The following is a 139845-nucleotide window of genomic DNA, read 5'->3' on the forward strand; positions in this document are numbered from 1 at the left end:
GCTAATCCTTTACGGTACTCCTTTTTTAACTGTTCCTTCCTATTTTCTTTTTCAGCAAGATTTTGATCAAGCATTTGAAGATCGTGACTAGTAGGAACGAAACAGGATCTTCTCTACTTTCAGTCTTGTGAGATTTCAGCTCATTTTCAATAGGGATGATGAATTGATTGTATTTTTTAATTTCTGAAGCTCTGGGTTTGTTATACCTCGCATCCGACTTTACAGCCTCACTCTCTACTAAAATTTTCGAGTAATTAACCACATCTTCAGCTGTCACGTTCTTTGAAACGTTTGGATTGGTCATGAGATCCCAAAGACCTTTTGTTCCTTCATACTTTTCGCCTCCAACAATCATATTGTTACCTTCAAACATCACTCCCATTTTTCCAATCGTATATTGACCATCGCTTTTGCTCAATTCAAACTTGTTCTTAAAGCTTCTTTTAAATTTTGCTCTTGTGTCCAGATCGAACAAACTTTTTATAAATTGGTCACCCTCAGGAAAAATAGATCCTGTTGATTCTAAAAAAGGCTCGGGTTTAACCTCCTCGTTTTTAACCTCGTTTTTAACCTCGGATTTTATCTTTTTGAGCGTCTTTTCGTTGCTTTGAATAAGAGGTTTAAACAGCTTTCCCACATCCGTCTGAAAATTTGCATCTAAAATGTTGTCGTTGATGCTGTTCTGATAAATCCTCTTTCTTCAGTCATTAATCTCTCTCACAATTTTATTCATCTCTTTTGTTCGGGTCTTGTATTTTAAAAAAAGACATGGTTTTTAAAAAACGATAGAAATTATTTTTCAGATCCTTTGGATCCGTGGAAATTCTTCGAATTTTTAAGATTCGCTTTCGAATCCATGGAAATCATGATTTCTTATAAAATTTGTTGAACGCTTTAATCGCGTCATCTCGACCTTTTTGGATCAAGTTTTCTTTAGCCAATTCATCTATTCCGTTTTTGGTTTTGGTTCGTATTTCCTCCGTCATGGTTTTAAACTTTTGAAGCTCACCAAGAATCAACTGAAACTCTGAATCGCTTATTTTATTATCCATCAACGCTTTGGAAATGTGCTCGCTAATCGTGTTCAATTTTGACTCTGCCAGCACTTTTATCTTTTCATGCTTTTCCGCTTTCAAAGTCATTCTTTTGTTCACTTGACCTCCGACAATCGATAAAAAAACCCATTCCAATAGCCACCCCTTCACACGCAATCGCTGCTGGACTTGCAATAATCGTAGACAAAAGTCCTTTTCCAGTCGCACCCAATGCTATGCACAATCCCTGCATCGTATTGGCCACATTCGAAATGATCCTGAAAACGCGATGGTACTTTTTGCTGAGATGAACTCCCTTTTTCCTCTCGTTGTCAATCTCTTTTTGGATCTCACTTATTTTTTGAAGACGGTAAACGTGTCCATCATCCGCTGGAGCCGTTGGAAGAGTGGGGTATATTTCTTTATAACTGTTATATTCCATTTTTTTATTAAGGAGAAATAAAAAATTTTCTTCCCTCAGATCTTAAAAAATCGTAGATTTTCCACGAATTCGTAAGCGAATCTAAAAAATCGTAGATTTTCCATGGTTTCAAAGAAACTAAAAGAAATTCACGATGCAAAGACTCTCTCCCTTTTTAATCACGACGTCCTTGTCACTTCTGTTATAAATTTCCATGAAGACGTTCTCTAAAGACTCTGAAAAAAGCAAAAAGTGGCTGAAATAATTCAGCTTTAAATTTAGCTCATGCCTCAAATTCACCAAAGCAACACCTCTATCCACTTTTATCCCAAACATAAAAACAATCGTCTGTTTGGATAAACGATTCATCTTAATGTCTCTTTGAGCAAATATTTCACATCTAGAACGACGACAAAGCCGTCTAGGAGGATGATCCAAATGATGGTTAAAATAAACGGTGCCTTTCAACTTATTCTCGTCAATACAAATGATTCTTCTCATCTTTTTAACAGTAAAGGAAACTTTTTTCTTAATCTTTCTCTTCTCTCTTTTGCGATGATATCGTTTTCCTCCTCTTCTTTTTTACATTCATGAGAATATCGACATTTCTCTTTAGTTTCTGCTATTTGCAAAAGTTTATCACAGGTTGTTAAGATCCTTTTTGGATCCGTGGAAAATCTTTGATTTTTTAGATCCTTTGGATCCATAGAAATTCTTCGAATTTTTACGATCTCAGACATTTTCATTTGTGTTGAAATTTATTTATTTTATTTTGCATAATATTTTTTCATGGTTCAGCTAAACCTATTAGATCCTTTGGATCCATGGAAATTCTTCGAATTTTTAGATCCTTTGGATCCGTGGAAATCACTAGTGATTTTTAAGCATAATAATAGGCTTGTCCAAGAAGAAGGTTAAAGCTTCCGGATTGACCGACTTGCGCGTCGCCGGAGTTGAGAGTGACTACGAGCCTTCTTCCGACTGCGACGCTGGGCATGGAGTCTGCATTTGCAAAATTTCTGTAAAAGGAAATGGTGGTGGTGGACCCAATTGAAGCATTGGATTGGTACATTAGCCCCGTTGATGTGTTGTTAAACGAGGAGACGTTTGATCCGTTCCACGAAGACAAGTAAAAATCTTCCAATCCAGACGAGGAAAAGATGCATTTGCTGTTACCGTCATATCCAGAAAAAGTAGTGTAATTGTTTGTATTATAAGGTGTCCAAGGACTGAGAACGGTTCCGTTTCCAGGAGGTAAATTGCCGTCGTACATTCTGACTCTCGATTCCCACCAGCTTCCAGAAGCGCCGATGATGTGCATCCTGATGTATTTTAGAAAAACTCCATTTCCTTTTCCATTTGTGTCAAGCAAAACATATTCGTTTCCGTAAATGGTGTTTAAATATCTGAACGTCCTTCCGTACAATTTAACGGATGAAAGGAGAGGAGGGATGGAGGTGAATGTGGAAATGAAAGGCTGAATCCAGTAAGTGATTGTAGAGGTATTTTTGTTGAGCAATTTGATGCCGATGTTTGTATTGAACGGCATGTCAAGAGTAAAATATCCTCCCAACGAAGTGTTGCTTAAAACGTTGCATCCTTGCAAAGAATTGGCGTAAAAAGGACCACCGATAGGAGAAAACAGCAAGTCGCAAGCAAGTCCAGTGTTATCCACTCCTATTCCTTCCGTGCTTTCTGAATAATTTCCAACGTTAATCTCGCCATCTGTAAATATTCGAATGAAAACATTTCCAGGAAAGTTTCCACTGAGAGCCAACCACAACCTTCTCAGAACTCCAGGTCCGTCCGAGTAAGTGAAAACTGTTGTCGTGGCGGCTGATGCCACTGTTTGCGATTTTAATCCTAATGACGAAAAGCTTGAATTTGGAACAAACCCTAAAAAGTTGGATTTTTGTGACAACGTGTCTGCGTAACTTTTTGTCGCGGCATCTTGCGCGTTTGAAGGATCGAGCACATTGATCAATTTATGGGAATTCAAATTCAAGTCAGTCGTTCCTACTGTAGTTCCGCCTGACGCATGCGTGTCTACGTAATTTTTTGTGGCTGAATCTGAAGCTGAAGTGGGCTCGGCTAAATTAGTCAATTTTTGTGGTGTCATGTTGATGTCCGTGTAAAAGATATTGTTGTATGCCACTTTAGTGTCCACATACCCTTTTGTCGCTGCGTCTTTTAAAGCGGTTTGATCAGAGACGTTGATCAACTTGTGGGAATTTAAATCCAAGCTTCCCGTGATCGTGCTGGATCCGTCCACTTTAACATTCATGCTCGAGCTGACGTCGACGTAATTTTTAGTGGCGGCGTCGTGAAGATTGGTCGGCTCGTTCAAGTTGATCGTTTTGTGAAAATTCAAATCCAAGTCGCGGTTCCCACAGTAGTTCCTCCACCTGACGCATGCGTGTCCACGAAATTTTTGGTTGCAGCATCGCGCGAAGTGGTTGGTTCTGCCAGGTTGATGATTTTGTGAGAGTTGAAATCCAAGTCTGCAATGATGGTGCTGTTTCCATCTGTCCTAACATACAGATCGCTTGAAAGAGAGGTTGAATAAGGGTTGTATAAATAACGACCCAATTCTGATCTACCAAATTTGTCAATGATTTTTATATGTCTCAGATTTTATTTTTGGCTTCAGATCCGAAGGATCACCACAAGGTATTAATAATGCTTTGAAAGTCGTTTCCTTCATCACATTTTTTCAAGACGTAAAGACACAAGTTACCGCAATAAGAGGTATTACCAAACTGCACTCTTTCGCTGTTGTAATTAACAGGACTCTTCAAGTATTTTACCAATTCAACAAGAGGAGGTTGACCGTAAGAATCAAAACTGTATTTCTTATCGCCGTCTTTGTACCAGCACACCCAATGAAATCCTCCAGTGCTTGAATCACCCGTGTTAACAATGCCGCATTCTTTTCTTCTCGGTTTTTTCGACAATGTGTCTCTTTCAAAAACACCTCGAAAGTTTTTTAATTTTAACTGTTTAGCAGCCTTTATCAGTTGAAAGTTGGTCAAAGCGTCATTTGGCAATTTTATTCCTTCGACGTTGATCATTTTTAAATTCGTGCAAAATTTAAAAATTTCACAAGTGAAATTCCAGTGATTCAAAGAATCTTAAAAATCACTTGTGCGACATTGTCGCCATGGCGATATAATCGGGATCTAAAAATTAGAAGCGTCGGCTCCGTTTTGCAACAGCAATTTGACCACTTCATCATGGTATCTAATCGCAACCATGTCTAGCGGTGTTACTCGATGATTATTTTGCGCGTTCACATCAGCCCCGTGTTGCAACAACAATTTAACCACTTCAATGTGACCATTTAAACATGCCAAATGCAGCGACGTGCATTTTTCGAAAGTTTGCGTGTTCACATCGGCCCCGTTTTCCAACAACAATTTGGAGACTGCAAGATGACCTTTTTGAGCTGCTATGGTCAGTGGTTTCCACATGCTGTTGCACTTTGTGTTAACGTCGGCTCCGTTTTGCAACAGCAATTTGACGACGGCAAGATGACCTTCGCGAGATGCAAAGTGTAACGGAGTCCATTTTTTATCGTTTTGCGCGTTCACATCGGCACCGTTTTCAATTAAAATTTTTACAGCCCTGGCATTACCGTTTTTAGATGCCAAATGAAGAGGCGTGCGTCGATTTTTGTCTCGCGCGTTGACATCGGCTCCGTTTTGCAGGAGTAATTGGACAATTTCGACACAACCGTTTTGATTCTCCATCATTTTATATGAAAAAAGATTTTCTTTAACTCATTTTTATTTTCCTCATCAGCTCTCCTTTTCGCAACAATCTTTTTTATTTTTTCCAACTTTGAACCCAACGTTTTGAAAAACAGGATGATTATTAGGAAAAAATCTTCCATCTTTTATATGAAAATAAAATTTATTTAAACTCATTTTTATTTTTTCTCATCAGACTCCATTTCACCTAAATCCAAATCACCCATAATGCTTTGAACCAAAACAGGAGCATTTTTAGTGATGAAGACTTCTGGAAGCTTGACTTGAATCGACTCTACCTGTGATCCAATGAAAACGCCTTCAATTTTTAAAGACGCAATGGCAAAACACCTTTGACGAATATACTCCAATGGATCTGCCTTTACCATCTTTTTGTTCTCTCTTTTACTAAATTCTTTTCTTTTCTATACAGCTTTCCGAAAAAAATGGAAGATGAATTTTCTGACTTTTTCTTAAAAATGGATAAATCCTCAGCCATTATTTTTTTTGTTCTTCCTCCTTTTTTCAACAAGGCTGTCTTAAGAATGACTTGCTCGCGAAAAAATTTTGTTATTTTTTCAGTCACCTCCATAAACTTTTCTTCTTCTGAACTCTTTTTATCGTCATGAGCAACAAAAGACATAGAATATCCAGTCAGCACTTTTGTCTTTAGATCAAAACTCTCAAACACACCCAAAGAATACGAAATGGGGGTTCTTTAAATAAAAGGACCTTTTCCATTGTCATACTCGTAATACAAAGGAATCTTTTGGTACTGAATGGGCCTTGTGGCTGCGTAAATCTCACCAGCTATTAATTTACTCTCGGCAAAATTCTCAATCGTCACGAAATTCATCTTTTTTAATGGAAAAGAAATTTTTTTTAGATCCTTTTTGGATCCGACACTTTGACTTGCTTCTTGACTTTATTTATTTTTCTTCTAGCATATTCAAACATATCCTCCAGCCGCATGCCACTTTTTTCAAAACGAATCCCTCCACACTTTATTTTCAACTCAAATTCTTCACATCGACGAATAATGGTGAAATCCAAATCATTTTCAAAGCTGTAAATCTTGTAATGGTACTTTTCTTCATAAGGCGAATAATGATACGACTCCTCGTAATCTTCCGTCTTAAGGTACTCATCTATAAAGGGCTCAAACAAAACCATCATCTTGCTCATTTTTTAATGAAACTGAAAATTTTTTTTGGAAAGGAAATGACCAATGTCACTCGAAAGCAAACTGATCAATTCTTTATTGTCTACCCACGAATTTAACGAGTCTGGATACCCCAACCATTTCACCAATGATTTTTTATTCGTCTTTCGAACGATTTTTTCAATCCTGAATATATCCTGATGCGTCTTTTGCATCTCCTGCTCATAAAAAGTGCCTTGAATTTCTTCACCGTTAGCATCAGCGATTTTATACGTGGGAGGATCCGTATACTGAACTTTTGACACGGTAAAAACCTCTTCAGTCCATCTCGGTGTATACCCCTTTTCAAAATGAGACTTCTTTTTTGTGATTCGCACTTTGTCACCCATAGAAAATTTCGGTTTTGCTCTTTCTCTCTGTTTACCATTCAGGCTCATCCAGACCTTATTTTTATTCTTTTCATCACTGGCTTCCACTGGAGTCATTTTAATGGAAGAGTGCTTTGTGCAGTTGTAACTTTTCACCATCTTATCTAATACGTCAATGTATTTATTAGTATTGTTGGCTGAAAAATATTTAAACATTCTCTCTTTCATCGTTCTGTTCCATCGCTCAACGACACAGCTTTTTTCCTCGTTTTCAGTGGAATACCATTGCACACCCAACGCTCTCACGTGCTTGTTGTAAAATTCTTTTCCTTTATCCACCCACAATTTGACGCATTTTCTTTCACCGAAAATCTTTTTCAACGCTTCAGCTACTTCAAAGCCTGTTTTGCTTTTTAACGGAACGATCCATCCATACTTTGAAAACACATCAATCACCATGAGCAAATATTTTACACCGTTGTTGAATTTTGAAAACGATTGCATGTCTACCAAATCTGCAGCCCATATCTCATCAATGTCGTTCACAATCACCCTTCTTCTTTTAAAATGGCGAATAACCGGTTTATGAAGCTCCTCTGCAAATTGATCCGTCCATTTCAGAGGCTTTTTTTTTTTTAGATCCTTCAGATCGCTTCGAATTTTTCACGACTCCCAATCCAAATTTAGCTTTGGCTTTAATCACCGGCGTAATAAGCTTTCTCTCATTAATCTCTCTTTGAGTGGGGTTTGGAATGGAGTTCATTTCTTCAAGCATCATTTGATCTGCCACATTCCTGTTTTGTCGGTCGTTAAAATATTTATACGCCAAATCATGGTGATACGCTGCATTGTCCACTCTGTCTACCGGCTTGCTCCAATCTTGATACATGTCCGTAGAAGTCAGTCGCTTGTCCAAATTGGTTCCAGGCCCTGGAAAGTTCATCCCAGGAATTTGCATTTCTCCTGGAAATTTTGCCCATGGAAGCTTCACTTTGCTCGACAGCTTATTGATTGATTCCACCAAATCACCTCCTTTTGTTTCTTTAGCAATAAACTTGCATTTGGTCGTTCCGCAAGAGTCACAAGTTCCTTTCAACATAGGTCTATTGTTTTTTTTCATCTCATTTTTCAAGTGAATGGTTTCAGTTTTCCTTTTGCATTTAACGCAGTACATTTTAAATACAAGAAAAATATTTTTTTAACTGTAAAAAAATGGAAGTCATTGATTTGTCATGGAATATCAGAAAAACCAAAAGATACAACAACAAGCTTTTGCCAAGAAGCATTCGAGGAATCATCGTCGGAAAGTCCGGTTGCGGAAAAACAACCTTACTGCTCAATTTACTGCTTAGACCTGGATGGCTGGATTATAACCACTTGCAAGTCTTTGGCAAATCCCTTTTCCAACCCGAATACAAAATACGCAAAAAAGCCTTTGAGAAGAAACTACCAAAAGAACTCATTCTACAATTATTCAACATTCAAAGCAAAATTGATAAGCTAAACTCCAGTCCTGAAGCCGTCATTGATGAAATATCAAAAGAATGGGACGGAGAAACAGACATGGAATGTCAATTTTTCGAAAGTGAAGAAGACGTTCCTGAACCTGAATCCTTAGACTCAACCAAAAACAATTTGATGATCTTTGTCGACTTGCAACTCACAAAACAAAACAAATGCGAAAAATTTTACATCCGAGGAAGACACTCCAACGTTGACTGCTTTTACCTCTCTCAAAACTATTTCTTACTCCCAAGACAAACCATCAGAGAAAATGCCAACTTTATTTGCCTCTTTCCTCTGGACGATAAAAATATCAACCACATTTATTAAGATCACGTTTCCAGCGACATGAAAAAAGAAGAATTTAAAAAGTTTTGCAAGTATTGCTGGTCTCAACCCCACGGATTTGCTGTCATTGATTTGTCCTCCAAAAAAGACCATGGAAAATACCGAAGCGGGTTAGACGATTTTTATTTTCCAAACGTATAAAAAACATGTCTGGATTTTATTTGCTTGCTAAATCTAAAAAAGACCTCCCCACCGTATCTAACAGCTCCATCAAAACATACTTTGAAAGACCTATCGAGCTGGATTTAAACAAACAATACGAAATGGCTCTTGTAGGACTCGAAACCTATCGAAGCTACCCCAACATCACCTCTAAAAATAACGTTTTCAGATACAGCCCAAACGCTGGATGGAACAGTTACACCATCTACATTCAAGAAGGATCCTACGAAATCAACCAGCTCAACGAGTACCTTCAAAATGAAATGCAAAAACAAACAGGAAACTTGTACAGAGTAGACGGAGTCACCATTACAGCAAACGAGTCTTCGTTAAAAGCCGTATTAAAATTTGGAAAGCCTACAGCAACGACAAGATACTGGGTTGATTTCAACGTCAATAACAGCATAGGATCGCTCCTCGGATTCGATAGAAACGAATACACCTACATCGAAAAAAAAGAAGACCCTGTTGATCCTAATAAAGTCACAAGCGTCATCGACACTTACGAGTCTGAAAACATCGTGAGAATTGAAGAAACTGCAGTGATCCGAGTCACCAACGACATTATCGGCTCGTCTTATTTAGACGGAAGAACAACAAACGACATTTACTCCTTTTACCCACAAGTTGAACCTGGAACCAAAATTGTTGAAAAACCTTTTCACTTAATTTACCTTCCCATCGTTGTCAGCAAAATTTCAAGAATGGAAACACAAATCGTTGATCAAGATGATCACTTAATCGATTTTAGAGGAGAAGACATCATTGTCAGATACCACATCAGAGAAAAAATCTCATCCACTCTACGCGATCTTTTCTCCGGAAGCGCTTTCAGTCGATAACATGGAATCTGAAAAAAAAATTTCCTGCTCTATTAAAAATGTATCAAAAGATTAAGCTCAACATTTCGAAAGGACAAGCTGACAAAATTAAAAAAGCTTTACATGATAAAACTGCAACCAGCATAAAACTCACTCATCAAGACTTGAACGGTGAACATATTCTCGCTCTCACTAAAACCCAACTCAACAAAATTGCAAAAGCCTACGACCACGGAAAAGGCGTCACGCTCAAACTCAGCAAAAAACAACTCATGCACAACGCAAAAGTAGAAGGAGGATTCATCGGGGCTCTTTTACCTTTACTAGGAATGATCGGAAGTACCATCGCCACAAAAGTCGTCCCTGCTCTTGCCACTGGACTACTCTCTGGTGTTGGAGCCTCTGCCGGTTCTGCCATGGTTGACAAAATCGCTGGACGCGGAATAGTTTACTTAAGAAAAGACGGAAAAGGACTAAAAATATCCAGATTAGGATCCGGTATATACCTAAACCATTAGGCTGGAAATACTCAAGGCGATGGGCTTTACATTAAAAGTTCGAAGAATTTCCAGGATTCTAAAGAATCTAAAAATAAAAAAGCATACGATCGTATTGGCTCTGGAGAAGAAGAACAATTCTCCGGTCTTGGTTTACTTCTCGGTCCCAATTCACCCTTCAATAGCATACTCATTTTAGGCTCCATTCTCTAATGATCGATTCCCATGAATACCGTCAAAATTTTTTATCCAACAAGAAAAAAAGATTTCCTTGGGATCATAGAAAATACACCTTTATCATTCCTATTTCTCCTTCAGACGAAATCATTAACGTCTCTCCCACATACACATCCAACACGCTCGAAAAAGAAACGATTTTTGAAACCCGATACAACTGATCAGACTTACGCACCAAATCAAATTTCTTATCATCACTCTCTTCTCCAAACTTAAAACTCTCACTAAAAACACCGCTTGTCTCCATAGAAAATATCAACATCCCTTTCTCTAAAAACACTCTAAATTCCGATGTCGGCTTTATCATCTTACACATTTCACTAAACCTACTAGCCGAAACTCTTCTCTTTGACCAAAAAGAATATCGCTCACTCAAACTCACGTTTTGAACGCTTTCCGTCGCCACCTTAATATTATACGCAAACTGGTCTAAAGATTTCACGGCGATTTCTAAACTTCCCGCATTCAAAATCGACAAAGTCAACTCGCTACCCATTTTAACCGTTTTAAACACCTTGCTCACATAACTCTCAAGACCCACATTCAACGATTCCTCAAATTCAAACACGTACTCATCAAAACAATCTGCAAAAAGATCCACCTCAAACATTAAATTTATCGTTGTTTTTGTTCGCACACTAATCCCTTCTTTACTTATTCGCAAACACACCATCCTCATATTTTTGAACAAAAGATCAAACAACGCTTTCACTTCACCTGCACGCTTTGTTCTCGCTATAAACATTTTTTAAAAAGAAAAGAAATTTTAAATCATTGCCGCATGTTAAGAAATTGAATAAAAAGGTAAGAAAAAGACGTCGAATATTAATTTTTATACTTCTTCTTGATAAGAATTTTAAAAACTCTATCCATGCGCTAGAATCCTTAAGTATAGGAAACTGGTTCATGCGCTAGAACCGGCATTTTACAGTAGTGATGTCATTATGTGGTACAGCGATGTTAAACCAACATAATAAATACAATTAAAAAATAATATATTTTCTGGTGTAAAAGCAACCATTACAAAAAACAACTTTCTATTTTGCATCAGTATCTTTCTGGATACGCCTACCATCCCCGCTAACTAATTTGCTAGGGGCATACCGTAGTACCTTTTGAACTTCCGCTTTGATATTGACTACCGTAACCTCGCTTCTTTTCGTCATGACGCTAGCTAAATAGAAGTTGAAAGTATAAAGGCGTAATTATATAAAGACTCACTTTAACTAACTTAGAATTTCAAATCATATAAGTAAAGTTATTTCGGTTACAAAAACAAGCAACTAATTAAATTTCAAAAAAATAATCCATTAACTACCGGAAAAGAACAACTTAAATTGACTGAAAACGTTAAAAACTTTCAGAAAACTAGACCCATTTACGATCTTTATAGGTAAATAAAATAGACTTATTTAAGTCTGTTTTGTTACTTCAGGGTTTCGTCAATGTTGAAATCAATTAAATTGTTATCAACTTTAGTGCGGTAGTGGAATAGTTGCAAGATCGCTCGCCTTTTATTCATGAGGTTTGCAGTTCAACCCTTTCCAATATCTCTGGAAGTACCGCGCTTAATTCTTTTTTCCGCGTAGAGGCCTATTCATATTTCGAAGTTAAGAGTTGAGAGTTTAAAAAAATGACACAACTCTTGTAAGTGGCCAAACATCTCTCATGAGATGTTGTCATTTCTGACTGTTTATCTGGAAAAGCTTTCAATTGTATTATTTAAAAAGGTTTAAAACAATTTGCCGGTCTTTAAAGTAAAATATAATATATTAAACATTTTGTAATAAAAGAAGAAAAAATAACCGATGATAAGCTCGTAAACTTTTAACTTTTCAAAACTTATTTTATCCTGAACATCTTTCATATATATATATATATATATTAGGGATATGACAATTTTTAAAGAGCCTATTCCCATGTTATTTTTTGTGGAGTTTTAATTCAAAGATCAAGAAAAATCCAATGGCAAGTGTCAACATTAAAAAATTGTCACCCCCTCTTATTCAAATTTATAAAAATATATACAATTATACATTGTACAAAATGATTTTTTTTTAATCAGAAATACATAAACATACAGGTTTTAGTGTTCAATTGTTAAAAGAAATTTGATGTTAATTTTTTCAATGCTTTTGCACAATGGAAGTAAATCCTGCAGAACTTTAATTGCACGTTCAGCACAAATGTTTGAACTTTGAGTTGGGATTGGAGTCGGCTCAACCGACCAAAAAGTCCTTAAAGTCTTTATTGCCTTTGAGTGATCTTTGCAAACGGCTGCCAAATTATTGCAGTTATCCTGATTATAAACCTGACCAGAAAGCCAGATGTCACTCTACGTGCCACTAATAAAGTCACATGATGGCTAACCTTCGGCTAACTGTCTAAATTCTGGAAGTAAAATATAAGCTAGCAAAGCATAGATTGCTCGGCTATTCCATCTTGCATTGCTTATATTTGGCAAAGTTCTGAAATTTACTTTAGGGAAGTATCCTGTTTTCTTAAACTGTCTGTAACAAGTGATCAAGTGATGTAGGAAAGCCATATAATCTCTCCAAACAATTTCTTCTTCTTCCTTCAGAGCATCTCCAGAATTGTCAAAACATGCTTTCAGTTGCTGGTAGTCTTCTGTTATTCTGCTAATGAACCGATAATTGAGATTAGGCAAGGTTGTTGCTGCTTCAAAATAATCATTCATCACATGTTTTAGTAATGTATCAAGAACATGATGCTGGCATCCAATATAAAGAGGTTTGCCTAATCCAAGCTTAACAAAATGCTTCTGTAGTAGTGTGACTGCCCCAACAGATTTTCCTGTATTCGCAGAGGTTGTATCAGAAATTATTAACTTAATTGCAGGTGTTGTACAAATTTATTTCCCCCATAAATTTATTTCCAAATCGCACGCCGATTGGCTTAAGAGGTCCGCCCGAAAACTAAAGAACACCTATATAAACTAAACAACAACATCCATAAATTTTATTCCGATATTGATTAAAAGTTATCAAATAAATAAATAGGTAAATTCTGATATATTATTTTTACATTTATTCTTAAACAATGCTTAAGATCAATGCTAAAACTCAAGAGTTACGTCTTGAAGAGATTAGGCAATACATAATAGAGGGTAAGTATGCAAACACTGTTTTGAACAGTGAAAAACGAGGGCTAAGATTAGCTGCGAAGAATTTTACAGGAATAGGCAAGTCAGTACTTATAACTTAATATTTGAGAACTTTCCATTCAATTTAAAATATTTAGTTTTAAGTTAAAGCTTTTTATATACGTTTGAATTATGTTTAAAAAATGGTTAAATTTTCAGATGGACGTTTGTACTATAATAGAGATGAATCTCTACGACTTGTCTTATATAGTCAAGAAGAAAGAAGGAGGGATCTCAAAGAATGCCATAATGATGCTGGTGGGGTACATCAAGGAATAGTAAGAACACAAAGTAAAGTTAAAGCTTTATACCACTGGATGTGAATTTCATCTGATATGGAAGCATGGGTTAAGTACATGTTTATTACTTGCTTTTTACTAGGTTACCTGATTATTTTCCTAATAATATCAAGAAAATAGACATGTAACCTACATTAATAATATACAATTTAAGTTGTATAAATTTTTCTAATTAAGTAATAGATAGTCTATATAATAGATCAAGACATGTTAACAATGTCAGTCATTTGAAAAAATAAAAACAATTGCACCACAACTGCACCCAATTAAGGCTTCTGAATGATGGGCAGTTTTAGGACTTGATCTAATTGGTCCATTTACAGAAACATTAAACGGCAATAAATATGTTTTAACAATAACAGATTTATTTACAAAATGGATTGTTGCTAGGGCATTGCCGGAAAAATCTGCTGTTGCTTTAGCTACTGCTTTGGTTAACACTTTTCATATGTATGGTCCACCAAAAAAAATAATCACTGATCAAGGAAGAGAATTTGTAAATGACGTAAATGCTAAAAGGTTTTCTAAAACTTTCATCTTCGTTGTGGTGGTTAAATTTTTTTATTAATTATTTTTAATTTTCTTGTTATATAGCTTAACCATAAAATTTTTCAATTAATGGGTATTAAACATTCTGTGACATCAGCATACTATCCTCAAAGTAATGGTAAAGATGAACGCACAAATTAAACTTTTAAGCGTGCTTTAACCAAGTATACTAACAATGAGATGAATGACTGGAATAGTTTTGATATTTTTTATAATTTTAACTCTTTGTCTCTAAAATGTACAATTTCATTTTTTATTATTTTCTTTTTTGATAATTTATATTAGTTACACATCTGCAATTGCTTATCGATTGAACATATCATGCCAGAAATCTACAAAGATGACTCCATTTTATTTTATGTATTTAAGACATCCTCCAGGTATTGAAGTGATAAATGTTCAGAATGAGACTAATGATGGTTGAATTAGTAGTTTTTCTGAAAAAATATCTGATTTTGCAGTAGAAAAGCCAGTTAATGATTGTGAAGCTGTAGAGAAAAAAGTTAGAGAAAATATTAAAGTTGCTCAAGAAAAGCAGTGCAAGCAACACATGAAAAAAGTTTCAAAAAAAAGTTAAGACGTTTAAATTTATAGCTAATGATCAAGTGATGAGGTTAAATGCAAGAAAGCGTGGTCGCAAAGGTGAGCCTTTATCTAATTAGTGATTGGGACCATATATTCTTACTGCTTTAAATGTGAAAGGTCAATGCACTTTAAAAAACATAAAGGGTGAAATTTTAAAGGCAAAAGTAAATGTTTCTCAGCTTAAACCTTATTATCCATGTCAAGACATAGAAACTAATATTCAACATCAAGAGGCAATTCGTTCAGATTTGTCATTCAGTAGTTACCCAGAAACAAATGTAGTTCAAAAGACTAGATCTAGTCTAACAATGTCATTATAAAATCAGTCAGATACTAAAAACATTGACCATATTCATTCTTAATCACCAAAAAACAGCATTACAGTTAGTTTATCTGTGTTTGAGAGTATTTTGAATCAAAACATGTTAACAGATATTGAAACTAATGCTGCTCAAGCAATATTAAGAAATCAATTTCCTGCTATTTAAGGTATGCAAGACACTTTATTAGGAACTAATCTTATGTTCAGCAAACAGTCACAGGAGATGCTACAAATTTTGCATGACGGATCACTTCACTGGCTATTGGTTAGCACACATGGTTGTAGTGATGGAGTTATTAAAGTTTATCAGTCAATGAAGAAACAAATGCCAACTTTGAATGTACAAAACCAAATTGTTTCAATTATATCGTCTTCTAAAAATACAGTTATGTCTCTATACCAACCATGTCAGCAACAAATAGGAGGAATTGACTGTGGTTTCTACTGCAATTGCATTTGCAGTAGAAATTTTTATGGGACAAAATGTTTCATCCATTTTGTACAATCAATCTGGGATGCGCCAGCATTTGCACAATTGCTTTAAAGCAAAGTATTTTTCATCATTTCCAAGATCATATTTGTAAAAGACAGTTCATAAATGTGAAAGTGATTCTGCAATTTTTAATGTTTGTTAATGTAGATTGTCTGATAATGTGTAGATTGTTGTGCAGATTGTCTAATAATAGATTATAAGTTCAGTATAGATTAAAAAGTTATGCAGTTTAATATCTGTAAAAATGTTTTTTTTTTTCTTGTGATTCAGTCGCAGAAGCTTAAAAAATTAGTGCATGGAAATGTCTGTTTTGTATTATCTAATAATTAACTTTTAATATAGCTTCAGATTATTTTAGTTTTCTTCTAATTGGACAAGGTGCTGGTGTTTAGTAATTTTAATAAATCAGTGTAACCTGAACGTATGGCACCTGGCATCCCCTAATACCTAGTCTATGAATGGATCTATACTTTTTCATTGTCATTTTTATATATCATATTTATTTTATTTTAGGTATTAATGTGAGGATTTGTCAAAGCAAACATTAAGGCATCGACTTATATTAATGTTGTAATGGTAAAATGTGTTTTGCATCAGGAATTAAGTTATTTTGATTTTTCCTTACCTTAGGGCATACCAGATATATTTTATTTCTTTTATTATTGCAAGGTTTTATCAAAGCATGCTGAAAGTTAGACTTTTGCTTTTGTGGATATTGATACCTTCAGAAGACTAGATTAAACCTGTTTGAAGAATCTACATTTTCTATCTATGATGTCAATGCTGTATGGTAAATACAAAAGATGCGTTTTGTTCGGATTAGGCAATCACAATCATCACAAAAAAGGCTTTTTTCATTGCCACAATTCTGTTAAAAACATTATAAAGCATATGGAAAAAAAAGTATTAGTGAAAAAGTTCAGTGAAAAATTTCAATTTACCTTTTGTACTAAAACTTTTTCTGTTACCTGCTTGATAAGCAGATTCGATGACAATGAGAGTCAAGAAATATGTTTGATAGGGTGTATATCCTGTAACACGTATAAGAACAAGACAATTTTTTTGTTTTTCAAAGTTAATATATGAACTTTAATTTATATTTATGGTAAGTGAACGAAGTGAATTACTTGATTCATATTTCATGAATCAGGCATCAGACCTAGAAGATTTTAATGACACACTCGTTCAATACTTTTTGTTCTACTTTTTTAGGGGGATAGAAAAGGCAACTGTGGCCGTGAAAAAGAAATCCACACTGTCATTTTTGTAGATTTTGTAATGTAAATTATGTTTTGTTACTTTAAATTTTTTTGGAAAAAAGCTCTTGTATTATAATTTTGTATTCACTTATGTCACTTATGTTTTTTGAACGTTAAAGTCACAAAAAGCTCAAGTAAATTTGTGAATACTAAATTACGCTCATGCATAACAAACATCTTTTGAACGTTTAAAAGAAATTCAGAACGTCTTTTGAACGTTCAAAGACGTCTTTTCCGGACCAAATGTCAGCTGGGATATCAGGATCAACTTTATACGCATATGGAACTTAATCGCCCAAAGAGGACATCGTTGAGCGTCTATACTTGCATGGGTTTAAAACGCGTCCAAAACGTTAATTATACGTTTTTTGTACGTTCCAGTGTTAGCTAGGTTGTAATACTAGCCTTTTTGTCGATCTGGTCACATGATTATACATTTCAGATAAGTTAAATTGTTATTGATTTATTTACTAATAATCCATGTTAATGGTTGCTCACAGCTGGTGAGCGTCTTAGTACTTGAAACCGTGCCTTTGAAATATTTTCATAAAATTTATGAGAATATTTCAAAGGCACGGTTACAAGTACTCAGACGCTCGGACTAAGTAATTCCAGTAGGGCCCCTTTTGGCAGTATTTGTATAATAATTTTAAGAAAATATAGAAAAAATTAAAATACCAGTAAAAAATGAAACAAAATCACCCCCAAAAGTCTATGGGCTCAGGTATTTTGCGCTCCCCCTCTAGATCTCCTTATATATTTGAGTGACTAGTTTACTAATGAGTTAAAAAATTCTGCTATAAAATTATCTTCTTTACCTCGCAAATAAATAAAAAAGTTATCTTTTTTTTCTTTTTTCTTCCGAAAACTTTTTTCCACTACGGAAATAAATTTATACCGGGAAACAATTTCATGCGCAAGCCGCATAATTTTATTTCCTTAGTAACTAAAACTTGCGCAACGGAAATAAATTTATGGGGGAAATTAATTTGTATGACACAGGCCATAGCTTATATTCATCAAGCACAGTTTTTATTCCATTGAATATTGTTTCACCTTTTCCATTGATCAGTGCAAGAACTGCTAGTTTAACTTCTCTATTTTTATTTTTTAGAACTACAACCTGGTACTCTGTATTCTTTATGTGATTCCTATCAAAGTGCAAGCTCCAGTTTTCGTTTCTTAGAGTTTCAATAAAATGTTCTTTTAATTTTTCTTCTGCTTTCATTGTAGCTTTGTAAACACCACTTTGACTTGGAGTTGGAATAGAAATTCCATCTTTTGCAAGAGTTTTGCAGACTGTGTGTGCCTTTCTTGAACTCAGTTTTGCTTTTGTCACCAAATTTATTGCATAATCAGTTTTTTGTCTTTTACATGTTGTTGGAGCCTCTGAATCTTGAGAACCACTGTCAGAATTTTGTTTTTCTTCTTCAGTGCTAAAATGTTCTTCATCTTCACTGCTTAAATCATCCTTAGTATCTTGACTGACTCTTTGCTGTTCTTCATCTTCACTGCTGAAATCATCCTTTGTATCTTGACTGACTTTTTGCTTAATCAACTTTGGTTTTCTAGGATGAACTCTTTGTGTATCTTCAATTGTGGTGCAGTAGCCAGCTCTACCATTTGTTGACATCTGAAGATTATAGAAGGCTTTATCTTCCTGGCACAACCATTCTCCATTTTCATGAGTTACGTTGAACAAGTTGGTAAAGTCATGCGTTCCTGGTTTTCTGCTGTCTTTTTCATACTTGTTTAGTACATTCTCAATTTTTCTTTCCACTGTAGATTTGCCTTTTTGAATTGGAAGATTCAGTTTTTTCCATAAGATTTTTACTTCTTTGACCACTATCACAACTCTCTCCTGTCTACTTTTCACATTTGCAGCCAAGCACTTAAATCTGTCCAGGATATACTGTTCTGTTGGCATTTTGTTCATTTGATCAAGACTGTCAACAATCTTTGCATACTTTCTTGAATTCTCGGCTGTTTCAAACCTCACCAAATTTGATTCCCATAGTTTCTTATTCAAATCTGAAGGAAGACTATTTTTAGACATCTTGACTATAGTCTTGTGGAATTATAATTTGAGTGTAAATTTAATTATCTACAAATAAACAAATCTTATGAATTTAGGTTATCAAAAGAAGTTTATAAAATATCAAAAGTCAGGTGATGATAACAAATATAATATATAATATGAAAGATAATGTAATTAGAATGCATACATTTAGCAAAATCACACCAGCAATAAACTCAAGCTGTGGTACCTTAAACTGTACTGTATCTAGCAATAGATACACTATGAGTCATAAAAAAAACATGCCACTGAACTTATTGCATCAGACCAAATTTGACAAAATTATGGTAGAAAGTTAAGTGGCATGTTTTTTTATGACTCATAGTGTAGATGGGAGAAAACAGTTTTCAGCTTAGGGGGATGAACTTTTTTAAGATTTAACACTTTCAAATGGTATTTCCAGTTTTAAAATGTAATTTCTCCACTCATAGTGGCATGGGAAACCAAAAGTTGCCAAAAAAACTTTTTAGTCATACCACTAATATATATATACATACATACATGCATACATACATACATACATACATACATACATACATACATACATACATACATACACACATACATACATACATACATACACACATACATACATACATACATACATACATACATACATACATACATACATACATACATACATACATACATACATACATACATACATACATACATACATACATACATACATACATACATACATACATACATACATACATACATACATACATACATACATACATACATACATACATACATACATACATACATACATACATAAATACATACATACATAAGTACATATATATATATATATATATATATATATATATATATATATATATATATATATATATATATATATATATATATATATATATATATATATATATATAAGAAAAAAACATAATCAGAAAAATAAGTCATCATAAAATCATTAGGATCCTTAAAAAACCTCTGAAATCAACAAAATTTCTGTCCCCTAACAATTATAGCCATTAAAACTGTTAACTCCCTAAATCAAGAAAAGTAAAATCAACAATTTTCTTTTACTAACTTTTATGGAGACTGAAAAGTTGCTGAGTAATTTTAAGGTATATTTTTAATATTTTGAAAATAAAAATTTTTTTTAACCTTTTCGCTCCGAAATACGCCTTTTGGCGTTCTCGCTAAATCCGAAGTACGCCTTTTGGCGTTTTTAGATATACCTTGATATTTAACACAAAAAAAACAAAAAACTTAAGGTTGCATTGCATTACCAAATTCAATTATGAACAATCGGTCCACAATAGTCAGGAAAAACATTTTATCAAGAGATTTACTTAAAATTTTAACTAAAAAAAACATAAAATTAAGACTTTCAAAGGTCGCCAATTAACTGAATCGGAAACTTAGAACTTTATAGATGAACTGGATAACAGTGATAATGGTGATAGTGAAGATGATTTGTTGATTTCCACTGATGGCAGGACCGCCGGGGATGGGGGGGGGGGGCAAATGGACAGTTTGTCCCGGGCGGCAGATGTCGATGGGGCGCCTGATGCCGAAGTAAAATAAAAATAGTTTTTCTAATCTTAAAATGCCATAATGGAAATGTATATATTACTCGTGTTATATCATTATTTTTAATTCCTCGAAAAAATTTTAAAAAACGAACTCATCATTGATTTCGTACTCTATACGCTATTAAATTAAAAATGTCCCTTGAGATTTTCGCATTCATCAGAATAAAGTAAAAAAGACGTAAACGTAAACGTTGATAATCAGCAATAATAAACTGTGAATGCAATTTAGAAATAATTCTATTCAGAATTTAGAAAGTAATAGTAAATATTTTTCAACTCTTTACGATCAATTTATTTATGGTAATTCATGTTTAAGATTTATATTTAACTGTTGAAATATTGATTTATGACATTAGCTTTTTGAGATTAAGTTTATAATTTTTTGATGAGTTTGCGTAGTTGACTAATGCTATTATTTTATTGATGCGTACGGTTATTTACAGTAACTGTTAATAATGATTCGTAAAAAACATTCTGGTGCCCAAAATAGGGTATTGGCTTCCAAAAGGACAAAAGAATGTGAAAAAAATAAACAAACGCTTCAAGAATTACGTTGGTTTTACAAAGCTACTAATAAAAATACTGATTTGAAGGTGAGTTAGTAGAAATATGTAGGTCTATATAATATATATATATATATATATATATATATATATATATATATATATATATATATATATATATATTATTTTCGAAGTAATTTACGAATAATAATTAATCATTTTTCAAGTCGATCGAATTAAATAAATCAGAACAAACAATAGAATTACCGTTTTATGATAATGATAATTGCGTTGAGGATATCGTTGATCTACATTCTCTTGGTTCAGCGGAAAATGAAACAGACGACAGTTTTAATAGTGCATTGAAACCCGAAGAAAATAAAGGTTTTTAAACAAACAATAATTCAAAATAGTTAAATAATTAATTAGATATTAAGTTTTAATTCATTTTTTCTTTAATTCAGGAGTTGAAAATGACCCAGCACTCTGGCCAGCGATTCTTGAGCAAAAAAAAAAAGAAGAAATAATCAAAAATGGTCCGTCAACTTTACCTGATGATTTCCCACGAGATGCTTCTAATAACAGGGCCTTCCCAAAAGAAGTTCTTTTCATTGGATTGCCTAATGGAGAAAAAGTTCAAAGAGATTATTTGATATGGAGCCCATGTTCTTTATTTGGATGGGAAAATTCCGGTTCCAATGTGGATCGATCTCTTCATCTTCGCTGGAATGGAGGAATAAGAAACGACTGGAGAAAATTGAGTGATCGTATCAAAAGTCATCATAGCAACCCAGTTCATCAAAATCATAATCTCATTTGGAAGATTTTGCACTCAGCTCTTGTCAATCAGCACGGAATTGACTCAGAGTTCCAAAAGGCACTAGGAAAGGAAGTAGCCAGATGGCGTGAAATACTTCGTTGTATTTTAGATGCAACTTTATTTTTAGCATCTCAAAACATATCATTTAGAGGTAAATATTCTAGGCCAGAACTCTAAATAATTAAGAATAAGTTCTTTATTATTAAAGAACTTCTGATATACATTTAACTAACGTAGAAATTATTGTTTTAGGGCAATATTCGTCGATGGAGAAGAACGAGAAAGGGAACTTTTTAAGTTGCCTTGAACTTATATCTCGTCACAACGAAACATTAAAGAATAGTCTTGAAACATCTGCTCGTCATCAAAATAAGGGAACCAGAATGCAAGCTCACTATCTCTCCTGGCAATCACAAAACAAATTCATCAGTGAATACGCTACATTAGTTCAAGAAGCAGTTGTGAAAGAAGTAAAAGATGCCGTATATTTTACGATAATTAACGATGGGACCCCAGATGTATCTCACACCGAACAAATCACGTTTATTCTTCGATTTGTGCAATTCAAATTGGGTAAGATGATTTGGAAAGTTAAAGAACGATTTCTCTGCGTTGAAGATATGGAGAAAAAGAAAGGTGCAGATATTGCTTATTTGATTTGCAATGTTTTAGCGAATGTGAATCTCGATTTACAAAAATTGAGAGGCCAAGGATACGACAATTGTTCTAATATGGCTGGAATCTATAATGGAGCCCAAGCTCATATACTGGAAAAAATCCTTTCGCTTTATACATTCCTTGCGGTACGCATAGTTTAAATTTAGCTGGAGTTCATGCTGCTGTGTCTTGTGCTGAGATCAAAACGTTTTTTGGCAATACCCAAGCCCTTTACGTGTTCTTTAGTTGCAGCCCAGCATATGGAAAATTATTCTTGAAGAAACTGCTTTATCACTTCACAAGCTCTCAGATACTAGATGGTCAGCTCACATTGCAGCTGTAAAACCTTTAGTGAAAAAACCACGAGAAATGATTGCTGCTTTGGATAGAACCGTTAATCAACTTGACCTAACTGCGGACATGCTAAATCAAGCGAAATCATTGGGAAAATATTTTAAATCATTTGAATTAGTAGTTCTACTGACCATTTGGTATAAGACACTGCAAAATATTGATGGTTTTAGTCGATGTCTCCAGTCGGAGTCAATCACCATTGAAGAAGAAGTCATCCTCATTTAACAACTTCTAGATGACCTTGGTCGCATTCGTTCGTCTTGGAATTGTATTTTGACTGAAGCAAAGCTATTGGCTGGAAACCTAGGCGTTGATACAGAATTTAAAGTGAAACGACAAGAAGAGTGAAAAAATTCCACGAGGAACTATCAAATACAGCCCACTACCTCGACGATACAGAAAAAAATTTTGAAATAATTATTTTCAAAGTGGCATTGGACCACATAATTCTACAAATTCAATCAAGGTTTAATGTAGTGAAAAAGGTTTCTTCTCAGTTTTCCTTTATCTGGCTTCAGTCTGAAGACCCTTCTTCACAAGATAACAAAGCTCGTCAAGTTGCGAAATTCTATTCAAATGACGTTAAAGAAGATGATCCTGTTGAGGAAATTTGTCACTTTGATTGGTTGAAATCATCATTCTTGTTCAATAGAGGCAACTCTCTCAATCTTTTAAATCAAATATATTCCAAAGGCTTACAACCAATTTTCCTGTCGATATGCATACTTTTGCGCATCTTTCACACAATCGCAATATCCGTTGCAGAGGGTGAAAGATCTTTTAGTAAACTTAAGATTATAAAAAACCACTTCAGAGCTACCTTGGGACAAGAGCGACTTTTAAATATTATGATGTTGTCTATTGAAAATGATCTCGCGAAATGATTGTCATATGATGAAGTTATTATATAATTTTGCCTCGAAAAAAGCTCGAAAATTTTATAAATTAGGAATTATTTATGCTGTGGTTAGTTAGCAAAAAATGAAAAAAAGTTAGTTAGCAAAAAACGAAATAAAGTAGTTATAAAGGCATAATGTATTTTTTTGATTCTATGCTAAGTATATATATGAAGCGAAATCTATAAGGGCGCCAAAAAAGGTTTTGCCCCGGGCGGCTTGAAGGCTCTCGGCGGCCCTGGCTGTATATATGTTTAAATTATGTTGTTTCCATGTTTTCAAAGTGGTGTGACTTGGCATTAAGTTGAGCAAGATTGATTCTAGCCTTTCTCATTGTCTAGCCTTTTTTAATTATTCTGGAAACACAATAATATCTGTCAATGTATAGCGTAATGTGTATGGGAGAGTATGCAACCTTGATCTTTAAATCTAAGGTGTTTTAATATCCTAAATTTGAAGTAATTGAATAACTAATATTGAACATAAAAACAAATATACTTTTATGTAGTTATATGTTTAGTAAAAAGATAAATATTAAGTTAACTTTATATTGGTTTTCTAATTTTGCCTTTCATATTTTAATTTGGTTTGTTATTTTCAATGGATTTTAGGATCAAGTGTAAATATTCTATTGTTATGTGTTATTGTTATGATGTTTTGTGTTGATAGACTGCTTGGCTTACCTTCACGTTGGTGTCGATTGTTAAAAATAAATAATAGGTAGTTTCATTATTGGAACTTACTGCTTTTATTTGTTAACTAAAAGCCAATACAACATTATGCTAAAAATGCAGTTTATATCTTAATTTGATTTTTTTTTTTTTTTAATGTTAGTATAGTTAATCCTTTTGCACTTCGAAACAGATTTTATAGATACATTTTCGATAAATGTTTATATTAACTGCCATGTCAATATAGGTTACTATAAATAGGTAAACCGATTTTCACTTTTTATGTGCTGTTTTTTTTTTCTTTAAAGATTTACGATTGACGCATTTATGCGATTTATAAAAAAACCTAATTACCTTTTATTGTAAATTTCTGTCAATTAAAATGATATAGATATATGCAATTAGTTCAACTTTTTTTAAATTTTCTCTGTTTTATGCCTAATAATTTGTTGTACGTAACTTAGGGGATCTTTTTAAACGGGGAGTGAATATTGTAGTTTTGCGCATTTGTCAAATATCGAGTTACTTAAATTTTGTTAGGTGTTTAACTTATTAATTAGCTTAGTTTGCATTTACAACACTTTTAAGAAAAGAAAAAATTCTTATATATGTTAAATTCTTATATATATTAAATAGAATTCTTATACATTTAAATCATTGTTTTACATTTTATTATTCTGGTAAGAGGTCTCCATCAAAAACTTGATTACTCTTAATAAAAAAAGCTCTATTCTCCTGACCACCATTAAGGCAAAAACGGGGAAGAGAGGTCCTTTACTAAAAACTTTTGAAACAAAGAGGGCTTATATAAAAATGGTCAGATTAGTGCTATATATAGTTATGGTCAAAAGATCAGTTACTTTTAATAAATTTATTTAGTTGTGTGTATTTAACGTTTTAAAGTCAATTTCCTTTTTTTAAAGAAACATATCAAGAAGATACCAAAAAATTAATAACTCATGTATAATTTACGTTCGCTTTATATTAATCTTATTAATTAAAGTTCACGTTATAAAAAATATTACAAGAATTTAGCTTTACTTTTTCGTCAATTTAAAGCATGACGCAGTGTTATTATTTTGTGTCAGTAACTAAAAACGTATTGTTTTGAACTTAGCAATGTCGAGGAAAATGGTTCTGCCTTACACTGATATGCCCTACGTCAGTTGTAAATACTCAATGTTAAGTAATTGCTAAATTATTTTACCTCCGCATACTTTTTTTTTAAATTTTACAGATGGTTTAACTTTTTCAATTTGAAGGCGTTTTTCTAATTGGGTATTAGCTAAGGTTTTGCAACTTTAAATTGTAGAAAACAGCCACTATAAATTAAGTAACAGACCGACGATAACCCGTATTACGGGTTGCTTTTTGCTAGTAAATTATTATGAATGTGAAGACATTTCTCATCATTTTATTTTTAAAGTGGAAAGAGTTAAAGGAGAAAATTTACATCACTAGAACATTTTCTAGCCATCATTAAAATAACTTTAACTTTATAAAAAACAACTGGCACACACCTGCCCGGAGAGCCTAAAAACATAAAAGTCATGCTCAAAAAATAAAACCAATTAGGTTAGGTAGCCCATACATCTATGTTTCATAAAATAAAAAAATTGAAAACATCTGTCTATGTCCAAGGGGAAAAAATGACTTTGAATTTTCTCATGTTATTGGCTCTTTACCTAAAGGCATAAGGAAGAAAAGATGATACTTATTTATGAATAACTATAAAACTTGATAGATAATCACTAGAAAAAATAAAATTTGATATAAAATAACCATATAAAATAAACAAAATGAAACAAGATTGCTTTTATTGTTAATCCATTTTAAATTGCATAAACCTTGGGGTATCTTAATAATACTAATTCGCTTTCTTTTAAAAGTCAAGTGTTTTAAACGTTTTTTTAAGCCCATATTTTTTGAATAGCTAGGTCCATTTTATTGCTTAGTACTTAATGTTACAATGTTACATATTTATTTCATTTAATAGTGAAACAAAGAAGCTGTAAAAACATAAATTTTTTTATTAGTTGCTGACAATAAAATAAGTGCTTTATCAAATGAAAACACAAAGAAGTACTTTTTGCAATTTTAGCTTTACTTGGGCTCTTTCAAAATGCCCAATAGTGCCAAATCTCGTAAAGAGTGTAGAAAAGCAGTGTGTGTTGTATGTATGAAAAAGTGCAATTCACCACTTTCTGGTGTAGCCTTTGAGAGATTCAAAAACTTTTTGCAATAGACATTGACTTTTTGGACTCTAGAGTTCCAACTGGAATGTGAAGAAATCAACTTAGAAGGGTTGAAAGAAGAGTATCGGTCAAGCTGCCTACTCTTTACAATTTTCAAACTACCAATGTCAAGACTGTGACAAGAGGTTCGAACTTTTTTTGATTTGCCAAATTGATATGCTGAAGCCAACTGAAAAACATCCTTTGGATAATTCTACAACTTCAAATCGCACAAGTCCCCTGAAAAGATGCTCAGATTGTTTGTAACCACTAAGGAAAGGCTTAACTCATAAATGCAACTCTTCTTCTTTGAATTTAAACCTTAGAGAAATTTCAACAGAAAACAAAAAAGTTTTTGAACAGATAGCCTCTGCAACTATCAAAGGTCAAGAATCATCACCAGGTGGGACAATCAGGTTGTCAGTGACTGAGGGAGGTCGTCCATTACCTGTTACCCTCGGTAAATTAATTTTTGTATCTTTCCTGTTTTTAATGGTCTCATTTTGTCTGTTCTAAGATTACATTTCAACACAAGGTTTTTTAAAGTTTGTGTTTAGTAGCATCATGTTCAAAAACAACAATTGCAGAAAGGTATAAGTTAAGTGCCCAAGACCTGGTGCAAATTCAGCAAGGTACAGGCATGTCTAATATTGAGTCAAAAAACTTGCAACAACACTAAATTTGGTTTTCAACTAGCCTCTTTTTGAGCCAAACTATCGAGCAAATTTTCATGAAGCAGGGTTGCAACTTGCAAATTTTTTACAAAAACTACAATTGCATCATCAGGCGAAAAAATGTCACACAAAGAGTACACAGTTGTTGACTCCAAAAATCTCTCTGACTTTCAAGCAGAAATTTCACTTAAGAGACAACTTCAAGCAGGTCATCTCATAAAGGTTGGAATTGATGGAGGTCATGGCTTCCTAAAACCTACAGTAAGTCTTCAAAGAATGAATGCTGAAGATGATTCAAACAGCCCACCTTAAAAAAAAATAATCACCTCTCGAGCTCTAAAAGACAGTGAAGCTAAAAAGCAATTTCTAATTGCAGTTGCAGAGGATCTACATGAGAATTACAGCAACATCAAAAACTTTATTGAGCTTGTTTAACCTGGAAATGTAGACTTGGTGGTCTCTTGCGACTTAAAAGTTGCTAACATTTTATGTGGTTTGCAATGTCACTCTAGTTCACATCCAGCTTATACTGTGATAGTGAAGCAAAGAACATAGCTGAAAAAGGTGTGCTCAGGACGCTGTCTGATCTTCAAAATTGTTACACAGGCATTCTTTCAAAAGGTGGTGATATTAGGAGGGCAAGGTTTTTCAACAATGTTGTCCTTGAACCACTTCTAAGAGCTGATCCAAGCAAATTCATTTTTGAACTAATTCCTCCAATTGAACTTCATCTGCTTACTGGGATAGTAAATCACTTGTTCAAAGCACTAAAAGAAGCATTGCCAGAAGCAGATGAATGGCCAAAAAGACTCAACATCACGATCAAACCATATCATGGCGGACAATTAGCTAGCAATAATTGCCAGCAAATTGTCCGCCATGATATGGTAAGAAAACTCCTGAAAAATATTGAAGTGATAGATCGGCTCTTTGAGAACCTAGATTCATCAGTCTTGGCCATCATTGATGCATTCAAAAAACTCAGTGCTGTTGTTAGAGCCTGCTTTGGAAATGTCCTTGACAAGGAATATGAAAAAAAAAATTAAAAAATTTCGGACATCTTTTTTAAGTCTAGGATTTGTAAGTGTGACCCCAAATGTGCGCATCTCTTTTTTTCACATTGATGATTTTATCAGAATGAAGAAAAAATCCCTTGGTCCTTTCAGTGAACAATCTTTAGAAGCTCTTCATCAAGATTTTTCTGTTCAGTGACACAGATACAAACATTCAAAATTTCATCCACAGTATGGAAATCGGTTTGAAAGATGTGTGGTTGAATACAATAGCAAGCACATTTAGGTGAAATATGTCTGTTGCATGTTTAATGAACATTGAAACCTTGCTACTTTAGAACAAGTGTTTGTGACAAAAAAATCAACTGAGAAAATACCTCTGGATTTATTTATACTGATTCAAAAATTTATTCATGAGATTAAATCTTTTTAAATATTTATTTGTTTAATCTGTGTGTAAGTGTAATTTGTAAAAAAACCCTCAGTAAATAAAACCTATAATATTTAGAATTTTGAAACAGCCTTTGCCAAAGTTTATTTATAGACACTATTTGAATAGTTTTTTTATTTTGCGACGGTGTTTTAACTTTAGAAATGATTCAAATTCAAAGAAAAAATGGTGATTAAAGATATCTTTTCCATTAAAAGTAAGGTCAAAATGACTGACAAGTTCAAAGTAACAATAATTTACTACACATTGACTGATGGCTTAACTTTTTATTTTTTAATGCATCTATGTATAGACTATGCATATCAATAATAGTAATATCAGTTTTATTATTTATTTCTTATTTTTGAGTGTATCTTTTGTGGTTTGAGGCTCTCCAGACGATAAAGCAAGGAACAAAAAAACCCAAAAAATTAAAGTAATATTTTTCCTTGGACGTTGGCAGATGATTTCAATTTTTTTATTTTTTGAAACATGGATGTTTGGGCTACCTAACCCAGTTGGTTTTATTTTTTGAGCATGACTTTTATGTTTTGAGGCTCTCCGGGCAGGTGTGAGCAGTTTTTAGTTGGCGAAAAGACAAAATTCTAATAAAATGGAGCTCAATTTAAGTAAAAAGCTTTTAATTAGATAAGCTTACTTAAAATGTTTCAAAAAAGTTCTTAATCCCATCAGCTTTTACTGCAGAATACAATCTTAACACCCTAATAACTTAAGTTTTTCAAAAACTGAAGGCTTGAGTGAACAATCAATCAAAAAACCATTGGCAAAAAAAAGTGCACTGTGAATTTCTTACACTCTTCATGATAAGGTTGAAAATAATTAATATAAGTATTAGAAGACTGATCTGTGAGAAAAAAAATGAAAATCACTACTAAAAAACAAAAACAAATGTTGTTTAAACAACATATATACAGAAAAGACGAAACTGCAGGTCCAGGTAGAAAAAACAAGGACTTGGAAGATCTAATTGAGGGAAACAAAACATCTTGTTTGAAGGTGTACTTCACTTTAAAGGGGGTTTTGATGATGGCTCCAACACTACTACTGAACATATACAAAAAAAAAAAATGTTGTTTAAACCAGACTTGTGGAGCCGAGCCGAAGCCGGAGCTTTGAAGCCGTGGAGCCGCTGTTTTTTGGTGGAGCCGGAGCCGGAGCCGGAAAAAACTCGCGGCTCACGGCTTTCTTGTATTTTTAATGGAATACAATGTTGTTTTTAATAGACGACAAATATTATTCACTCATTGTTGAACGAACTTGTTGAATAAGTTGTTTTAAATTATTATAATATCGATTGCTAACATTGGTTTATTGACACTTCGTCAGGTTAGAATTATTTTGTTCTATCTCCCATTTTAAACGTTGATAGAAAGTTTTTGATTTTTTTCTATAAGTAAAAATTATTTAAAATTTTACTATTACTTTTTTAAGAAATAATAATTTATTCTTTAAATAATTTATATTTAAAGAAACTATATAGAAAAAAAAATTCAAAAAAAAAATTATTTTAAAAGTAATCATTACTTAGTAAAATTAAGAATTCATTTTCTCCCAACGTTCAAAATAATTCTCACCTGACGACTTATATTACTATTTTCTGTTTTTAGAATAAGTTTTTATTAGCTTTTATTTAGCCTCCCAGTTGGTTTAATTTTAAATCATAATACATGTAACATGTAATATTGGAAACATAGTCAAGAGAAATTTTTTGTTTGTTTATAACTTTGAGAAATAATAATTATATTCATTATTAGCGGCAGTTGTGCGATATTAAAAATGGAATGGGCGAATTTTGTCCACCCCAAACCCCCTCCGCAATTTTAGGAGCAGCCGTTGTGCAGTAGCTAGATCTCTTACTTTAGAAGTTAAAAATAAAGTTAATCATTGTTTTTTTTAATATAAAACGTTTCAGATAACGAGAAACTTTGTCTTAATTTTAGGTGTCATTTTACGTTTATTATTGTTATTATTCTTACTTTTAAAAAGAATTCCGACGAGCAAGTTTATAAGTTGTTATTTGTAATTGATATACTCTTTCTTATGTACGCACGTATTATAAGTAATTTAAAAAAACAGCAACCAATTAAAAAAGTTGAAACTCGTAAAAAAAAAAAAAAAACTGACGCAAAACCTTTACACTGTTATTATTAAAATACATGTAAACATAAACTTATATATTGCAATTTAAGTGAAGAATTAATAAATTAAAAGTTTTAATCAGAATTTGCTCCGCGATATTTTGTTTAAATAATCCTCATTTCTGGTGAGTTAAGGTAACTTATTTTAAAACCTAATAAAGCAACATTATTTAAAAACTTTTTATTTAGAAGGTTCAATTAGTTTAATTACAGATTTATCATGTTGTTGGTCTGAATAAATCCTAATTAGGATTATATTTTTCAAGCTTAATTTTTCCATTTTAGCATTTTGTTTAAAAAGTTGTTTATGTACATTTAACATGACTGATGTGACTAAAAAACACCGCGGTTGTAAACGAAGATATGTTTTAGGATGAATTGAAATGCTTTTCCTTCAGTGAAAAGGAAAAAGCATATATTTGCCAGATTCTTGTTGAGGAGAATCAAACTAAAAAAATTTGTGCCGCGCAAGTTAAAATGCTAATGGATGGAAAACAAGTAAAAAAACCAACCTCAAATATGAAACGTCACATTAAGAAGAGCCACGGAATACTTCATCATAAAATTGTTCAGGAGCAAGAAAAGAAAAAAGCTGCACGAAAAAGGAATATAAATGTATCCGAAGTTACTTTGTCAAGAAATGGAGATTCTCTATCTTTTGGTGGACAAAAAAAACAAATGATACTTGACAATTTTTTTAACAAAGTTAATGTAATAATATCGAAAGAAGATTTCAAAAAAGCTTTAAATATGTTAGTACTTCAAATTGGAGCTTCGTTTAACATTTTTAGCGGAGATGGAATAGAAATTTTGACCCGAGATTTGGCAAAAAAATTTGGCATAAAGATCAGTCGTGAAAATACTAGTATGTTTGGCTTAAAGATCAGTCGTGAAATATGAAATTCAGACTTTAGCTGAAAAAAAAGAGTTCTGATTTAAGACGCAATTTGAATGGAAAACTAATTTCCTAAAAGTTGATGGAGCATCAAGACATTGGCGAAGCTTTCTTGGAGTCAATACTCAATTTTTCTCTAGCGGCAAAATATTAATCAAAACATTAGCAGTCATCGACATACATGCCAGACTTAAAGCTGAAGATATTCAAAATGCACTTGAAAACGTACTTGATAAGCTTGGCATCCGAAAAGAACAAATCCTTGGATTTAGTACTGACAATGGGTCTAACATGATTAAAATGGTGAACGATTTTGGCAAGACAATTGAGATAAACAAGATTATAGAAACACTACCTAGTGAAGATCATGATGAAGGCGGAGATGATATTACAGAAGAACAGACTATTGAAGATGCAAGTAGTGAAACTGAGGGTTCTGAATTCTGTGAACAGCAACATGATGGTTACTTTGACGAAATCTCCAAAAATATGAACACTGTTTATCTTCAACGTTGTGGTGCACACACCCTTCAACTTGCTGTCACCGATGCAAAGAAAGAATCGGAAATCAAAGTAATACTTGAGCGTACTCGTAAAGTTCCAAAAGCTTGTCGTGCTCCAATTGCTATGGAATTATGCAAAAATACGAAACTTTTTAAAGTAATTTTATAAATTTTTTATACAAACTAATAAATATGTTTATTAGTTATATTTCAAGAATAAAATATGTTCTATAATATAGGTGGCAGTTATAGACAATGTAACTAGATGGGCGAGTACATTTAAAATGCTTAATTTTCTCTTAGAATTACGTGATGTTGTTGAAGAGCTGGAAGGAAAATATCCAAAAGAGAGTTTTGCAGTGCAGTCATATCAGTGGAAACAAATAAAGGAATTACAAAGTATTCTTGAAAAACCTGCTATTGCTACTCAAAACTTTCAGTTTGAGGATCTCGCGCCAGGACACTTAGTCTATGTTTGGGAACTGTTAAAACTACAGTTAATGGAGGGTGATTTTAAGAAATCTGTTTTTGCTACAGCCATAAAACAATCAATGGAAAATAGGGAAGCAATCCTTATGAGTAATCCTTTTTTCTGTGCAGCGGTATTTGCAGACTCACACTATCAAGGTCTTCTAAACGAAGAACAACAGGTATTTTTTCTCATCATTTATTTTGTGAGAACGTTTTTTAAACTTTGATTAAAAGATTTTACTTTTGATTACTCCGATTAGAACTTGAAAATATATTTATTTTAGAGTTTTTTAAAGCAAATTTATTTTGTTATCTTTTTAAAAATTTTAGGTAGTTGCTGAGGACACTCTCTGGTTGGTTCAAAAAAAGATTAATAAGCAAAAGTTTGATTTTCATAGATTGGAGGAAGATTGTGAAACTTTTTCTACCGAGAGTTCGGATGAGAAAATGAAGACTTGTCTCCAAAAAAGAAAATTTTTAAGAGAATGGAGCAGGCAAGAAAAAAAAAGAGTCAGCAGTCTGATTAAGGATCTATTCAGAACATTGGGATTGAGGAGCGAGAATTTAAAGGCGCACTTCGAAGTCTACCTAAACTAGCGCACGACCTTTTAAAACAAAAAGAAACCTTGACGTGCAAAAAACCTCTGGAAGGAATAGATTTTTTTCCTTCGATTATACAATCATCGTGCAAAATTGTCACAGCGCTTCCAATGACGCAAGTTAGCGTTGAGGGGGTGTTTTCAGCACTCAAATTTCTCACACCAGACCAAAGAAGCCATATGACATCGTATCTTATTGGTGATTTGGTATTTCTTAGGACAAATAACGAATATATTGGACTTGTTTGAAATTTAGTTTTGTGCTTGAAATACAATGATAATAAAGCAAAATATTAATATTGATAGAATATTTTATTTCCTTTTTTGCCCCCTAATCATTTTTTACAATATAAATATGTGGTAGTAATGGATTCACATTTTAAAAATGAGGGTTGGATAAAAACTAATAGGTGTAGTTTTTATACAACTTGGGAAACAAGCCTAAATATTTTTAATTTTCATTCAAAATTTAAATTTAACTTACTAGGTCAAAGATGAAAAATAGTTTAAAATAGAGCCGGAGCCGAGCCGGGAGCCGGACATTTCTTTAGAGCCGGAGCCGGAGCCGAGCCGTGAAAAAAACTTGCGGCTCCACAAGCCTGGTTTAAACCACTGGTCTCAAAATATAACTGGATAGCGTATTAAATTGCCTTTTTCAAAAAAAACTGAAGCCAAAATTGGCCTCCCAAGATGGCGGCGATCGGATCTCTTAGCGGTGATCGATGTACATTTTATAAGGCTTTTTACAGAAATATTAAAGAAAATAAATAGAGTTTTGAAAGAAAAACTAGACTATGAAATAAAGTTTTAATGACTTTAAAGAAATGAAATGATTTCTAAAAAAATCAGATAACTAAAGTAATTATTTTGATACTAAGGTACAAAATATTCGATATACCTTTTAAGTGCAATTTACAATTAAATAATATTTATGCATAATCTATGAACCTTTTATTTCTTAGTTACCCAATTCAGTGTGCTAGAAGGTTGATAACATGACTGTATGGTAAGCGGCAGTGGTGTCTACTTACAATTTTGACCAATTTTATATTTTCAATTTTTGTAGCAAGATACCAGATATGTACATGCTGCATGAACTATTAGCTGAGTGCTGTGAGTACACACAACTCAGGGGTTCCTTCTCGGGTTATTTAATACATATATGTAATTAATGGATATAGTATTTAATAAAAATATAAAGTACAAAATATTATTTTTTAATATTTGTTATTTTACTTATATAATATTCTTTGTAATATTTCAGCTCTCAATAATTGAGTCAATTGTTTTTAACTTGTTATTCAAAACAAATCATTAACGGAATGTTTTGATAACATTTTTTAAAATTCAAAGACAGAGGAGGTTTAATTAAACCGACTAAAAGTGTTGCTGTCATATGCGAAGAAACTAAAAGACGTTTCCAAAGGTTGCTTGCCTCAATAAATGTCAACCTTCCAAATGAAATAGGAATTCAAAATGCCATTTCTAGAGCTGTTTTGAGATCAGTTGATTACTCAAAAATATTTAATGAACAAACTTCTCATATGTTTGACTCAGCTATAACTGATAACCATTTATTTGCACTGATTAAACTTATTTCAGAAAACTATGCAAAAATATATCTTTATCACCTGGGTAAAAACAAACTGCCAAAATAACTGGAAAAAAGCTTAGGAAGCAATAAACAAAACTTATCCTATTCAAAAACCAATCAATAATATTTTTATGACATGATATGATATGATATGTATTCATATATATAGATAAATAAATAAATAAATAATATATATATATATATATATATATATATATATATATATATATATATATATATATATATATATATATATATATATATATATATATATATATATATATATATATATATATATATATAAGGTAAGTATGGGTATTAAGGCCCACCTAACAGACTTTTGGTCATTTAGGCTTTAAAAATTAAGTTTAAAAAAATATTTTCGATTGCTGCTTAAGATTAATCATTCCTTGATGTAAAAATCTTATCTGCATATTGAGGAAATAATTATAACAAAAGTTATTCATGTTTTTGTAGCATACCTTAATTGGGCCTTATTACCCCCAATGTGGGGGTAATAAGGCCCAGGTAAAAAATACAAAAAATAAATAAAGAAAAACCAAAAGAAAGTTTGGAAACATTCTTTTAATGCATAGTTTATCTCAGATTTATAAAATAAAAAGTAATCTTGCATATTTATATACTTTAAAAGAATCAATTTTTTATACAACAGTGAATAACAACAGAAAATTAAAAAATTCAATAAAGAAATGTTACAAAGAAAAACATTATTCTTCGCAGAATGGACATACTAATTCTTCCTCATCTTCAGAATCATACCCCATGCACCCCTCGTGGTACCATACTTTACATTTACAACATTGTCGCATACTTTCTACAGACTTTTGCTGGCATAACAAACAAAACCAATCATTCACATCCACACTTACAGACTTACTTTTCTTTGCACTTGGTTTTCCTTTGCCTTTATTCTTTTTATTAACAGCTTTAGAAGTGGAAGATTGAGAATAATCTTTTTTCAGGTCTTTAGAAACATTTGCTTTTCCTTTGCCCTTATTCTTATTATTAACAGCTTTAGAAGTAGAAGATTGAAAATCTTCTTTCGTTAGGGCTTTAGCAACATAGTTAAAACTTTTTTTGCGACCGACCATAGCCACATTTTTCTTTTTAGCAGGACTCGGCATTAAATCATTGAAACTTGCATTAAGATTAATTTCAGGTTGATCGACTAAAACTGTTGAGGGACTGTGTTGGGTGACTGCAGCTGGTGATTTTTAGTGGGCCTTATTACCCGCTTTGAACCTGTTACGTTTATCGATAATGTATCCTTTTGTTTCAACACTTGCATAAATATTACATGATGAGTAATGATAACGAATAAGTACTTAATGCAAATAAATGCAATTGAAAAAAATAGAAGCTTTATAAAATATTTTAAAATGTAAAAACACGTATCTTAAAAATTAGACTTAAGCAACTTTTGACGAAACTAACAAAGTAATCTTGCTTTGTCGAACGCGCGGTAAAGAAATGCTGATTTTTTTTTGCTGCCAGTGATAAAACCAGATAACTCTAATATTTTAATGTCGAAAAAAAGTTTCACAATTTATTTTTTCCCTTACTTTGGATTAGTGGGCCTTATTACCCGCCGGGCCTTAATACCCATACTTACCTTATATATATATATATATATATATATATATATATATATATATATATATATATATATATATATATATATATATATATATATATATATATATATATATATATATATATATATATATATAAACTCTAGAAGGAACCTCTGAGTTGTGTCTAATCACAGTGCTCAGCTAATAGTTCATGCAGCATTTATAATTTTTTAGTGCCAATCTGATGAACTAATGCCTAAAAAATATTTTATCTGAAAAATAAAATCAGCTGCCTACCATGCTGTTGTGTTATTAACCTTCTAGCACACAGCATTGGGTAGTTAACATCTAAAAGGTACATAAATTATATAACAAATGCTAACTATTTGAAACTTGAGATTTCTACACAAGCATACAAATACTTTTTCTTTACTTTTATGAAACAAACTAAATTTAAGCAAATTAAAATTAAAATTTGTACTTAGTTTTACTGAGAATTTTTATTTTATTATATCTAAAAAACGAAAAACAGAAAGTTAACATAGAGCAACTTATTGTAAGAATATGTTTTCTGAAATAAAAAAATATTTATATTTGAAATTTATGTGAATATGTAATATTCCGTTATTTTTATGAAAAAAATCTTATGTTAAACAAAAAAAAAAAAGATTTTTATTAGAAAATTATATATTCATCAATATTTGAGCTCAACATATAAAACTTGATTATTATCAGTTTCTTAATTTTCATATCACCATTCCTTAATTCCGCCGCTATCTTGGGAGGCCAAAACTGGCTTCAAAAAATTTTTTGGTATACGCTATCCAGTTAAATTTTGAGATCAGTGGTTTATAAATTATACAAACATCTGTTGAGCAGATGTAAACAATTAAGTACAGTTTAAAAATATTTAGGTTTTAAGTAGCCCCAAAAAAAAACAATAATTTTAAAAGCATCTGAAAAATTTATTTCTATATTTATAAAAATCTGGGAAAAATCACATATTCTGAAAATTGATATTAAAAATCTACTAAAAAATCCATTTTTTTGTAATTTTAAAACCTGTATATCTTGGAAGAAAGATGAAATTGATCAAAAACTGCTTATGTACCAACTTTTCAAGGTCTGTATTTTTGTATTTATACATAAATAACATTAGAATGTTCTAGGTTGCTTAAAAAATATTTTTTATGGAAAATGTTTTATATTTTTGATCATACTTTAAATACTTTAAATTTTTCTTTCATTATAGATATATAATATAATAATTACTATGGCTCCTCTGCTCTCTAAGAAGAGTAGAGAATACCTACAAAACGTGATTATGTAATTTTTCAAAAGGTCATTTGTTTTTGCTGTTTTCAAAAGAATAACAAACACAGTTCAGTAATTAAAAATTAGAAAGGTCAAGCTTTTTGAACGCCGGAGTATTCACTGAAATTCTTAGCCTACCCTAGAGGATTTTGAAATAGTTGTGAGAAAAACTTCTAACTCTGTAAGGCTGGGAAAAGTATCGCGGGAACAGTTATCCTAAAAAAGTAAAATACTTTCCAAATTTTATCTCGTTGAATCATCAAACTTTCAAGAAAGGGGAAAAGGCGATGAATTTAGCACAGTGAAAAGAGAGTTGGTTTATGTTAAAGATATTATATGGTTAAACACTTTGAAATTCAGCATCCTTTAGTTGTTGATTACTCAGAAAATACTTCAAAGCTTTTTCTAGTTTTTAACAACTAACATTTACTCAAAAAAGTATCATTATATTCGTGGTGACATGGAGCTCATGATTTTTCTTGCAACTGACTATCAGCTTTCTCCAAGTTTGATTCTATCCCGTTCCAAAAACGGCATGCACACTAATACTCGAGGTTTAAGGTGAAAAGAATTGCCTGCATAGTTCACTTCAAGTTACGTCTCCTTTACAGGAATCTGTAGATGGCTATGAAGAGCATGTTTTACAAGGAGCTTCCTAATTGCGACCGAATTGCAATCAGCACTGCCATCTGGAACTCACGCAACAACGATTAATCATCGCGGTGACTCTTCATTACTCGTTCACTTACATTACCATTTCCCAGGCGTATTTTAAAGCCACGAATAACTCCATCGTTCCCTTTAATGTTGTTTTCAATTCGACCGATGTTGAGAAGTACCTTGTCCTTCACATCGTCTTTAATGAGCACCATACTTCCGACACCAGGAAGTTTCACGTTGCCTCTCTTTTCCCTTGCTTGTTGTCGTTCTTCCGTTGCGTGCACGTACTCGTTCATCCATTTTTTCCTTAAGTGATTCTTTCAACTTTTCATAAACTTGACTCTCCGTAGTGCGCAATTGTCCCTTGTTATGAAATCGATATCTTCTTCAAGCAAAACTGCAGGTCTCCCCCTCATTAATACATTTGGCGTTAGTACTTGATTATCGAATTGGTCACCTTGGTACAAAGTGGCCTATTGTTCATAGGGCATTCCAGATCCAACAATACTTTTTCCAATTCAAAGAAGCTTAAGATGCCCTTACCGATTCTTTTTGACAAACTTTTTTTCATTATTCCAATTAATCTTTCAAACAAACCTCCCCACCACTGCGCTCTTGATAAGTTAAACCTCAATTTTGTGGCAGTGGTAGCAAGATAGTTTGCGATAATTTCATCGTTCTCAAGTGTTAGTAACCACTTCCCCGTTGCCACAAATGTCTTTTTTTTTCTTGCAGCAAACTCCTTTAAAATTCTCTGAAATTCTCCTGCCGATAGATCATGACAAAGTCTAAGGTAGACGGCTCTTGTACATGCGCATGTAGACAGTGCAACGTAACATTTTTTAACGAACTTTTCTGCTGCTTTACACTTTAGTGGACCGGCAAAATCAACACCTGTAACCGTAAACGGTTCGATATCTTCAGTTCTAAAGCGTTGCAACATTGCTCTCGTCGGCGGTAACAGCGGTTTCACTCTATATCTCTTTCATAAATTGCATTCACGAATGACCTTTTTAACGGCAACTTTCAAATTTGTTATCCAAAATCTTAATGCTACTCATTGTATCTTCTACTCCCCCTTGTAACGTTTTTGCGTGATGATGCTCAATAATTCTTAGAGTTAGTTGAAAACCTTTTGGTACAAATATTGGATTATACCCAGAGACTTTTCCGTGACATCTCTAAAGCTGTTTTTCATCCTGTTTAAGTTCCACATCGCACTTTATTGCAACAGCTTCTTGTAGTAACTTAAATTCATCAACACCGCTTCTATCATCTTTTCAGCTTTCAGTGGTCCTGTTATTTTTTTTTTAGCTCCGACAATTGTAAATAAACCTTATTATAAAGGATGATATTCTCATAATCTTCCAATACTTGTGTTTACTCAACATTCCTTTAAATATATGATGTCCCATTAATTTCTTCTGTTGCCATACTGATGTTCTCTTTCACACCAACATTTTCACATGATGCATTCAGCGCTTTGATTATTTCTGGTAGGATTGGCCAATTTTCTTTGTGTTTCAACCATATAAGTCCATTGAGCCACAAGCTTGATAATTTATCAGGACTCACTCCTCTTGTTCCAAGATCACTTGGGTTTTCATTTGTTGGGACATAAAGCCAATTTACTTCTCCATTCAATAAAATCTGTTGAACTCGGTTCCTGACAAACTATGACCAACTACCCCTTTCTTTTAACCAGTAAAGTAGCGCAGTACTGTCAACCCAATTATATACTTCAATAATATTATACTTGTTTAATGTCTTCCTAACATGATTCATTAACTTGCTCAAGGTATGCGCCGCTACCAGCTCCAGTCTAGGAATATTAAGATTCCTTGATGCAATCCGAGCTTTTGCTAGAAGTTGGTTGCTCGTTTTCGAATATTGATGGGTCACTGCAATGTAGACGCATGCACATACTGCTAGTTTACTTTCGTCTGAAAATCCATGGAGCTCCATTTCAATGATTCTTTCAGACAAAACGCTCCGTGGAATTGAAATAGTTCTTTTAATTCTAATTGCTTTAATCAAGGTCTTCCATTCTTCTGAAAGTTCATTCGGAATTTGTTGCTCCCATCCGAGTTTTAACAAGCATAGTTGGCTGTACAGTATTTTTCCAGTGATTAAAACAGGTGCACTAAATCCCAATATGTTAAAGACATTCTTGATAGCGGATAACATTGTTCTTTTTGTTACCACTTCTTTATTTCCAAAAGTGATGCATGCAGTTAAGTCAATCGATAGTGATCCGTTTCTTTGTTCCAAGGAATCCCAAGTATTTTTGTTGATTTAGCCTCAGCGCCGCTTTCCAAATTGCTTACGTTGCTATACCATTTGTGCAGCTGGAAACCAGCTTCCATTAAGATTTTTGTTTATTCATTTTTAAACCTGATAAGTTCTTCTTCCGTTTCTCCGCCTGCTTGTATATCATCGATATAAGTATCTTCTTCCAAAGCAAGCACCGTTTTTGGATAAATGTCCTTGTATTTTGATATATGTTTTTTTACTCGTGGCGCCGAGAATGTAAGGACTTGAACTTGAACAAAAATCACCCTTGTAAATCGTAACTCCGTTAATTCCATTTTCCTTAAGTCCTTATACCTAATTAAGCGTCGTGCATCTCTATCCATTTCGTTTATTTGAATTTGTAGAAACGCCTTCTTCACGTCAGCTAGAACGTAGAGTTTATTCATCCGATTTCGTATGAGAATGTAAAACTTTTACTGGTTAAAACGTTACTGGTTTCGAAAGCCATTCTTCTATCGAATCGATGTTTTCGCCGTCGTCAAACATTTTTCTGGTCAGCTCATCCTTTGCCATTTCAAATTTTCCCAACAAATTTGTTATTTTGTCCAGCGCCAAGATTATGCTTGATTTATCGCTATTAATCGTGTTGCGTTCTATGCTTTTTAATGTTTATTTTTATCATTTTGATTTCTCTCTGGTAAGTTCGCTCTTGGTCCATTCTTCGCTAACCCGTAGGTTTCGTACGTCCTGGCAGTAGTCGCCACCAAATAGTGTGGGGAATCATTTAGACTTTCCTTGAGACTCTAAAGAGGCACTTTTTGAGCTTTATATTATTTTTTACATCTGACTGCGAATCAATACATTTTACAAAATACACTCTCTTTTCATACATTTTTACAATCGCGTCATTTTCACACATTTAATCCAATAACAATTACATACAATAACACCTACAATCATTAGCATCTATAAACATTGGAACCCACACTCATTAGCACCCACAAACATTAACACCTTCGAACACGCCAATTACATCTTGAAGACTTTATTCACGACCGGGACTGGTCAAAGTTATGTGAATTTTTCAAAAATGTTTGAAGTTAAACAATCTTGGATTAAAGTAAGCAAATTTATTTGATGTCTACTAAACGTTTAACTTCCTTCATTCCTTTTAAACTCTGACCAGCTTATTTAGACAGATAAATGCTACAGCTGAGGGTCCTCTAATCGTTGAGAGGGAAAAAGGTAGAGAAACAACTGTGATAGATTTGAAGGTTGATGTCCTTGACTGGTGGAGGGCATACTGCAGAGAGATGCCCATCTTGGCCGGACTTGCACGGGAATAACATTGCTAGCCAGCCTCAAGTGCCTCAAGTAAGCGTGCCCTTAGTGAAGCTAAGGCAGGTGGTCCACGAAAAGAGATACAGGTTATATAGCAAATGTAGATTCTTCAAACAGGTTTAATCATGTCTTCTGAAGGCATCAATATCCACAAAAGCAGAAGTCTAACTTTCAGCATGCTCTGATAAAACCTTGCAATAATAAACAAAATAAAATATATCTGGTATGCCCTAGGGTAAAAGTAAACCAAAATAACTTAATCCCTGACCCAGATAACACAAATTCATTGGGCCAATATTGGGCAAATAATGGCCGCGACATTGGGCAAATATTGGCTGCCAATATTGGGCAAATATTGGGGAGTGCAAATTGGGCCATTACTGGGAAGATATTGGCATTTGGCTGGCAGAATCATGGCTCCAATATTGGGCCATGATTGGTTTTGACTGGCTTATAATGGCCCAACATCGACCATGAATGGGAAAATATAGGCTAATACTGGCACAACGTTAGCCAATCCAAGCCAAATACTGGCTAATTAAAGCCCAATATTGGCCAATTCAAGCCTAATATTGGCTATTCTTGGCACTTTATATACTCACACCGCCTTTTTTTTTGGCAACAAGAGCTTATAAGGTCTTGTTGTGCCTTAATGTGACAATGGAATGTTGTGTCTTAAATGTGATAATTGTATACAATTATCACTGCCACACTAACAAATATCTTTTCAAAATAATCTTTTTAAAATAAAAGGAATGTCGATTTGTTCGAAATAAAACTCAAAAGACAGTCATAAGTCATATAAAAGAAGCTTATTCAATCAATATTCTCAAACAGCATCCAATAAAAAAAATTAACAATGTAAACAACAAAATAAACACATTATAAAAAACACTTCATTACATTTGATATAAATAAAAAAATAATTAAATGTCTTCCTCTACGCATCTCCTAGCGAATTATTTTGAGGCCATCAATGTGAATTGAACATGACAGCTATTTTGGCATTGTCTTGTCCGGTTGACTTATCGTCTCTTAGGGATAGTTTTCTTACTGCACCTGCATAAACAAATAATAAAAATAAACAGAGATGAACAAAATATAGAAAAAATGAAAACACCTAACAAAATAAAACTTCAATCTACCATCACTAAATGTGAACCACCTGATGTGTATGGCATAATCGGAAACAAGATCTGGATCCGATTACCTGGGTAAATGTATCCTAATTTTGAGTTATGGATCCGGATATATTCAGTTCGGATATTCGGTTCCCAAATAGCTATTCCCAAATTTGTCCCTCTCAAAAGCAAGGAAAAGTCTCGTGCATATGAAGTAAATATTTAACCAATTTAATGGTCAACAAATTAAAAAAAATTGACTAAATTGAAAAAGGAAAAGTCAGTTATTCCGATTAACAAAACTCGGCCTTTTCTTCGTAGGTGCTTGTTAGCAAGAAAATAAATAATTATTTCTAAAATCATATAACAGATTATATTAAATAATTATTACACAATTTATTAAAATTGAGATATAAAAGTCACAATTTAACAAAAAATAGCTTACTCTTCTTGATCACTGCTCATAATCTTCCATAAGAATCGGGTTGAATTCCAGAAGATCGTTTATCACTTGGAATGGAAAAATAAGAAAAAAGTCTAGGCTTCTGAAAAAGGTGCCGTCATGGTTTGTCTAACGGGGCTTTCTGCCACTGCTAATTAATATCACCTTTCAGCTCCTCCAGTTGCTTGAGCACACTTTAGAAAAAATGACTGAACAGCTTAAGCCATTGATTGCTTTACTATTTCAGGAACTATACACAAAGAAATATTTATATGTTACACGCTAATAGTGTATATTTAGTCCCACGACTGGGACTAAATATGACGTATGTAAGAGAGAGCCAAAATAACAAGTGTTGTGATGAAAGACTAATTAAATTTACATGATTTAGTCTTCCCAATAGTAAAAAATACATTTTATATAAAAAAAAAATTAGATTGCTTTTGAAAATATATTTCAACATATTTAGTATTTGACATATTTATGCCTTTAAAGACATAAAATTAAAATTGTAGGTAGATCTATAATTTCTAAAATCAATAAAAGTGAATGAAAAATTAAATCATCAAGCTACTTTAATTATAACAATAATTTAATTATAACTAATATTAATGAATAAATAAACAAACACTTAAATATTACAATTAATATATTTATACGTTGGCATATTTATTAACTGTACCATTTATTTAGAAATGAAAACTGTACTCATAATAGCTATATTAAAATTACAAATAAGATTAAAAACAGATAAAAAAACAAAAGCAAAATTGAGTTAAGTAAAAACTTTATTGACTTTTTGAACTATTTTCTCGAGCTTTTTTTAGTCCATCTCTGTCAATAGACCCTGACAGCCATTTTGAAAGTATTTTGTCCAGTTGACTAGCTGTTGATGTTGGATAGCTTTTTCTTACTGCATCTGCATAATAAAATGTGCAATAATTAGCAGATGAAAAGATTTTTTTGTGATCTTTAAAACAATTATAATACAAAAATGATAACAACGATGATGATGTTTATGATGATGATGACGACGATCATGAGAATTTAAGTGTTAAATGGAGAGTGTTTTTTAACTTAATTTTAATCGCATAAATCATCCACATATTCATGTAATCATTTGAAAATTACACACCTTTCAAATAATTACATGAAAAGATGATACAACCTTCTAAAGTAAATGTTTGAAATTCTCAACACTTTGTCCGCCATTCTTTTTTAAGCTTATTTTGATGTAATTTATAACTAATATTCCCACAGGAAACAACATTTTTCAATCAAAATAAAGTTTGAGAGTAGTTTTGTTTTGATTTTACACTTTAGAAAAAAACTTATATAAAATGAGTATACTTTTTGTTTGCTCCAATGCTATATTAATGTAACCGTGTGTTAAAATTTTAAATATTTAAAATGTCTCAAAATTGTAAATATTTTTAAACATTTTTAATTTATAAGCATTAAATTCAAACTTTTTAAAAGAGAAATTTTTAACATCGGAAATTGATACTAAAATGGATACGGAAATAGATGTACATATCGCGAGGTTAGAATTATTTTGTTCGTTTTTTAAAATTTGGGAGAAAACGAGTTATTAATTTGAGTAAGTATTGCGTTTACTACTTTTAAAATAAAGTTTATTTTTAAACTTTTTTTTTTCTAAATAATTTGTTTAAACAAATTATTTAAAGCATAAGTTATTATTTCTTTAAAAATTGAAGCTAAATCTTTGAGTAATTTTTACTTTTAAAAAAAAATCAATATCTTTCTCTCAACGTTTAAAATTGGAAGATACCGTGGTGTGACCGAACAAAGTCCTCTGCTTTAAGAAAGTCCTAATTTAAGAAATGACAAATTTCGTCTATATAACAGAAATATTTGGGGAAAATTACTTAGTTATTTTAACTAGATATCTAGTTAGTTAAAATAACTAGTTTTTTTTTCTTAATGTTTATTTTATATTTACGAAATTTGTCATTTCATAAATTAGGATTTTCTTAAAGCATAGGACATTGTTAGGCCACACCACGGTAGAACAAAATAATTTAAACTTCGCGATATACAGAACAAATTTAATACGATGTAAAACTTACATTTCGTTTTTTATCTTTACGGAAAACGTACGATTTGGTTTATGATTTTGGGATTTGCTTATTAGAAATAATCTCTTTTAAAATGTTCGTCGTGCTTTGTAATTCGAAACGGCTGGCAAACGCGGGGTTTTGTGAAATTTGCTCATTCGGTGTTAAAGAAATATTTTACGCATTTAAAATCGGTCAATGTTCGGCGGTTTACAGCCTGTGAAACTAGATCTATAAATTCTCCCCAAACATGTCTGGCATCATGTTATTCAATGAGAAATTTATGGCAACATCAATTGTTCAAAACTGAAACACAACCCTTGAAAGCACTTCTATAATAATAGTAACTTTGATATCTCTCCTAAGGAATGTCCGGGTCCTGATACAAACCGAACAAGATTCAACCCTAACGGATATCGGACATTAATATGAGGCAAAAAATATTTTATTTTTACTATTTACGGGTATAACCCGATAACGTCGATAAGATCGGGTAGTTGAAAATTTTTTATTCCTGACCCGACTCAATCTTTTGAGTAATTTTATCATCGGTACCCGAAAGTTATTGATCCTATCGATAACCGAATCCAATTACCCGTTAAAAAAATAATACTCGAATGGTTTTTGAGTGTTCTTAGGCTGTTTTCTGTATAATTTGACACTCAAAATTATATAAAAAGCTCTTTATTTCAATTAAGTTTTACAAATGACGGGGAAACTTAAAGTTCAAAAAATCTATTGCATACTACACCACTTTACTTCTTGTTAGTATAGTAGTTTACTTATGTTCAATCCTTACAGCAGGACTAAGTCTTATCTTAAGTGAATACAACGCAGAAGTGGCAAATATCTCTTTTTTACATGACATTTAGGCAATTAATCAAAATTTAATGTATTTTGTCATTCTATTCGTGCAATCTGATTAGCAAAACTACTGTACCACACCCTTTATTTGAAATGCTCAACTCTGATTAGTTGTTACGTAGATAAACCAAAACCAGTAAAAGCGATTGCAAAGCATGATTATGTGTTTTCAGAATTATTTCCTTTTCCGTTTCTTAAAGTTATATGAGAAAGACTACAACTTTAAAATTAAAATCGGCCGTGCGTAAAAGAGCAAAACGTTTCAAAAATGTTTGCTAGCCAGTCAAGTGCTCTGTCATTACAAAGCCTAGGTGAAGTTCGTACTGAAAACGAATAAGAAAATAAACGTGAAAAAGACATTCCAATACCATCTTCAGATCCGGATGACCCACTTCCCCATGAAAGGGAAGCCAAATAACCAGGTAATATATTGCTAATTAACTTAATTTCTTTGTTTAGTGCTTGTATTTTATACAAGCCGCTAATTGCCTTCAAGAACTGCTTTAAGTTGCAAAGAATTAAGAGACAATATAGAGCAATCAAAGTTTTATTCAAAATTAATTTTAATTATTTGGCGTAAGTTTTATTAAACTTGTCATCTTCGAGGGCCGCCCAACTCTAAAACGTCTTCGTACTCACGGAAATGAGGAAGGAAGTGCACGACAAAAACTTTTTCCAGGTGTTCGGGTTATCGGTTGATTAACGGGCATACTCAAACGGGAGTTTGAGTATGCCCGTTAAACAAAAAAGTTTTAAGTAATATTTTAACTTTATTATAAATTTGGTGATAGGAGTTTTCAAAGATTCTTACAGTAATAAAAAAATATAATGCTGGCGCCTTATTCCTTAGGATTTCTTAGTCGCGAGTGAATAAATCGAAAGGTAGACCAAGCTCTTTTTGCTGTAGCCGATGAGCAGATCATTTCGTTAATAGGCTTAGCAACTTCGTAAAGAGCAGGATAATTATCGCGACCGATAATGTTCCAATAATTTCGCGCGTTCATCTTGAATATTGTTTCCTTTCTTCTCTCAGGCAGCGCAGCCATTTCTCCTATAAAAGCAATCAGTTCATCCTCAGCAGTGTCAGCAATTTCAGGTTTGATCTTTTCGGCGAATTCAACTGTTGCAGTGATAAAATCGGTTTTATCTTCATTCAAATATAAAACTTCTGCGGCATTTTTGGGCGTTAATATGAAAGGAATTCCAATACCTGGTGTAAAGAGAAAATCGAGGCGAGATTGCACTTTTTGTTGTATGTCATATCATACACGAGAGACAATGGAGCTTCATCACTTTCTAGCTTTCCAATCACGTTAGAAGGAAATTCAATGCTTTTGACAAGCTTAGAGAGACGGTCCAAAAATGGGTTAGATTTTATCAACGCCATAACATCAGCAGATGTATTCTTTGGTTGAATTTCCTTCATTTGATAATTTTTTCTGCATCTTTGACTGTTTTTGTGGCCCCAGCTGTAGAAACTATGTCCTTCACAAGCAAGTTGACTCCATGAGCTCCGCATCCGCTAGCCGAGATGTGTGGATATTTCTCCTCGATGATCCTCCACGCTGATTTCATAACAGGAGCGTTGTCGCTTATGAAACTGGTAAATTTTTGCGAGCCAATCTTCTCAATAACTTGTAAGATTGCCGCGGCAACTGCAGATGAATTTTGAATGATTCCGAATATATTAATGGAGGTGTAAAAAAAAGGTTTCTGATCAGGCGGTTTAATACAAAAATTCACTATGTGATCGCCTCTTATGTTCGTCCAGCCGTCAGACATCAGTGTTAAGTTTGTTTCAGAATTCAAAATTTCATTTACAGAAGTAGAACATTTTGTGTATTGATTGTGAGCAGAGATCCTGATAAGGCTTTAGCATTCGGGATGACAGATGCGTACGATGGTTTGAGCGACTTAACGAAATTCTTAAAGGCCTCCGATTCGGCTAAACAAAATGATATACCCGTACGGTAAAAGAAATTAGCAAGCTTCGTGTCGATATCATTTTTGAGTTCTTCATTAATTGGTGATGTAGACGCTGCGTCGGTGAATCAGACGTTGACGGAACTTGCTGAGAATCATTGATTAGATGTGACGATTCATAATTACGCTTTGAAAACAATCTTTTTTCCTCGACACTGGCGTTTGGACATGTTGATCTTTTATGCGCTGCAAGGCGTTCCTTTGACCATTGAACAGTTTTGTTGCATGCTAAACATGTGCCAGAACGCTTCTCTCGATCAACATTTGTCAAATAATTCGAAATTTTGATGTTTTCCATTTTAAATATTTTGAATGACAAAAATACACGATTTCTTGATTCTAAATCACTTTAAATTGTAGTAAGAAAAACTTACAAAAGCTTACATCGATTGATTATACGTAGCTCGAACCAAAAAGAAACAGGTAAGCAACGAAAAACTCGTAAAAAGTAGATAATTATGTAAAAATAATTTCAGACATTTGATTCAGATAATTTAAATTTTTCTTTTCCATTTAAGTGTCTGCGCAGACGTCGGCGTCTGCGCAGATATGCGCATATTTTCGTCTGCGCATATCTGCGCAGACACTTTTTCCGAACCCTAGTTTTTACATACCAATTCAAAAGCTTTGAATTGGTATGTAAAACCCATTCAAAGAAGAACCAAAGAACCAAACCTTCGAAATAACTTTTCTTGAAGAACCAAACCTTCGAAATAACGCTTGAAGAACCAAACCTTCGAAATAACGCTTGAAGAACCAAACCTTCGAAATAACTTTTCATCGGTTTGTTCCAATAATGGAATGCAGAAAGAAAGATAAGTTTCATGAATTATATGGGATTTGAAGTACCAGAGCTTTTCTTTTCCCAGTAAATAGCTTATGTTACGCAGAAAAAAAATCTTTTACAAACGAAAATTTAGGAGCAACAGCCTTGATCCCGATAATTTAATAAATTTCTAAAAGTTTAATTTTCTGTTTAATTATAATATAAGCATACAAAAAAAAGCATACATTTATAAATAAGCCTACAAAAACGTAATAAAATAATTGTTATGCTATTCTGTCAAGAGCTCTTTTCAAATGATCTTCAACTTATCGACCGAATCGAACTTCGTTGTATGTGACACCAGTGTTTCTAAAAACAGAAATACTATAGAAATCTTTCATGGATTCCAACTAGCACATATAAAGGGTGTTACTTGAACTTACATTTATACTCATGGTAAATTCTACACTTTACTTTTAGTTTATTTAACAACTTTTTTAACCTTGTTATAATTTGATTATGTAATAAAATAAAAAAAAACCTGATGAAAGTTCCTCATAACAATAAATTCAAGTGATGCATCTTGGGTAGTTTTTTAAACTTGATGAAGAAAAACTTCATATGTTATTTATTTACGTTGGAAATACTTTCAAACTTGATAAAAATATTTACATAAAATGTTTTATAAAACCAGATGACATTCTTTGATAAACTTACATTCAGCAACTTTTTGCACTTTAATAATTGGACTTGCTTCTCTTATGTGCAAATAACTGTGATATGTTGCACTGTTTCATTCAAATATGAATAGAAATAGCTTCATACATTTATTTAAAAATTATATATAACTATTTGTTTACAATAATTTTATTTATAAGTTTGCCTACCATATATTCCATTTTTCACACCCATTAGACAACCAAACTCTAATTTTCCTTTTCTTCCTGTAAGATTATACAGCATTGATAGTTTTGCTGTCAAGATTTTCTTAGCAATTTTTCTTAAACAGTTATCAAGACCACTTCCTCCAATTAGAGACAAAAAAATAACCTATAAAGGAATAATTATTTATTATTTCCACTTCCATCATTTAGAAACAAAAAAATAACCTATAAAGAAATAAACATTTATCATTAGCTATTGCATATGAAAATAACGTTTATACTAAAGTACAAACGTTATTAAATATGTAGTCAATTCCAAATAGAAAAAATAAACTAATTTAATTTTTAGAAAAAAAATTAACTCTTATATTATATATTGATAATAAAAGACTTACTGCATTAGATCGACATTCAGTATTTTCCAAAAAAATCCTATTTAACTCTAACAGTTCATCTATTTCTTTTAACGGAAATATAAAGTTTTCTGGAAGATTTCCACTTGTATTATGACCAAGAGAAAGTTGCTTTTGGCGTTGTACACGTAACTGTAACTTAATTTCCTCCAACTGTTTAAAAACACTCTGAAAATATGGTCGGACAGCATCAGCCACTGCTTGTTTTACTAAATCAGGAACTATCCAAAAACAATAAATTATATTTATAGGAAATTGTACGGTATATTGAGTCTCAAAAATGACTCTAGAAATTATGAAAGTCATAAAACCCTTATTCTTGCATAATTTTTAGTATTAGGGCTATAAAAAGTTGAAAAATTTGCAACTAGAGTAATAGAAAGATAAATAGAATTAAATTCAAAAGCGGTTTATTATAAAAAAAACACCTTTTGCACATATAATTGAACAACCTATATATGCCAAAATATAATTAAAATGCAAAACTTACAAATTGAAGATGCTATGTTTGTGCTAGGACTAGCTAGCGAGGGTTTATCAATTCGATCTCTGTAGGTGGTGGAAGTTGACTGTCTGCATGGGGGTGGGGGAAGAAGTGGTACTAAATGTTCACTATCCGAAGAGTCATAATTAGAATTTTCTGATAAATTGATTGGTGAGTTTTGCTTATTCTTAATTTTTGAATTTTCTTTTTTTTTCTTTTTCTCAATTGCTATGTCAGGACTCCTAAAATTGCAAATAAAATGTTAATAAAATTGTAAAGTAAATAATAACGAATACAAATATTCAACTTAAGAATTCTAATTTGCATTAAGAATCTTAACATTTTAAAAATATACAATAAATATGATGTACTTTACCATTGTGTTTGCAGTTTTTTCCTCTTTAAATCATTTTTTATTTCCGAACAACTTAAAGAAAAATCAGTGTAGTGCAAAGATTTAGCCTCTGCCTTTTTCATCTTTTCATAGTCTGGAAAATTAAAATGTGCAGAAAAACAATCTTATAATAAAAACTTTTCAAAAACATATAGAAATTAAATACCTCCAATTTTCAATATTTTTATATAAGGATAAAGAGGCCAATCTTTGTGATTAGGAATTGATAACTTTTTCATTTTTGACCATTGTGTAGCACCAATTCCCTGAGGCCAATAACACGTAGCTGATTCTTGTAATAACCAGCAATCAGGAACCACTGCAACTCCAATCTCAAATTCAATTAAATAATACATTAGAATCTGAAATAAAAAAAATTGGCATGAAAATCATTTTAAATAATAAATTTAATGATTGTTAATCAGGGTGTCTTCCAATAATTTATGATGGATTTCCCTGACTTTTCCGCCTGTTTTTCCTGACTTAATTCAAAACTAGAAAAGCGCAACTTTAGATAAAACGGACTTCAATTTGTTTTATCAAGTACTTTCAACTGCAAAAAAATTTTAAAATTAATACATTCTTCATTCTACATAATACATAATTCTTTATATAATATATTCTACATTCAAAGTATCAATAAAAGATCATTAAAAAAACCTGCTGAACAAATTTTTACATTACGTGTATTATGTTCAAGTGAAATAAGTCATTTATTTTCAAATAAATTTATTTATAAACTTTATTCCAGTAATAATAAAATTATTTTTTCATATAAATATCTTGTATAAAAACAGAAAAAAATATATATAAAACCACCAAAAAATATACAGTTTATTATTTATGTATTTGATGCTTCGTAGATAAAGGAATACAAACAAATTTGGACTTGTATGGTAGTATAACATATTTTTTCTGTATTTCATCTGTTGTGGCAGATTTACACTGACATGATAATTTAGAGACCTTTACTATATCAAAACATTCAAAAGAATTTGCAGGATATATAAAGAAAGGCTCAATAGTTAGAAATTTTTCATAAACAATAAAATGCCAATTATCAATATGAAATTTTAATATGTTACGAATCAAACAAAAGTCATTTTTTATTTTAATGCAATTGTTGCCTGTTGAGGTAGGGTAAAAAATTCCATTTAAAGTAATTTCTTGATACTGTAGACACTCTGTTTGTTCTCTAAAAACAATAGGACCATATTCATGCAGCTTCCTGGGAATGCCTTCCTTCATACATTTATAAGAGTTTCTTATAATTGATCCATTTCTTTCAGATATACGCCGGATAACCTGTTGAAGTGGTAAATGAGGTTTACGTATTAAACGCTTTAAATGCACTAGAAAATTTTCAAACGGAAATGCAGAGTAGTTATAAACAGATCCAAATCTTTTAACATCACTTGCAATGTGTATAAAGCTGTGTACATTGTAGCAAATGAAACCTCTGCCATATATTTTAATGGCATTTTTTACAAAGGCTTTTAAGCTAGATTCTGCATAATCAGCATGACTTTGATTAAAATCTGAACTGGCTAAACAGTGTATGCCAACAAAAAACAAAGGAAAATTGTTATATACAGATTTCGAAAGATTTCCTTTTAGTGCAACAATACCACTGTATAATAAAAATTGACTGATTTCCACTGCTTTCCAACGCTCTATGTCACTTAAAGGCCGACATTGTCTAGAAAACTCACAAGGAATAAAACTTTTAAATTCTGCTAATCTCTCTGAAATGCCATTAATAGATGCCATTCCTAATCTTATTCCATCGCTAACAGGGCTTTTTATTAAAAACATCAAAATCCTTTTCATTACTCCAAGGCACACTAAGTGCATAAAATCAAGTGGAAACTGAGTTACCATTCCAATAGACAATTTTTTAAGTGGAGTATCTCCAATGTGATGATTAGCATCTATCATATCATTAAAAGAATGGTCAGTTCTAAGCGGAGCATCAGTTTTAAGAAATGCAACCTTACTGTGCCATTCCCCTTTTTGGATACACTTATCACAACTGTAATATCCAGTATGCCCTTTACTTTGTTTTATATATGCCCTTGCAGGAGTATCACATACAAAGCAGGATATACCAATGTTAACAGAGTATTTTTTATTATCTACATCAATTTTAACAGGACCTTTTTCCAATTCTAACATTTCTTCAATGAAATCTTTTAAATATTCATTCAAGTTAACTGGTTTACTTTGACCGCAAAACAAGCCAATCAAAAAAGGATTACTATCAATAAAACTAGTCCAAGATGACTGTGTTAAGCGAAAATGTGCGCCATATTAAAAAAATCTAACTATTTCGCATCTATTGGTTTATAAATATTAGCCAATCTTGGCCCAATAAATTCCCAAATTAGTCGGCCGGTATTGAGGCTTCTATTTCAGCTGCTAATGGAAGCCGACAAACGCAAAGCCACGGCAAATGTGGCAAAATGATGGCATACAATGGCCCATTATATATGTTCAAAAAAATTGTTGGCCCAATAAATGGCCATCGTACGGTGTTTACTGGGGATGCATAACACATTTTACCATTAAAACAATAATATAAGTCGATCCCTTAATGTTTGCTTTGACAAATCCTCACAATAATATCTGAAATAAAATAAATATATAAAAAAAATGATAATAAAAAAGTATAGATCCATTCATAGACTAGCCATTAGCGGATGCCAGGTCCCATACGTTCAGGTTACACTGATTTATTAAAATTACTAAACGCCAGCACCTTGTCTAATTAGAAGAAAACTAAAATAATCTGAAGCTATATTAAAGTTAATTATTAAATAATACAAAACAGACATTTCCATGCACTAATTTTTTAAGCTTCTGCCACTGATTCACAAGAAACATGAAAATAATTTTTACAGATATTAAACTGCATAACTTTTTAATCTATACTGAACTTATAATCTATTATTAGACAATCTACACGACAATCTACATGTTATCAAACAATCCACATTAACAAACATTAAAAATTGTAGAACTACTTTCACATTTATGAACTGTCTTTTACAAATATGATCTTGGAAATGATGAAAAATACTTTGCTTTAAAGCAATTGTGCAAATGCTGGCGCATCCCAGATTGATTGTACAAAATGGATGAAACATTTTGTCCCATAAAAATTTCTACTGCAAATGCAATTGCAGTAGAAACCACAGTCAATTCCTCCTATTTGTTGCTGACATGGTTGGTATAGAGACATAACTGTATTTTTAGAAGACGATATAATTGAAACAATTTGGTTTTGTACATTCAAAGTTGGCATTTGTTTCTTCATTGACTGATAAACTTTAATAACTCCATCACTGCGACCATGTGTGCTAACCAATAGCCAGTGAAGGGGTCCGTCTTGCAAAATTTGTAGCATCTTCTGTGACTGTTTGCTGAACATAAGATTAGTTCCTAATAAAGTGTCTTGCATATCTTGAATAGCAGGAAATTGATTTCTTAATATTGCTTGAGCAGCATTAGTTTCAATATCTGTTAACATGTTTTGATTCAAAATACTCTCAAACACAGATAAACTAACTGTAATGCTGTTTTTTGGTGAATAAGAATGAATATGGTCAATGTTTTTAATATCTGACTGATTTTATAATGACATTGTTTGACTAGATCTAGTCTTTTGAACTACATTTGTTTCTGGGTAACTACTGAATGACAAATCTGAACGAGTCGCCTCATGATGTTGAATATTAGTTTCTATGTCTTGACATGGATAATGAGGTTTAAGCTGAGAAACATTTACTTTTGCCTTTAAAATTTCACCCTTTATGTTTTTTAAAGTGCATTGACCTTTCACATTTAAAGCAGTAAGAATATATGGTCCCAACCACTAATTAGATAAAAGCTCACCTTTGCGACCACGTTTTCTTGCATTTAACCTAATCACTTGATCATTAGCTATAAATGTAAACGTCTACTTTTTTTTTGAAACTTTTTTCATGTGTTGCTTGCACTGCTTTTCTTGAGCAACTTTTATATTTTTCTCTAACTTTTTTCTCTACAGCTTCACAATCATTAACTGGCTTTTCTACTGCAAAATCAGATATTTTTTCAGAAAAACTACTAATTCAACCATCATCAGTGTCATTCTGAACATTTATCACCTCAATACCTGGAGGATGTCTTAAATACTTAAGATAAAATGGAGTCATCTTTGTAGATTTCTAGCATGGTATGTTCAGTCCATAAGCAATTGGTTAGGTTTGATAGTCTTTATAATTTTAACTCATTTACTCTAAAATGAGTTAAAATTATAAAGACTATCAAACCTATCCCAGTCATTCATCTCATTATTACTGTACATGCTTAAAGCACGCTTAAAAGTTTGATTTGTACCTTCATCTTGACCATTACTTTGAGGATGGTATGCTGATGTCACAGAATGTTTAACACCCATTAATTGAAAGTTTATGGTTAAGCTATATAACAAGAAAATTAACTACCACAACGAAGATGAAAGTTTTAGAAAACCTTTTAGCGTTTACGTCATTTACAATTTCTTTTCCTTGATCAGTGATTACTTTTTTTGGTGGACCATACATATGAAAAATGTTAACCAAAGCAGTAGCTAAAGCAACAGCAGATTTTTCCGGCAACGCCCTAGCAACAATCCATTTCGTAAATAAATCTGTTAATGTTAAAACATATGTATTGCCCTATATTGTTTTTTTAAATTGAATGGAAAGTTTTTAAATATTAAGTTATGAGTTCTGACTTGCCTATTCCTGTAAATATCTTTGCAGCTAGTCTTAGTCCTCGTTTCTAACTGTTCAAAACAGTGTTTGCATACTTACCCTCTATTACGTATTGCCTAATCTCTTCAAGACGTAACTCTTGAGTTTTAGCATTGATCTTACTTATTGCTTAAGAATAAATGTAAAATTATATATCAGAATATGCCAATTTATTTATTAAAATTTACTGTAAAGCTTTATTCACTTTGAATTAATATCGGAATAAAATTTATGGGTGTTGTTGTAGAGTTTACATGGGTGTTCTTTAGTTTTCGGGCGGACCTCTTAAGCCAATCGGCGTGCGACTCGGAAATAAATTTATGGGGGAAATAAATTTGTACAACACCGGCCTATCTATGTTATGATCGGCCATAAAAGAATTTTTATCGCGCCGAAATTAGGCAAGTAACTTCTATAGTGAATTTTTTCCTAAATTTTTCTTAATTTCTTGTGTTTGATTTGAAATACATTACCGTAGAGATTTCTAATAAAGTATATAGCGAGCGAAATCTACGACGTCACATCCGTTCTATGGTAGATGAGCATTTTCGAATTGCAGCTGAGAAATATCTTGATGTTGCTCTAGCTGAGGAGGATTTAACTTTAGAGATAAAAGCTGTTGATGGTTTTGAAAATCAGAATGGAGTTGATTTGGAGGGAAATGTTGCTGATGAAGATTATTTGGTAGGAAGTTTGATGGAAGTTAAAAATATTGATCTTTGTGTAGAACACTATGATGTATACTTTGATGATAATGATTTATCAGATCAATTTAAAGAATATGAAGAAGTTGAGCAAGAACCAGATTGTAATGTTCGAGACCGGTTAGCAGAATGGGCAACTCATTAAAACATTTTACATGTAGCCACAAATGCACTTCTGGTTATTTTAAAGCCTCTTCTTTTAGATATCCTATCTGATGCAAGTTCATTATTATCTACCCCAAAAGTAACTGATATAAAGTCTGTTGGAGGTGGTCAATACTACCATTTTGGAATATCTCACTTTTTAACTTCAGTTCTTAAAGTATCAAAAATATCTTTATATGACATACCAGGTATACTTACTCTTTGTATAAATATTGATGGTGTACCTTTATCTAGAAGTTCAAATTTATGCCTCTGGCCAATCCTAGGAATGTTAAAATAAATACTCAGGCTAGGTGTATTTACATTAGGCATATTCTCTGGAAAATCTAAGCCTAATTCTGTAAATGATTATTTACAGGCTTTTGTTGATGATATGCTTACAGTGGTGAGAACAAGCATACATTTTCAAGGTAAGTATATAAATGTTGCTCTACCTGATGGTTTCATTTGTGATGCACCTGCACGAGCATTTTTGAAATGTACCAAGGGTCATACAGGGTATTATGGCTGTGAGAGATGTTTACAAAAAGGGGAGTACCATAATAATCGTGTCATATATCCGGAATTTAATTCCCCTTTAAGAGCTGGTGTTCAATTCCACGAACTTATAGATGATGGACATCATAATGGCAAGTCACCTTTACATGACACAGGTATTAGTCTTGTTAGTCAGTTTGTTTTAGATTATATGCATCTTGTGTGTTTTGGTATGGTTAAGAAACTTATTCACGTTTGGATGCCTGGTAGGGGAACTGGAATGATTTCTGCTGCAATTGCAAATATCATATCAAATCAACTCAACTCAGTTATATACCATGTACCAACAGAGTTTGCACGAAAACCAAGATCACCTTTTGATTTTCGACAATGGAAAGCTACTGAATTCTGTCAATTTTTATTATATACAGGGCCAATAGTGTTAAAGAATAGATTACCTCCTTTGTTAAACAAAAATTTCATGATCCTTTCTGTATCAATAAGACTTCTTTTAAGTAATGAATCCACTTCTGATGTATGTGATTATGTTGAAAAGGTTCTTAAATCTTTTGTTGAAGGGCTTGCTAAATCTTATGGCATTCAGTATTTAGTTTATAATGCACATAGTCTGACATATATTGTACAAGATGTTCAAAAGTATGGGTCCTTAAACAACATCTCATGTTTTCCTTTTGAGAATTACAATGCTTACTTAAAAAAATTAGTAAAACGACCTCAAAACCCTGTTGCCCAGATACTTCGTCGCTGTGCAGAAAAGCAGCAAGCTGTTGAACAACAGGCTGAGGAGGGAAAAATAGGCGTAAGAAAATTATATTGTAAGAAATCTCATTTTGATGGACCAATACCTGACAATTGCCATAATTGTTATCAGTTTAATAAGTATAGTGGTCATTTTTTGGTTTCTGAATCTAAACAAGATAGTTGTTTTGAAATAAGTGGTACAATCATTGCAGTAAAGAATATCCTTGTTAATCCTTCAAACGATGTTCTGGTTGTATATCAGAAATGTCTTAGTATGGCATCTTTTTTTGATTACCCACTGCATTCAGCTTTACTTGGAATTTATGTAGTAGGAGACCTTGAGGACCAATGAAATGTGGCTTCAGTCAATTTATTGGCTAGAAAACATATGCTAATCCCTAATGATCAACATTTTATTGCTTTGCGACTGGTACATAACGACTATGGAAAGTATCTTTGAATTTTACTTGTATAATGAGCCAGCATCAATGGTTGTAATTTTTTCATTTTGCCTGACCATAGAGTCATAAGTATAGCTCTTGCTTAAGGTATTTAAATGGCAGTTTTCTGCATCTTTTCTTCTCTACTTTAATGATGCACGAAGTTACCTTGCCAAAAGCATATTTGCTTTAGTTTTGGCTTAAGCTTTTTATTCAAAATAGTTTATCATGCTCTATATCTTTTTACATATCCACAGTTTTGTTATTTACTTTTTAAATCAGTACTTTTTTTTTAATTAAGTGTTTTGTTTGGGATTAATTTCTTTCTGTATTGGTACATCATTTTTGAAAAAGCAAAGCTTGGTTTTTTTTCTTTAGTTTTATTGTAATCTCTTCTTTAGTTGATCTATTTATTTTTCAACAAACAATTTCACCTATTGCTTATTCTCTTTTTTTTTTTTATATATATTTATAATTTTGGAACCAAAACTGGTACAAGTGATTGACCAATCTCACTCAAGGCAGGTATATTACTTCTTGGTCAGTAATGTTTTATGCTTTGGTCTACCTGTTCTGTAATTTTGTAACTTTCACAAAATCCCTTCTTATGATACTATAATGTTTTCATAGATATATTCATGTAAATATATTTTACTGTTTTGTATATAGCAAAATATGGTTCTCTTTGCCATTGTTGAGTTTGTAGCGACATTTGGTATTGCCATCATACCTACAAAACGGTTTGCCGCAAAGGAGGAGGATGTTTGTTTCTCGTCACCTGCTGGCGCAAATATCAGGCAACTTGTTCTTAAAGAGGTAACACCAACAGAATCTTGGAGCAAATTTAACATCAGATGCTTGGGGAATACAAGTATGTTATGTTTTGTTTATTCACTTTTTTTTTTTCTTTTACATACTTATAAACTTATTAAAACTAGCTTTGCTTTCATTTTGAAATTAAAATATATGTTTAGATTAAAAAGTGTACATAATAATAAATATATATTTTCATTTAGCAAACTACGAAAGGGCACGTGAGAAACTCCAGAAGGCAGAAACTACCTCTGACATCTAGACTACAGATACAGAGCTGCAAAAAGAGAGAAGGTAAATATTCTTAAAATTTTTTTTTGCATACCCTAGTTTTATTTATGGTGTTGCAATATGGTAAACTGGCTAAAAAAGTATTTATTTGTTATTGATTGATGAATCCTTCATCATTCTCACATATTTTTCTTAAGAGAAAAGTATTTTCGTTATTTTTAAGATGACTTTTTAAGTTTTTTGAAGTAACAGCAATTCTTTAAGTATATGTTTTTTTCTGATCCTTTTTCAGGCCTAAGTTAAACAAAAGAGTATTGCCTTCAGACTCTGAGTCTGAATATGATGACACTGTGGTTCCACCACCTCCAAAGTCCTTCATCCCTCGTCATCCCCAGTCAACATCATCCTCTCTAGTTTCATCACATTCACTAATTAGTTCTCAGTCACCTTCCAACTTCAACCTTCCTCGTCCTTCTGAAACACTGGACACTACAAGACCTTCAAATTTACTCAATGATTCAAATGGTAGGTATTGGTCTTGATATTGTGGCAGATTTTGTTCCTTTACAAAACAATTTTATGTATTGAATTATGTTTGATGGCATTATAATACTGAACTGCAGGATTGGCAAAAGGTCTTTTGTTATGCACTTCAAAATTATGTTTTTTTTAATGAGGTGTTTTTTACCTTGTAATCTGTAATACATTAAAGAATACTATTTATTGTTAAAAAAGGTTTTAAGTTTTTTTATTTAAAAGAAATATATTTCAGGTGAGCTCAATAGAATTGAAAACTTTTTGGTGAGAGTCTTAAGACAGCTAGTAGAAGTTAAAGAAACTCAGCGTGTACAAATGACCATGATTAGAAGTCAACAACCAGTTGAAAATGTTGCAATACTTCCAGAAGGAGCCATTTTTCCTTTGCTAACAAAAGAAGATTTTACATTAATGGAAGGAAAACTTGATGACATCAATTTCTTGAATAGTGTTGTAAGTAGTATTAAACATAATCTAGGGATTCTGTCTAAATAAGTTATCCACCCACCATTTGTAAATTTCCTGAAACAAAACAGATCTCAGGTTTATTGTACAATGCTACAAAGCCCTAAGAAGACACATGTTGTCCCATCATATATATTGTGTGCTCATGTAAACCTCTGAGGGCAAGTATAAATGTTAAGTTATATACGATGATAAGTTATATACAATGAGAAATGTAAATCAAAGTGTTCTGTCTGAGAATTTGATTAAATTAGTTTTAAAAAATGATAGCAGGACTATGATTCTACTTTCATAGAAAATTTTAAACTTATTTTTAGGTCAATTTTATTGCTATTGTGCGCAATACTCTTGAAGAAGCAAAAAGCGGATGATGGCTTTTGTGATGAGCAACAACTTAGCCATGAAGTTTAACGTTTTTGGTCGTGGTGGCAAAAGCGGGTTTGGGTCCACCCGACTTTTTGATACTCTGTACAGTAAGTGCAATCTTATCTAATTAACACTCCAATGATTCTCTCATTTCGAATTTTCAATCAATATTATAAATTAAATAAAATAAATAAAATAAATAAAAAAATAAATAAATAAATAAATAAAAAAAATAGTTTTAGAGTAATAACCATGGTATCTTTCTATGTGAGTTCCTTATTTTCATTTTTACTTTCCAGAGTTAAAAAAACAAACACTTTTAAGGATGCTAAATCAATTACATGCACTAGTATTTTTGTTAATAGTTTTATTACATTTTGTGTTTCAGAGGCAATTAAAGGAAACCAAAAATAGCTGAGATCAATATAAAAGACTTTAAGAAGGCAGTTGGTAATTAGTGACAAGTTTCTTGTATATTTAATCTCTTTGTTATGAAAATCCTACTTTTATTAGGGTGTGAATTAAAAAAGAGTGCTTTCATAATAGAACTCTTCCCCTTAAAAACTATACCAACAAATTTGGAGAACTGTATTGTAAAATTTCTTTGTATCTATCAGTTTCTTTGTAATAAGCTGAAAATTTTCCTGTTTTAAAAGTTATCTTCAGTTGTGGTACGGAAAGATTTATCCAAATAATTTAAATCTGGAGTAATAGGGATTATCATTTTGTCATCACTTAAAGTGAATTAATTAATATAACTGTTCTAAATGAAACGAAAAGTAAGAATTCTGTATGTTTTTGTCTTACGAAAGTGGCTTTTGGGAAGTCGAGACCGCGACGGTAACCGTGCCAACCGAGTGAGGGCTTCGGGCAATTGCTGAATAATTTTTTTCATACGCAATACAGTCACTTACAACATCCATGTATATTTTTTGTGTTTCCCGATGATATGCAAAAGCTTTGTTTTTTTTCCCAAACCAAACAAACTGTCTCACCCAAAGTAGCTCGAACTTGTTTTAAAATCTAGATTTATGCGCAATTTGCTTGACTAATGTCATGTATTGACTTAACATTTAACTACTTAGTCCACGCGTAAACATGCTAAGTCATGTTTAGTTACAATGAAGTAACCTTAGCTACAGAAAGGCGTAAATAAAGTATCGTTGAAGTATCTTATAAAGAAAAATCTAATGAAAGAGTAGGATTAACAATTTTCGCCGAACCCTAGTTAGCCCACACGGGACCCAGTTGGAGCCCGCGGCCAATTTAAAATGGGCCCCACATAGTTATTCTACATGGCTCCCATGTATCGGCCCATCAAGACCCCATATGGGAGCCAGCTGTCCATGTTTGCTGGGCATGCATAAATATATGCACAGATGCATTAATCATTCATATATAAATAAATGAAGATGTAGGTTAAGTTGTATAAAATGACTTATGTGATATTTTTGTATTTTATTGTTATTTGATTAAACCGTTATTTTGTGCTTAAGTAAAAACTTTAATTGAGAACTTACAAAAGAAAATCTGAAAAAGGACTTTATTCAACAACAATGGTATTAGAGGCAGCAAACAATGTTATTAATTGAAAAGAAATATCGATTAGAGCATCAGAAAAAAAGTATAAAATCCACTTCTCAACTCCTTTTCATTACATAATAAAGTAAAAAAAGCTGTTGATATGGAAATGCTGCTACCTATTTCTGGTTATAAAAAGTCACGCCAAGTTTTTAATTTAAAACAAGAAAATTGCTCATAAAAGTTTTAAGCAAATTGGAGCATTACCATCTTAAGAACGAGGGACACTAGTAACAATGGTGTTAGCTGTAAGTGCTTGTGGCAATAGTGTACCTCCAATGTTTCTACTTCCGAAGAAGTAATTTTTTGATCGCTTTATTAGTGATGGACCAAATGAATGCATTGGTGTTTCGAGTGAGTCAGGCTGGATGAATTAGGAGTGCTTTGTTACTTACTTAAGCAACTTTATTCGGCATGTCAAGCCCGCAAAAGAAAACCCTGTGCTATTACTTTTAGACATCCATCAGTCTCATTTATCTGTTCAATTAATGACATTGTGTAAAGATAATGGTAAAGTTTTGCTTTCCTTCTCTCCTCATTGCAAACATAAGTTGCAACCTCTAGATGGATCTGTATTTGGACCATATAAAAAATGCGTAGCTAATGCACAAGTATATATAATTTGCCAGGAGTTTAAAAATAGCATTACAGCATTCTAACACAGCAAAACAAAAAAATCTAGTTTTAGAGTGGCAGGAATATTCCCATATGATAAAGATATACTTTCAGATGCAGATTTTGATCCATCTTTTAATACTGATCGTCCAGCAACTCAATCTAATGCAGGTATTGGTATTAGTATATCAATTTCAACCTTAGATGCAACTCCATCTCTGGCATCATTAAAATTTTCCCCAGAAAATGTAAGACCTCTACCAAGAGCACAACCTAGGAAAGAAATACTCACTAGATCAGAGAGTTAATGTAACTTTTTGCGTTAATAAAATTGTTTTTTAAACAAAATTTTATTGTGTTTTATATCCTAGAAACAGAAAAAAAAAGAACTTAAATAACCTAAGTATTGCTCTAGCCTTTTTTTAAACATAATTGTTGTTTATTTGACTGAGAAAATTTTTTTTTTTCAAAAACAGTTTTAAGTTTACTAAACAAGTCAGGTATATGTGAACTCGAGCATAATAAATGTATTGGAGCTCGAGGAAAATACTACTATCTTTATTGTAATTATAAAATTTTGGTAGCCAAATAAAAATTACAGATTAACTAGTAATTTTTCTGTGAACTCTGCAAGGCTTATACTTTTAGATTATTGCGTTGCAACTCACTTCGTTTACTGTTGCAACTTGTCCCGATGCGGGGTAAGTTGCAAAATCTTTTTTTTTTCATTTTTGTTTCACAAGACTTTCATTTAGTTTCACAATGATATAAAACTTAGTTATTCCTAAAGCGGAATAACTAATTTTTTGTATCATATTTATCAATGTTGCATAAGTAAGTCACTAACATCTATTTTATAACCCTGAAAAAAAAATTTCAAGTATTAAAGTTTAAGGAGATAAATGCATTTTTTTAAATTTTGTTGCAACTAGCCCCCGTCTCCCCTATATTTCAACCTTTTATTATTTAGAAACTTGAACGGCAGAGATTACCAGCATTTACCAAACCTGTAATCCCTTCACCTTACTTTAAATCGATGTCTTTGAACCTGACTATAGGTAGCTTCTCATTGGTTGTGATTTTTTCGAAATATGAGGGATAGAGAAGGAGTATAGGAGAATAGAAGAGAAGAAAGTAATAGTACAAGTTCAGCAAAATACTATTTTAACTAAAAATATAGTTTATCACTTCTCTTCACTCTAAAATTTTTACTTATAGAATTTAGATTTGAAGTCATTAAACCTGACCTTGAAGTGAATGAGCTTAAAACCTCAACAAAGTCACGCAACGTTCGTTTGTTTACTTTTCGTATACACTCGTTTCGTTTAATCAAACAATTTCGAAAACAGTTAGATTTTTACAAGCGAATTTGAAAGCCGTTAGAAATTTTGAAATGGGTCATTTTCGAATTTATATAACATTTTATGATTTTGAAAACCGCGAATTTTTAATATATTATAAACTAATGCAATTTTGAAAACCGTCAAATCATATTTTATACAACTTTTTACAATTTTGAAAACCGCTAAAATATATTTTATTCGAACTAATACGATTTTGAAAACCATCCAGTTAAACTATATTAAACATTTAATGATTTCGAAACACGTTCACACAGGACTTTTAGCGACGTCGAAGCTTTCTTCTTCGAAACACATCGACCTTGATTTTTCAAAATTGTGAAAATCACAGATATTCACGAGACTTGCGCAGTTACGTTTCAAAAAAACTTTCGAAAGTTTTTGAGTAAGTTCACCCTTAAATTGAAATGGTATTCAAACTTTTTAAAAACTTTCTCAGCTCAATTTAAGCAAGAAAAGTTACGTTTGCAATGAGCTGCCTTAACTTTTGTGTAACTTTAAAATCACTAGATAATAAGAATGGCGTTATATTATTATGATGCATAAGTAGTTCTATTGTCGGATTTATATATTATTAAGGATCTTAACATACTTAAATTATATATATTAAAATAAAGGTTAACAATAATCATAGCTATTAACAAAAAATGACTGCATCATAATGATATAATATCTGCTATTATTTTTTAATTACGAAACTTGGTTTATCAAAAAATAAAAATCAACTCAGCTATTTTTTTGCGTAATTTTCTGCGGAAGTTCATCGCAACCCCCGCGCAACCCCAACTTTACGGAAATGCTCCAAAATATTGGTGAATACCAAATAGTTAGATGAAGGTACGGTTTACGTAATTTTAGTTGCGCCGGGCAAGAATTACAAAAGTTTGGTAATAGCCCACCCTCATATTTAAGCGAACCTGAAAGAATACGTATTCTGAAGTACCGGGCTATGAACGGCTAGGATTAGATGTTTATTTTAGTAAAACTAAACTTAATGTTTTATTGTTGTATTTAAATTTTAATTAGAGTTTTATTCCCGTTTTAGCATAGCAGTAATATGAAGTAGTTAATTTAAATAGTCACCTTTCCCCAGCTAAAAGAATCCAATATAATAGCGAAAAGTGTAAAAGCGGCGGAGAGGATGAGTCAGTTTTTGAGGAGTTGACAAAAGAGTTAGAATTAGGGAATAAAAATACCGTCATTGGGGCATATGGCTGGATATGCAAAAGTTTTGAAACCTATTTCTATATACTTTGATATAAAAGACCATATTAAAAAGAAAAGGAAGAGTAAGATATAAGTTCCTACTTTAAAACTGAGGATTTGTTATTAATAATAACAAATTCTGATTTGATATCGTTTTTAGCGTAATTCTATGCTGATCAATATTCTAAAATTCATCAGCAAAATCATTTGAGGAACTATTTTATAACAAATGGAGTATAATGGGGTTTTAGTGTAAAAAGCAACTTTATTTTTAAGTTATTACTTGATCGATACTTCATAAAATATTTTTGAAGTGGCTTTAAACAACATATTATTACCAGCTAATTCTTGTTCACTCAAATGAATTTTATTAAAGTAATTTAAGCAAATACCCTATTTATTCTAGTTTTGAAAGTGTATTTAAATCATGGGTTGAGTAATACTAGCCTTGATTATTGTATACTGGATGAACAAGGCAAATTGTTTCATTAGATAAGCATTTAAAAACAGCAGTAAAAAAGTTCTGAAAGTGTTTCTTTCTATTTAATACCTGATGCTTCATGTAAATAAAATGTTATATATATATATATCTATATATGTGTGTATATATATATATATATATATAAAATAGTATAATACTTGAAGATGTTATCTGTTACAATATAAAGATGTTAAATTATGTGATATTAATGATATGACCATATATCATCTAATAAAAGATGCTATATCACTATGTATTAGACACATCAAGCTTAATAAATGTTTTATCATTACTAGCAAAAAGCAACCCGTAATACGGGTTATGGTCGGTCAGTTAGTTTATAGTGGCTGTTTTCCACAATTTAAAGTTGAGAAACCTTAACTAATACCCTTTTAGGAAAAAGCCTTCAAATTTAAAAAATCAAACCATCTGTAAAATTAAAATAAAAGGTAAGAGGAGGTAAAAGAATTTACAAATTATTTAACATTATTTGATTAATTTACAACTGTCACAGGTCATATCAGTGTAAGGCTGAACCATTTTCCTCGACATTACTAAGTTCAACACAATACGTTTTTAGTTACTGACACAAAATAATTAGACTTCACCATGCTATAAATTGACGAAAAAGAGAAGCTAAATTCTTGTTTATATTTTTTATAACATGAAATTTAGTTAATAAGATTAATATAAAGCAAACGTAAACTATACACGAGTTATCAATTTTTTGGTATCCCCTTGATACATGTCTCTTTAAAAAAGGATATTGTCTTTAAAACGTTAAATACACACAACTAAATAAATTAAAAATATCTAACCATTTGACCATTACGATATAGGGCACTAATCTGACCATTTTTTTATATGGCCACTTTGTTTCAATAGTTTTTAATATAAGGTAATTTGCTAAAACGGTAATTTTCTTTCATCAAAAGTGTAAACGGTGTTTTGCTAAAGACGGTAATTTTCTTTCATTAAAAGTGTTGCAAATGCAAACAAAGCTAATTAATTAGTTAAACACCTTACAAATATTAAGTAACTAGATATTTGACAAATGCGCAAAACTACAATATTCATCCCCTGTTTAAAAAGATCCCCTATGTTACGTACAACAAATTATTAGGCATAAAATAGAGAAAATTAAAAAAAAAAAGAACTAATTACAAATATTTATATCATTTTAATTGACAAAAGTTTACAATAAAAGGTAATCAGGTTTTTTTTTATAACACTAATAAATGCGTCAATTGTAAATGTCAAAGAAAAAAATATGGAATTATGATACCACAATTACAACAAAAAAAAAAACAAAAAAAACAAAAAAAAAAACAGCAGATAAAAACTGAAAATCGACTTACCTATTTATAGTAACCCACTTTGACATTTTTCGAAAATGTAACATAAAATCTGTTTCGAAGTACAAAAGGATAAGCAATACCAATAAAAAAAAAAAAGAAAAAAAAAAGAAAATCAAATGAAGATTTAAATTACATTTTAAGCATAATATTGTCTTGGCTTTTAGTAAATAAATAAAAGCAGTAAGTTCCATTAATGAAACTACCTACTATTCATTTTTAACAATAGCCACCAATGTGAAGGTGTCTATTGTTCATATCAACAGAAAACATCATAACAATAACACAAAACAAAAGAATATTTACATCCTTGATCCTAAAATCCAGCGAAAATAACAAACCAAATTAAAATATGAAAGCCAAAATTAGAAAACCAAGTTAAAGTTAACTATATTTATCTTTACACTAAACATATTAATAAATAAAAGTATATTTGTTTTTATATTCAGTATTAGTTATTCAATTATTTTAAATTTAGGACATTAAAATACCCTAGATGTAAAGATCAAGGTTGCATAATCTCTCATACACATAACGCTGAACATAAACAGACCTTATTGTGATTCCAGAATAATTAAAAAAGGCTAGACAACACAACCTAGCTCTAGCTCAGTAACACCAACTGGCACTAAATGCTGCCAAGTCACACCTCAGCTATAAGTACACCGCTTGGCTGGCAAGGTTATCAATCTTGCTTAACATAATGCAAAGTCACACCACTTTGAAAACACGGACACAACATAGTTTAAACATATATATAACTATAAACAAATATGGTTTTACATAACGCATATAAATAGATTTTATAACAATATTAAATGACAGATATATTTATCAAAAACTATGAAAAAAAATATTAAAATAATAAATAAAGTTATACATACAAAATCTGCTCACAACCTTCTTACAGTAAACTTTCGAAATGAAAATCTAAAGACTAAATTAAGAATATTAGAAAATATAACATCATTTGTGTAACATTTTACACCTACCATACCTTGAATGAGATATTTATCAATTTTGAAAAAACAAACTATTAAATCCCGTAGATCTTGAAAATACAACATATAGTTGACGATGAAACACGTTTCTTTGAGATATACCTCAACTCTATCAAATGTTTGATCTAGACTTTCATTAATTTTTATTGAGTAAGCCAATCTGATAGAAAACTGACACTGTTTCAGAACAAAATGTAAATAAGAATCTGGAGCCAACTGGATTCGAGGAACAAAAACCCGTTTACCATTAGAAACACCTCTCAATACCTCTGCATCAATATAACTATTTTGAAGAGCACAAACTTTCATTCAAGTGTTATCGCATAACCCAGCTTTAAGATCTTAATTTCTAAATAGAATAATTAGACAACCAATTTTCAATTTTAAACAATGAGGTGGCACACCTGTAGGAGTTAAGCTGTTCAAACACTCAACAGGAAAGTTATTTCTTTCACTAAGGTCATCAGTATTAATTTGATCAGTACTTAAATAAATTTTAAACCTCACCCGGCAGACAATCAAGCTCTTCTTTATTGATTGATTATGATTCAACATTAACTGATGTTAAAATAACGCGTTTAGAATAGTCATTTTGATCAGCATCTTTAAAATCTTTTCAACAATCGGTTCATTTTCTCTCATAATGCACTGATTTAGCATTTCAATGCATCCTTAAAAGGATCCTCCTCTTTGACAGGTACTGTTCCATTCCCAAATTTTAGTAGCCTTTGGGAAACTTCACCTTACCCATCTTGTACTCTCATATTTTCAGTTAATGCAAACTTCTGCACCCATTGCCAATACAAAGAACATTTTATACACGATTCTACTATTTCAGCTGCTTGTCCTCTTTTCAAAACAGGCAGAATTCGCCTAAAGTCACCACCAAAAATAATGATTTTTCTTCCGAAAAGAAAGTTATTGTTGCAAACATATTGTTAACAACCCATCAATTGCATTTAAGGCATGTTTAGGCATCATGGATGTTTTAGTAAACAAAAACAAACTAATTCTTAAAAGAATACCGTGTGTAGAGTTACGAGTTACATTACATGTGCTATTATCCAATATTGGAACAGGAAATTTGAATAAGCCATGCAATGTAGATCCATTTGTAAGAAGAGTTGCTATGCCACTCCATGTAGCTGTAGCAGATTGAAAGCACCTACTTATGGATTCAGCAATCAAATAATTATAAGTGAAGTCAGCTGGTCCATCTATAAAAAACAATCTAGAATGTTGATTTTCTACACTTGGTTTCTCATTTAGAGCAGCAAGGATAGCATGACATTCATTTAATTGACTGAAATTAAGCAACAGTCTCATTCAATTGGCTTCGTCAATAGATTGTTGAACATTTTCATCAAAATTTTCTAGATTTAAGCCTATAAACTCATCAATAACAGGCAGATTGTAATCAGCCAGCGTTTTACCACTTTGATTAATAATCTTTTCAATTTGATGAAGAATAGCTTGTTCAGCTATTAGAAGTGGGACTGAGCAGTGAATGAAATCTTACATCATAAAAGCTTTGTATGTATTCCAGAGATCTAAAGGATTGTCAGGTTCATAAAAGGTGAAAAATTTGAAAACAACTGCCTAATTTGCCTCGGCATACGTGTTAAAACCGCCTCACAAAGAGTATTCTGCCATTCAGTGTCAACTTGCAACAAACCTTCCAAAACACATGCTTCACGAAACGTTTCAAGGACAATACCATTAACAGTACGCACATCCTTCCAAGATGTTGCTCATTTTGCTTTCAAAAGTAACAGTCTAAGAAAAAACAATTCTCCAGTTGGATTAGCTTTATACATTCTTACTATCACCTTATCACCACTCCTTTGTCTAACCTTTAATTAGTAATCTTTGTCATCAAATATAAAGTGATAAGGAATGTCTTTATACATTCTACACTTGTATCTGCTTCTAGCCTAATATCATCCATTCACTTTTAATTGAAAGTAGTGACAAAAAATCTTAAAAAATCCTGAAATTTGCTATCTTTCCTATATAACTTTTTCTCTACTCTAAATAGCACAGAAAAATAATTTTTAAATATAACAGGCTGTCATATAAAAGAAATTATATAATGATCTTATGACTTTAAATATATATATATATATATATATATATATATATATATATATATATATATATATATATATATATATATATATATATATATATATATATTTAAAGTCATAAGATCATTATATAATTTCTTTTATATGACAGCCTGTTATATTTAAAAATTATTTTTCTGTGCTATTTAGAGTAGAAAAAAAGTTATATAAGAAAGATCGCAATCTTCAGGATTTTTTAAGATTTTTTGTTACTACTTTCAATTTAAAGTCAAAATCAAATCAAATATATATATACTATATATATATATATATATATATATATATATATATATATATATATATATATATATCAGCTAGGAGATGTTTGAAAAAAAAACTAGCTTAGAAAATAATAAGAAAAAAAAATATTAAAAACATGCAATTCTAATAATAAACATACTGCTAACAAATAAAAATTATATTCAGTTACGGAAAAAAGTATCCGGACAACCTATTTTTAGGTATAATTCTATGCTAAATGAAGGAAACCTCATAATGTTATATATATTTTTGTAGCTCTCGACAAGCTCTATCTAAGTGAACCATCAAACATTTACTATACTAGGTAGATGTCTCTTTTGGTAAGAAAAACTAAAATGTCTGTGGAAAAAAGTATCCGGACAAAAAAAAATTTTTTTTTTTTGTACATTATTTATTTAATATTTAGTCCATCCTCATTTATCAGTTAATACTTCGTCAATTTCCTTAGGCATTGACCCAACCAGACTCTTACACCTCGTTATATCTTTAGAATTCCAGCATTTTCTAAGTGCTTCCTCGATATCGTCTTTTTTCGTCAATATGAGCTTACAAATTTCTTCCTTGACTACTTTCCATAGGTTTTCTATAGGGTTCAAGTCTGGACTTTGTGCTGGCCAATCTAACACCTCGATATTTTTGCTTTGGAGCCAGGCTTTGGTATTTTTTGCCGTATGTTTTGAGTCACCATCTTGCTGGAATAAGAATTCTCCATCGAATAACTCTCGAGCAGATGGTAGCATATGATTTGAAAGTATTCTAACATACTTAGGAGAAGTCAATATATCCTCTATAGCATGAATACGCCCCACACCATTCCAACTGAAGCATCCCCAGGCCATGACATACTTGTCATGATTTTTTGCCTGTTTAACATACTTTTGTTGCCTTAACTCACCTGGTCTTCTCCATGTCCAACGTCTACCATCTGAACCATTAAAGCATATTTTTGTTTCGTCTGACCATAACACCTTCTTCCAATCATCAACGGTCCAGTTTTGATACTTCTTTGCAAACGCAAACCTCTTTGCGATATGTCGTTTGGTAAGTAACGGTTTTTTGGCAAGTGCTCTACCATGTAAATCATACTCATGCAGCCTATTTTTAACAGTTCGAGGACTTATATTGACTAACTCGAGTTCTCTGAGTTGATTCGCAATATCTGTTGCATTTGGTCTCACGGAATTCTCAACCAAAGTGAGGATTTTTTGATCAATCTTTGTAGTTGTTTTTCGTTTTCGTCCAGATCTTGGAAAACTTTTGAGTACTCCATGCTTTTTAATTCTCCCCAGAGTATCTTGAACAGTTGATTTGGGCATACAAAGCTGTTGAGCTATATCTCGAACCGTTTTGCCTTCTTTTGAGAGCACTTCAATCTCTTTCCTAGCCACTTCTGTCAATTCTTTACTTTTCACCATGGTAACGGTTGTCAATGGGTTCTAAATGTTATAGAAATAGAAATTATGGTTTTTATCATTTTTACTTATATTATCCTAAGCTACTAGGATACTTATAAGGTATTATGCTATTAACTTTATTGAAAATCTTGACCAAAAATTTGCAGAAAGTAACTGTCCGGATACTTTTTTCCACAGTCATTTTAGTTTCTCTTACCAAAAAGGACATCTACTTAGTGTAGTAAATGTTTGATGGTATATTTAGATACAGCTTGTAGAGAGCTACAAAAATATATATAACAGTATGAGGTTTCCTTCATTTAATATAGAATTATACCTAAAAATAGTTTGTCCGGATACTTTTTTCCGTAACTGTATATATATATATATATATATATATATATATATATATATATATATATATATATATATATATATATATTTAATTTTGCGAAAAAGCTTTTTAAACCCTTTTTCGCAAACTTAAATATTATTTCTTCAAAAAAAATTATCACTAAACGTTTTTTAAAAAATTCACAAAACTTTACAATACTTTGTTCTTCTATACCACATAAATACATCATCTGATATAGGGGAGAGTCGCCCATTATGGACCGTCCCCTTTTATGGACCACCGATGAAACAAATAAATGCGATTTTATTTTTAAATTTTGGAAACGTAGCATTAAAGAGTGACTTCCGTTCAGTTAAATCGCATTTCAATGATGGCGGTCAGCAAGATTACTTCAAAAAGGTAAGTTAGTATTTTATTTGGTTATTTTTTTCTAAAAGTATACTCGCTTTTTTTTGTGTGTCATTCTACAAATAAATGAACCAGGACAATGCTTCTATGCTAAATGGAAAGCTTTTTCATTTCATTTCTTACTAAATACAAGCGTGTTGCTCCAAATGACATCGCTTTGGTTTTATTTAGTAAAATTAGATGCCCATGTGGTTCTCCCAATATGGACCAACTGCTGTCCCTAAAATGGACCAGTGGTTCAAGATGGGAAACTGTAGTCCATTTTGGGGAACATAAGTTCTTATTCTCTTGGATGTTATTATTTTATCATAGGCTATTAATAAATTAAATTATCTTAATCTTATGTTTTATTTTAATCTTTGATTATTATTAGTATTTGAAATTTGACTAGACTATAGAATCTATAATAGATTATAATTATTTAATTATAGTAATTATAGATCTACTAAGTATTTACTATTACTATAATTGACCTATTAAATTTAAATTAGATAATTATAAAATAATATAAGTTAAGATATAATTATAAGGCTAAGGGTCTAAAAATAATTAAGAATCGTTATTAATATTATAGTATTATTATAGTTATAGGCTATAGGCCTAATGATTAAAATTAAATTAATAATAATAATAATAATAGCCTATTAATAATAATAAATAATGATAAATATTTATTAAGTATTATATTTGTAGTGGTAGATTGTAGTGGGTAAATTTAGACAAATTTATTTTTAAAATTTTGCCCTGTCCTACAATTTATTTCATTCTTTTTTTTTTAATCAGGGGCTGCTGGACTAATGATGATCTTCAACGTGCTATATAGGCGTACAGAAATGGTGATATTGGCTTGAACAAATGTGCAGCCACATCAGGCATCCTAAAAGCAACTCTAAAGAGGCATTTTGATAATGCCAACAAGTTTGCTAACGGCTTTAAAAAGCTAGGCAGAAGTACTATCCTTTCATGCGGATGTTGAGCTAGAAATACACAACCTAGTTTTAAAATTGGAGGCCATGTTTTTCGGAATGTCGAGGAAAGATTTAATGACTCTGGCATTTGAAGTTGCAGAACACAAGGGTTTAAATCACCCATTCAATAAGGATAAAGGTCAAGCTGGGAAAAAGTGGTATTACAAATTTTTAACCAGGTTCCCTGACCTCTGCCTCCGCCAACCAGAAGCTACTTCCATGTCGCGAGCCAGCGGCTTCAACCTAGGGGATGTTGACAGGTTTTTTAATTTACTAGACAATTTAATAAAAGATCATTGCCTCAAGGCCAATAACATTTACAATATTGATGAATCTGGTATTTCAACCGTGCAAAAGAAATGCCAGCGCGTGCTTGGCCTAACAGGCAAAAAACAGATAGGTAGCATAGCCAGTACAGAAAGGGGTGTTAACACAACAGTTGTCTGTTGCGTAAATGCTGGTGGAACACATTATGTTCCACCAATGATTATATTCAAAAGAAAACGGGTTCCTGATGAACTGCGAGATGGTGCACCAGAAGGCAGCATTGTAGCATGTTCTGATTCAGGATGGATAAATTCTGAACTTTTCGTACAGTGGATGAGAATGTTCATCAGTCATGTGAAGCCAACAAAAGATGATAAGGTTTTACTTATTTTAGATGGCCACAAATCCCATACTAAAAATCTTGAGGCCATTCAGCTTGCCATTGACAACAATGTCATAATGTTGTCACTTCCACCTCACACAACACACAAACTGCAGCCTCTGGATAAAGCTTTTTTTAAGCCCCTTCAAGTCTACTACGACCAGGAGGTGGAAAAATGGCTGAGACTAAATCCAGGACGTTCAGTGTGTTCATATCAGGTGGCCAATCTTTTTCATCTGGCATATGCAAAGGTTGCTACCATGTCAACAGCAATTAATGGTTTTGCATCGTGTGGAATTTGGCCATGCACACGAGATGTTTTTAAACCTCAGGGTTATGCGCCATCATTCGCTTCTCAAGCAGGAGACCGCGAGACCATGCTGTCTTCACCACTTACATCAGGGACATTACCAGCACAAGCCCAGGAAGCTTCGATACCAGCATTGGTATGTGTAACTACACCAGCACAAGACCAGGAGGGTGTGCCACCACTTCCAGGCATAATGGATGAGATGGTTCCAAAACCAACAACTTATGTGACCCACCCAGTGTCACTGGCTGTTAAAACGTCCCATTCCAAAACAGTTCTGCCACAGGTGCTGGAAAATTTTTTGCTCATCCCAATTTACTCTGATGGGAAATGTTTTTTTAGGTCAGTTGTTGTGTGCACAACACCAGATCTTCAGTCAGCTCAGCGATTAAACGGCAAGCTGGTCAGTCCACTGCTTCATCTGAAGGAAACTGCTATGGCTGACTCACTTCGTAATCAGCTTGTTAGCCATTTGATATCTAATTTGGAAATATTGTCTGTTGACATGCACGGGGATGCCTTAAATGCTGACCAACCCCAGCATCTTCACTTTAACTTGTTAGAAGAGCGTATTGCTCACATTGCCAAACCAGACTCGTTTGTGGGAGAATGGGAGATAAATCAGATCTCCTGATTCTGAAAACAAAAATTGTGATTCACAATGCAAACAGGAATGTGCTGATGCATGGTGAAGAACATAGTGGTAACCCCATCACAGTGAAGTACACCAAAGTTAAGGCAGCTCATAGCTAACTAAACTTTTCTTGCGTAAATTGAGCTGAGCAAGTTTCTAAAAAGTTTAATACCGTTAGTGAAGAATTGAACTAACGCAAAAACGTAAGTTTTTTTGAAACGCAACTGCGCAAGTTTGGTGAATACGGCTTTTATAGTTTTGAACTTATGCGAAACTTGCGCTATTAAGATACACTAAAAAAATGTTTAATAAATATGCACCCAGATTTTTAACGGAACGTTCTTAGAACGTGCCCGAACGTATCTAACGTTCGTCGAACGTGCTCGAACGTTTTGTGTTGCCTGGGTAGGAGGGAAATAGCCTTAAATTTAGTAATTCTTTCAAGATTTTCAACTTTGGAAAGTAATTTACCAACTGCTTGAGAATTAAAGATTCACCTTTTTTAATATAATATGAACAAAAAATTCAGCGATCGTATTTTTGTACATTTTGTAAATTTTCCTCTAGTCCATAATACTTCATAGAACGCCCTTTGGCATTAAAGACTTTCATGCTATCATATATGACGTTTATCATATATATTGTTCATTAACAAGTTTCCCTGCGTTTATAACATCTCTCTTTCTTTTTTTTTTTTTTTTTTTTTAGTTTTATATTTAACTAGTACAATAAAGTCCGTGATATATGCTCTCGTAATACAACAAACCATAAAAAGTTAAAATAGAATATAACTTAAGCCATATATAAATAAAAATGACGAAAAAAAAAACAACAAAAGAGCGTGTTTATACAAATTTCTTATTTTTAAAAGTATTTAAACATATTGTCATTAAAGAGAATTAATTTTTTAAATTTCTTTTTTAAGACTGGAAAGGTAAATGATAAATCGAAGTTAGGTAAAATATTTTTGTTCCAGAGATTGGGTGCATGATAAGCTATACAGAACTGATTGAATTTTGTTCGACAAAAGGGTTATGAGTTATCATTTCGTAGTGTATACTTTTTTTTGTTTTTAAGGTAATAAAATCTTTAAAAAGGTGTAAGGACGGATTGATTTTACATTCAAACATAAAGCATAATATTTTGTAAACATTCACTTCATAAATGTTAAGTACTCTTATATTTTTGAATAAAAACTTTGAATGCAAAAGTCGGTTTTCAAAACAAACTAAGCGTATTGCGTGTTTTTGACGATGGTAAAAGTATGCAACTTACTTTTGCTTGTACTTCCCCAAGTAAAATTTGCATAGTTAATATAACTATGTATGAATGAGTAATAGAGTTGGATTAAAATGGTTTTGTTTAAATATTTTCTTGACTTATAGAGGACACCTATATTTTTAGAAACCTTTGTACAAATGTAGTCAATATGTGGTTTCCATTTAAAATTCTCATCAAGATAAATGCTAAGAAAGGTGGTAAAAGTTTCCTTTTTTATTTCTAGTTCATCAATAAGAATTTTTGGCTTGGTTGTTGATAAAAAACGTTATTTAGATATTGGGTGAAATAGAATATATTTTGTTTTATCAAGGTTTAAGGTCAATTTGTAACATTTAAACCACTCAGATGCGCATTTAAGTTCTTTGTTCATATAAGAAAACAGCTCATTAATATTACTGTTTGATAAGAACAAATTTGTATCATCAGCAAACATAATACTCCGAAGATTAGCTGCTTTGCTTAAATCATTAATATAAATTAAAAACATAAGAGGACCTAGAATAGAGCCTTGTGGAACACTACAGGTTATTTCAGTATAGTCACTCTGAAGGCCATCACTATAGGTAAGAAATTGCTTTCTATTTGAAATGTAACAATGAAACCATTTCAGCATCTTTCAATACACCATTGATAATCATAACAGCAGTCGACGACACACCAAATCTGATAGAGGTAATGGCATCATTACTAGTATCAAGGTAGTTTTGGTATAACATAGTTCTCTAGTTTTTCTAACATTATGTCCTCCTCACTATCACTGACTATTCCATTATCACTGAATAGTGCTGTAATATTTTTAAAGATTTATTATTAAACAAATACAATACAAAATGTTTAATTGCTAGCCTGTAATTATCATTTTATATGTTTTTCTTGAGTACGAGGCGTCCTTATATTCTGCAGAATGCAAACGAAATGTTACAAAGCAACAATAGAACTATTATTAATTTCTGTTTCAATACTTAAGTATGTTCTCGTGTAGGACTTTTTTAGACAATTCTGTCCAGGTATAGTATAAATTCAATTGGGTCACCCTAAAGCTGGTTCTTTCCTGCCAGTGTTCTCCTTGATCTGGTTCGCCACTACTGCCCTCCTGTTCTGGCAATGCCATAATACATATCCAGCAATCTTCGTGAAAGGAGCGTTCGCACCCAAGTTCCAACCTGGGGTTTTAAAATATTTCATATCTAGTAATTTCTTCAAAATAAGTTTAAATAATGAAGCATTTCTAGCTATAACAAAAATTCAAAAGATAGGATTTAATACTGAATACCAAGACCTGTTAATTGTTAGGCAGGTATGTAGGTACGAAGATGGCATACTTACTAGGAGTGTAACTAGGTCTTTTTTCAGGGAGATGTAACTTTTTTTCCTCAGCTACATTATTCTAGCTTAGTCTAACCTAATCTATCCTAAATTAGCTTAGCCAAACCTAACCCAATCTGCAAACTATGCTCTTACCCAAGTTAACAGACCCAACAATTTTTGTTCACAAAATCAGTTAATTACTTATTTACATATAAATAAATGTAAACTTTTCAAAAAAAAACTATCATTTTTGCTATGATTTTGTTAACTAGTTAATCGCTTTTAAATCAGATTGTAAAAAAAAAAATTTAAGGAATTAAAGAATTGTTTAGAAAAAATTACGAAATTTCTTTATATTTTTTCTGTCGAAATATTGGGTTCAACACTGATCTATGTGTGATTCTCAACCAATTTGATCACGCTCCTAATTACCCCCTTTTAAAACTCATTCAATTTTATGATACAAAAAAGAGATTTATTTTTAGGTATGGTTTCTGAAATTTGCTGAAATTTCTTTGAAAACTTTTGCAGAAAATAGGTTTCAAATGTTCATTTAATGTTTACTCAAAATATACATAAAGTTTTCATGACATAAATTTTCAGCCACATCTTCTGTTTGAAAAAAAAGCATAAGGTTACAAGTTTCTAATGTGCCAGATTCCAATATGTATTCAACAAAATCAAATTCTTTCCACCATGGTTCTAGCCCAGCCCAGTCCGCAAAATACATGCCAAGTGTTTTATATCCTGTTAGAGGGAAATATGCAAAATCACTGTTAGGATTAACCTAGTGAGTTGGTATTGCTGGTGGTTTGATTTTTTTTCTATTATGACAACTGTGCTGTACAGTCTAAATAAAAACTGTAGATATTTATGCTGACTGCTATAAAATTTTTACACCAATGATTAAAGGTCAAAACAAAACTTTAAAATTAAAATTTTTAAACAAAAAAAAATCCTTGAGAAAATGATCAGAAGATTGCTATAATGTCAAACAGTAGATCACATTCCAACTATTTGTATTTTTTTCTTGGGTGGGTGATTCAAAAAAAAATTTTGCTGCTGGTTACTAAGAATCATTAACTAGAAACCGAGTATCTAGTACTACCAGGAACCCAATGCAATTGGGTATTCATTTAAACACTAGGAACTGAGTAACCTGGCTACCCAATTGTTGATTCCAAAATTTCTATACCTACTCTTAACCAGCAGGAACTGATTGCAAGGTAAATATGATTTCTGCGATAAAAAGAAATTTTGAAACACCACTTTTACAACAAGTGACCAAATATGTTTTCAATTTCAACTTTTACTTTTTCTTAAAAGAAAATGCTAAATGCAAAATATTTCATGAACCCAATCTCAGTTGGGGCACCAAGACTAAAGCCTCAGTCTGTTCATACAAACAGCTATGATTTCAAATAAAGAACCACATTATGTCAATTAAAATTTGCACAATTTAACAACGGAATAATAACGCGATCACCTTTATGCACTTAGCAAACACATTTCCTTAATACAATATCTATGCCATCTACTTTCTTTAACAAACACTTGTCTTTTTCTATGATAAATATGTTTAGTTTATTAGCCTTAATAAAATCAACAAAAGCGTTTTTTAGCTTAGTTTTGTTGTATGCATTGTAAACAAATTGACCATTTAGTAAAATTTTTTTGATAAAGCACACACAATCTTCTCTAAGAAAGTATGAGTTTTTAGCACAATCAAGTTTTGTAACTTAAGTTAGATTTTGTTTTATTGTTCCCTTTAACTCATCAAACCTTTTTAAAATTCTTGAAATGGAATTTGTTTACCACGCACTAGCTATTTTATTATCTGCAAATAATTTTCAAATTGAAAGCAGGAATAAACATCAATGAACAATTGAAAACCTTCAACACCATCAGAAAGATGTTTTAGGTTATTAACGTAGTAAACAGTGAAACTATGACCATAATGTTCATAGTCATTAGTTGCAAAATAGTTTATTTCTTTGTAGAAATCAAATAAGTCTGCCTCAAGTTATTATTCACTTCAGCATAGCATACGAATAGCATACGAATGCGAAACACTAATCTTAATGAATGTCTGTATATTTTTGGGTCTAAAATGTTCTTAGGAACATCAATACCAGTAAATAAAAGTAAAGTTCTAAATTTCCTAGCCTTCCAACAAATAACTTCAGTCAAATCACATGGCTTACTAGCAAATTCTGAAGGTAACTTTCCTCTTAGCTAACTTAGACGACTAGGAATCTCTATTAAGTTTGCGGCAGATAATCTTCCTGAAAATATACGTGCATATGAGCCGTTAAAATAATATAAAATTCGACGCATTGCTCCTAAACTAATTAGATGCATATTGTGTAATGGAAATTGTCTGACAAGGTCAAGACTTTGTAGCTCATACAAAGGTATCACAGTGTGATGACGACACCTGTTATCATCGTTTCTTTTAGCATAATTACCAGCCCGAAGTCCACTATCAGTTCTTGCTGAAATCAAAAAAAGGATTTGCAGTACCATACACTATCCGACCTTGAACTGAGACTCCATAAACATTACAACGCTCACATTCATTGTAACCATTATGTTGCACAATTCCCTTTAAAAGACTTCGAGCAGGTAAGTCATATTGAATTTCAAATATTGAAACACGATTAAGTTTTCCACATAAGATAACTGCTTAATTATGAAATTCCTAAAGTTCTTTTAAAAAATCATACAAAAGATTGATAGCAGTTGGCTTTTCGTACCCACCATACAATGCAATTTTAAACGGGTGAAAGAAGATTGGTATATTATTAGCCATAACTGGTATCCAGATGACTTGAAAATTGGAAGCCCGTTAATATTAACATAAAAGATTAACTTCCTAATCAATATAGATATTATTCTTTAAAACATATTTTAAAGACCATTTCTTATACCAAGGTGATGAGACTCTCTAGCATTCATTTCTATGGCATTAACTTTATCTAATGTGCCCAAGGTGGTTGGTGAATCCTTTGGTAGTTGATGACCATGAGATCTTAAAATTTTCAACAAACCACATGCTTAAACGAATTGGTCAGGGTTCATTATCGAAATTGCAAGTTTCGAAAATTTTTGAATAAAACGGTACACAAATACTTCTTTTATCGAATCTATAAAAACTTATGAAAATAATCGAACTAGCCAAATAAATTTCCAAATCTTTTAAAATCTTCAAAATCTAATAAATTGATTACGCCAGGGATGTAACTATTACTTGTTGCTTTTATTTTATTAAATCATGGTTTGTGATTGTATTTTACTGTTTTGAATTCATCAAAACTTAAATTTTGTATGATTGCTAAAGTAATGTTAAGGAATTTATTTTTAACTGCTATCTACTAAAATGCTATTATATCAACTTTTAAATAACTTTTAAGGTTTATTCTTTTTTTATATGTTGAAAGAATGATTATAAAATCAAAATACCCAAAAATAAAAAATTGATATTTTTCAAAGAACTTACTAGTTGTGTGCCACATTAATTCGATGCCAGTATGTTTAGAATACAGCTATTCACGAAAGTTTAAACGATTGCAGAATTTTCAAATCTAATCTTCGGTTTTTCTTGAATAAAAATATAACGGAAATAGATATCAAAATAATTATTTTTCCAATTTGGTAAATAGGTTATTTGTTAATAGAATAAAAAAAAGTTGGCTTTGACTCATTACCGTTTACTCAGAAATTTCATTAAAAGGTAGGAGATACAAATTAAGAAGTTTCACAAAAGTTTAAACGATTTTATTTAGGATCAATTATTTGCTAATTAATTGATAAATCCGCTGCGAAATTTTTTTTTGCAGCGAATTTATCAATTAATTAGCAAATAATTGAGTAGTTTTTCAATCAAAAAACTCATCACAACATCATCAGGCAGCTTTTAATTCATTAAAAATCAACTTAAAATAATGTGAATTTCAAATTAATTTCAATAGCGTGCAAAAGGGTCGAAAATCAGTTTCTAGTGACATCAAATGGCAAGTTATTGCTATGGCGCGGACAAAAAATCACACAAATGTTCAAATAGGCAAAATACTTAACATTTCTGAATATTGCATCTGGGGATGTTTTTCTCACAAAGGTATAGGCTTCTGTGAGCTGTATGAAGGCCGAATTAATCAATACACCTACAAGAACACATTGGAGACGTGTTTAGTTCCATCAATCAGACACTTGTATGGCAGAAGCAAGCAATTCATTTTCAACAAGACGTGGCTTCAGCTCATAGAGCACACTCAATCAAAGAATATTTTTTGAAAAAAAAGTTCAATGTGATGCCCTGGTGCCCTTGATCTCAACCCAATCGAAAATATTTGGTCTTGGATCGACAATCAAGTGACATACCATGAAATTCAATCGACTCAGCATTTAAAGCAACTTTTAAATTAGTACTGGCTGAAGGTACCTCGCGTGATGTGCATGAAATTAGTTGAATCAATGCATAAACGAGTTTATCTTGGCTATAAAAACAAAGGAGGACACTTCAAATATTAATTTCGCTTTTTTTTTCATTTTTTGTTCGAATGTTGCAATTCGTTCAAACTTTTGTGCTTCTTATTTTTCCTATAAGATTTTTTATAATAGCTTTTTTCTAACTAAATATTAAAATTTTTATATCATGTTCTTATTCATTTTAAAGCTAATTACTTTTTCTTTAATAAATAAAAAAAATTAAGTCGATGTCATTTTACAGTTTTTCTTTATTAAACAAAAACCAAACATACTTGATAAAAATTCTGCAATCGTTTAAACTTTCGTGAATAGCTGTATAATGAATCTGTTTTAGTGTGCAAATAATGTAATTTAAGGAGGCACCATGATTCAAAACATCTAAAAAACTTAACCAGTTTCTCGAAGAATAAGGGAAAAATAAATAAATAAATTTATAATTAGTTAGTTGGACAACAAGGTTTGTAAAAAAGAGCCAATATCTTAACAGTAAATGCTACTGTTGCAAGCTATGAAGTTAGACTCTTTAAGTTAAAATTTCTAAGTTACAATTCTTTAGTTACAAATTCTAAACCATTCAGTGACGGGGTAAGATTACTTTAAATTAAAATTATTCACACCACTTCTCTCCTCAATGCATTTCTTGTGCATTTTTCGGAAAGATTTACCCTTTTAAAGAAGTCGGCAAATGTAGACCTTTTAGATCAGTCAGTCGTCAAATTTCAAAAAACAAGGGCCTTGTTTTTTACTTAGCAAAAGTTTTAATTCCACCCCACCAAGTGACACCTACTAGCGCAATGATTGAACACTGGTGTTTTTTCCAGACTGGAAAAGAAAATAAAGAATGGAAAGAAAACAACTTGCCATCAATTAAGCTGTTTGTAAAAAAGTTCATCAAATAAACAAAAGAGAATACAAGTGTTTTAAATAACTAAGAATTATAAGTGAAAACAAATTTCAGTTCCATTGTAATTTTGTATTTCAGTTCCATTGTAAATTTAAATTACTAAGAATTATAAGTGAAAACAAATTTCAGTTCCATTGTAACTCTTTTAAGAAAACATTATTTGATAAAAAAATGTTTTTTATTATTTGTTTTCTTCAATAAAAACTAACTGCTTCAGTAAGTTTAGTGTAAGCCGGCTCCGTTGCTCCGTATCTATTAAAACGGTTGAACTAAATAAGCATTCTGATGGCACCGATGTTGGTGGAACTGAAAATATTACCCGTGAAATTTGTGTCAAAACCGGGAAAAATTTTTGATTAGCTGGAAAAAATTCGATGGCACTATTTTCGTAGCTCTGAAAATATTGCAGACTGTAATCGTTTATTTCTTTTTCAAGTTTATCATAGTTTTCAATTAAGTTACAACATGATTTATCTGTTGCTAATTCAATTAAATTGATTGGCTTTCGTCTTTTGTTGTTAACAAAACTATCAGTATTTGCAAACGGTGGCGTTGACGATTGGTGAAATGTTTTTATGGTATTGTCAGTTGAAAAATTAAGTTCTTTTTTAGGTCCACTTTTGTTTTTAGTTTATATAAACGATTTACCAAACGAGTATCATGATTGCCGACGATACTTATTTATTTCTGTCAAACAGAGACATTTACGAGCTTTTTTCAAATATGAATAAAGAACTCAATCACATCTCCAACTGGTTTAAGTGCAACAAGTTAATTTTAAACATTAACAAAACAAAATGGATCTTTTTCCACACTCTTGCAAAAAAGCATTTTCACCAAATAATTTGCCTGATTTTTTAATTGATAAAATTGAAATAAAAGGGGTCGGTCATAAGTTTTTTAAGCATTTACACTGATAAAAATTTTACAAGGAAGTATCATATCGACTTTATTTCTACGAAACTGGCCAAAAGTATTGGAATTCTATATAAAGTCAGATGCTAAGTAAACAAAGTTTAATTCAACTCTACTGCTCATTTATTCATACCTATTTAAATGCAAATATTGTTTGGGGAATTACCTCTAAAATTAAGTTGCGAAATCTTTACTTTCGTCAGAAACATGCAATGCGTTTAATGTTTACAAAAACGTTTTTCTCATTCAAAAATGATATTTAAAAACGTTAAAGCACTTAACGTTCACGAACTTAATGTTTATAATACTTTATGTTTTACGTTTCGTTGTAAAAGTAAACAACCATAATTGATTTTTAAAGATCTTTTTACCCATAAAGCTAAAACCAAATATACTTTATGAAATAATTATTTATTACTGGAACCCTTTTTGTCAAAAAAAAGTTTAATCATTTTTGCATAAACTATCAAGCACCGTATTTATGGAACAAAACTATTGTTCCAAATTTTCATTTGTCAGTTTCGTTTTCGGTTATTAAAACTAAATTAAAAAACAGTATTTTTTTCTGCTGGCAATTTACATATAAACATTTTTATGAAAAATTATTTTCACTCTAGATAATTTGTAAAATCATTTTCAGCTTTTGTTAATTCTACATTGTTACTAGTTGTTAAATCAATTATATTTTCATTTTATTATATACACATTTTTAATATACTTTATATGGTTCTGGCGACAAGATCTTTTGGATCTTCTTTCAGATACCAAGTTTAAATATTTTTATATTGTTATATTACGATTAATAAAAAATAAAATTAAAAAGATAATTATAATCACACATGACAAAAATAGGTTTTAAGTTTTAGGTCAGAGTTCCCCAAATATTTTTATGGAGCTTTTATCAGTGACTCTTCAGGATACTGAATCTAGAAGCTTAAAAATCAAAAGGTAGCCGTTTTTGAAAAAAACAATTTCAAACTTTTGTATATTATTTTATAAAAGGGGAGGAGGTGAGAGTTGTAAAGTTAAGGTTTTCCTTATAAAAAGTCAATATTAACACTTTCTAATGATGTTAAAGTTAATCCAGTATTGCAGGCAAATAAACTTTGATCATCTTAAGATGTTAATTTTCCTATAGAATTGTTGATGGAAGCATTCTTTACTTTATATAGTAATTTATTTGTTTAATATAATAATAGAATGTTTCAAGCCCTAGTTATTGTTTCGTTATTGTTAATATTAAACATAAATTACTTTCTTAGAAAAATGCCTTATATATTATGTAACAAAACAGTAAACAGCAAAGAAAAACGAGACCATTTATTGAATCAGAAAATTATTTGTTGCTGTTGTTTGAAGAAATGCTTAAAATGTATTCCTGTCACGAAGTTATTAGAGGCTTACATAAGAATGTATGTAAAACCTGAATATTCCATATCTGTATACAGTTATCCAACAGGTATATTCCATATTATGATTAAATAATGCAATAATTTTATTAAAAAATACTTTCTGAAAATAATCATTATTTAAAAATTAATTTACTTTATGTAGGCATTTGTCCAACATGCAAAAAGTATGTAAACTTACTGAAAGGAAGTAGAGACATACCAAATGCAGTTAAAACTCGATGGCAATCTTCCCAATTATTTAGATGTGTAAGCACTAGAAATTGTGAAACATGCACAGTTTGTTCAATAGCTAGATCCAGATTTCCACATATGAAAAAAACAAAGAAATTAGTAAGTTCGAATAGGATGTGTAACGTTTGCTTATGTGCATTAAAAAGAGAGGAATTCGACATCAATGTAATGAAATGAACGTGTATACAAATCTTTCTGCTAAGTTATTTAATGCTTCAAAAAAAAGTTCAGAAAAAAGTCACTTCAAATGTTTTAAGATCGATTATTAAAAAAAAGAAACTTAAGCATGGAATCCAGACACATCTAAATACTGGTAATTTGTTTATTAGATTTATTTGTGTTTTCGAATTGATTAAATCATCTAAAGTATTTTATTATTCAGGTGGGTTGCCTATAACTTGCCTATAACTTTTGGTGTTCCGCAATTAGTTATTAGGAAAGTCAAGTTCGAAGAAACTGAAAAAATGATTATTCGACTTGGACTTAATCAATTCAAATCACGCATCCTTCTGAAATCCTTAAGGAAAAGTGGAATTCAATTTGAGGCGATTCTTGAAAAAAAACTTTGCAAAAAAAGTAAACTCCTATCTGAATTTTATGATGTGAAGACAATTTTTGCAGAAGAAAAAAAAAAAAAGTTGTCAACAGATGTGTCAAGAAACCTTGTTTATGTTTGTCAATTAACCGAGCTGCTTAACTTTGTAATGACTTCCAGAAAGCAAAACCCTTTCCAAACATTAATACGAATTGGAATTGATTCAGGTAAAAACGTTATTAGATGAAGAAATATTATACAACTTATATATAATATAGAACTTAATAATATATATTTTTTAAATCAAAATTAATATTTTGTAGGAGGTGGATCACTTAAGGTAATTTGTAACCAATTTGATCCAGGAAAAGAACGATGCGAAGATCAAAGTTCTCATGGAACATACTCTGGAATTAACCATTCCATAGTTCTTGCATATTGTGAAAACTTGCAGGAGACACAAAAATTAAACCATTTTATTAGATCTTCTAAAGCTAGAAGATTGTAAATATGTTCTTGCAGCTGATTTGAAAATAATTAATATTCTTCTTGGAATTTCAGTAAGTTATGATTTAAAATTAATTTATTATGTAACTTTTAATTAGTTAATTGGGATTTTTCAAAAAACATAAGAAAATTTAGTCTCATGGCGGTATCTATGCTTGTGCTTGGTGTGAAGGAGAATGTGAACTTTTTGGTGGGTTGACAAGAACATTTTTATCATTGGATCTATGGCTTCAGAGGTACATGGAAGCTGGTTATCGAAGTTCTGAAATGAAAGATTATAAGGTGTAAATCTTAATTATTATTTAATTTAAAAATTTAAAAATCTTTTTATTAAATAAAAAAATTTTTTTTTCAAAACTGGTAATCAAATTAATAAACTTTGATAGAATGTGGTGAATGTATGTCTAATAAAGGAGAGAAACAAGTCAAAACTAGTTCTTGAAGTAATTCCTTTGCCGGAGCTTCATATGTTAATGGGATTTGTAAATCATATATCAACTTATTTAATTTTTTATTGGCCTGAATACAAAGACTGGGTCAACTCACTTGGATGTATTAGAAGAGGATACCATGGGGGAACATATGAAGGCAATACATGTAGGATTATTCTTAAAAACTGTGACCAGCTTTCACTAAGGCTACCAATTGAACTCTTCCCACTTCTATGTCCAATGAGAAAATTTGAGAAATTAATTAAAGGAACCTTCGGAAGTTATCTTAACCCTTGTTATCTTCAAGCAATAACTGACTTTGTTTGTTCCTACGAAGCCACACAAGAGTACTGTTCAGAGGTACAGTTAAATATAATGAACTTGCTTTAAATTGGCTTTGTATTAATATACTATTATTATTATCTATCATATAGAATATTTTATTAGTTTCTAGGAAAGAAACTTACTGTGACCTGGAAAATACATATAGTCTTAGCTCACTTGCAACAATTTATTGAACTTACTGGTCATTCTCTTGGACGATACAATGAACAGGCATCTGAATCGGCTCATTCAAAAATGAAGCCAATAATCGAACGATTCAATGTTTCACAAACAAACTCAAAGCACTCTCTTAGAAGCAGAAGAATTGCTGAATCGTTCAGCAGTACTAATTTATAGATTAAAAAATTCAGATATTTTGATATATGTTTATAAATTTAAAACATTGGATACAAATATTTTTTTAAATTGTTAGCTAACAGTATAAAAAATCTTAGTTTTTTCTAACATTTGCATTTTGTAACATGAATAGTTAATCAGGTATATGAGTTAATATGGATAATAAGAATTGTCTTTTTAAAAGAATTTGACATTTTTTCTCTTTAAAAATAAATTCCGCTCCATTTCAAGGCCAATACATCTTTTTTAATTTTTGAGATAACCAACTTCGAGATAAATTTTAGATAACTAAAAATTAACATCTTAAGATGATTAAAATTTAATTGCCTGCAATACTGGATTAACTTTAACATCACTAGAAAGTGTTAATATTGACTTTTTATGAGGAAAACCTTAACTTTACAACTCTCACCTCCTCCCCTTTTATAAAATAATATACAAAAGTTTGAAATCGGTTTTTTCAAAAACGGCTACCTTTTGATTTTTAAGCTTCTAGATTCAGTATCCTGAAGAGTCACTGATAAAAGTTCCATAAAAATATTTGGGGAACTCTGACCTAAAACTTAAAACCTATTTTAGTCATGTGTGTAATAATAATAATTTATGTATGGTAATTAGAATTAAGTTCCGCGATAGAGATGCGTAATGTTAACAGTAAGTAACTTTCCGAATCTTAGTTCTAACATAGCATGTAAAAAAATATATATATACAAATAACCAGGTCTGAAAAGAGAGTGAGAAAGATTCATTGAGTGTGTATTTGTACAAATAATATCATTTTCATCTCGCAGTGTTTGCATGTGATTTTTAAAAATATTTGCATACAATGCCGATCCGATATACAGTGCCGATCCGATATACAGTGCCGATCCGTTCCGTTCTTTAACTAGGGCTCTAAGGATAATTAATTTGTGAGACCCTTAACATGTAAATAGTATATTTTAAAACTTAAATTTACTTTTATTTTACTATTTTCGACTTATATTTATTTCATATTTATCAAAAAAACAAAGGAACATTTTCACAATACCAAATCATTGGGACGTAGCAAAATGTATCCTGCGTGGCGTTCATATTGCTTTGTTTCATTAATATCTAAGTAATATCATTTAAAAACATATAAAACAAACATAAATTAGTTTATTTCTTTTAGACCGTTGCTACTTGAAGCCCAATGCGCTCTATGCAGCCATATTCTACTCGGAGCGCAATACTTTGTACGCATGCGTTAAATCTTATTGATGTTTTGAACAATTTTGATGTGATTTGCTTTTATTTTGCGATAATTTTTTTTGTTCAAATGTCGCTAGAAGTTCATGATACTTTCTTATCTTGGGATGAATTTTTTCGAGCAGTTGAAATACACTGTAATGAAACATTCCAACCCATGCTTAAACATGGTTGAAAGCTAACGGTAACAGCTAATGCTAAGACAAAGCTCGACCAAAGACCTTATCCTGAAATGTTTAAATACGTGTACTATAATTTAATTTGCACACATGGCGGATTCAATTCAAGCAAAGGCATTTTGTTATAATATTTAAGATTAGTACTGACAAACCATTATGGTATGCCAGCATTGATCTAAAATATTTATATACAAGACTTTGGCATTTCAAACAGATTTTGCAATCTACGTTAATGTAAGCAAATATCTTTCATTAGTTTATTTAAAAAATTTTTTTTCTTGTTCATATTAAAAAAATAGGATGTATATTCTCTTATTTTTTACAAATATATATTTGTGTGTCAATTTTATTTTAAGACTATTTATTCGATCTAAATATAACATCTTTGATCGAAATATAATAAATATTATGCAATTTAAAGTCAAGCATGTGCAATTAAAAAATACTGTAGTAGGGATGGCACTTTTACTTACTTTTTTTTACTTACTTAAGTAAGCCTTTATGAAAAAGTAAATTGCGTATATAACTGTAAGCGTTCAAAAAAAACTTAAATTTACTTTTAAAAGTAATTTACTTTTCTAAAACAATTTTTATTTTGTAAAGAAAGGTGAATTTACTTTCAAATGTAAGTTATATGTAAGTAGATTATATAAAAAAGTAATTTACATTTACATTTAAAATTGAGTTACATGGAAAAGTAATATACTTTTACATTTAAAAGTTAATTACTTTTTAAAAACTGCATTACATAATATAATTTTACCTCGAAATGTAACTTACTTTTACATTTAAAAAGAATTTATTTTTAAAAAAATTATATTACGGTAATTGTAAAAAAAAAAGCATTTTAAAATACATTATAAAAAAGTTACATGCAATCAAATGTAAATAAAATTTACTTATATAATAAGTTTTCCTAAGTAGACATGTGTTATTTTATAACTAAAATGAAATGGCTATTAAAAGTAAATTACATAAAATTACTTTTGATTACTTAAGTTTACATTTTAAGTAACTTTTAGTTACAATTAAAAGTAATCTATACTTAAAAAGTAAGTAAATTTACTTTTGGTCAACATTTTCTCTGAAAGGATATTGTATGAGAGAGTAAAATGCAGTGAAACAAAACTTGCAGTAAAGCATAGTTAATTTAATTTGGGGCAACAACTGGTCTGAACGGATTTAGACTTTTTTTTCCCTGTGAACCTTTAAAATATCAATAACCGACTCCGATCCATGATTATATTGGCAATTAAAACCATTCCTAGCGCCGGAACAATTTCGCATTTGCTTTGAAACCATTGTTAGACCCTGGTTAAAAAAAAAGTTCAATTCCTGGCCAACATGGAAATATTTTACTGGTCTTAGGCTGGAACAGTTATCTTTGAAAATTTTCAATGACGGAACGTATGGAATTCAGACGGTATCAAGAAAAATATCCTCCTAAAAAATGCCTCCCAGGAAAAATGCTTAAATAGTTTTTTTTTATATACTTAGATACGCTTTACTTTCATTTTATCTTTGTATCAGCTTTTTTCCTGATACCGCTTTTAATGTGTAAATTTTTAAATTTATTTGTTGCTTTTTTATTTTTGTTTTATCGACAAACTTTTTTGGATTTTGTGCAGCGGAGTGTACATATACATCGACTGATTGTTAGGGAGAACGTGCACGAAATAGTACACACAACAACTGACGGTTAGGAGTTGGGGGAGGCAATCTTTTAATTTAAACAAAAGTTTGATTTTTTTTTTTCTTTTACTTTTATTTTTGGGAGAGGGGGGATTTTTTCCAGGGGAATTTTTTGTCGGGGAGATATTTGGGTGGGGTTCTCGGGTTTCTTTCTTAAACCAATTTAGAAATAGCCTAAACATAGTAGTAAGGAGAAAACGCATTTACCCTGGGAGACACCCGTTTAGGAAAAAGAGATTCTTTGAAAGGTAAATTTATAAGTAGTTTTTTTTCAGGGTTTTATGTATAAATGTTTTTATTATTTAAAAATTAAGGAGGGACACTAAATATAGTAAGGGCATATAAAAATAGATTAGAATAGGGCCATCAAAACTGGCCAGCATTTTAGCTTTCTCGCCACATAAATAAATTTTTTGGAGAGATAACTATTATCATATCGACAAAATTATAATAGTTCTCTCTCCAAAAAATCTCCTTTTACAAATTTTCTTGTTCATTTATACCGGATAGTTTTCCAAAAATATCCCTCAAATATCGTCATTAAAAACCGCTTCAACATTTTTATCATATTCACAGGTAAAAAGATATTGAAATTGTTAAATCTGTAACGCCGTTGAACGTTCGTGCTCTTTCCGTAACGGAATTACGATTATAAAGTTGAAGACTTTTTATGTAAAGGTATATATATATATATATATGAAGACCTCAGTGGAAAAACCAGCGTTGTCACATTTTTCTTATTTTGAGATAATCAATTTTTAAAGTTCAAAACGTTCTTTAAAATTTAATTTATACACTGCTTTTTAGTTTTATGTATATATATATAGATTAACTATATTTATATCAGATTATTTCTTAAAAAATAAAATATAAATATTTTTTCAATGTTTTTTTCGGAAACTAAAGTTCATTATCAATAAATGGACATCACTGACTTTTTCCTTGGAATTTTTAAGTGGCGTAATTACTATTTTTAGCCCTTCTTTTTTGTTTAAAAACAAAACAATATCTTAAAAATGGGCTCTTCATGATGTAAGGGACCTCAAAAGACAGTTGACCCTGCTGTTTCTTTAGCTAATTTTTTTTTGTTATCCCACTGAAACGTCTATGGGAAGTTATTACATTTTGTTAACATCTATTGTGGAGCGATAGATTTTTTTATCTAACTAAGTCAAACTAATTAAAACATAAATTTTAACACAAATTTATCAGAAACATTACTATACGTGAAATTAATGAGACCAGCATGAAATTAATGAGAAACATAACCATAATTAAAATATATTTTTCTAATCAGTATCTGAATCTTCTGATGCCGAATCTTTTGTTTCTGTGTTTGAAGTAACAAGATTATCAAAAAAACTGTGATTATCAGGTTTACATAGACGCTTCAGAACTTGTAAGTCGTTATACTTGGCAGTACTTATTGGTAGAACTGAGGAATACATATTAAACTGATTGAGTGCAGTTTCTGTTTGATTATTTTGTCTACGTTTTACCAAAGCAGTATTTTCAATATTGCCATTCCAGTTGTTAGGAAAGAGACGCAGTGCAGGGTGTATATCTTGAATGACAAGTTCTCTGACTGGTCGAGTTTTTATCGGACATGCACACTTATAATATTGTTTCAAGTAATCAGAAAATCTGAAAAAATTTACATTGAAAAAATTTACAACATTAAAAGGTGAAGGTTTTTTTCTGCAATTCTTAAGAACCTGACGCCAATCCTCAGGAATTTCAACATTAGCCTTTATATTTACATTTGCCATGTCATGATCGCATTCCATATAGGAATGACCTCGTATAGGAAATGACACTTTAATACATTTAAAACGTTTTTGAAAGTGAACCATCCAATGCAAAAAACGAAACACAGTGTAATTTTTGTTTTGTCCTGCACATCCATCGCAAAAAAAATGTAATTTAAGGACTGTGTCAGAAAGATGATTAATGATAAAATGATAAAGCATAGAGCAAACATCATCAGCTCCCTTTTTTCCTGTTGTTTCATCGTATGTATAAAGAAATACTTCATCACTGGATAGGATGTGTATATTAAATGAAAAAATTTAAGCTGTCTTGGGTAATACACATTGTTAGTTGATTTATTAGGCAAGGGTAAATTCTTCTGAAAATCAAAAGCAATAGCTTCAAACATGTCTGAGTTTTTTGCTCGTTTTTTTGCATTTGACTTTCTGTTATAAAATACAGCAGCTTTTTTTGTGTGAAAATCATGCTCTGTTTCAAGATCTTTTTTCTTTTTTTATTAAGTTTGATAATATCTTGACCAACTGCATTTAAAAGCTCTTGGTCAGTGTGTTTTATATTTACAATGAACTCATCACAAGCTAAACAAGTGTCTTTTTGTGGAAAGCCAAACCCAATATTAAATTTATTGTTAAAAACTACTCTGTATGTTTCGTATCCTAATTTAACAGTTGGGTAAGCATGTTTGAATAGTTCAAACATTTTAGAGACATTTAGATCTTCAGATAAGTAAATTTTTTTAGTTTTTCCAATAGCATAATGAGATGACCTTCCTCTGAAAGAAGATATATGTTTTTGGATAGCTTCACTGTCACTTTCGGTTATTTTGTGTGGCCAATTTTTATGCTTGCCTCTACCATCGATTGGAGGGCGACCTAAAAGAACAAAATGACATAATATTCATACACACACACACACACACACACACACACACACACACACACACACACACACAAATAGTTTAGTTCATAACTTAAAATATTATAAATAACTTCTTTAACTATTTACTAACCAGTTGTAGCAACTGATTTCCTTATTGATTCGATCTTAGCTTTTGTAATTCCGAAAAAAGACATCATAGATTTAATGCAGATTGGAACTTCGATAGCTGATTGTGCTCTTTGCACCCTTACACAATAAGAATATGAAAAATTGTGTAAGTAAGTTTTATCTGCATTCTGTCGTGGTCTTCTTCTGTTAATGTTTTGGATTTTTATTAGTGTGGATAAGTACACGTCCTGACTATTTTAAGATGAATATTCATTAAAGTTCTTAATAAGTTCGTTCCTTTCCTCACTACTAATATTTTTAAAACATGCAAGTCGAATCCAATTACAGTCTGCCCCAATAATATGGCTCGATAAATTGTGTATTTTTTTTCTATTTTTAAAATTAATATTAATCTTTCTTTTTCTTGATTTTTCTGTAACCACCGGACTATCATTACAAGCCATTTTGTTTTTTGTTTACTTTTTTCCGCGGCTTTTTTTTCAACCAATACTTGAGGTATTAAGGAATCACGTTGTTTCGTAAACTATAAAAACTTCGGACAACGCAGGTTATTCCAAATGTAACCCTTGACATCACCGATTGTTCCATTTGATCATGTTTAATTTTATCCTCTTTTTTAATGAGTGGACTAGTTTTTTCACTTGGTAATTAAAATAAAAGATGAAATAAGATATGCTTGCTTGAAAAATAATAGTTTCTCAAAAATTTTAAAAATGTGACATCGCTGGTTTTTCCACTGAGGTCTTCATATACATATATATATATATATATATATATATATATATATATATATATATATATATATATATATATATATATATATATATATATATATATATATGTATCTATATATCATGTTTTGTTGGCGCGTAGAAAAAAATAATTTTTTGACAACCAATTTTGTGAGCGAAAAACATCTGCTTTGACAACTTTTTACTTATTCGGTTTCGGCCAAAATTTCTGTTCAAACCACTACCAAAATGAGACGAAACTTTTGTGAGGAGATTTTTTTAAGTTTAGATAACTTGTTCTTAATTCAGTGTGATCATGACGTTTTCCTAATTGTAATCGTTTGTGGGTAAATCAATTTTTAATTACGACAGTTATAGCAATTTTAATTGAAATTACATAACTGATTCAAGTTACTATTCTTAAATCATTCCTTAGGCGAACTTCAAATATCAAAATTTTTTCACATGTTCTACTTTTTCTTTAATTATGTTACAAACTCGTTTTCGATCGTTTAATTACTTTATGTTCCATAAATCCAACTATTCTGTATGGGACTTCAAAGACATAAAAATGATTGAGGAAACTAAATAAATTAAATTACTATCAGGGTCTTTATTTACGATATGAATCTGAGACTTCTCGTGAACAAGGAAAGCACCATATTAATTTTGTTTAATTTTTTTGACAACAATGACTGGAAAAAAAGAAAAAAAAAGAAAATTATCTAAAAGACCTTTATTTGGAACGCAAGACATACATCGCCAGAAATGTTTGTCTTTATCTGAAACAAACACGCCAACTGTTGAAGCAAGACGTCTATCTGGTGACAATACTACATATTCAGGTATGTTTGTAAACTTTATTTAAATATTAAGATGAACTTGTGAATGAAAACGGAAAGGTCAAAGAAATTTAATGACCCAGAAAAATTACTTGCTGTACAATCATGTATTTGTATCAGTCTTTAATTTGCGTTGATACTTGAAATATATTTTTATAAACTATTGCTTGTGCTGTAGGTTCGAACTCTGATACCGACGATGATCAAGTTATAAAATCAGTCCGTAAAATAAAAGCATTGCCTATTAAGACCCTATTTTCATTTGTTGCCAACACAAATAAGTAGGTTTGTTTGATGTGCCCGGAGAATGGAAACCTTGTGTGTGGGCCTGAACCAAATCTGCGAAAACATATTTTCCATGTTCATTAAAAATCTGAGTACCTTTACGATTCTCAAAAAAAATTACTCGCTCAAGACAAATTAGTTGGGATGCAGAACAAAGATGAAATAGATGAAGCCGTAATAAACTACATTATTCAAGATGGCCGTCCTTTTAACGATTTTCATAAACCTGGTATGCAACGCCTTCTAAACATTCTTGCCCCACTTTACAAACCGCCCCATCGAAAGACAATAGCAAAGCGATTGAGAAAGCAATACTACCAATACAAGAACAATCTTAGAGCTAAACTTAAGTCAGTTACCCATATTGCTCTAGCAACCGATTTGTGGAAAAATAGGGTTGGTTCCTATTGGCTTTGCATAACAGCGCATTATTTAACAAAGAAATTTAAATACAAATCAAATATAGTTTGCTTTCGTAGATTTTACGGAAGACAATTAAGTAGTAGACTTGCAGCATTCGTGCAAAAAGAAATTACTAAACTTGAAATTGATACTAAAGTTATTTCAATAACAACAGACAACGCTGAAGACATTAAAAAGGCGATGGGATCTATAGCTTTAAGGCTTTCATGCGTTTGTCATAACTTAAACCTCGTTTTAAATCATGGAATAAAGTTGTGGGCCAAACCATCACAGAGCTTATTTGATGGAACATCAGATATCGAAGAGGATCTTATTTATTACAATAACTACAATGAAAGCGATATCGAGTCTAATGAAAATATATCGTCGGACGAACAGCTTGAAATGTACGATGTAAACAATCAAGTAGAAATGCGTGTACTTTTGAAACGAAAAACGTGAGCTCGGATGATGATAAAAGTAGCGAGGAGGAAGAAGCATCTACAGATGAAACTGTTAATCAGTTATTTAACTTTTCATCCATCATTTTATTTAGGTTAAGAAAAACTTTAGCTCTTGTTAAAAGGTCTTCAATATTGCAATCATTTGTTTTTGATGAGGTGAAGAAAGAGGGGCTAAAAATAAATAACTTATTGTCAGATTTTCAGGTACGTTGGAACTCAACTTTTTTAATGATTAGTAAGATGATTAAAGCTAAAAATGTTTATAATAAAATTACTATAGATCCTGGTACTATCAATGGGTTAACAGAAAAACAAGTTAGTAAACTCAAGAAACTAAATCTGTTATCAGAAGATTGGAAGTTCCTAGAAATTTTACACTATAATCTTGCGCCATTCTTTGAAGCAACTAAACTTCTCTCTACTAGAAATTTTCTAACACTTTCGTCGGCCAAATTTGTCCAAAATACGTTAATGAACTTTCTTGAAAATGAATCTTCAGCTAAATGTTTTCTATCGCAATCGTCTTCTTTGGTCGAGAAAGAAAACATGTTACGAAGCAGTCTTCTCAAGTTTATGAAGGTATACTTTATTGAAAAGATATCTCCAAAACAAAAGTTACAAACTTTACTGGCATGTTTCTTTGATCCGAGAACTAACGAGTGTCTTACAGAAAAAGAATATCAGGAAGCAGAAAGTAAACTATTGAAAACATTTTCGAATACAATGCTCCGACAATATCCTCGAAGGTCAACGTTTGTCAACACTTGTTTGCAAAATGACCAAAATCAGCCGAGAAGTGGTTAGTTATAAAATATTATTTGTTTTTAAATTTAAATATATTTAAACTTATGTAAATAATTTTTGAAAGCACTTTTGTAAAAAGATTTGCATATTGACAAATATTATTACTCATTTTCATTTTTAGAAAAGACAGATTCAGATGTTCGATTCGAACTTCAAGATTTACCTGAACAGTCTGTGAACCACAAAAATGGATTCGCTAAACTTGCAACATTGTGCGGTGTCAATCTATGCATACAAAAAACACAATCAAAGCGAAATATCAAAGAAGAGTTGTCTTTTTTCAATTACGCTTTAAAGCAAAAAAATTGGAAATTTGATGAATTTTGGTACAAATATGAAAAAGATATTCCAATGTTAGCCTCTAAAGCAAGAGTGGTTTGTACTTCGCCTGCTAGTTCGGTAGGGCCAGAATCCTCATTCAGTGTTGCTAACTTTATTCATCGAAAAGAAAGATGTAACATGAGCTCAAGAAACTTACGTTACTCAATGCTCCTTAAAGAGAAGATATGATTAAACTTACTTTAAAATTTGATATTTAATGTAACTCAGAATGGAAGTAATTCGCTTATATAGTTTGCATTTTACATTTTTCATAATTTTTATATTTCACTTATGTAATTTGTATTTTATATTTTTATATTATGATGATGTGGAAGAAATTTTATACATTTTATTATGAAATATGTTTTTTATAAATGCCAATGCGGGGTTCGGCGATTTGACAAACCAAAAATATTGAGCGATTACTTTAACACATTATAGCGTTTGTTTTAACTATAAGTTGTTTGTTTTTTTTTTTAATATATTATTTATGTAGTTCCTAAACATTTTAGCATTTGCAAACAGGGCCGTGGCTAGGCTCCCCAACACCCCAGCGATTTATGGGGCTGTTTTTTTATTATAAGGAGCATTTTTTTTTAGTTGTACCTAATAAGGGATGTTTTTTGAAGATTTATTTGGCCATAATACTACGGGTTTATAAAATATGTTTCAAATGGGACTTAACGATATGGTTAACTGCTGCCTTTTCTTGCTTCAGCGATTGATTTCGTATATGTAATTGTACATTTTATTATATTCTTAATCAAAAGCAATCAAATCTTATTTGGCTTTTAATTTGCTTTAAAAGTGTCAAAATTTTAGTTGTAATTTGTTTTAAAACACTGACTAGTTTTTTTTTTTTGATTCATACTTTTCATACAGTTAGACTATATTGGTCTGCATTTTACAATAATTTTCTAAATTTCGAATTAATATTCAGCGTGGTTCTTGTTAATATCGTTAAAGTGGTTGTTGTTATTCATTGTGATAGATAACAACAACCACGATGACCAAAATGAAAATTATTTGGGTGCATAAATCTTTACTAGAAAGTCTATCGGCCTCCGATGCCCCTGACGGAAATCGTTTTTAATCAAATAATTTATACTTGATTTATAATTTTTGCAAAACTTTTTGAAAGGTCCATGTCCCACACTAAACATATTTAATAATGCGTCAAATGAATTATGAAATATCTTTAGGGACGTTAGAGTTGATTAACGGCTCTAATTGAATTTTTTCAATAACTAAAGTTTTCACAAAGACGGAATATTTTATTTCCTAAATAGAATATATTTTTTGCGACAGAATTGCTTACTGTCATTATGAGGTTTTCTCTCTCCGCATAAAAATATACTTTTTGAAAAAATGTATTTTGCACTAATTAACCTTTAAATTGCTTAATAATGTAATAACAAACGTTGAACTTTCTTCCATTTTTTCTGGCGACAGGAAGCGAAAATTTGCGCCCACCCCCTTTCCCTTCGGCGGCTGACGACAGTTAAGAAGTGGAAACCACTGAAGGCAACCTTTTCATCTTTTTGCATACAAAATAACTTCTGACGGCAACCGCCAGTGGTTTTCACCTTTTGGTTGGTGCCAGCCGCCAAGAAAAGTTTCCAGCAGCGGCCGCCAATTGGAAGGCGGAAGCTACTGTAGGCAGAGGCAAAAACATTCTGCCCGCAAAATTATTTTGGGAGGCGAACGGCAATTCTTTGCACCTCTAAAAAGAGTTCGTGTTTCGGCATAATCTTACTTTGCCGCCGGAAGGGATTATTAACGCTGATGCGTTATATCACCATAAAAAATAATGTTTGATCAAAAAGAGCAATATAATGGAAGTTTTCGAAAAAGTGCGCTCCGTCGGAAAAGTGACGTAGTCAAGGATTGGCATCGATAGGAAGCAACCCACCATGTTTATTAAACTTGCCCCCAATTTACAAAACCCCGCCATAAAAACGGTCCGCATACATGCAGAATAATTCCTAACATTATAACCCAGAAGTACCCAGAAGCAGGCAATTCTTCTTAATACGCTGTTTTTCTTACCAATCAGTATGTTAAAGCAACATAAAATGACTTTGTTACTTGATAAAAGTAAATAAAATAACTTACTTTTTACTTACTAAGTAAAGTATAGTATTTCAATGATAAAGATTTACATTTACTTGTAATGGTAACTAGTTTTTTTTTCAAATAGTTTTTGTGTAAGTTGCCTATATTAATTTTTGTTACTTTTACGCATTAAAGTAATTTCATATTACGTAGCTGTATTCTCTTACTTTTTAAAGTAAATATGACTTGTTTAAAATCTTATATTTACGTAAGATCACTTTCAAAAATAATTTACTTTTACATGTAAAAAGTAAATTACATTTCGATACAAACTATTTGTATAAATCTAAATTACTTTTAAAAGTAAATTACTTTCACACGGCTTACTTTTAAAAGTAATTTACAAAAGTAAATAACTCTTTTATGTAAACTACTTTTATTTGCAATAAAAAAATAACGCATTTTTAATAAGTTTTTAATAAGTTACGCATTTTTAAAATTAACTTCATGTAAGTAATTTTATATGTAATATAATGTTATTTTTTAAAAAATGAATGACTTTAAAATGTAAATATATTTCATAATTTAATCTAAGTTATGTAAAGTAATTTTTTTTTTAAAGTAATTTTTTTTTTACATCAAAATAAGTAAAAGTGCCATTCCTATACTGTAGAGTGGCCAAATATAGTTTGTAAAAAAAGAGTTAATTGCAAATTCTATTTTGGTGCTTACTGTTGTTGGTTTTGCATGTAGGATTATTTGTAATGAAATAATTTTAAAGTTTTATTTTCTATTAATTATGATTCAAGAATTGATTATATATAACTGTTAGTATGTGATAAGAGTAAATATTCATGCACATACATATCAATAAAGTTTTTTTAAAAGGATTTTTTCCTACTTAGATATTGTTAGTCTTTGCAAATGTGCCCAAGTGTCTAGGATATGGTGTTAAAATCATTAGTTACAAAGTTGTGTGTGATGCAAAGTAAATATGAAAATTCAGTAAATGAGGTTCAGCTAATCAAATCAAATCCTCATTATGTTTACATGAGATTTCCTAGTGGTCATGAGACTACAGTGTCTACTAAACAGCTGGCTTCCATTGGAACAAATCCTATAATACAAACATCAAACAACAATTTAGAAGTAACAACCATCGATAACTTTCCCCCAACTTCTATTGGTAGCAATGAAACTCCTTCAATCTCCGAAAAAGAACTAGAAAACAAAATGAATCCTATAGAACAAATTAAAATTCTTCTCGTAGATCTTTACAAATTTCTAAAGCACCAGAAAAACTTAACTTGTAAATACACCTGAACACTTTTATGAGGAGGGTAAATGTTATGTTGATGTGATAATTTATGTATGCATATACATCTTGTATTTTACTATATATATATATTATATATATATATATATATATATATATATATATATATATATATATATATATATATATATATATATATATAATTTTGTTATTTTGTTATAGACTAGTATAATTATAGATCTTTTGAGCCAACATAATAAATTTGGTTATTCTTTACATAACCTTGATACTGTAATTCCAATAATGCTAATTTCCAAACTAAATAATGATAATGATATGTTCAGATCAAGTGCCTTTTTAAAGAAGATATGTTTAAATGGAAAAAGGACAGAGTTTATGATGTCAAAGTTATAAGAACAAAATTTATCGATGCCATAATTTTAGCAATCTACATCAAAATATTCAACTATTAGTTTTGTTGCAATTTATACCAATAAAATTTTTACTTAAGTTAATTATTTATAATTATAATCATTACTTTTTATTTACATTATTGTAAGAAACTTTAATAAAATATATTTAAAATGTATTATTGCTAATAACTGTACTAAATAAAATATTTTCTAAAATTGTGTCATTGATAATCAAATTTGGTTGAAAGAAAAAACTAGATAATGAGCCATGTGGTTCATTATCTTGTTTTTTCTTTGGAAAATCATATTGTTATTATTATTTTAAAAAATAGTGAATTTATGTTTATTTCAAAACGAAAGATAAATACTTTATATACTTTATAATATAAAAAAATATTATTAATACACAAGTTTTTCTCCTATATATAAAAACAAGAACACATAAAATTACATGTAGATATCTATGATGTCTGCATGTAATCTAGAGACAACTATAAACTAAAAAGATTACCTTAGTTTACTTATGCATAGAGTGTTTTTCTCAAATGAATTCATGATTATTTTAGATAAGTGCTGACAAGCCATAATGGATTGCTTAGAACTTATCTAAAACATTTTATTCAAATATACACTGCATTGAACTGATGAAATTATTGACTGTCCAAATAAATGTTATCGTTGTATTTTGATGGCGATAAAATGTTCTAATCTAAAACATTCACTTTATAAGTTGCACAAAATGTTTCTTTAGTAAATAATTTTTGATTTCGATTTAACCGCCTATCGAACCAACTTTATTGTGAAGTATAAATCGCACTGTTTTAGTAAAATAATTGCGGATGCGTGTACAATATTGCGCTCAGAGTAGCGTATGGCTACGTAGAGCGCAATGCGCTCTACGAAGACCTTTCGTTTCTTTTATTAATTCCCCCCCCCCTCCCCTAACACTTCGACTAAATCGACTTTTAGTCGACTTAGTCGATTTCAAAAAAGTGCTAGTCGTTCAAAATATAATTTCAAAAATATTAATATAAGTTTAAATGTCGACTTTGTTCGACTTTTGAAAATATATTAGTCGATTTAGTCGTAACAACACCAGTTTAACCACATTTTAGTTTTGAATTTAATTTTGAATTAGAAGTTCAATTTTTTCTTATTTGATATTGAATGAAGACGCTTTTAAGCATCTTCATTCAAGAACTAATAAGTAAAAATTTTAATAGTATAAATTTAAAAAATTTTACATTCAAAATTTACAATTTAAATTGTAAACAAAAACACATAAGTAGCTTTTGTTGTAGGTAGGCTTTAATCACTTTGGGAGGGCTAATATTTTATATGAAACATTTCACAGTGTAGATGAAAGGGGTTACTCGCAAATTATGTCACGCTAAAAACTTTTCAGATCCCCTTTTCTCTTTTCCACAAAATATCACAAAATATCAACCCCCTATCATATCCTGAGGGTTCTAATCCCTGTAAAGAAACTTTGGAGTTCTTATTCATGCAAAAATATTTCAAAGCAAATTTTAGAATTTCGGAAGTAAAAAATCGTTTCGGTATTATTTTTAGAATTTCGAAATCACAAAAATACTTCGAAAGTGAAAAACTGTTTCGGTAATATTTTCAGAATTTCGAAATCATAATAATATTCCGAAAGCAAATTAATTCCCCAGGTCTAAGTAATTATTTTACACAAGAGTGTGCAGCACGGCCTACTTAATAACATGCCTAAAAGTCGCGCAAAAAAAAAAAAACTGTAGGCGGATGTTTGTAAAAACAGAAATGGAGAAGGTTTTGTGGTTTTTTTAGTGTTATATATATATATATATATATATATATATATATATATATATATATATATATATATATATATACATATATAATTCAATTATGTATATAGATATAATGCAGTAATGTATTTACATAGTATGATATACTATACAATATAGGGGAGAATGGGGAGAATGGGGAGAAGTGGGACGCGGGAGAAGTGGGACGCCCCTATAATTTTATTTCGCAGCAGCGCCAAATTACTATTATTTAATATAAACGTATAGATTTCATGTGCTCTTTTTATTAGACATTGTTTCTCGTCCCTGCGCGCGGTGAAAACCCCTTTTTTTGGAAGTAACCCAAAAAAGTACTTTTGCTGACAGCCTAGTAACTCGTGTATGTATTTATTTTAGACAGTTATTGCATTTCTTTTTATTTTATAGGGAAATGCACTTATCATCTAACATTTAGTAATTAAATTTATATTTTAGCTTTAACTGTGTGGCTGTAATTTTAGTTTTGTTTTGTCTTCCCTACATAGGGGTGAAGCGGGACAGAGATAAAAATCGCTGTCCCACTTCTCCTTAACGGTTTTGCGTTATTTTGTTGCGGAAGTTTCTAGAACATTTTAGCTACGGTTTTTTATAGTTTTCAAAATAAAAATATTGAGACGTTTAGTTGAAATATTTAATTTTAGTTTTAGTTCTTATACAGTTGATTTAAAACAAAATTTAGAAAGAGAGATCTTTATTAAAGTTAAATTTGATTTGATTCATTATTATTATTTGGAACAAATTGAGAGTTCTTTTTACATCAATAATTTGAAAGCATATGTAAGTAAAGTTGTTATTTCATAGTAGTCTGATATTAAATATAGTAACAACAGTAACCTTAAATATTTTTTTATCAAACCTAATTTCTTTTAAATTTCAGGTCATGCCAAGAGTTTACAAAAGAAAAAGTGAAACTCCACATGTTTCAGAAAACATTTTGAAAGTTGCTGTAGCTGAAGTGGAAAGTTGGATGAGCCTTAGAGAAGCAGCATATTCAGCTGGCATTTCTAAGTCTGCACTTCATAGGTGTATAAAAAAAAAGTGTCAATACCCAGCTGCTAATCTTCAACCAAATTATCAACATTCTATGATTTTCTCTGTTGCACAAGAACAAACACTGAGCACTTATTTAAAGTCATGCTCTGATATGTTATATAGCCTTACACCAGTTCAAGTAAGAGCTCTAGCCTTTGAAATGGCTCAAGCAAACAAAATAAAATGTCCTTTGCGTTGGATAGAGCAAGAAAAGGCTGGTCGAGATTGGTTAACAGGATTTTTAAAAAGAAACCCAAAATTATCTGTTAGAAAACCAGAGGCAACTTCAATTGCGAGAGCATAAGCATTTAATCGGTATACTATTGATATTTTCTTTCACATATTGCAAGAAGGTATATCAGAGTCTAAAGCAACATCATCTAAAATTTTTAATCTTGATGAGACAGGTTTTACTACTGTGCAAAAAACTCCTCGTGTCATTGCATCAAAGGGAACAAAGCAAGTCGGGCAAATAACCGTTACTATAGATTACCGATGTAGAACCGTTAGTGGCTGCCCGGTTCCGGCGTGCCTCTAAAGTACCGACATCGAAAAGGTAATGGCTGCCCACTGGGACGCTTGCCATTAATGGTCAACTATTTAACCGATATTAAAAACTCCAATGGTCCGCTATTGATGCCTAAATCGGACCGCTAATGATCCAACTAACATTATAACTACTCAAAAACGTATATTATGTTTATAAATACGGTTTTCCAAATTACTATAGCATTTTGGAAAACCGTATTTAGTATAGTTGTCTTTTAAGGTTTATATTTACTGCAACAAATACTTTTATATTATTAGATTGCTTTATATTGGTTTTATATCTTAGTGTCTTTTTTATCCCTAATGAAGTTGGTTAAGTCATAAAAAAAAGTGTTATTATGTAGGTACATGGACTGATTTTTTAAAACTGAGCATATACTAAAATGTTATATATCATTAGAAAGCCCTTCAATACAGTATTTTAAAGGTGAAAAAATTATTAAAAACGAACAATTTAAAAAAAAGTTATGACGTTTTTAGTAGCAAATTTTCGATATATGGATTTATTGAAGAAATTGGTTCCAAAAAAATTTTTTTTTTCACTAAAATTGTTATAACTTTGTCAAATCTTATCCAAATGCCTAAACCTTGGTATCAAAAGATAGATGTAAGAGTAGGCTACAAGTTCACATAACTCTATTGATAGAAAGGGTGTATAGAGGGCCAGAGGGGGGAACCGGAACACCATAGTAACCTTAAAAAATACAAGTTTTTCACACGAAGGAGTGTTTTTCTAATAAAATATGTTATCTTTATACACAAAAAGTTAATCTAATTTGCTTCCATTCCATTTCCAAATATTAGCGGTCTTTTTTAGATTAAAGGGTGGACGTCTTTGTTATGTTTTAACACCCTCGTAGTGAAATGTTACATTCTTAAACATATTTAAACCTAAAAAACACTGATTATATTTTGTGTTAAAAAGTTTAAATTATATTTTCTTACTTTACATCATATACAAGTGGTATATAAATTGACATTAGGGGCGGGGCATGTGCCACGCTTAACGCCCCGCCCCCCGCGCCCCCCCGCCCAATATTATCCAACCTAAAAAAAAATTTTTTAATATACAGTGCTTCCAGAAAGTATTAGCGCACTCGTAATTTTTTTATTATGGACAACTTCAAATCAATATAAATTGTAAAGTAATTTAAATTTTGAACTAATTTTTTTTTAAATGAAAGGTAAAAGCAATTAAATTTAATTATAATGTCAAATATTGTCAACCTGCTTGTTTTTTTTATGAGTTAATTAGAAGTTTAATGACTACTCGGAAAAATGTCTGAAATTAAGCGTGCAAAAGTATTAGCGCACTTACAGTTTTTCAAAGATTCTAAGAAAGTTTAATATTTTATGTGACCACCTTTGTTTTTAAGGCATGCCAAGACTCTACGCGGCATAGAATCTATAAGTTTTCTTATTAGTTCTTGTGGCACGGTGTTTCACAACTCTTGGATTTGCGTTTTGAGCTGCACCAAGTTAGTGGGCTTGCTTTTTTGTAATTTGCAGTCCATCCAACTCCAAAGATTTTCAATAGGATTTAAATCAGGTGAGCGAGCGGGCCAAGGCATTAGATTCAACCGTTTTTCTTCCATGTATTGCTTTATTGAGCGTGCTGTGTGGCAAGGAGCGTTATCTTGTTGAAATTGCCAGGTGGAGTCAGCCTTGAAAACGTCCATTGATGGCTTTAAATAATCTTCTAATATCTCTCTATATCGATGTTGATTAAGGCGATCAGTGTAAAGATGCGCCAGTCCATTGCTAGATCCAGCAATGCAGCCCCAAATGCCAATTGAACCTCCTCCTCCTTGAAATTTTGACATGATAAAACGAGTATTATACTTTTCGTTTTTGTATCTCCTCACGACAACCCTTTTCTTGCGATTAATAATTTCAAAATTTGACTCGTCGGAGAAAATTACTTTCCTCCATTGCTCTACAGTCCATGCAGCTCTCTCTTTGCACCATTTTCTACGCTTGAGACGGTCTTTGATACTTAATAGTGGCTTCTTTGTTGCAAGGTATGAATTGAGGTGTTTTTTCTTCATAAGCTTGCTAATTGTTGATCGGCTAACTTGATGTGCACCCAACGCTGTATTCAGGTCTGAGGCGATTTCGGCTATGCTCATGTTTGGGTTGCGTCTAGCGAGCATAACTGCTTTATTTTCGTCCCTTTCTGACATTTTTTTGGGACGACCTGAGCGACTTTTGTCTTTGACTGTTCCAAACTCATTATAATTTTTGAGCGTTGTTCTAACGCTGCATTCACTGATTTCAAGTTGACCTCCGATTTCTCGATTGCTGAGACCACTTTTGTTCAGGCCAACAACTTGCCACTTTGTTTCAATTGATATGCTCCTTAAACCCATATTTTTGTTCTTGCAATTTTAAAGTTTTAACTAACTGTATTTCAAATGATTTTCCGCCACTTCAATATATTCCTCTTATATTTTTTATTGACTATTATTAATCAGCAAAGAGTTTTTAACAAAAACTAACCAAAAAAGTTTTTCTCAAAGGAATTAAACGAGTGTGCTAATACATTTTAAATGAGTGCGCTAATACTTTTGCACGCCTAATTTCAGAAATTTTTCCGAGTAGTCATTAAACTTCTAATTAACTCATAAAAAAAACAAGCAGGTTAACAATATTTGACATTATAATTAAATTTAATTGCTTTTACCTTTCATTTAAAAAAAAAATTAGTTCAAAATTTAAATTACTTTACAATTTATATTGATTTGAAGTTGTCCATAATAAAAAAATTACGAGTGCGCTAATACTTTCTGGAAGCACTGTATATGAATAAAGGTTTTAAATAGAGTTTATGGAAAAAGAGAAATAAGTATTCAAGATTATTTTACTATGTTAGTTAGGGAAGGTGCATGTGCCACGCCCAACGTCCCCCCTCCAATTCTTATTTAAGCTTGAAAATGTTTTTAAATTGTGTTTATTTAAAAAGAGAGATATAACTTTACAAATCTTACCACATTACAAGATGCAAGTTGGAGTATCCACCCTAAAAATAAGCCAAAGATAAAATAAATTTAAAAAATTTTTAAAATACAAAATATAGTAAATTTATGTCTTGGCTTTTAGTAAATGATATTAAAATTCCAATAATGAAACTAAATAAATCATTTTTAACAATAGACACCACGTGAAGGTAAGCCAGAGCCGTCTATCAAAAATGTTTTGCAAGCTACACAACTTGCTGTACCATATTTGCAAGCTAAAAAACTTGCAGTACTCTTTTTGCAAGCTACACAACTTGCTGTACCATATTTGCAAGCTACAAAACTTGCGGTACTCTGTCGGTAATGCTTAAATATACAAAAAACAAAAATATTTTATATAATATATTTTATATATATTCAAATATATATATATATATATATATATATAATTTTATTACTTGGTTTTATTAACTTTCTGTTATTGCTGATATGTTTTAACTTTTAATGAATATCTTGTTTTAAAATTATTATGTTTTCATTATTAACTTTTATTGATTATTATTATTATGATTATTATCTATTATTTTACTTATCTGTATACTTGAAATTATCAATATTAAAAATAAAATAGCATATCAATAACTTTTATATTCCATTTAGGAAAATATTAATTCACCTGTTATAACATCAGCAGCAAGCTGTATTTTTTTCATCTTATATTCAGCAGCTTCCATATCTGTCTCATCTTTTTTCCAGTAAGAAATAGTGTAAATTCCGTCATATAATCCCTTGTTTACCTTTTCAACTCTACCATCATAAATGACAGGTTTGGAATTGTCAGCATCATACCACTCATGACCAAGTTTTCTGCCTACAATTCTCTCCGACATAACATCATCTAAATCTCCAAGTTGCTTTGTAGATAAGTGTTTATATTTATGCATCATTTCACTGGTAGTTAAAATACAGAGCACACGCTCTAACTTTCTTTTTTGTTTTTCGTCTATTTTTTGACGTTTACAACCCAGTCTACCAGTAATCTCTGCTCGAATTTCATTATGTAGTAGTCGTGTTTTCATTCTTTTTTTACGTGCTATGCAAATAGACCACTTAACTGCCTTTTCTCTAGACAACTCGCCCAGATTATCAAGATAATCGATCGTCCTATTCTTTTTGGATCTTAATTTGCTAGATATATAACAAATTGTTGCATTATTGTTGCATTAATTGTTGCAAAATTTGCAATTGATAGGAAAGGTGTGTACATGTATGCAAATAATAGTTTTTAAACTTACTAGTTGTAGTGGATTAGTACTTAAAAGCAATATGTAAAATTTAACATAAAAAAATTAATTGTGAAAGTGATAGGCTGAATAAATAATATGAACAACATATTAATCAATGATAGCTTAAAAAATGTTAATGAGATTGGTCATTTCATTCTACTGCACTTTGAGGGATAACACAATACTAATGCATTACATAGTGTATTTAAATAGAAACATAAATTAGATAATCATTCAGAAACATTTCTAAATCATAAATTTACCAGCAGAAAGTTGTGCACATGTAACTAAAGATAAAAAAAGTTTTTATAAAAATTTGCAATTGATATGAAAGGTGTGTACATGTTTGCAAATAATAGTTTTTAAACTTACTGGTCGTAGTAGCCAATGAAGATGTAACTAAAGGTTATCAAAGTTGTAGTTAAAAAAAAATACTCTAATTGCCAAGATAAACATATTGAAAGGTAAAAATTTGTACACATACCACTTATAGCAGATGTAGAAGGAACTAAGTTTAAAAATTATTTAATAAAAAATTTATATTGCAATGGTCAAAAATATATACACATATTAAAAAGTAATAGTTATTAAACTTACCATTTGTTGAAGACGAGGATGTAACTAAAATTCAAAATTTGTAATAAAAAATAAATATTGCAAAATAATGACTTTGAAATTGGTATTCTTTGAAATCTATTCACAGATTAAAAACTAATTCAATAATCATTACCATATACAAACTGATACAAACTTACCAGCAGTAGGCCGTGTAGATTCGACTAAAAATGTTAAAAAAATTTTACGCAATATAATTTGAAATTGTCAACATCAAGTTACAAATGCAACAATCGTTAAAGCTGTTCTGCTTAAGGTGCAACAACTATACTAAAAAAATGAAAATAAACAATGAAAATATAACTATTCAAATATAAAGACATTATTTTTATAAGCAACAAGCTAAAATTAGGAATGGTTATAAACTTATGTAAACAATAAACACAGATAAAGATAAGTATACAATAAGTAAAGAACATTAACATAAATTTTTTAAGTGTTTCTATATATAGGAAGATATTATAAATGTTTTATTAATATTTACTTAATTTTAACTATTTTCTCTTTGTGATTATGAAAATGTTTTTTTAATTAATAAACCCAATATTTATGTGACTTATACTTACGAAATCTTAAAAAATCCACAAAAAGTTGGGTAGGATCGAAACAAGAAATAAATGTTAGATATGCTTGTATAATAATTTAAACACTAATCCACAGATAAAGAAGTATATAATCCAAATATGATAAAAGACAATAACAATCATTATCATTAAATGATTTGTTTTATAATAAACCACATATGAATACATACTTCATTAGATTAATCTTAACAAAAAACTTCTTAGTGTTTTTAAAATATTAAATGTTTGTGTTTTAAAATATTAAAGCTGTTCCTATTGAATGCCAACAGTTTTAATCTGAAACATTAATCTTTTTTTATGTTATATAAAAAACAATTAAGGTTTTACATTTATTATTTTTGGATATGAGAAAAAAAAAATTGAACTTACTATCTGTTAGTGTTGCCACAAGATTTTTGTTGGGATTGTCCATATTTAATTAAATCTAATAATATAAATCAAAATAATTCAAAATAAGATTTTCATTTGAATCCCCCCCCCTTATCCAGATTTCGGCCCCCACCCGGATTTCGCTTAAAAAAAAAAATTACAGAAAAACCGAAATTAGGTACCTAAAGTCCAACACTAATTAGAGTAATTGCTAATCCTTATTTTTCGTTGAAATTTGGCATGTTCATAGAAAATGCAAAAAGCAAACTATTTTAATAATAAAAAAAGCGGACTTTACATTTCTTCGACTACAAGTCCAAGTGACAACATCAACCAAATTTTCATGCAAAATTCTCAGCAAAATACTCCATAAAATAGTATGGTAGCGATACACAATAGTGATACAAAAAACAAGCCTAACCTTTCTTTTTTTCAAAAGTTGTCAAGGTTTATATATGTTTCTAAAAAGAACCACCTCAAAAAACCGTTTGCCTAGAGCTACCTGAAAAAAGTGGTATACTTGGTATAACACAAATTAAACTAATTGCTTATCCTCATTATTCGTTGAAATTTGGCATGTGCGTAGAAAATACATGAAAGAAACTATTTTAATAATAAAAAAAGCGGACTTTACATTTCTTCAACCCCAAATTCAAGAGAGAACATCAGCCTAATATTTAAGAGCAAAATATCATATAAAAAAGTTTAGTAACCATAATAAAAGTTTTAAAAAAGTGAAGATTAATCTTTCTTCTTTCCAAAAAGTATCTATGTGTATATATGTTTCTAAAAAGAAACTCCACAAAATTACGTCTGCCTCACGCTGCCTCAAAAAAAAGTTAAAAAAGTGAGAGCCAAAATTTTAGCATAAAAATCGGTTCCGTAAATCGCTATTTCCGCGTACCTATATTATGTTATCAATTAAATAAAAACTTCTACTATGGTCCATAGTATGTAAATAGAGAGTTACATCCATAGTATGGATGTAACTCTCTATTTTTAAATTGATTTTCATTTAAACTGATATGTATACATAGTAGCTACATAGTAGCTTTTCTTCAATTCAATTGACTTATCATGAGCAAGAAAATGGAGAGTTATTAGTGATACCTCATGCATGGCTGATAGCAGATAGAGACCGCAAGTTGAATAGTTGCTACTGGCCCCCTTTTGCAAGACAAGAATCTATTGATAAAGCAATACTTAGTTTAACATCTTTTTCTACTTCATGGACACAGCATCAAATCCGGCTCATGGCAGTGGCAGGTATGTACATGAAGAGCTTTAAACTTTGATATTTTTCTCAAAAAATTTTGTTTTGTGGCTAAATTGTTGCAAGATGAATGAAAAAAAATTTAAATGTTAAGTTGTCAAATATTTAGTCTAATTATTATAAAGTCTTACTTGATATATAAAATAATATACATACTACAAACCTTTTAAAATTATTTTATTCTTTTTGTCTTTTAGGATATTTTTAATTTTTTTAACAGGCACTTTTTAGATTCTTACCCAAAAGCTGTTGAAAAGTTAAAAGATATACAATATACTTCAGATTTACAAACTGAAGTTAATGAAATTTGTCAACGTCCAATGAGTAAACAGTACTTAACATTTGTTCAAAAATAGTAGATATTAAACTTATAACTTTGTTCTCTAAATATATTTTATATATAAAAAGAACTTTGTTTGAAACCCCAAATATAATAGCGGGTAAATGTAGACTTGTAAATGTTGGATGGTTATCTTTGCATCAGTAGTACACAAAAAGTTTATTTTATTTATTAAAGTGTTTTTAATTTATTTATTAAAGTGTTTTACTATTATTGCTCAATATGATAAATATAAATTCAAATGTGGCCAATACAGTAAGCAAATTTTTTTGGACAATTTTATTTTCCTATTTTTTTTTTGTCTGATATTTTTGATATAGTAATTGTTATAAGGTTTGAGCTATTAAATTACTATTAATGTTCTAACTGTCAATCATAGTATATAACTTAAATACTATTTTTTTTTTTAGAAAAGCAAGGCAATAAGTTGACAAACTTGAAAATGATAGTGTTAATGAGACTATTAGTTTTGATATTCAAGAGGTAATTAAGCAGTCAAAAAAGTCGAAAGTGCATTCTCCAGCACCAAAAATACCAACTTTTACAATGGAAACTTTAATATCTGGGAACAATAATGCATCAAATGTAACACTAGAACACGATAGATTTTAAGTTGATAAAAGTTTAGAAGAAGATTTTGTATTAGGTAGTTTTTTAGAAAATAGCCAAAATAATAGTTTTATTCCAAAGCTGGTGGCAACAGATGCTGAACATTCAAATTTAGATTCAGTAATTATTTTTTAAAAACTTTGCTAAGCAGACTTTTACAATATTGGCCAAATTAAAGTCAGATTTTTATCAATACTCAACATCTACAATCATTGACTGAAAGGGGGTTTTAATCTGCTGATCACATTCTTGAACAACTTGAACTGCCAATTAATAATGTTAATGATTTTCTAGATTTAAATGTGAAGCTTTCAGATAAAGTTTTCTTTAAACAACTGGTGAGGGCATTGTCATTTTTTAATGCCATTATGTATTTGATTACAAGATATTATAGTATTGTTAATATTTTCTTTTTTTATTACTTAACTATTATAATTACTCATGAACCTTGTTCATTTTATTACTCATGAACCTCGTGTGAAAAAATACATACTTGAGAATTAAGGGTAAAGAGTGTATTACAAACAAAAAACAAAAGAATAAAATATATGTGTATATATATACATACATACATATATATATGTATATATATGTATGTGTATATATATATATATAGACACACACACACATGTACATAAAATTTTAATTAATATTTCAGTTATTATTTTATGTGTTTAATTAGAAAATTAATTTTATATATGCAATTTTTATGATTTAAGGTTGTTGTTTCTTCCAAAGGTGGGACTACTTTAAGAGAAGCTGTAAAATGTATGATAAGGAGCATGTTCACTAATTCACTTTTAAGAAATTTAAATTGGATAGGACAACCTCCAAAAACAAAGTTTGGGAATACAAAGTGTCATGGAGTTATTCTAAGTATGTATTTGTAATATTCTAAAAGTCTGAACACTTCCTATATCTTCAGCTTATAAGATATAGGATTTGATTTTATGATTTATTGATCTAAATGTAATATACATTTTATAAATCTAATCATTTGAGTGTTAAATTTATAATCATCTGAGTTTTTATTGAATGAGTAAGGGTTGGAGTGAATATTTTATTATTTGAGAAAATTGTATTTCATTTTGGTGAAATACCATTTTTTTACTTATTTAGCAGGGTTATTTGTGGCTTAGCAGGCTTATTTGTACAAACATTTTATTTTAGTAGTTTGACTATATATTTTTATGAGTCATTGTTGTCTGTTCAGCAAAAAAAAAGTTTAATCTGTTTACAGCAAAAAAATGCTCAGTGTGACAATTTCTCATTTTGTAATTATGATAGTATGATCTTTTACACATTTTTTAAAATAATATGAAAAAGTAATTCATAACCGGTTATGTAGTGATAAGAATTAAAGTTATACAATTTTGATAAAGTGGTATTTCACTAATCATTCAAGGCCTGGTATTTCACTATGGTATTTCACTAACCATACAGGGAAAAGCAACCAAAACATATCTGTGCTCTTGCTTTAATATATAATTAGAGGCGAGCAGTTATGTGGTGGATATTTTTCAAGTTTTTTTGGGAAACATTTGGAATCCAAGAATTTTTAATCCTCATTTGTTCAAAATGTTGAAGCAATAACATATGTAATGCTGGTACATCATTATAAATGTATAAGATTTTTATTAAATAGAAATTAGTTTTTTTTAATAACTAATTGTAGGTGAGAATTCGTAGTTGGAAAACGTATAAGTTATTGTAACTTAGAGTCGATGAAACAATAGGTCGAGTTGCGGAATCGTGGACGTTCTCCAACTCGATATTGTGTTGAATTGATTCTAAGTTTTGATAACTTACACAGCTATCTTTTGGGTAAAGTTTTATTGTAGTATGTGTTATTAAAATGTGCTTGTATATTTACTTCAACTTAAAATTTTATTTAGTTTGATTCAATAGTTTTGTTTTGTAATTAATAGACGCTATAGCAAGGAATATTCCGACGCGAAACTGTAATGAATGTGATGTTCAAAAAGAAATTGTTCGTTATATACATGAGTCGAACGATAGAGATGGCGGTCGTAAAGAACGAAAAGAAAGAAAATAACAAACTACAACGATTAGTGATATTCCTGATAGTGAATCATCTTTAAATGAAGAATAAAATTTTGAGAATTTTACAATTAAAATATGAAATAAATACAGTACAATTGTATTTGAAAAAGTTCTCTTGTGTAGTGACGTTAAAATGTTGTTGTTAATAATCGCGCCGCTCATTTTGCATAAACACAAATTGCCCAAATAGTTTTTGTTATTTGGAGACTATTTAGTTTACAATAGAGATAAATATCCAGTGGAAGTCATAATATTAGAGGTACACCTGGCGGATATCTAACTAGTCTTTCTAATTGTCAAAACCAGTAAATAAGTTAAACTTCTCAAATTGGTGACACGCCAAACAACTGCTTAACTAAATAATAAACTTCAAGATTTGTCTGTCGTTTTAATATTAGATATTAAGAATTAAGTCCTATATATAGAGAGCCCTATGTATACCCTATATTTTTTAAAAAATTGCTAATATGAATACACTGCTTGACCGTTAAAGGCACGTGCAACTACAGGTCCACTAGCTGACCATTCACAGTACATGCCGCTGTAGGACCATTGACTGACCGCCCAAGGGTTGTGCCACTATTGGTCCGCTCAGTAACCGATGAGCAAAACTCAACTGGTCCATAAGCGGCGCGCCGCTAATGGACCAGTAGCGTTGCCTCTACTGGACCTCTATAGGTCCTCCAAACCATGTTTGCTGGGATGTTTGTATGATGATTTTGCCACCACATACTTCACATAACACAAAACCTCTAGATAGGTCTGCTTTTGGTCAAATGAAAACATATTTTAATACAGCTGCCACTAGCTGGATGCTTAGCAATCCAGGACAAGCCATTACAATTTATGAAATGGCCAGTCTCATTCGACAAGCATGGGAAAAATCTTTCACACCAACAAATATTATGTCAGGATTTCGCGTGACAGGAATTTGGCCTTATGTTAGACATGTATATGGGGATGATATTTTTTTACCATCAGTTGTAACAGAGAGAGATGTGCCTCAAAAACCATGCAGTGAAGGCTCATGTGAGAAATCGATTACAACTGCTACTCCTTCAGATATCTCAGATTTGCGTGTGCAACATGAAGCAGTTATTATAGATAGAGATGTGTCTCAAAAACCATGCAACAAAGGCTCATGCGAGAAATCTAATACAAGTGCTATTCTTTCAGATATCTCAGGTTTGAGTGTGCAACATGAAGCAGTAAAAAAAAACTTACCTGTATTTTCTCCTGAGATTGTACGAGGTTATCCAAAGGTAATTTAAACTAAATATTCTTAGTTTAGGTTTTCTTTAAATTCTATAATTCGATAATACTATAATATATATTTTGCAGGCACCTTCTCGTAAGATTTTAAGACGTGGACGTAAAAAGGGAAAGTGTATGATAGCCACATCAACACCAGAGATTTTAAGAATAAAAGATGAAGTATTAAACAAAAAAAAAGGTAAAAAAATTGTCATTCTAAAATCCAAAAATGTGAGGAAAAACATATTAGGCAAATCGAACAGTGACCTTGATGAAGATTTTAGGAAAATAACAAATGATGTTTCTGCTGATTGTTACTCACTAGAGTTTGAAGAAGAATTGGAAACTATTTCTTTTAGCGTTATTCAAAATGTGAGTGTTAGTGATTATGTTCTTTGCGAGGTTTGTAGTAAAAACACCATTTCTTATTGTGTAGGCATAGTGCAGAAAGAAATAGACACAAATTTTTAAGTAGAGGTCAGCTTCCTGAAATGCCAGAATAAAGAAACTTCTAAATTTGTCAAACCTAGAATTAATGACATTCGTAGTGTGAATATTAATAATATAAAAGCAATCCTGCCTCAACCGCTTGCTGGAACAACATTAAGAACAAAAGCTGAAATTATTTTCCAAGTGAACTTTGGAATCTTAAATGTAAAATAACTTTTTTCTTTTTTTTAACAAAGGAATTTTATTTCTTAAAATGTAGTCTTAATTTGATTGAAAAAGACATTGATAATTTGATATCTTTTTTTTCTTCCTATTATTCATCTCTCCAAGGAGGCCACTTCAGGCGAGGAGACTACGCTTTTTTTTTTCATTTTTAAATATTTTTTATTGTGGTTTCAACCCTCTCTCAATCCTTTAGCTCGGAAACACGAACCTTTACAAACAAGGCCTGCTGCGCGAAGAAACTAAGTTGAGCGTGGCACTTCCAGGGGCGTGGTGGGAGTCGAACTCCAAACCTCTCGCTTACAAGCCAAGTGCTCTACCACGACACAATTCCCGTGTTTTATATAACCCTTTAACAGTCCATGCCCTAATAATACGCAAATCCAAAGTGGTTTCTAAATGTCCATGCCGTAATATTACGCAAACTAAAAGTGGTTCCTGAATGTCCATGCCGTAATATTACGTTTTAGTGTATCTCCTCATAATTTCTGTCTTTTTATGAGTAATTATACTTCTAATCGTCACAAAATTTATTACTGGATAATTAATAAGCTTTTTATTTAATAATTTACTTTTGCACGTGTTCACTTTTATTTTAAATATGGCAGACAAGCATGTTTTTTCAGTGGAAAAATTATTAACGAAAAAGCGAAAATTTACTCACGAGGAAATAGAAAATTATATATTCGATAAAAACGAGGAGTTAAGTGAGATTTCACAAGAAGAGTATAGTTTATCTGATGTTTCTGATGAAGAAAATTCTGAACCAGAGATATTAGAGTTAAGTGTAGAAGAAGAAATGCCTGCATTGGTCGATGCTCTTAGTTCTAGTGACAATTCCTTAGAAAATGTATTTCCTGGCTCATACATAACGATCTGGAAATCTGAACCTTCAAATAATAGAGTTCACCCCTTTGAATTTACCAGTATTTCTGGGTGCAATCAAGATATAGTCAAAAATGATCCTCTTTATTTGTTTGAGCTTTACTTTACAGATGAAATTTGTGAGTTTATTGTTAATGAAACTAATCGATATGCTTCCCAAACTATAAATAAAAAAGAATTATCAGTTAAATCCAGAATGAGGCGTTGGTTGCCTGTGACAGTTTCAGAGGTCAGACAATATATTGCAATTTTTTTATATCAAAGAGTACTTTGGAAACCCACATATGAAATGTATTACACCACAAATCCATGGTTTGCAAGTGCTGTTATTAAGTGGTTTTTATCCTATAACAAGTTCAAGTTAATCGACAAGTTTATTCATTTTGCTGATTCTACCACATTACCAAATAAATATCCTGTTTTATCCAAAATAAGCACAGTATGGGATTATTTGACAAAAAAATTCCAAAAGGTGTATGCACCTACACAAAATGTATCAATTGATGAGTCACTTTTGTTGTGGAAAGGTAGACTTTCTTGGAAACAGTGTATTCGCATCAAAAGTGCCAGATTTGGTATAAAAACTTTTTCATTATGCGAGTCAGATTCAGGATATGTATGGAAATCCATTTTATATACAGTTAAAAACAGGAAAGGTTTACCTATTTCTTTCCATGAAAAGCTAAAAAAAAAATGAACGCAAAGTTCTTTACGAAGAAAAAACAAATATCATGATAACACATTGGAAAGATAAAAAGGATTTTTATACCATTTCAACTTGCACTATTGATGGGGCTAAAAATGTTTTAAGAGCTGGGAAAGAAAAATTAGTTCCTTTAGTTATTGATGATTATAATCAAAATATCGGAGGCGTAGATAGAAGTGACCAAATGATGACATCATACGAAGTTGAAAGAAAAAGGGTAAAAGAGTGGTATAAGAAAGTGTTTACTCATTTATTTAATCAAGCAGCATTTAATGCACAAATAATTTGTAAAAAAATGGGTCGTAATATGACACCTTTAAACTTTAGAACTATGTTAATCACATCAATGATTCAACGATATGGCCAACAGCCAAAAAAATCTCACTCTAGATTGGTAGCAAACAACCCCTTACGATTGATTGACCGACATTTTCCATCATATGTGCCAGCATCTGAAAAAAAAATTAATGCTCAGAGAAGGTGTGTGGTATGTCACAAACACAAAAAAAGAAAAGATTCTAGATATGAATGTGTAGAATGTGATGTAGGACTTTGTGCAGCTCCATGTTTTATGACTTCACTCAAAGACTGAATATTAGAACTTTTTTTTAATAAACATTTTCTATTATTATAGTATGGTTATAAATTCTTATACATGAATAATAGTTTTTTTTAGTGTTTAATAGTGTTAAAATAGTGAAAACTTTTTTTTAAATTAAAAGTAAAAAACGAAGTTTTTAAAAAGCCGGGACATTTAGAGACCACCTCAAAAAAAAACGCAAAACTTATAGCGACCGTTTTTAGGAAAACGCACGGACTGTTAAAGGGTTAAACTAAACGTAACTTTAAAATCGAAATTCGCTCTAATATTTAACTAGATTTGGATTCGTTTTTATATAGTCCCACATCTCCCTCAAATGTCCCGCTTCTCCCGCACACTTGTCCCACTTCTCCCACACTTGTCCCACTTTACCCCAATAGCAGGGTTCCTCTTAAACTAAAAAAATATATACTTTATTAAAACATTCTGTCAATCTTAGGGGATGCATTTGGTGCCCCAAATATTGCTTTATTTGTTAAGACAAGTTTGGTTCAGTTCATACATCAAATAAAAACGTTATTGCAATTATCCTGAAAAAAAATCGTGTCCCACTTCTCCCCGCTCTCCCTTATATTTAAAATCAATTGCTTATAATTATTTGATAATCAATATTATTTTATTTGTATTTTATATATTTAGTTAATTGTAATCTTTCAAAGCAAAAATTACTATATCATGCCTTTTAAATGTTGTGTAACTGGTTGTAGAGGAAACTATGATAAAGAACATAAAGTTAAACTTTTTCCATTACCAAACAAAAACCGTAATCCTCAAGAAAGAGAAAGATGGATTAGATCTATTACAAGAGAAAACATTCCAAATAGTCCAAATACATTCACTTGTGAAAATCATTGACCAGTTAATTATGAAACTTGTCACATTCATGGTAAAATTTGTCCCTTAAATTCACCAACTATTTTCATCTGTGTATTTCAAAGTCAAATTTTTACACCTCCACCAACAAAAAGAAAAACAGCAAAATCACTACCATCTACGCGTAACATGAAACCTGATGAAACTTCAGCTCACTTGGATTTGCATGAAATTAGTTGTTTTGATGATCTTTGCCTAAAGTAAGCAAAGAAGTTATTCCATTTCCAGTAAAATCTTTTTCAGTGGATGATGGTTTAATAGTCCAAAGTAAGGATTATATTGATACCTCTGCTATTCCACAGTTTCTTTTAAAAGTTAAAATTGATATGCGATTTGAAAGTTTTCATTTTGGATCTAAATGCTCTATTATACAACTGTGCAGTAATCGAATACATAAAATTACATCTGACTTACAAATTTTAGAAGCTATTAGATATTTACATTCCGTTGAAATAGGTCATAAAAAAAACATTATCGTACAACAAGTTGTTAGCATGCATGCATTAACATTTGTTGGTAATAAAAAATTTTCTCCAGAAATTCTAAGTAGGGTTTTTGAGTATTTTTCAATTTCAAGATCTCTTTACAGTCGTATTAGAAGATGACTATGAAATGCCAAGTATTGTAGCACTCGGTAAACTTATATCTAAAGTTAGTAAGCTAGAGGATTTTGATTTCCTCAACAAATATTTTATGCAACTAGAAGATCCTCGTCAAAAAATGTAATTATTATAATCGACGATTTTTATGTAAAAACACAACGTATCAAGGGGGTAACTTATTTGGAAAAGCAGTAAATACTCCAGAACATTTTGCAACCTTTGTTTTGAGTTTTATAATTTGCTCGATATTAGGAGGAAAGAGGTTTTTGTACAAAGCACTGCCAGTGTATCATTTAAGTGCTGATTTTCAATATGAACAAGTTGTTGATATGTTAAGTCTGATTCGTTCATGTAGTGGCATTACTGTTACAATTTTATGTGATAATAATTGAGTAAATCAATTATTCTTTAAAAAATTCAATTTTATTTCTCCATGGCGCACAACTGAAAACATTTTGCTCTATGATTATGCACATCTAATCAAATCTATCAAAAACAATTGGTTAACTGAAAAAATGCAAGAGTTAAAGTATTCTGACAGCGGCCTTGAAAAAACTGCAAAGTGGGTTGACTTGAAGAAGCAGGTTAAGTTAGAAAATAACTCTATTGTGAAACTATCAAAGCTTAATGAAGTTTCTATCTGTCCAAAACCTATAGAACGACAGAATGTTGCTTTATGTCTTAAGATTTTTTGTGTTGAAAAGTTAACTGCACTAACAATTCATCCAGAAATGCATGATTCAGGTGGAACTGTTGATTTTATAGAAAAAATTGTAGACTTTTTCAAAACCCTAAATGTAAAAAGTCAGTTCGAAGACGTTAAAACTAATGACTTAAAAAGGGCTGTCTTTGATAACCCTAACGATCAACGATTAAAACTTTTACTTGATATAGCAAGTATGTTTGAAAAAATGTTTCCTAAAAAACAAGGACAAAGAGTAAAACAACTTACCAAAGATACTGTTCTTGCTCTTGCATACACGAGTAGAGGGCTGGTTGAGTTAAATAAGCATCTCCTCAGCACTTCACACTAATATGTGTGTCTAGGAAATTTTTCTGGTGATCCCATTGAAAAAATGTTTAGTAAGCTACGTCAAGATTCTGGTGGAACATATTTTATTAATGTTCAACAAGTTTTACAAAAAGTAAACATTAAGAAAACAAAACTTCTCCTTGATTTAAACACAGATTTTGATGGAATTCAAACAAGTTGTGAACATGCATCTTTGAAATGTGGATTTTTGCTAAATGATGACAATACCTTCAATGTGTTTCATAATCTTTCAAATATGGAGTTAGCCTTGTCTAAGTTTGTAAAAATGGCTTTAGTTTATATTGCAGGATACATCAGTAGAAATGATGCAGGTGAATATGATACACAGTTCTATTACAACGAATTTGGAGAATTTACTAAAGAAATCAACAGAGGCTTGAAGACACATGGAGACAATATGTGTCAATGGGTGATTTATTGATATGTATTTTTTCATCACATCATGTCATCAGTTTGTAGGACAAGTTTTATAAATATAACAATGATGACAGCAGAACTTTATGGATTTGAAAACATAGATAAGTTTCATGGAAAAATACTAACATATTATTTAATAACTATAGCAAGTTTTACTCACCTCGATCGACAAAAGAACCAGCTTTAAAAGTACTTAAATTGTCACAAAAATGATCATAGCGGAGCAGAAATATAAATGTATGTAAAATATGTTTTGTGAAGTTGTAGGGTTTGTGTAATTTGAAAAGTAATCATTTATATCATTAAAAAAAAGTATTGTTTTTTTAGTAATCGATTAAAAAATGTTATCATATTGTAAAAAGTGTTTAAAATAAACAGCTCTCAAAATTTGAAAACAAGCAATTTAGCAGCTAGTAAAGCGAATTTTAAATTTTAGCTCAACTTATTTTTTTACAAAATTGTTTAAATTGACGTATTTGTTTATAAAATATCCGCCTACAGTTTTTTTTTGTTTTTTTTGCGGGTCTTTCAGGCCTGTTATAAAGAAGGCCGTGGTGTGCAGTAAGTATGACAATTGCTGTGCAAAAACATTATCGGGAAACCTTTCTGTTGTATTTATTTGATGATTTTTTATTTGATGTTTATAAAAAAAAATTTCATCCCACACCCTATAATTTTTGACAGTTCGGTTTGACAGGACACCGGTTAAGTATTTGACAAAAAAATGCAAAAATAAACCCCTTTCTGAAAAAAAAAAAAAAAAGAGGACCTTTTAAAGTGTACTGCTACCTAATTAGATTTAGCCATAATACAAAATGGTACATATGTTATAATATATTTATTTTGAGGTGCAAAATATCATGCAAAGAAGTTCTTGAGGCCAATGATGACGCCATTAAGATATATTTTGGTACTGGATACATTTCTTACAGTGTGTTTAAGATCTATGTCACGTTGGAAAATATATTTGGATTTAATGTTAGTTTGTTAATATTTTCTCATTTAAAAACAGCTTTTTTCTTTTAAACTCAATTTCGAAATGAAAAAATCGTTTCGATGCAAAAGTAATTGGTTTGAATTTATTTCGAACTTACCGAAACAAAAATAGAGTTTTGAAAACTTTATTTTTTATCGAAAATTCAACTTTTGCTTCCGTGAACAACCTACGCATTGGTGCTATAGAATCCAAATACAAATGCGTTTAGACAATAGTTGATTGGAACTGGTATCAGTTAGTTCAGTACTAGTATCATTACCAAATGCATTATTCCTTAAAAAACAATCTTTCATTACAAATAAGCAGTGTTTATTATTGCAGTCAGCAGAACTTTCTTCTGAAAAAAATTGATTGCTAGATTCAAATTTATAAAAAAACAATAACGTCTATACAGGCGCTCGCGCATCAGGTGATTCGACCAGCTTAAGATCGCAACTTCTTGCCCTCAGAGAGAGATGGACGACTTTTTGACCAATTCATTATTGGAATTAATGAAGGTGTTATTCTGCGAGCCATTCTTCGGGAACAAGATGCCTTGAGCTTTGACGATTATGTCAAGACTGCATCCGTAGTTGCACAAACTAGATCAGATGCGGCATGATTATCTGTAAATGAAGAAGTAAACACAAGTTTCCGGACGACTAGGACTGAAACAACAAGTTGTATACGAAGAAAGAAAGAAATGAAATGTTACAACTGTGAATAATTAAATCTCTTTGCACTTGAATAAACCTCTCTATGCAAGAAATTCTTGATGCAAAAGACTACTACAAACGTCAACGTAACCTGGAAATCCTTAATGGGACGATTTCGCATTAGGTGTTTCAACAAGAACTTGTCCCAACATAATACTACCCACTATCATTTTGGTAATAAAGGGAAGAGAAAATGCAGCGCTTGTGGGTTCTGGTTGTTCGCAATCAATCATCACCACGAAGTTACTGCCCTCTGACTATAAAGTGATTCATGTAGTAGATATTGCAGCAATGGCGCATTAATTCGATGTAAAGAAGTTAGTGCTTAATTATCGCGAGCGTAAAACGTATGTAAAAGCCTCTACAAGGTTGGCAGATGTCATCAAAAATCCAATGAGGAATTTGAGACTTAATAGTAAAAGTATCAATGACTCAGCGGTGAATCTAAAACAAGCATATCTACTTATTCACTTGCATAAAAGGCATTGGCTTTACCAAACTGTAATTTACAAAAATCTGCGATATGCATTTACACGTTTGGGCTTTAGTTTGATTTTAGCACCAGTGATGATGAGCTGAATACTGCAATATGTTCTCCAAAAAGATTTTGCACTTCGCAAAATGAACAAGAGGATATATTAATGACACTCTAGCCACCAATGGAAATAGAAGAAAGCTGGTGGCTCATATGAAAAATTGGGATCTTCACGCAACATCTGAATATTTGGGCGAAAATCCATTTCGTGCTCCAGGATTGGAAGTCACAGTAAAGCCATTAACAAAGGAAATGTTTTGGAAGAGAGAACGCGAGGTTCTTATTATTAAAACTGTGCTTACCAAGAGGGATATATTCTCATAATGTGATAATTAGGTTGCTAACCTACCAGCTATATAAAGAGATGTACAGACGAACCTATTATGAACCTGTTATAAATAAGCATGTTATTAAAATGATGCAGGACGTTGTAGAAAAAGTCTTAAATTGGAATCTGGAAAAAGGTTTTTGGAATGTTTAACCAAAGACATCTCTAACTGTCTTGTGTCAAGCAAGTTTGCTGGCAAAAGGAGTTGTGGTTATGCAAGGTGACAAAAATGTAGAATATGACTAAAAATTAAGCAACGAAAGTGCAGCAATGGTTTTTCAATCCTTAGAAACAATATGGTCATCACTTTGACCTCTTTCTGAAGTTCTCCGAGATAATTTTAAGTCATTTAGATCTCAGATTATGCTATATCATTGATATGGGAAATAAGGTTTAAGAATCGAGCTGTTGAAAACCATCGGGATATGGAATTGTTGAAAGAGTTCATCTGATGGTAAAAAGAACAAATGCGAGAGTAAAATGTGGTATACCCATGTCTGTATTCTTAATCAATACCGTTCCATCAAAACACAGCATACCTTTTGAACTCTTTTGTCAACATTACAAACGCGTTCGAATTCCTTGAATCAATAAATTCGAACCATCACAAAAGTCTTTGAGTTTCGAGGATGGAAAGTTGGCGATAAAGTGTGGGTGAAACCCAAGCATATGACACCGTGTACACAACGATGGTTAAAAGGAAGTATAGTGGCACTGCTTAATCGATTAACAGCTGACGTTGAAGTCAATAGGCATACGTTGTCACAATATTGCTCTCATCTGCAGCATCGTCGGATAGACAAATAAGAAGAAAATATTACAGCTGAAGACGATTATGATTTGACACTATTTAAATCTCCCCAAACGAACTTAAAACGCGTTATCAATGAAGCTGCAAGTTTTCGAATAAGTTTTTTGGATGGTGGCAAAGCTGACTATATTATTTACAGCGGTAAACAAAACTATCCAACTGATTGCGAGACAGAGCCTGTTCGATTCACTCGTCATTGAAGAAGAGTACTTTCTAATCGGAAGTATCACGATTATGTATGAGCTCTTGCCGAGCTAGTGAAGATTTCAATATGAGTCATTAGTTCATTTTGCCTATTATTGACAAAAGTAAAACTTTTTTTTTTTTTGTGATATCGTTTTGTGTAATGATTATTAATTGTCGGCAAGAGTCGCAAGTTATATTTTTAAAGGATATATATAGAAAATGATTTTTTATTTTTGGTGGCACGATGACGCTGTTGAGAAGGAAGAATTAAAAACAAAAATGGCAGGGTAAAAGTGGCAGAGTTCGTACATTTCACCGGAGATATGAGCAGAATGTTTGAGGTTTCACATGCTCACAAAAATTTAGAGTTAATTCGGACGTCCACAGAGGTCTAGTTTTGACAACGCATTGGATTGGGAAGAACTTAGACTTAATAAGACCTCCTTGGACATTTCAGCAAGTTTCGGACGATTGGACCCGGTTTATTTATCCAACTGACGTCTATGGACAATGTTTACTGGGTAGCCTATTAAATAAGAAAGTAAATAAATTTAAAAAAAGAAATTTTTACTTTTACATTTAAGAGGTGATAGCACAATGTTTAAACAAAAACTGATGAGAATTGAGTAGGGTAAAGTGAGGTTAACTGGGTACAGGTGTTAACTGGGCCACTGGCTGTTCATACTTCTGCAGTTTGAATACACCGCTTTTATTGATGTTTCCCAAACGATCCACTAGGTGGCACTACTTGCTGCTGATTTTGAATGCAAATGGCAGCCATTTTAAAATTTTATTAAGCATTTGTTGTTCTTGGAAGTCACATGTATTGTTTTACTGCAGCGTTAGAAAGTTGATAGAATCTGTGTTTATCAAGTTTTGTGAGTTTTAATAACTGATTTCTGAACTTTAATATAGTGCCTATTTGAATAATTATCACAAATTACGCAAATATTTAAAATACTGGTAAGTTTTTGTAAAAATATGAGTTTTGATATAGTGGGGTTAAGTGGGCCGGCTATTCATGTGGTTATATGGGACGGCCCACTTAACCCCACCAATGAAAAATTAATTTAATATAATCATTTAATTAATATTTATATCAACTAATTATGTTTTTTTTTTATTCCAGTTTATAAATAAATTAAATTAAAATGCCCCGTCAACGTCAACGTACCACAACGCACAGATCGTATTCCATTGATGCTTTAAAAACGGCAACTGAAAAAATTATAAAAGGAGAACTATCGATAAGAAAAGCAGCGGCCTGTCATCAGATACCAAAAAATACATTAGCCAGGTATGTGCTCAAAGTTAAAAATACACCTGATGGAGTTAAGGTTAATTTTCGACCATCAAATGAACATTTACTCGTTTTCAACTCAAGTGAAGAATTGCTATTGAAAAAATATATTCAAGATGCAGTCAACATGCACCATGGACTTTCATTTACCCAAGTTCGTCGCTTAGCTTTTGAGTTTGCCATAGCAAATAACAAAAACGTGAAATGTAATTGGACAGAAGAAAAAATGGCTGGAATAGAATGGCTGCATTCATTTATGAGACGACAGAGTTTGGCGCTAAGAACCCCCGAACAAACTAGTGTTAGCCGTTGCACTAGTTTCAATAAAACTAATGTTGGAGCATTTTTTTCAAATTTAGAAGGTGTTATTAACCGATTTAATCTACAAGCACAAGACATTTTTAACTTAGATGAGACTGGTCTCACAAGTGTACATAAACCAGTAAAAATTTTGGCTTTAAAGGGGCAAAAGCAAGTTGGCCAGGCAACATCAGCTGAACGAGGTGTCTTGGTTACAGCATGTTGTATTGTTGGAGCTACAGGAACTGCAATACCTCCATATTTGCTGTTTCCCAGAGTGTTTTTTAAGGAACACATGATTAAAGGCGCACCTGTTGGAACAAAAGGTGCAGCAACAAAACCTGGATGGATGATTTCAGATATTTTTATTGATGTCCTCAAACATTTTGTCGATCACGTAAGACCCACAACAGACAGTCCAAAGTTGATATTATTAGACAACCACGAGAGCCACTTAAGTATTGCTGCGTTGAATTGTGCAAAGACTAATGGCATAATGTTGCTGACCTTCCCTCCGCACTGCAGCCATAAGTTGCAGCCTCTGGATGTGAGCGTATTCGGTCCCTTAAAAAAACACTACAACAGAGCTTGCAATGATTGGATGACAAACCATCCTGCGACTCCAATCACAATTTATGACATAGGAGAATTACTGGGGACTGCTTTTCCGTTAGCATTTACGCCAAGGAATATTTCCCAAGGGTTCAAAGCAGCAGGAATCTATCCATTTGATTCCCAAATATTTACAGAGGAAGATTTTTTAGCTGCAACAGTTACAGATAGACCAGATCCAACTGTTTCAGATACAACCATTGAATCGACAACATTACCCTCAACATCAGTATCAACCACTATAGAAATACCAACCTCACTAACTGACTGTCAACTTATTTCTCCGGAACAAATAAGACCATTCCCTAAAGCCGGAATGCGTAAAAATAACAGAAAACCAAAGCAGAAAGGAAAGTCTGCTGTTTTAACGGATACTCTAGTCAAACGGCAATTGGAAGAAGCTGCACAAATGCGTGCTAATAAATCTAAGCCTAAGTCCATTGCCCCAAGAAAAGAAAAGCGTAAAATATTAATAGAGTCCAGTGATGAAGGATCATCAGAAGTAGAGTATGCCGATTCTTCATCGGATATTTCAGAATTATCTTCTGGAGAAGATACGGATGATTTTAACCAGCCCATAACCGTCGATGATTTCGTGCTTGCTATGGTGCACGGAGCTAAGAAAAAGTCTAGCAGGCACTATATTGCCAAAATAATTTCGAAAACGCAAGATGATTTTAGCGTTAAGTGGCTGAAAAATCAAAATAGGACAACAAAATTTTATATTACAGATGAGGAGCTGACCTTCGTTCCTGCATCCGATATTGTTCGAAAATTGCCAACTCCTCTATTTCACGGAGAAACGGGACGATTCGCCAATTTATATTCCTTTCAATTCGATTTTTCCAATTATTCCATTGTTATGTAAACATAGTGTTTTATTAATGTTTAATAGTTGAAATATTCATACAATTTTTTCACATCGAAGGTGTATTTTTTCACTAATTTGTGTTTTTTTTATTGTATAATTTTATTGTTATCACGTTTATTTTGTTTATTAATTCTATCTTTCTTAACTAAATATATTATCAAAATAAAAACTAATATTATTGTAGTTTCACTAGTATGTACCCAGTTAACCCCATAGGGTGGCTCAGTTAAACCCGTCACTGTGGTTAACTGGGCCACGGGACACATGCCTAAAAAATGCAATATTTACAAGGCCACAGCATATATTAACTAATTCATTTGAATTTATTAGATGGAATATTAATATTCTCATAGTTATGAACAGAAAAAATATTGAAAAGCAGTAATTTGTTACAATTACATCACCCAAAAAAAAACTGTACCCAGTTAACCTCACTTTACCCTATTTATTCCACATATTCCATATCAATAACAATTTTTAGCTAGTTAAAAATTAATATCAATAAATTTTGTGTTAAGGATGTTACAAAAAACGCAGGTCATTGCAAATAGTAATTCACTAATAAAACGCAATGACCTAATTAAGGTAAAGAAAACACAAGAGAAAAACATAAAAAATAAACTAGTCACAGTAAAAGAAGAAAATTACAAAAATTTATAAGTAACACTTATAAAATAGACTTTTAAAAGAGTTAAAATATAGGTCAAATAGTCTATAGTATAAATAATATAGGTCACAATAAGTAGGTAGATTAATATTTAATGGAGTATTTTCTCGAACTACTCCATGGAAGTATTAATTTTGAATTAGTTAAAACTTAATACTTACATGGAGTTGGTGGAACTATTAAATGGAAATAAAAGTGATAGAGAATTTAAATAATGTTTCATTTAAAAAAACGCAAAAAGGAAAGCAAAAGTTAACAAAAATATCCGATCGCACAAAAATTTTGGTCTGCTCATCAGGTGGCTTTATCACCCCATTTCCGGGTAAATATATCGGGTATTTTTATTACTCGACTTTTGGGTACTTCTACGGGTAATATTCGGTAATTTATATCGAGTAATACCCGACCCGAAGGCTGGGCTACCGGGTAACTGAAGTTATTAAAATTGTCCGTCTGCTGATACCCTCGAATATTCGTGTCGGGTTTTTGCTGCCCATTAAAAGAGCAAGTAAAAAAGCAAGCCATCTTCGTAGCCGTTTTTAGTAAAATATCGTTACAAAAATTACTATGGAAACGTTACCATGTAAAAAGTTTCTGTATGATTTTTTTTTGCATAATTATGCATATAATTTTGAAGTAAAAATATCATTCGGTGCGACATTGCTACAAAAAAGCGCAGGTTAAAATCTATTTTTTATATTAATATGTCGAAATTGTCTTAGGTTCATTATAAGTTACTTATTTCTCATTCTAATAGCATAATAAACGAAAAAAAGCTGTTATTACTTAACGCTACAAAATCAAAATGTCTTACCACAGCTATCCAAGAATTAATTTAGAAGATATGTTAGTGAATGAAGCTAAAAACAAATTTTGGTTTCTATCAAAAGATATAAACGAGTTGATCGATCTTCTTAACATTCCCGTGAAAGTAACGTGTTACAATGGCATCAACATTTCAACTGACGGAGCCTTTTTTTTAAAAAAAAACGTTTTGCTAACCCCTGCAGGTACCAAGATATGATACCTTGATTCCACGACCAGTACCGCAGCAGTGTTTGATTTCAAATTGTATCAAGAATTTATTATTTATGCAATGGGGCCATTTACTGACCAACTTAAATCAAGGAAGATAAGACACTCTGGACCTAGAAATGTATGCTACTATTTATGTTAAAGTAGCTCCTCTGAAGAGCTGCTGGGGTTTTATAGGTTTAACTTTAAGAGCAATAAATTGTCGTAGAGAGCATCAAAATATAATTTATAATGGAAATAAAAGATGTCATGGAAGAAAGTTCCGATCACTAGTTGTACTTAATGGCTTGATTGCAAATCTATATGGTCTTGCGGAAAGAAAAAAAATGACAGTGGTGTGCTAACCAATTCGAATTTACTAAATAATTTAGCAGTTTATTCTTTCAAGAGCAATAGAGAGCCTATTTATGTTTACGATAAGCATCTGCGTATCGAAAATTTTCAAGTTACGATACTATACAATAAGATATCGGAATGTACGTATCGTAAGGTTTTTATATTACGATAATATCGTATCTAAAAAACTTGCACAATAAAGTTTCAATATTTATCGTATAATTACAATATTTATCGTTCAGTGACGATAAATATCGTAACTCATATCTAAAAACGATAACGATATTTATCGATTCATTGCGATATTTTTTACTTTTTCCAACTAAATAATAATTTTTTTAAACACCTAAATAACTGTAATAAAATTACTGAAAAATGCACTTTTTCGTTAATATATATATATATATATATATATATATATATATATATATATATATATATATATATATATACAATTATAATTAAAAATCGATAAAGGAAGAACTTTTATTGTGGAATTTTAAGTTTCATACCTAACGGCAATCATCAGAAATATATATTACAAAATTAAAAATTAAACGTTAAAATTACATTTAGAATTACGGTGGCGTGAGTTCTAATGATTCCATGGAAACAAAATTTTAAAATTATGTGACGTAAGCGTAACGTGAACCAACCAGGATCAATCTTCGGTATCAAATTAGGAAGTAAGGAACTTATTCTTTTGCCTGCACTTCGAGACCATTTCACTCCTTGTATTAAGTATGCTATCTCCTTTATACATCAAAATTTGAAACTTCTCGTTCAAACAAAGTTTACAAACTCTTGATGCTGGGTTGTATGGTTTGCTTTTTTTAATAATATTCCATCTGACAAATGGTGTGAAGTTTTTTTCTTTTTATTTCCATACCTACTTTGATAGCTCTGTATCATTCTTGTACCTAAGTGCATTAAAAGATTTTAAGTGGTTAGCATACCGAACTTTAAAAGATGTTTCTCTAAGTCTTAAATTTTCTTTATATTCAAGATTGTACAGTGGCCTGATAAACAATGTTGTTGGAAAGGCAACGGTTGTTCATTGGACATTTGGATTTGTCAGCGCTGTTGTATTTCATTTCATTAGTATTTGCCTCCTTAAGCAAAATACTTATATTGTGAGATTTAACAATGGATTTTTTGTTTGGCATGCAATTATAACTAATTTTGTTTGTGTTTCTATGAAATATTTTACGAAGTCTCTTGTTAACTGGGAAGTGGAGGTCGACAAAGTTCAAAAAATATTTACCTATTTTTGTAGCAACAGAGGTAGATATAGATAGATATAGATAGATATAGATAGATGTAGATAGATAGATATAGATAGATATAGATAGATGTAGATAGATATAGATAGATATAGATAGATATAGATAGATATAGATAGATATAGATAGATATAGATAGATATAGATAGATATAGATAGATATAGATAGATATAGATAGATATAGATAGATATAGATAGATATAGATAGATATAGATAGATATAGATAGATATAGATAGATATAGATAGATATAGATAGATATAGATAGATATAGATAGATATAGATAGATATAGATAGATATAGATAGATATAGATGTAGAAAGATATTGATAGCTTGATAATATACTTGATAATAATAACAATAGTATTCAATAACCTCATTACTATGACATTTATTTGGCATTCAAACTTGCTCGAATACATAAATGTTTGATATAATAAAATAGCTTTGTTTTTGTACTGACCTATTGGATATAAGGCAATTAAACAATAAGTATCCAACATGATTTAAGGGGGGAGTACGCCAAAATTGTTAAAAGTTATATTCAAACAGTAAAATTGGTTCAAAATAATATATAATGTCAAAATTATATATTTCGGAATGCATATATATATATATATATATATATATATATATATATATATATATATATATATATATATATATATATATATATATATATATATATATATATATATATGGGTGGGTTGATTACTTTTTTTTTTTTATTAAACTTGGAAATCTAGTTGCATTTTGTCTCTATTAATGATATGTAAAGGAAATGTAATAAAAATTTGATTTATTTTTGCCATTTTAACTTGACTTTTACTATGTTAGGTCAAAATGATACTACTATACAGCAGTTGTGTAACTGCAGGATAAAAGCATTAAGATTAAGATTTTTTGATGATTCATTTAAATTGTATTAAATTAAAAGTAAAGAGCACTTTGCAAAAGTTTTGAGTGTTGAGTTTTTATGACACCATCTTATATGAAATTATATCGGCACCGTATTTTATGTGCCGTATATTGTTAATGTTCTATTCAGCCTTCTTCCACGAGGCTATGTCTTATGTATACTTTAATAATATTTGTAAACATTAATATCGTCTTTTATTTCCTCCATCATGAGTGAATACAAAACTTTAAAAGGTTATGGGCCCAGCAACCAATGGCAAAACCTTATTTTCGATGGAGATGGTAGAAAATTCGAAATATGGGAAACGAATTTCCTTGTATATATGAAATTAAAAAATTTAAAAGATACTTTAATTGGAAATAATGAAATTGACGAAGACCAAAATGAAATAGCGTTTGCTGAGCTTATACAATTTCTGGATGAAAGATCTATAGCTTTATTCATAAGAGACGCTAAAGATAAAGGTAGGGAAGCCTTTAAAATTCTAAAATTATGCTCTTACGAGTAAACCTCATATTATTACCTTATACAATCACTTAACAAGTTTAAAAAAGATCAACAACGAGTCTGTAACAGATTATGTTATTAGAGCTGAGAAATCAGCCACTTCTTTAAATACAGCTGGCGAAAATATAAGTGATTCATTACTTATTGCTATGGTACTTAAAGGATTACCTGATGATTATAGAGCTTTTGTAGCTATAATTACCCTATCTGAAACTAGTAATAATTTCCAAAAATTTAAGCAGGCTTTACGAAGTTTTGAAGAAACAGGAAGCACAAGAACAACTCATAATGAACATTCAGATACCAAAATAATGAAATTTAAAACTAGTGGGGGAGATATAAAGAAAGTTTTGACTTGTTATACTTGTGGAACTATTGGTCATAAGTCTTCTGAATGTCAAACAAAAACTAAACCAAAGTTATGGTGTAATGATTGTAGATCAAATACCCACAAAGACAGTTCTTGCAGGAAACAAATTAAGGATAAAGCTAAAGCTGTTAGTAATATGCAAAAACACATGTATGCATTTAAAATAAATGAAAAGCAATATAAGGAAACGCAAAACAAAACATTTCTGGTAGACTATGGAGCAACCACCCATATTGTAAACACTGATGAACATTTCACTTATATTGATGAACACTTTAAACCTGATGAACATTTTATAGAGTTAGCGGATGGCACCAAGACAAACAATATAGCTAAAATGCGAGGGACAGTTAAAACCCTTTTACGTACAAAGAATGATGAACTAGTAACTGTTACTCTTGAAAACACTTTATACATACCATCTTACCCACAGTGCATTTTTTCTGTTCAAGCAGCTACGGCTAAAGGTGCCAGTGTAAACTTTCATAAATATAGTGCTGAACTTATATCTAAAGAGGGAACTGTGTTTCCTATCCAACAATATGGCCGTTTATATTATTTGTATAAAAATTCAATAAATGAATCACGAACTGAAAGTTTAGAAATGTGGCACAAAATAATGGGACATTGAATTAGCAATGATATTATAAAATTAGAAGGTGTAGCTCAAGGAATGAGAATTAGCAATATTGCTAAACTCGATTGTGAAACTTGTATTCTATCTAAAAATGTTAACACTTGTAACAGACAACCTGACACAAGGGCAACTTACCCATTCCAACTTGTACATACTGATTTAGCTGGACCTATAGAACCTGTAGCTATAGGTGGATTTAAGTATGTTATAAATTTTGTTGATGATTACTCAAGTTGTTTGTTTACATATTTTTTACAACAAAAAGGTGATGCTGCAAAAGCTGCTGAAAAGTTTCTAGCAGATATTGCTCCATATGGAAAGGTTAAAACACTTAGTTTTTATAATGATATTTCCCCATCTGGTAATGTACAATGTATTCGCAGTGATAATGGAGGAGAATATTTATCAAAAGAATTTAAAAACCTACTTTTAAAACATACCATTAAACATGAATTTACATCACCTTATTCCCCACACCAAAATGGAACCGCAGAAAGGAATTGGCGTTCACTATTTGACATGGCAAGAGCCATGGTTATCGAATCAAAGCTTCCAAAACATTTATGGACTTATGCAATTAGCACTGCAACATATATAAGAAACCGATGCTACGTGCAAAAAAAGTAGTTGGGGGGAGATGGATCTATACAATTAAGGGGAACAATGATAAAATCATATATAAAGCCAGGTATGTTGCAAAGGGCTATATGCAAATTCAAGGGATTGATTATTTAGAAACTTTTTCACCTACAGCTAGGATGGAATCAGTCCAAATTTTAATGCAACTCTCTATTCAATATGAACTCATTTTACATCAAATGGATGTCAAAAGTGCTTACCTACATGCACCTATAAAACATGAAATTTACGTAAACCAACCTCCTGGTTATGAAAAAACCCACAACAATAAACAATTAGCATGGAAATTAAATAAATCACTTTATGGTTTAAAACAAAGTGGTAGAAATTGGCAGAATGTTTTAAGTGAATTTCTCAAGGAAATACAATTTGTTCAGTCAAATGATGATGCTTGTGTTTTTGTTAAAACAAGCAACACTGAAATAGCAATAATCTTAGTATGGGTTGATGATATAATAATAGCTGCCAATTCAAATGAACTATTAATTAAAGTTAAGTAGAAGTTAAGTAAAAGATTTAAAATGAAAGATTTAGGACCATTGACTTTATTCCTTGGTATCCAATTCAAATCAACTAGTCATTATATCACTATGAATCAATCAGATTACTCTCAGAATGTTCTACAAAAATTCGGTTTTGACAATTGCAAACCAAGATCAACCCCATGTGAGCAAGCTCCCAATTCTTACCATAATGAAGAATCGATAAAACCGAATGATTCAGAGATAAAGCTATATCGACAAATGGTTGGAAGTCTACTTTACGCAATGACATGTACGAGACCAGATATAAGCTATGTTGTTACAAGATTATCTCAACATCTATCAAAACCAAATAATGATGATTGGATTATGATTAAAGGTGTATTTCGGTATATTAAACATACTTTAAACCATTGTCTAACTTTTAGAAGGACTGACGAGTTAAAACTTTGTGCTTTTTGTGATGCAGATTAGGCTACATCTTCGGAAGATCGACACAGTATATCAGGTTATTGTTTTTCTTTGTGTAAAGATGGACCAGTCATAAGCTGGAAATCAAAGAAACAACCAAGTGTTGCACTGTCCACCTGTGAAGCAGAATATATGTCAATATCAGCAGCTTGCCAAGAAATTAGTTACTTAACAAAACTGTTAGGAGAATTATTAGAAATAAATTTTGGACCAGTAACCCTTAGAAACGATAACCAAGGGGCCATTGCATTGGTAAAAAATCCTATTAAGCATATGAAATCTAAACATATAGACATACGTTATCATTTTATACGTGAATTTTACCAACAAGGACGTATACTATTAGAGTATATACAATCGAATGAAAATTACGCTGACATTTTTACAAAGCCAGCAAAGAAAGATTTATTACAAAAGTTTAAAGAATTTTTATTTGGACTTTAAAATAATATGTTGTCAAGTTGGGGTGTTGAGTTTTTATGACACCATCTTATATGAAATTATATCGGCACCGTATTTTATGTGCCGTATATTGTTAATGTTCTATTCAGCCTTCTTCCACGAGGCTATGTCTTATGTATACTTTAATAATATTTGTAAACATTAATATCGTCTTTTATTTCCTCCATCATGAGTGAATACAAAACTATAATATTGAGCGCTTTACGAAATATAAGACAAAAAGCTGTTAGTGTTGTTTGTTGACTTCCGATCAACATGATCCAGCACATCATTCTAAGATATATACTTATGTTGTTTGTTTTTTTTGTTTTAGTTTAATTAGTTAAAATTGAAAATAAAAATAGCTACTGTAAATACATGAAGTGAAACTGAACATGGTATACTTGGACAATTTAGACTATTCGAAGCAAATCATCTGCCAACTTCTGCTGATGTTTTCAAAGCATATGACTATTTATTAAAAAACAACAATTGCGCAAGTGTTACTGAAAGAGCAACACTCATAGCTTATAAAATTAAATCACTGTACAACAAAGCAAGTATTCCTACAATTGCAGTCAGCAGCTTAGTTATTCGCATAAAGAGACTAATTAACAAAGAACATGAGCTTGATACATACTCTGATGGCAAGAAGCCCTCTGTAACATTTAAATCAAGTTTACAGATGTTAGACCAACTATTCGATATTGGTCTGCGTAAGTGTTTTAATAATGGTGTTCGAGAAAGGTCAGCTTGTTCATTAGGGCACCCGTACTTTTCAACTTTCATTAACAAAGTCAGCGCCAGATAATTTTTTGCCTTTAGGTACACACATTACGGGGCGGCATATATAAATTTATTTAAGTTAAAGCAACATTTGCAAAAATAGACCTTAATTTTTGCAAATGGTATCTCAAATTGGGAGGAGCGAAGTTTAATAGATGTAAGACTATTCCATTCAGGTAGTATAAAAACGATTTTTTTTCACCAGATAGGATACCAATAAATAAAGATTTTTCTTTGAAAAATTTGAGCGGTGTATTAGCCCCCATTCTTATTAAATGTATAGGTGCCAGGTTTTATGAAAGCTTATTCTTCAATACGATATCAAGCTTACAAAAACTAACAAAAATTAAACTACTTTCTCTCTAATAATATATCTTAATACCAAAATATCTCTATAGTATATTTTCTTTTCGGCACTAAAAATGACTAAAATAAATGCTAAAATGAAGAGATGTCCTTCTTGTTGTTAAAAAGAGGGTTTATTGCTCTATTTTCTGCACTTGCTCAGATAAAACCATCATTTCTCTCAAAACCAAAGACGGTTTGAAAAGCAGCAGTTACCTAAAAAAAAGCCTATCATTTAAAAACTACTTTCATGACAAAAAATATTGCTTAAACTTTTATCAATTATAATATGTTGTTAAGCATAATGAAAATTAATCTTACTCCTAAACTCCCCTCTCTGTGTGTGAACAGAGAAATATGGAAACAACTTAGGACAATCAGGAATTTTTCTGCATCACTATTGTTCATTTGACAGGTTTATAGGTTTCTTTCCATGTTACAAAGTCAGTCAATGTGGTTTCATGCAAGTTTAAGTTAGGAATCATGTATGCTCTGGGAGAGTGAGGATTCCCATTTTCTGATGTTATATAGTTTCAAAATTTTTATTAACAGCAAATTTCCTTTCAATCTTGTTTTGGCTGCAAAGTAAACTTTGTTATAAGATTTTAGAATGAGAATATCATGCTGAAAATAGTATATTTTATTATTTTAGTTTTTAGTATTTAAGTTTTATATGGGCGAATTGGTTCAGGATCTGTTGTGTTCTCTCTATCCAACTATGGTTCACTTTGATTTGTAACCACATAGGGAAGTAAACTGATACATAAACTTAAAAATTAGTTCATGATTTTTTAGCTCATCTCCTTCTAATTTATGTTTGGATACTGTGAGGGTGGCGTTTTTAATGATCTCTATTACTAATTAATTCAATTTTGTTTAACGTTTAGTTTGTTAATTAGTTTAGCTAATGAAGATAAGTGTAAGGGGAAGTTTGGGTTTAGTGTTATGGGGACTAGGTATATGGAGGTTAGGATCGAGGTTGATGGTCTGGTTAGTACTTGGTTTGGTAGGGGCGAGGTTTGGGAATAGTTTAGTTAGGATTGGGCAAGGTTAATCAAAAAGGGCTAAACTTATAATCGCCGTCCTGAGTATATTATATAGTATAATAAAACTCAAATGTTCTATTAGTGTTTAATGGTTAGCACTCTTACTCTTATAACTTTTATATAATACAAATAATATTCCCTAACGTTTTTTGCAGTGTTCAATACTGTTTATATCAATTACTCCTCTTTCTTTTATATCTTCTTTTATTACAATTATCTCTTCTTTAATTAAATCTTCTGTGTATCCTCCAATAATCAATATTCAAACTTGATCTGGAAGCTTCGTCATTCTTAAAAATGATCGACTGGCCTGTTGCTATCGCAACACAACCAACGCTTTTACCTTCTAAAGGCTTGCTTAGCTGTTCAACAGTTCACCACC

General features: G+C 31.3%; 4 protein-coding genes and 9 pseudogenes across 13 annotated transcripts; 8 read left to right on the forward strand and 5 right to left on the reverse strand.

The window, feature by feature from the left end:
* Positions 1–21390: 21390 nt before the first annotated feature.
* LOC149887999 (uncharacterized) lies at positions 21391–27428 on the forward strand (annotated as a pseudogene).
* A 5306-nt stretch (positions 27429–32734) lies between these two features.
* On the forward strand, positions 32735–33742 carry LOC145191457 (uncharacterized; annotated as a pseudogene). The gene is made up of 2 exons (XR_016452531.1): positions 32735–33073; positions 33225–33742. The product of XR_016452531.1 is annotated as an uncharacterized LOC145191457 (transcript).
* Positions 33743–43047: 9305 nt separating this feature from the next.
* LOC145180356 (uncharacterized) lies at positions 43048–52155 on the reverse strand. Of its 4 annotated transcripts, none has more exons than XR_016452613.1 (7): positions 51662–51895; positions 51292–51527; positions 50784–51022; positions 50392–50554; positions 44610–44732; positions 43817–44063; positions 43048–43309 (listed from the first exon to the last, which is right to left on the reverse strand). XR_016452613.1 is itself a non-coding variant. In XM_090087899.1 (6 exons), exons 1-6 carry the CDS (start codon positions 51760–51762, stop codon positions 44032–44034), a joined length of 894 nt encoding a protein of 297 aa, XP_089944025.1. In that variant the 5' UTR covers positions 51763–51895; the 3' UTR covers positions 43048–44031. The 4 variants fall into 4 exon arrangements, 2 of the variants coding, with proteins under 2 accessions (XP_089944025.1, XP_089944026.1); XR_016452612.1 differs by having other exon boundaries at positions 43396–44063; XM_090087899.1 differs by having other exon boundaries at positions 43048–44063.
* A 2609-nt stretch (positions 52156–54764) lies between these two features.
* LOC145194786 (uncharacterized) lies at positions 54765–55875 on the reverse strand (annotated as a pseudogene).
* A 1026-nt stretch (positions 55876–56901) lies between these two features.
* Positions 56902–59369, forward strand: LOC149888000 (uncharacterized; annotated as a pseudogene).
* Positions 59370–59379: 10 nt separating this feature from the next.
* Positions 59380–62166, forward strand: LOC145189382 (uncharacterized; annotated as a pseudogene). The gene is made up of 7 exons (XR_016452685.1): positions 59380–59526; positions 59675–59876; positions 60022–60112; positions 60342–60574; positions 60822–61039; positions 61369–61524; positions 61806–62166. The product of XR_016452685.1 is annotated as an uncharacterized LOC145189382 (transcript).
* A 7769-nt stretch (positions 62167–69935) lies between these two features.
* Positions 69936–70343, reverse strand: LOC149888001 (uncharacterized). The gene has a single exon (XM_090088979.1). The coding sequence runs from the start codon at positions 70341–70343 to the stop codon at positions 69936–69938; it is 408 nt and encodes a 135-aa protein (XP_089945105.1).
* Positions 70344–86218: 15875 nt separating this feature from the next.
* Positions 86219–88898, forward strand: LOC145195961 (uncharacterized; annotated as a pseudogene). Its single transcript, XR_016452713.1, has 7 exons — positions 86219–86477; positions 86573–86835; positions 87073–87423; positions 87520–87756; positions 87839–87985; positions 88090–88494; positions 88582–88898. The product of XR_016452713.1 is annotated as an uncharacterized LOC145195961 (transcript).
* A 4307-nt stretch (positions 88899–93205) lies between these two features.
* Positions 93206–95015, reverse strand: LOC149888002 (uncharacterized; annotated as a pseudogene). The gene is made up of 2 exons (XR_016452702.1): positions 94696–95015; positions 93206–94558 (listed from the first exon to the last, which is right to left on the reverse strand). The product of XR_016452702.1 is annotated as an uncharacterized LOC149888002 (transcript).
* Positions 95016–97646: 2631 nt separating this feature from the next.
* On the forward strand, positions 97647–98734 carry LOC149888003 (uncharacterized). The gene is made up of 2 exons (XM_090088447.1): positions 97647–98217; positions 98344–98734. The coding sequence occupies exons 1-2, from the start codon at positions 97647–97649 to the stop codon at positions 98730–98732; spliced, it is 960 nt and encodes a 319-aa protein (XP_089944573.1). The 3' UTR covers positions 98733–98734.
* A 10579-nt stretch (positions 98735–109313) lies between these two features.
* Positions 109314–111554, reverse strand: LOC149888004 (uncharacterized). The gene is made up of 8 exons (XM_090088981.1): positions 111512–111554; positions 111125–111187; positions 110699–110722; positions 110541–110564; positions 110428–110451; positions 110207–110342; positions 109953–109971; positions 109314–109871 (listed from the first exon to the last, which is right to left on the reverse strand). The coding sequence occupies exons 1-8, from the start codon at positions 111552–111554 to the stop codon at positions 109314–109316; spliced, it is 891 nt and encodes a 296-aa protein (XP_089945107.1).
* A 936-nt stretch (positions 111555–112490) lies between these two features.
* On the forward strand, positions 112491–115914 carry LOC149888005 (uncharacterized; annotated as a pseudogene). Its single transcript, XR_016452943.1, has 6 exons — positions 112491–112496; positions 112552–112777; positions 113016–113115; positions 113535–114071; positions 114453–114609; positions 115662–115914. The product of XR_016452943.1 is annotated as an uncharacterized LOC149888005 (transcript).
* A 638-nt stretch (positions 115915–116552) lies between these two features.
* LOC145195325 (uncharacterized) lies at positions 116553–117714 on the forward strand (annotated as a pseudogene). Its single transcript, XR_016452697.1, has 2 exons — positions 116553–117059; positions 117139–117714. The product of XR_016452697.1 is annotated as an uncharacterized LOC145195325 (transcript).
* Positions 117715–139845: the final 22131 nt, after the last annotated feature.

This window comes from Hydra viridissima, unplaced genomic scaffold (assembly GCF_058129835.1).
Source record: "Hydra viridissima isolate aposymbiotic clone 2 unplaced genomic scaffold, HvirCarnegie_v1 scaffold_5, whole genome shotgun sequence".
NCBI classification, from domain to species: domain Eukaryota; kingdom Metazoa; phylum Cnidaria; class Hydrozoa; order Anthoathecata; family Hydridae; genus Hydra; species Hydra viridissima.

Coding starts and splice junctions, on each gene's coding strand:
- LOC145180356 (XM_090087900.1), bottom strand. CDS start 52,035: ATGTATTATTTAATTGAATTTGAGATTGGAGTTGCAGTGGTTCCTGAT. Junction 51,774..51,845: donor AAAAATATTGAAAATTGGAG/GTATTTAATTTC, acceptor TTAATTTTCCAG/ACTATGAAAAGATGAAAAAG. Junction 50,555..50,783: donor CTGAATGTCGATCTAATGCA/GTAAGTCTTTTA, acceptor ATTCCTTTATAG/GTTATTTTTTTGTCTCTAAT.
- LOC149888001 (XM_090088979.1), bottom strand. CDS start 70,343: ATGAGACTGTTGCTTAATTTCAGTCAATTAAATGAATGTCATGCTATC.
- LOC149888003 (XM_090088447.1), top strand. CDS start 97,647: ATGATTAGTAAGATGATTAAAGCTAAAAATGTTTATAATAAAATTACT. Junction 98,218..98,343: donor CCAAAATCAGCCGAGAAGTG/GTTAGTTATAAA, acceptor TTTCATTTTTAG/AAAAGACAGATTCAGATGTT.
- LOC149888004 (XM_090088981.1), bottom strand. CDS start 111,554: ATGGACAATCCCAACAAAAATCTTGTGGCAACACTAACAGATA. Junction 110,452..110,540: donor ATCCTCGTCTTCAACAAATG/GTAAGTTTAATA, acceptor TTTTAAACTTAG/TTCCTTCTACATCTGCTATA. Junction 110,343..110,427: donor TTCTACATCTGCTATAAGTG/GTATGTGTACAA, acceptor GATAACCTTTAG/TTACATCTTCATTGGCTACT.